At 43.3% G+C, this 144,179-nt stretch overlaps 1 protein-coding gene and 1 long non-coding RNA gene across 2 annotated transcripts; one reads left to right on the forward strand and one right to left on the reverse strand.

Annotated features, from left to right (window-relative positions):
* Nucleotides 1-7,206: 7,206 nt before the first annotated feature.
* DTWD2 (DTW domain containing 2) lies at nucleotides 7,207-97,933 on the forward strand. Its single transcript, XM_081213869.1, has 6 exons — nucleotides 7,207-7,996; nucleotides 44,937-45,027; nucleotides 45,977-46,071; nucleotides 55,336-55,525; nucleotides 90,836-90,964; nucleotides 94,833-97,933. Exons 1-6 carry the CDS (start codon nucleotides 7,821-7,823, stop codon nucleotides 95,001-95,003), a joined length of 852 nt encoding a protein of 283 aa, XP_081069995.1. The 5' UTR covers nucleotides 7,207-7,820; the 3' UTR covers nucleotides 95,004-97,933.
* Nucleotides 70,022-86,330, reverse strand: LOC308597874. The gene is made up of 2 exons (XR_014013239.1): nucleotides 85,965-86,330; nucleotides 70,022-70,409 (listed from the first exon to the last, which is right to left on the reverse strand). It is a non-coding gene; the product is annotated as an uncharacterized lncRNA (long non-coding RNA).
* Nucleotides 97,934-144,179: the final 46,246 nt, after the last annotated feature.

Raw genomic sequence — 144,179 nt, forward strand, 5'->3', positions numbered from 1 at the left:
GTGTCGGGCTGGGTGTGGTAGAGGAGCCGGTGTGTTCTGTTCCCGCAGGGAGGATCCTGGAGCCAAGGCTTCAGCTGTGAAAGGGTCCAGTGAGGATGTGGGAGGAGGATGTGAGAAAACTGGGAGCAGCCAAGGGATGGACGTGGCAAACTGGTGAAGAAGCGCGGCTCTGCTGTTAGGAAATAAAGCCTTGGAGAAGAAAGTTAGCTAAAAAGTATCCCTACCTTCCCCTCCACCAAAGTCTCGATCTGGATGTTATAGAATAATATGTTTAAAGTTAAAATGACAAGAAAGAAAGATGTTAAGTGATTAAGTTAGTTTTATGAGAAATCTGTTTTGGAAAACTGTTACAATGATATACACTGAAATTCAACCAGGCGGATTTGAGGAAGTCACTTAATGTTACTAAGATTGGATTAAGCAAGGTTAAGATCTATGTTTGTTTGTCTGTTTAAAAATTTTGGGAAATCAATTTAAAAAATTTGAAAAACAACAACAACAAAGTCTCGATCTGGATCTTCTAATTCCATTTTTTTAAAGCCGCTAACAAATGTCTAGGAAGCAAAACGCCGTTAGCAATTGCATGAATTTGGTCCATCTGGTCTGGCCCTAAAACGACCTGTACCCTGGTTGGTTGGCATCTTGTCTGTCCCGGGATGGCTTCGGGGCTGAAGTCTAAACCGTTGGAGAATGACATTCACCTGCTGCAGCTTTCATAACTGCTGCCTCCCACATTGCTTTTGCTGCATAAGCAGCATCGAAGTACCAAGGCAGTGTGTACGGAGAACATGGGCTGCCCAGATGATATAAGACCTTGCCCCCCCCCCCAATACCTCCCTGATGTGGTCCAAAGGAAAGCAGAGCAATACATTTGACACAAGCTTGGCAGCAGGAGTTGCTGGAAGGAGGCAAACAAGGCACATTCCAACTGCCTTACAGACTCCACTTTGGATTTGTATAGGATTTACTCCTTAGACTTCTTCTCTTGAAGATGTCCCACAAGGCAGTGAGCACAGATGGTTCCTCAGAGTTTACTCCTGAAGCCTTTCTCACAAATGGGTATGACCACAAGGCAGTGTAGGCTTAGGATCACAGTTTTTCTTCTCCTATATGGGGCTACCTTCCCATGTTGACTAGCCCCATCTGCCCCCCTCATTTCCCTAAATAGCACATGTAGAAGTCCCCTTCTTAACTATTGGATCCACTATTGGTGTTCACTCAATCTGCTGGAGTCTGTCTTCGCATGCAGGGGATACCTTAATGTGTGGCAAGCCCTAACACTTGCTTTCTGTTTGTTCAAAAACAAATTAACAGTTCTGGATAATCTGTAAATAGTAACTGACCACCTCCCCCACAAATTGTAATCCTGGAGCATGTCTCATTGTTACAGTATCATTACACACTCAGTTTCCTCGGGACTCAAAAAAATAGTTCAAACTGTTCCTATTATTAGTCTGCCACTTTGAAATATGCAGTAGGCATACAGTGCAACCTTTTTCATATTTACTCAAAAGTAAGCCCTGTGTTCAGTGGGGCTTACTGCTGAATAAGTGTAAATAGGATTGTAATTATATTAAGTGTCACTGTAGTTTGAATATATTTTCAGAAAAGGTCAGGTTAACTCATCTGATGCAACTGACATTATGAATTTAGCTTTAAGTCTTATACAAATGTGAAGTGACCTTATTGTGCTATATGTCCTGAGCATTGTTTTAAGGCAAAGCTGGTTTAAAAACATTTAAAATCAATAGAGTATATTTTCCCAGATAATGTGACATGACCTTGTGATGCTGGAAGGAGAAGGTATTGGGGTAGTGAGGGGAAAGTGGTGTGTAGAGAAAATAAAAATGTGGTTTTATTTTTTAAAAAGTCTGAGTTCAGGTCGGTGGAGTAGAAGAAGGGGTGTATACATGGAATATAGTTAATCCTGTGCATTTTCTGGTTATCCCAATTACTAACAAATCCTAAAGAGAATAATGTGGGTTTCCAAAATAATTGTCTTTTAGTATAAGTTAGTGAAATGGTTTTTGCAGCACTCTCTTACACATGTCTACTTACACCCAGTAAGTAAGCTTACTCTCCAGTAAATGTACTATATATAGAATTGCAACCTCATTTTAAACTTTAAAAATCAGCTGGTTTCCAATTCAGCTAAAGGTAGTTCTGACTATATACCACTGAAACCAATCTGATATTGTCACTAAAATCCTAATGCTTTCAGTGGAAGAAAATTCTATGCATGGTTTATTTAGTGCAATCCTATGCATGGTTTATTTAGAAAGATCCCACTGTGTTAACTGCTAAGTATGCATAGGATTTCCAGAATAACCTAAGCACATTTACTCAGAATTTCTGATGAGCTGTACCAGCTCCACAATAATCTACTGTGTGGAAATGTCTTTCGTCTTGACTATTTTCAGATGAATTGAGGTCATGGTATAAAGAAACATGAATCTGTTTCTTACAGTTTAGGACTTCATTGTGAACTTAAGCAACTTGCTATTTTAGTTTTTGTTCAACTGTCTAAAATGAGACAGTAATTCTTTCTGAAGTTCCCCTCTTGGTTATCATAAGCAATTAACTCTATGGCTGTTCATCATCATATGTTACTGACTACTGAAATCCATGGGATGGAAAGCAGAAGGCTTACGTAAATGAGAATGCAGAAGAGAAGAATTTTAAATTCGGGGACTTTCCATGGTATTGGCAAACCCATTTAACAATTATTTCTTTTACTGTAGTTAAGAAATATCTACAGAAAAGGGACATCTTCAGTGGGGGGAAAAAACACTGAGCTCCCCCCCCCAAAGTAATTTCTATGCAGTATTTGAGAACATATTGGCAGAGCTATTCATGGAGAACATTGTTTTAAGAAGTGAAATCATAGTTTTGAAGTTTCAATACCAACAAAATTTATCATAATCCTGAAATATCAAATAGATTTGGGGCAGAATATTTTGCTCTGATTTTTTTCTGTGCAATATTATACCAGAAATTGTTCATGCACATTTGAAAGACTTAAAAAAAAAGTAACTTATCTACAGTATCCCACTACAGAGATATAAGTATTGGTGTATTTCAAAAAGTACTATTCCATATTACAGGAATGTAACCTTACAGTACCTCTCTGTCTCACACATAGTTCTTTGCTAGCATTTCCTTTAGGAGAACCTTTAAGTGGAAACTGAACCTGGAACCTCATGAATGCAACTTATGAGCTGTACTAACGAGCTCTAACACCACCTCTACTAACTTGCATGCATTGGAACAAACACACTAACAGTCTAAAGGTAAAGGTACCCCTGCCGGTATGGGCCAGTCTTGACAGATTCTAGGGTTGTGCGCTCATCTCACTCTAGAGGCCGGGAGCCAGCGCTGTCCGAAGACACTTCCGGGTCACGTGGCCAGCGTGACGAAGCTGCTCTGGTGAGCCAGCGCAGCACACGGAAACGCCGTTTACCTTCCCGCTAGTAAGCGGTCCCTATTTATCTACTTGCACCCGGGGGTGCTTTCAAACTGCTAGGTTGGCAGGCGCTGGGACCGAGCAACGGGAGCGCACCCCGCCGCGGGGATTCGAACCGCCGACCATGCGATCGGCAAGTCCTAGTCGCTGAGGTTTTACCCACAGCGCAACCTGCGTCTCTTTTACTAACGAGCTCTAACACCACCTCTGCAATCACTAACTTGCATGCTTTGGAACAAATGCACTAACAGTCTAGTACTGTACTAAAAGTCATAGATGTAAAGGAATTCCCCTTCTTCGTGCCTGCTCCATGAGATGTCTGGAGGGTGCCAAAACAGGAACAGGCTTTTTCTGCAGTAGCTCCTTGCTTCTGGAATGCCCTCCCCAGGGAGGCTCGCCTAGTACCTGTTACATATCTTTAGGCACTAGGCAAAAGCACTCCGCCCATGCCTTTGGCTAATATAAACAATCTATAGCCTTTTAAGCTGGGGGGGGGGTATTGTTGTTGTTTGTTATTGTGTTGTGTGTTTTGATTCTGTAAACTTCCCAGTGCTCCTTGGGTGATAAAGAAATTTAATAACTCGTAGAATCATAGAACTGTACAGTTGAAAGGGACCCAACCCCCTGCAATGTTGGACTTTCAGCTAAAGCATCGGTGATAGATGGGCATTAATTAAAATAAATAAGAATTACTTAGTAATACGAAGCAGAAATATTTTGGATCTTTTTAAAATATACCTGCGTGCCTAGAGAGGGATAGAAGTCCTGCCTAGGCCAAAGACACTGAGGCAAGATACACCTGTCCCCTCTGGTGACAGCCCTCCCTTGGAATGTTTTCCCAGTGTGCATCTGTAGCAAACTGTTTTTCTGATGTTTGTTTTTAAGGTGTTTTAGTGTTTATTGTTTGCAGGCCTGAGTTCCTTTATTTATTTCATAAATAAACAAAGAAACCTGAAGTTACTGGGAGGAACTGATGGTCGGGGGGGGGGGAGGAATTTACTCCTGAGGAGACTGAAGTGGAAAAGGGAAACTTTGCCACTCTGGAGAAAGAAGCACACTGAAGCAGCCACCCTGGGAGAAGAGGGCCGCTGAACGCTTTGTTGTTAGGGAAATATGCAAACCATGGAGTGGAGCAGCATTTCCGAAATGAGGGCTTGCATACAGCTGACCCGATGTATTCAGCTACCTCCTTTGACCCCTTTGCCAGGTATGGCCCATGTGCCCCTTCCCCAGAATTACAACACACTGTGTATATGCAATTGTATGCAGTTAGAATATCTTGATATTCTGTATCATTGATATTAACTTCTCTTTTTGTTGCAGATCAGTATCGTGCCATTTAGTAATTTTATTCAGTTTCAGTTTTCACATTGTTTGGATGTATTTGTATTGAAAACACTTGAGGGCCTCCCTGGCTATGTTGACACATGATACTTCGGCACACTAAGTCCTTGCATGTGAAAGCACAGCGTGGATTTCTGGGCAAAGCGGCTGTTTACTTCTTAATATTAGCAGCACAGAACCCTGCTGGCATGTGAAATCTTACTTCTTTCCCCCCTAACACTGCAAAGAATTGTGCATGGGACTTAAGGAAATAAGCTCCCATATCTGCTGTATCAGATGAAAGGCCCATCTAGCACTTTATCCTCACAGTGGCTGACCAGATATCTGTTGAAAGCCCACAAAGAGGCCATAAGTGCAATGAACGCTTGTCATTCATAGCAACTGGTATTAACTGGCATACTGACTCTAACATGAAGGCTCTAAACTTAGCCATCATGGATAGTTGCAACTGATAGCCTTATCCTCCACAAATTTACTAAACATCTATTAAAATCATCCAGTGAAATATACTCTGAGTCGAGTGTGGATTTCATGCTCTTTATTCAGCTCATAGTAGTGAGGAATGAATGTTTCCCCAAAATATCTGCTTTATATACATTATTTACACAATGGGTCGCACGTGATTGGCTAATTCTGGGATTCTCCTGTAGGCCAATCAGGTTGTGGATTCACTTCCACCTGGAGCTGGATTGGGTGGCTCCTGCGGACCAATCAGACTGCTGCATTCTGAATCCTATTGTTCTAGGACCAATCAGACTGCTGCTTTTTGGATCCTATTCAATTCAGTACATAACATCCAGGTTGGTGGCCATCGCTACATCTTGTCAGAGAGAATTCCATCATTTAACTATGCATGGTGGGAAGAAGCATTTTTTAAAATTGTCTATCCTGAATCTTCCAACATTCAGCTTTACTGGATGTCTATAAGTTTCAAGTATTGAGGGATATTTTCTCTCTTTAAAACTAGCCCCTCCCCGACTGTAACCTTTCATCACAAGGGAATTGCTTCATCGCCTTGCTCTTTTTGGTTGTCCAGTTGTGAACCCTTTCCACTTCTAGTCTCTTTGATGAGAAGTGACCATAACAATAAACATCATCCCAGTGTGGTTGCACTGTAGTCTTGTAGAACGGTGTGACAATACTGGCAATCTTATCTTCAATCCCTTTCCATTTATCCCTATCGTGGAATTTGCCTTTTTCAAAGCTGTTGTACAGCTATCCACTGCGACCCAGTGGTCTCTCTCATTCCTAGTCAGCCAGCACCAGCATAGCATATACCTGTGAAATTAGGATTTTTTTTGCCCTAATGTTCATCAGTTTTCACTTGCTTACACTGAATTGCATTTGCTATTTTACTGTCCATTCAATTTGGAAAGATCCTTTTGGAACTCCTGGCAATATTATTTTAACTGCTCTGCACAATTTGGTGGTTCTCAGCAAACATGGCTACTTCACTGCTCACTTGTAACTCTATAGGTAAAGGTAAAGGGACCCCTGACCATTAGGTCCAGTTGTGACCAACTCTGGGGTTGCGGCGCTCATCTCGCTTTATTGGCCGAGGGAGCCGGCGTACAGCTTCCAGGTCATGTGGCCAGCATGACTAAGCCACTTCTGCCGAACCAGAGCAGTGCACGGAAACGCCGTTCACCTTCCCGCCGGAGCGGTACCTATTTATCTACTTGCACTTTGATGTGCTTTTGAACTGCTAGGTTGGCAGGAGCAGGGACCGAGCAATGTGAGCTCACCCCGTCGTGGGGATTCGAACCGCCGACCTTCTGATCGGCAAGTCCTAGGCTCTGTGGTTTAACCCACAGTGCCACCTGCGTCCCTGTAACTCTATAGGGGTGTTCTTATGTTACATTCAATAAGTGTGCAGTCTTTGTACCTGAGTACACAAGCAGTAGGGCTGTACATTCATAATTCTTCACATGTAACATTCAGCAGGTGAACAATCTTTAGTCTGCACACATCTGCTGCAAGCAAAAGGAAATAGATTCAATGACTTATTACAATTGAAACAATTCCATTTTACTAGCAACAAGGCAGGGCATGTCAGTCATGTTGTACTTCCTGAAAAAGTTTATACAAAGGTTTACATTCAATAGTAAGAATTGTGGCACTGTGGAATCTAGTGTTGCTCTTCATTTCCCCTCTTTCTCAAACTTGCTCCAGTGAGCTTTATAATTGAAGTTCTTCTCACCCAGTGGGGTGAGAAGAACAGAGGTCATAAGACTATTAAGTATAAGGTCTAAAATTAACTAGCTTCACCACTGGAGTTTAGAAAATAGGGAAAAAAATGAAGAGCGACATTGCATCCCACTCTGCCACTATTCTTACTTGGTAGGAAACTGTTTCAGGAAATACATCAGGACTGGTATGCCCTTGTCTTGCTGCAAGGACGCATGTGATAAGAGTCATTGAAGCCATTTCCTTTTGGGGCATCAAATGCATGTTGGCTAGTGATTACACATTCTGTGAATGATGCATGTGAATATATGAATGCGTGTACACTCCCTGAATGTAATGTATGAATATAACTAATGAGCAAGTTAAAAAAAACTTGTTCATAAAGCTGATCTTTGGAGGAGCTGCACCTCCTACATCCCCCCTCTGGGAAAACTGTCCATTTTCTTATTCTCTTACTTCCAGTTCCTTAATCATTAACTGATCCATAGGAGAATTTGTTGTGCCGCAGAAGATGATTTCCTACAAGCGGAGAACAGATCTGAATTCTTAGAATCCGGGTAAGGCGGTGATTCGCACCCAGCACTTAGCACAGGTATCTCTCGGCTCAAAAGGGGCAAAGGCAGCATTCTGCGTGAAAGCCAAAGCCTTCGAAGAGCACGCTGCTTCCCGATTGGCTGGAGCCGCGTTTCTGATTGGCTGAGCATGTCCGGCGGGGGCGGGAGAAGGAGGAAAGCCCTTTTCCCATCACACGGCCGGCGTTCCAACTTTCGGGGACCGGCGGGGTCCTAGCGCCCTCTCTCTAACGTTCCGGGGCAGGGCAGAAGCGATGGAGGGGAGGGAGACGCCGGCAACGGACGCCGCGGGAGGCAGAGAAGACGAGGAGCCGCTGCTGAGGCCTCCCGCTCCGGCGAGCGGCTCCGAGGAAGGAGCGGAAGACTGCGGGGGCCTCTGGGAACTGCCCGTGGAGCTCAGCGCACGGAGGCCGGAGTGCGGTCGTTGCGGGTGAGTGGGATAGAATGAAGACAGGCCGCCGCGGCGCGCGGAGGTCACGTGACACCGCCTATCCGCCCGCGCCCCCTAGTGGCGGAGAGGCGGCGGTGCACCTTCGCCGCCTCTTTCCACCCCTCGCTTCTCAGTTTTATGGCGCCTCTGAGGAAAAGGAGGATTTCTCTCTCTCTTTCCCTCCTCTCCCCGCTTTGTTGCTACCTTTAAATAGAGAAACAAAATATAAAAAAAATCCTTCCAGTATCACCTTAGAGACCAGCTAAGTTTGTTATTGGTATGAGCTTTCGTGTGCATGCACGATACACTGAAACAGAAGTCACCAGACCCTTATATGGGGAGGGGTATTACTCAAGGGTGGTGGGAATGGCTGATAGGTGTGGTAAACCTGTTAACGACTGCAATTGGTCTTACAGGAAAAAACAAGGGGTGAGATGGCTAAAAATAGCTTCATCGTGTATAATGAGAAAAGAATCCAATGTTTCTATTCAGACCAGGTCTCTTCATGGTTTGGTAATAAGTTGCAATTCAGCAACTTCTCTTTCCAGTCTGTTTCTGAAATTCTTTCGTAATAAGACAGCTACTTTGAGATCTTGTATAGACTGTCCTGGGAGATTGAAGTGTTCTCCTACTGGCTTCTCTGTCTTGTGATTCCTGATGTCCATTTATCCTTTGGCATAGGGTTTGGCCTGTTTGTCCAATATAGAGAGCTGAAGGGCACCGTTGGCATACACAATGTTAGAAGATGACCAATTAAATAGTCCTGAGATGGTATGTTTGATGGTGTTGGGACCAGTAAGGGTGTTATTCCCACCACCCTTCTGAGTAATACCCCTCCCCACCCTCTCACTATATATAAGGGTCTGGTGACTTCTGTTTCAGTGTATCTGAAGAAGTGTGCATGCACACGAAAGCTCATACCAATAACAAACTTAGTTGGTCTCTAAGGTGCTACTGGAAGGAATTTTTTTGTTTGTTTGTTTCGACTACGGCAGACCAACACGGCTACCTTCCTGTAACTTTAAATAGAGAGAGAGATTAGATAGTCGGCTCGTTTGGATAAGATAAGATATGATAAGATACTGCTTTCCCCCCCTGCTGCTGCTGCTGCTATCAAGCAAGCCAGTTGTGGTTCATAGTGGTTAGAGCAAGCTAGCTGTGGTGCATAGTGGTTAGAGCAGGGGTCAGCAAACTTTTTCAGCAGGGGGCCAGGCCACTGACCCTCAGACCTTGTAGGGGGCCGCACTATATTTTCTGGGGGGAAATGAACGAATTCCTATGCTCCACAAATAACCCAGAGATGCATTTTAAATAAAAGGACACATTCTACTCATTTAAAAACACGTTGATTCCCGGACCATCCGCAGGCCGGATTTAGAAGGTGATTGGTCCGGATCCATCCCCCGGGCCTTAGTTTGCCTACCCATGGGTCAGAAGAGTGTCAAACTGCAAAGTCCAGAGTTCAAATCCTTACTCAGCCACAAAGCTCACTGGGATGCAGTGGGACATACCTCTGAGGAAATATGCATAGGACACCCCCCCCCGTTACATTTGGGTTTGACAGAATATTACATCTAATGATCTAACCATATAATGCAGTGTTTCCCAAACGTTTTTGGGCAACGGCACACCTGCTTACCGGAAAAAAATCTCGCGGCACACCACCATTAAAGCCCCGCCCCGTGACGTCAGCGCGCAGCGTCACGCCGGGAGGGACGCACAAAAGTGAACGTTTTTTCCCTTCCCCTTGCCGGGGTGGGAGGAGGCAGCAGAGCGAGGGCAGCTGAGGCGGCGGCGGCGGCTGTTGTGGTGGTGGCGGCGATAGCGGGCGGAGGAGGAGCCGTCGCCGGGAGTTGCTGCTGCTGCTGTTGCTGCTGCTGCCTGGACATGCCGGCCTCCTCCTCCTCCGCTGTCCCGCGCTCCTCCCTTTTGCGCGCGCTGCCCCGCCGCTCGGCACCACCACCGCGGAGCCGCCCCGCGGTGGTGGTGCCGAGCGGCGGGGCAGCGCGCGCAAAAGGGAGGAGCGCGGGACAGCGGAGGAGGAGGAGGCCGGCATGTCCAGGCAGCAGCAGCAACAGCAGCAGCACGCGGATCCTCGCCGCCGCCGCCTCTCGCCGCCCGACTCGCCCGCCTCCCTCCCACGGCACACCAGCCGGTGTCTCACGGCACACTAGTGTGCCGCGGAACACCGGTTGGGAAACACTGATATAATGTGACCTTTTTGAAGGCATATGCGATAGCCACTAAGCAACATGCATTGGTGACACTGTGCTGCCATCTAGTGAGCAATTGTGTTCTTGCAAGTTTTTGTATCAAAAAAACACCCCTGAATCTAAAAACACCCCTATGCATCTTATTTATTTTGGCAATTGAAGTAATCGTGGTTGACTGTGGTCCATGAATTTCATCGCATCTACTCAGAGTACTTATTTAGCAGTATGCAACCCCTTGCATGGTTATAGAGGCACATATGTGCTGTTACTGTTGTCAATTCCAGATAGGATAGGATCTTGTTTGACGAAAGGTACTATTGGAGATAAGGAAAAAATCATTTCCCCATGTTTCTTTCACCTTCCACAAGCCGCCCACTTCAGCAGCATTTCAAATAGAAAACTACAAATGGGACCTGCACAAAAAGTAAACTAAAATGTCTTAACCTGGCACCAAAATAGTTGTAATGTTGGCGGAATATTTCTCTCCTTGGGGGGGCATTTCAAAGTTGGGTGTGCCAACACAGAAAAGGCCTTCTCTTCCTTGTGACTACATAAAAGTAAAACCAGCCTCTTCACCCACTTGCGCAAACTGGGGTGTCCCTTGCCCTTCTTGCGCCCTTCCCCGCTGTCCCAGGAAGATGATGCAGCCCTGCAAGGAGCTATTATAAAACTGCTAGACCAAGGATGCTGGAACTGGCAGCAGGATCTTTGGAGCAGGTCACAGAGGAGAGGCAAGCAGGTGCCAAAGCTCACCTTTCCTCATTTGGCCCAGGGCAGGATTAAGATACTCTGAAGCCTTAAACTATGTCAAATTTAAGTGGCCACATAGCATTACCTTAAAGGTTGATTGTTCAACGGACAATGAAAGTGGAAAGAATGAAGTTTAGTATTTGCTATATAGGTTTGTAGGTGAGGATGCAACTAAAAACTGACTATCTGACTAGCTTTTGGGGGCAGTGGTATTTAGAGGCACCTCATAATCTGAGGCCCTAAAATGTAGACTACATAAAAGGTAAAGGGACCCCTGACCATTAGGTCCAGTCGTGACCGACTCTGGGGTTGCGGCGCTCATCTCGCTTTAGTGGCCGAGGGAGCTGGCGTTTGTCCGCAGACAGCTTCCGGTTCATGTGGCCAGTATGACTAAGCTGCTTCTGGAGAACCAGAGTAGCTCACGGAAACGCCGTTTACCTTCCTGCCAGAGCAGTACCTATTTATCTACTTGCACTTTGATGTGCTTTCGAACTGCTAGGTTGGCAGGAGCAGGGACCGAGCAACGGGAGCTCACCCCGTCGTGGGGATTCGAACCGCCGACCTTCTGATTGGCAAGTCCTAGGCTCTGTGGTTTAACCTACATAGCTTGTGCATAAATCTGGCATTGCTCAGATCAGATAGTCTCATCCCTTTCTCTTATTGGTGGGCTGCCGCAGTTGCTTAATTTGTTCTTCCTTTTGGGGGAGTTTGTGGAGTTTTTTGGTTTCTCTTGAATTGTGAGAATGGTGGACTAGAAGTTAAATTAAATCAATATGTACTTGGCCACAGAAGTTAGCCCTCTTACCTATTTTATATATCCTTGGGCGGACTCTGGCTTCAGTTCACCTAAGAAATTAGACATATGTATAAAATTTGCCTGTCTGCTTTTCCTCATAGACTTTCTTGCTGCCTCCTCAATTTTCTAATTGGATTATGAAATATTAGCTTGTATTCATGAAAGTAGAAAAGAAGAAGAAAGAAACCTGTCTAAAATTATTTATGTATTATATGTATGTATGTGTCAGTCCAAAAACTATGATTCTAATGTTTTAACAGACCAGGTGGAGGATTCAATTAATTTGCAAATAACTGCCTTGTGCTCCATAGCTATGAAGTTGACTGAACTGGTGAAATTTAGTAAATCAGTGTTCTGTTATAAACTATTATTCCACAGTCACTCTGTGAACTTTCTATCATAATCATGCCAGTGCTTCTGGGCCTTAGAGATATCTGCTAGCCTTGACATTTTTGCTCGTGTGAGTCACGGCTGTCATCACCAAGAGAGGTTTATTAAATTTAACTTTTGAGATTTGTCAGTCAGAGAGAGAGAGAGAGAGGAGTATTTGAAATAGCTCATTCGTAATTCAGTGGAAAGGCTGCCTTGATTTAGAGAATTAATGCACTGGCTAATGTGCTAGATGGTGGGAATAAGCTTTGCAGGTGATGAGAGATGTTTTAGTCCCTCCTAATTAAGTCCCTAATGGGTATGTTTACAAGCCATCAGGGCTTTTCAGATGTAAGCTTTTCAGAAAAAGATAGGCCTTTCAGTCCATCTCGTGCCTTGACAGGGTAGAATTACTTACATGTACTTCTTACAGTTCTTCCTCTAACATAAATTTGACCTGGATAATTGTTGCATGGTGGTGTTAGGTGCTCTTTTTGCAACAATTTTCATCATTTAATAGATATATCTGTATAATCCACCAGTTCTTTGAAAGACCCTGCTATTTCAGGAAGCCTTTCTGAAGACATTTTTAGAAACAGTTTTTTAGTTCCAGTCCTCTTTCAGACATCCCCTCCATGTCCGTCTGAGTAATAACCTCAGTTTGTGCATGTTTTGGTCTTGTGATAACAATGTTACTGTATGTATTGACACATGAGCAGCGTTTCCCAAACTTCTCCAATTCCATTTCCCCTTCTTAACCTACTCTACCTTTCCCCTTCTCCCAATGCTTTGCACGCAGAAGGTTCGAAGCTCAGTCTCTAGCATCTGTCCCAAGCTGTGAAAGACCCCAGTCTGAAATCCTGTTGAGCCATTCCCAGTGCTGAGCTAGATAGATCAGTGGTCTCGATTAGTTGTTTGATTCGGTTGGATGGCAGATGTGTGGAGATCCTCATATGTAGCAGAGTGCATATTAGTCTGCTTTGGTGTACAAGGATGTATAGATGAGATAATGGGATATTATTTTGTAATAGAATGTGTCCCAGTCCTCCAACTCTTTTTGCCCATCTTCTGCCATTCATCTGCTTATGCGATGCATACAGCTCTGAATTTAGTATAGGGATGAGGCTTTGCACTCCCCTAGATGAGGGATGAGGCTTTGCACTCCCCTAGAGCATTTAATGCATGGGTAGGCAAACTAAGGCCCGGGGGCCAGATCCGGCCCAATCGCCTTCTAAACCCAGCCCGCGGACGGTTCAGGAATCAGCGTGTTTTTACATACCGTATTTTTCGCCACCTGTGGCCCAATATTGGTATACTTGGGGCTTTTTTCAGCTGGAAGTTGCCAGAACCTCTCAGGTAGGCGCCATTGCCATTATAAGAGTACAAGGGAGGTGTTCATGGTGAGTTCTGGCACCTCTTTTTCTAAAAAGATTACACTGGGTATACTGCATGTTCAGTTCTTAAATGTGGTAGCACAGTGTGTTAGGATCACATTTTAAGACTTGGTTGGGGGTTGATTATTACATGATGAGTTCTGATCTTTTCAGGCCATCCGCCCAGCGCTCATTCCATTTGGCTGCTACCTGTTTTGATCTGTTGACATTAAAACACACACACACACACACACACACACACACACACACAATTAGACATCATTGGATGGCCGTGTCCCTTGACTGATGAGAACAAAGAGCCTCTGCCTGTAGCAGTGACTAATCTTGTTAATTAATGTCATTACCTTTTGATTGGCTTTGTCTTCTGTGATTGTATTAACTGTAGTCTTGCCTTGAGGAGTATGGGATTGAGAAAAGAAGGATATTTCAGTGCAGATTGAAACATCATAAGCTGTATATGAGTCGTAGGGTCCCAAATATAAAATAAGCATTCATAAATTTACAAGGCAAACACATACATAAGTATATAAACCATGTGTCTAAAATAGTACAGGAGAACAATCCTGAAGTCATTTTGACTCTCCCAGTGATCTCAAATATTTCTCTGCAAGGTGGAAGGAAATGGGAAAGTCTCTCCATTGTCTTTTGCTTACCTGTCTTAAGGGTGTACTTGTGTGGGTGAATAGGATGAGTTTGTGACCTGGATTCAGGAATTAAAGTATTTACCACCACAAAAGAATGGCCTGGCTGTTCAGGTAATGCAATCAGTGACCAGTGATCAGGTATCCTGGCAGACAGGCTTTCTTCTGTAGACCGCCTCTTTCTGTGATGTATGTATGGTGTTTTGGGGGTGGTCTCTGGCTACAGGGTGGGCAACTTCAAAAGTCTTTATAAGAGTTTGCACACAATTGTTCTGAGTTCCTCTCCTGCCTCTCTGCAAGGCAGGAGTGGGGGACCCTGTTGCAACAGTTTAATAAATATCATGCTTACTAGCTGCTTTGCTTCTCCATATTCTCTGGTTGGTCTTTGTTATTTTCTCCTACCAATACAGAACCTACATACGGACTCTATAGGGGCACTATACGGGCTCTTGGATACCCCATAAGGGATAAAGGAGCAGTTTCCCCCCCCTTATAACAAGTACCGGTATATTCACTGGAAAGATGACCTATTTTTGAATAACCTATTTTTTGCCTTTCACCACATTTCACATATTTTGGTAGTGGGAAAAGAGAAAATTGTCCCCTCAAACTGTCCACTTACGAAGTGTATTAATATTTCCCCAATAACATTCCATTTAATGAGAAAATTAAAAAAAAAAACCCAAAACCACTGTTCCCAAGATTTGTATTAATGAGCCTTTGGATCATAGACTGGAGGTGTCTTATTAAACATGTTAGAAAATGCTAAGATTTTATCTCTTAAAAATATACACTCTGTTATAATTGGTGAAAGGCTTTTGTAGTATACGGTAGTTTGTAAACTCTTACAAAAAAACAACAATACCCACAGCAAAATAAAGTCAATGCATGATGAATCTATTGATATCATTGGAACAATTATATTTGCTTTTGCATCCTGAAAAATCTTGAAAAAATACATATTTGACTGACATATATGGTTTATTTTATTTTTTTAAAAAATATTTTATTAAGGATTTTCTTGTTTTACAGAAGTGTAATGCCTCGTATTTTTTTTCCCCATGTAACATTTTTACAAATCTGTTTCATTTGTTGAGGCATTAGAGGGAGAAGAAAAAGAAAGAAAAAAGAAAGGGGGGTGGAGAGAGGGAAGATGGATGGGGGTGGGGTCGGGTGGCGGTGTTTCTATTATGTTTAATGTATGTAGAGTTTGTTGTCAGCGTTGCTTGTGTTGTTCACTTGTGTTCCTTTGGTGGTGAGAGAGGTTGGGGTTGGCCTAGGGTGTGATTGTTTGCTTGTGATTGGCTGTGGTGCTCTTTGTTTTCGTGTGTGAGTGAGGTGGGTGGGTGTTTTGGATCAGGTTAGCCATATTGATTTGTATGCTGTTGGTGGATTATTGTCATTGTCCTGTTGGGCTGTGTATGGGATAAAGGGGAGCCATACGTGAAGGCGTCTTCTTCTGTTTGTCCCCGTGTCAGTTTCAGTTTATTAGTTAATTTTTCTAGTAGGGCTGTTTCCCAAACTATTTGGTACCATTGGTCCATGCTTACTCCTGACAGGTCTCTCCAGTGTCTGCTTATGGTGTTTCTGGCTGCTGAAAGTAGGTGGGTTATGAGTTCTTGGTGGTGTAAATGGGCATTGTTGTCTTGGAAGATGTTTAGTAGGGCCAATTCTGGGGTGATGTCTAATACTTGCTTAGTTATTTTACATATTTCTTGACTGACATATATGTTGATCATTATCTGGCTGTAATAACCCTAACAAAGGTAAGTCGCCACTTGCCATTCTTGAGGCAAAAGTGTCCGTCTTCATCAGCATTTACATCCTGCTTCATATCTCTTTAATCTTAATTGCTTCTGCCAAGTCCTCAAAGTTTAAACAAAGATTCTGGCTGCAGGCTGTGCGTATAAGACATCTAGGAATGAATTGTTGCCCGAGACAAATGTGATAAGGCCTTCAAAATACTGAAAGAGAAATGTTCAAGAGGCTTTTGTTTAAAGCAGCAAACAGTGTAAAATACTTGCTATTATTCTTGCCCTGCCACAAAGATATGTCCTAAGTATCGGATGGTTTTTTCCAATGGAATATAGTGAATAGTTTTCAAGAGGAAATAGGCTCTTGGATAATCCCCTTTGTCGTTGCTCTCACAATCAGTTTAGGTACTTTTCTCCATTGGCTGCTTTTTTTCTTTGTTTTGGAAATTCTTGGCAATATTCTCGGATTTGCAGAGTAGGGATTTGCAGTGACAGAAAAGGGAGCAGTGAGCCAAATGTATTTTCTCTGCAGGTACCCCTTGTATAGAAATATTAGAGCAGGTGGGCCTGCGGCAACACAACCTGCTCTAAAATGGAGATCTCTCTCCCGTGAAGGATCCACAGGGAATAACAGTGAGAGCCTCCTGCACCCTACTGACAGTGTTTAATTATTATTATTATTATTATTATTATTATTATTATTATTATTATTATACCCCGCCCATCTGGCTGGGCTTCCAACAAAATATTAAAATACAGTAATGCATCAAACGTAAAAAGCTTCCCTAAACAGGGCTGCCTTCAGATGTCTTCTAAAAGTCTGGTAGTTCTCTTTGACATCTGGTGGAAGGGTGTTCCACAGGGTGGGTGCCACTACCAAGTAGGCCCTCTGCCTGGTTCCCTGTAACTTGGATTCTCGCGGGAAGGGAACCGCCAGAAGGCCCTCAGCACTGGACCTCAGTGTCTGGGTAGAATGATGGGGGTGGAGATGCTCCTTCAAGTATACTGGACCAAGGCCGTTTAGGGCTTTAAAGGTCAGCACCAACACTTTGAATTGTGCTCGGAAACGTACTGGCTTTGACAAAGTTTTTTGGGTGTGGCTGCATCTCTAAAGGTACTCAGAGCAGTATTCAAATAATTGCACTCATGGATAAACAACTGCTTGCACAATGGGACTTTCCCGCTCGCCTCCCACTCTGTGTCCCCTGACCTTCCAGGGCAGGTTTGGGACAGCAAGGGTGGAGGAGAGGGGGCAAAGTCGAAGCCTCGAAGTATATGTTAAAGATAGACAATATGTTAAGGAGTTTAACAATAAAGAGCAGAGTGTTTTGAAAACTGAAGTATGATACCAATATTTTTATTGTAAACACCAAATTACACATGTATTCACAATCTCTGATAAAAACGTGATATTAACAAAGTGTCTCTTACGTGAATTGTTTATTCGTTCATGCTTAAAATAAATAAAAAGTGTTGCTGATCGCCCCCCCATCCCTAATGACTAGGAATTCTGTTTTGGCGCCCACAACCCAGGTCCCAGGAGCCATTTGGCTCCTAGCTTTTCTATCCCAGTTTCTAACACTTATGAGGAGATGAAGTTTTTAAGGCATTGAGGTCCTGCGCTGTGTACAGCTTTATAGGTCAGCACCAGCACTTTGAATTGGGCCCAGAAACTAATTGGCAGCCAGTCACACACACCCACACCCACACACCCACACCCACACACACCATCCAAAACAGTTTCAAAACAAGCCAGATTCCCAATGTGGAATGAGAATGCATGGCAATTAGTCACACTAAAATTAGCCAACCCAGATTAATGTATGTAAAAGAGAGAGAGAAACACAAGTCCACAATGTGAGGCACACAGAGTTGTTGCATGGCTCTTTGGGTTCAGAAATTCAGTTTTCTATTTACTGTAAGGCAGAAAGCAAGCGGGAGAAGAGTTCAAGCAAAGACACTATGCGAATAGGGCTCAGCGATATATCAATAAATCCAACACTGGTTTGAAGTTCACATCATGATAATTATTACATAATATTTGAGCCGGCGATATATGGTGAATCACAATGTGTGTAAGGGTTAGACTAGGCAATATCTGCTTTTCAATATTGCGATAACTCACCAGCTAAACGTTGCAATGTTATTACAGCTAAACACTGCAATCTACCGCAATGTCTGAAAGAAGGATGAAACTATACAGAGGCGAACAGGACAATGTCCTGGCAACTGCTACTACTTAGGGCAAGGGTCGGCAAAGTTTACCAGTTCACTCCAGCGGAGATCCCTTCATGGGCGCGATTTCCAGCAGAAGTGATTTCCGGCACCGCAGAAGCAAGTCCTCGCGCCGCGCCAGTTTAGTGCAGCGTCCGGGGACTCGCCGAGCGGATGGCTTGGTTCGGGGGCGGCTCGTGGGCTGGTTAAACGACCCCCGTGGGCCGCTTGTGGCCCATGGGCTTTAGGTTGCCTACCCTTGATTTAGGGGTCTAAAACGGATAAATGACAATATTATCAATCATCACACAGTTTCATCAGCTGCTGCTGCTTCTGTCACCTAGTAGGCCTGCAGGCAGTCTGGCAGTCCCAGATTATTTGTATTCACTATGACTCATCACTGTACTTTGGATTGTCCTGAATACCAACATTTGGTAGCCAAGCCCAAAACCTAAAGTCTAAATTGGATGCATTTTGCCTTGCCTGCTGATGAAAGTTGACCATGAGGTGATTGATAATAATCATTTATCCGTTTTAGACCGTTAAGTAGTAGCAGTTGCCAGGACATTGTCCTCTGTGTAGTTCCTTCCTTATTTCAGATATTGTGATATAGCAATATATTGTGATGTTTAGCTGGTGATATATCATGATACTGAAAACCAGTTATGGCCCAGCCCTAGATGTGAATAGGAAGAAGTCTCAGTGGTCCTTCCTTGGCACTTTGTAGATTTAGAGGGATAAGCATGCTCTCCATTGCAGGCTAATAAAAATACATAAGCAAGGTAGATATTGGCTCAGATTCTCACTGTGTACTTTTGTGATAGGCTTTTATTCTCTTTAAATAATTACCCTAAGCACTTAGAGTGATATGGACAGCTCTTTGTGGTTCTCAAGAAGAGAAATCAATAGAGTAAATAAATAGAGATGAGTGTCCTTTAAAGCTTCATTGAGCAAGTGATCGTCTCAATCCTTTTCCACATCTTTTCATTTTGACGTGCTTGCAAAGTAAATCTATATAAAGCTTTCTTCATAAGTTATTATAGGCAAGGTGGGTGGGTTTTCCAAAATACACAGATAACAATTAAAGAGGCTTAACAAAACAAAACAATAAACTCCCACAAGCTTCTGTCTTCCTGAAAGCATGAAAGTGCTCTGCAAGAAAGTATTTGACAGAGATGCTGTAAAATAGCAGTGGTCTGTTGTTATCTAGATTGTTGCCAAGGGACCAGAAATCACACTGAGTCTTCTCCAACCAAGCACTCATTGCAAAACATATTCACCTAATTGTTTCTCACTTCAGAGAGATAATAATTTTATTTGGCAATCTGGGATTTTAATATTGCTTTTCAGTGAACTTTTCTGAAGTTTGACTCATAAAGGGCATACCTTTGGAAAGCAAGCTGTCTTGTTAGCTTTCTTAATAGAACAGCAGGTTAATTATACACTTCGGTAGCTCAGGTCTTTATAGGATGATGAAAGTAGCTGTGTGTTTAAAGCCAGATGTGCACTTTCTGCTGAAAGGACGTAATTCTTCGTGCATTTTAAAAGCCCCATTTCAAACACTTAGGTTCTCACGGTTCAGACATCTGAAAGCTCCTTTTTGTTTTGCATACAATATATGACATTCTTCATGGCAAATGCATGTAGCTGCCTGCATCTGGACCCAGCAAGGGACATAATCTTGGCTCTCCTCTGTACTGAATAGTGGATGTGCTAGAGACGGTTGTCTTACCTTGGTAATGGACTGGATGAGATCCAACAAATTGAAGCTCAGTGCAGATAAGAATGAGGCATTGTTAGTGGGCAGTTCCTAGACTGGTTGGCTGGAGGTTGCCTGCTCTTAATGGGCTTGCACTCCCTCTGAAGGAGCGGGTACACAGCTTGGAGGTCCTCCTGGATCTTTTGCTGTCTCTTGAGGCTCAGGTGGCCTTAGTGGCATGGAGTGCCTTTCATGAGCTTCGGCTGGTGGCCAGGCTGTGCTCCTGTCTGGACAGGGAGAGCCTAACTTTTGTGTTCTATTCTCGGGTAACCTCTAGGTTAGATTACTGCAATGCATTATATATGGAGCGGCCTCAGAAGATGGTTTGGAAGCTTTAGCTGGTGCAGAATTCAGCGGCCAGGTTGCTCACTGGGGCAAGATGATTTGAGCATATTACACCGATCCTGGCCCTACTGTACAGTGGTACCTTGGTTCTCAAACTTAATCCATTCCGGAGGTTCGTTCCAAAACCAAAGCGTTCCAAAACCAAGGTGCGTTTTCCCATAGAAAGTAATGCAAAATGAATAAATCAGTTCCAGACTTTTAAAAACAACCCCTAAAACAGCAATTTAACATGAATTTTACTATCTAACGAGACCATTGATCCATAACATGAAAGCAATAAACAATGTCTACAGTCACACAATCAATCAGTAGCTGAACTGGGTTCCACACAGTCACAAAAAACAAAACAAAAAAGCTGCAAAAACGGAAATGCAAAATAAATAGCATAAACAGACAGACCTCAGCTTAAAACTCAGAACGGAAGAGTGGCACTCAGATCGGAAGCGTAAGACTCAAAACAGAGCGCGTTCGTCTTCCGAAAAAAGTTTGCAAACCGGAACACTTACTTCCTGGTTTGCAGTGTTTGGGTTCCAAGTTGTTTGAGTACCAGGGCGTTTGAGAACCAAGGTACCACTGTCCTGGCTGGGCCCAATTCAAATTTCTGGTTTTGATCTATACATCCTTAAATGGCTCTGACCCGCAATACCTCAAGGACTGCTTCTCCCCTGATGAACTGATCCAGACCGTTTGATCATCATCCGAGGCTCTTCTTCATGTGAGAGGCCTGGATGGCAGCAACACAATAACAGGCCTTTTCTTCAGTGGTTTCCCGTTTGTGGAATGCTCACCCCAGGGAAATTCATCTGGCACCTTCATTCTATATCTTTGGGCACCAGGCAAAAGTTTCTTTATATTCAGGCCTTTGGCTGGTTAAACATTATATGGCCTTTTAAATGTGTTTGCGGGAGCCAGTTAGGTTCTCTTTTTTTGTTTATTATGTATTTTGTGCTCTCATTTTGTATTTGTATTTTGTATTTTAAGACCACCCTGTGGTTTTCGGATGAAGGACAGTATACAAATTTAATTACTACTACTACTGCTACTACTACTACTACTACTACTACTACTAATAGTGGCAGCAGAGCAATTTGTTCTCAGCTACTCAGTGTTCATAATACACTTGTTAACATGAAGTGAGGAGTTCCCAAAATATACATGTAATAATAATAATAATTTATTATTTATACCCCACCCATCTGGCTGGGTTTCTCCAGCCACTCTGGGCGGCTTCCAACAAAATATTAAAAATATAATAAAATATGCTAATTGTTAAGGAAAGTGGTAAAATCAAACTATATTTATACCACAGCTTTCTTGTGGTTGATATATATATATATATTTTTAAAAAAAGATTTTGGGTGACAATAGACCAGTTTTCAAACAGCAAATTATAAAAAGTAGTTTTACCCTGGGCTGAGCCACATAAAGTCTAAACCATGGTTTAGTGTTGCACATGCAAGCTTCTGGGAGCCTGTGCAAACCCTTGGATTCAAGCAATCCCCTCTCCTGCTCTTACACAGCCAGGAGGCATAAACCATGATTCGGTTTCTCTCTCCTCGATTTCTGGCTTGTCATTATGTACAAACCAGGAATTGTGGTTTACCATAAACTCTAATCAACTGCAAAAGCATGTCAGCTTAAAACTGGGGGTTATGAGCCTGGTTAATTTAACACACTGGAGTTTATTTTAAACCATGATTCCTGATTCGCATGTAATGAAAAGCCAGGAATCTGAGAAAGTGAAACTGAATCCTTTATTTCTTCTTCCAGCCAGGCAGCAGGAGGTTAGCAGTGAGGAGCAGAGGACTTGAGTCTGAGGTTTCACTTGGACTTGCAGAGGCTTTGTGCACATAAAGTTAAATCATGGTTTAGTGTTGCATGCAAACTGGGCCATTGTCGCCTCCTTCTCTGTCCCTCGTCTAATACATCTGTTAGTTGTCTGGCACAAGGCTGTATTCGGTCATCAGACATTTTGAATGGGTAAAAATAGATGAAGACACCATTTTTTATCTCGATTCCAGACACAAATTTAGTGCATGAGACATGTGGAGCTTCCAAACTTGCTTTGCGAGTTCAGGACATTGTTCTTGCACTGGATCAATCTGGTGTGGCAAATACGTCTCTTTAGCCTTTCTTATCCTATTCCCATCAAGTATCATAAAATACACACCACTTGATTGTAAACAAACAAACAAAACCCTCAAAGCTGTTTACAAAAGATAAAAGAGTAAAATCAAGAAAAAACCACAACCCTAAATTAAAATATACAATGCTAAAACAGATTAAAATCCCCCCAACTTTCAGAGCATCTGGGTAGGTTTGTCTACATAGGGATATTTTTAGCAGGCACTGAAATAGAGAACATTGTAAGCATCTGCTTGATCGCAATAGGCGGGGAGTTCCAAAGTAAATGTCAGTTCTACTTCTTTCAAATTCAGAATGGGTGCTATGTGGCACCTGTAGTAATGCCAATTCCACCCATTGAAGCGGTCGAGTGGGCACTTGTGGGGTAAGGCGATTTCGTAGATAAACTGGTCCCAAGTTGTGGTGCTGTGGTCTAAACCACTGAGCCTCTTGGGCTTGCTGATCAGAAGGTTGGAGGTTCGAACCCTTGCGACGGGGTGAACTCCCATTGCTCTGTCCCAGCTCCTGCCATCCTAGTAGTTCGAAAGCACACCAGTGCAAGTAGATAAATAGGTACCTCTGCGGAGGGAAGGTAAACGGCATTTCAGTGCGTTCTGATTTCTGTCACAGTGTTCCGTTGCACCAGAAGCGGTTTAGTCATGCTGGCCACATGAACCAGAAAGCTGTTTGTGGAAAAACGCCAGCTCCCTCGGCCTGAGAGCGAGATGAGCGCCGCAACCCCATAGTCACCTTTGACTGGGCCTAACCGTCCAGGGGTCCTTCACCTTTACCTTTTTATAATACAGTGGTACCTCGGGTTAAGAACTTAATTCGTTCTGGAAGTCCATTCTTAACCTGAAACTGTTCTTAACCTGAGGTACCACTTTAACAAATGGGGCCTCCTGCTGCCACCACATGATTTCTGTTCTAATCCTGAAGTAGTTCTTAACCCGAGGTACTATTTCTGGGCTAGCGGAGTCTGTAACCTGAAGTGTCTGTAACCCGAGGTACCACTGTAATAGTAACACATTGAACATAGTCCAGTAGCAAATTGTCAACCAGTGCAGATTTATGAGCACAGGTGATATCTGCCAACGAGGCTGGATAGCTCAGTCCATAGAGCATGAGACGCTTAATCTTAGGGTCATGGGTTTGAGACACACACTGGGCAAAACATCCCTGCATTGCAGGGGGGTTGACTAGATGATCCTCGTGGTCCTTAGCATTAGGGATGCGGGTGGCGCTGTGGGTTAAACCACAGAGCCTAGGGCTTGCCGATCACAAGGTCAGTGGTTCGAATCCCCGTGACGGGGTGAGCTCCCGTTGCTTGGTCCCTGCTCCTGCCAACCTAGCAGTTCAAAAGCACCTCAAAGTGCAAGTAGATAAATAGGTACCACTCCGGCGGGAAGGTAAACGGTGTTTCCGTGCGCTGCTCTGGTTTGCCAGAAGCGGCTTAGTCATGCTGGCCACATGACCTGGAAGCTGTATGCCGGCTCCCTCGGCCAATAAAGTGAGATGAGCGCCGCAACCCCAGAGTCGGTCATGACTGGACCTAATGGTCAGGGGTCCCTTTACCTTTTATGATTCTAAGCCCTCACTTCTGTCAGCCACCACACTGCAGCATTCTACATTAACTGCAGCTTCTCAATCAAGCGTGTGAGAAGCCCTACGTAGAGCGCATTGCAATAACCCAGTCTTGAAGTAACCAATACATGAACTACTGTGGCAAGGCTTTCCTGGACTAGGAATGGCCAGAGCTATGGTTTTGTACTGATTGTGGTTTGCATCTTCTTCAAGGCCTATTCTTTTTGAGCTTGGGCAAAAATTGAGCTTTCGGGTTTAAAACTGGACTGTAGAGGGCAGTGGTGTATTTCATCATTGCATATTTTCCCTGCTTTAAAAATTAGATACGGAAAAATTCTCACTGGCACTTTAAAACAATTTCCTTATGCCTGTATATGTCACAAGAATTCTTAAAGCTTCTCTTTTTAATTCATTTTAAAGATATCTCAGCTAATGTAATCCCACTCATTTGACCTACAATATATGCATTCCGTGTTTTATAAACCAGTAGGAAAAATCCATGTAGTAAGTTGTGCAGAGACTGTAAAAGCAAACACAAAACACCTATTTTAAAAAGTATTGAACCCAATTTTACAGATATTTAGTGTTGTTGTTTTTTAACAGATTTTCTATAATGTATGGAAGGAGGCAGTTTTTGCAAATTCCACCTTTCTCTTGCAGCCCTCAATGCCACCTCTGCTCCTCCCACCAAATGCTGTCACAAGGGTTTTCCCACCCCTTGGATCAGATTTGGGGATGGGGATATGGGGCTGCAGGAGGAAGGCGGAATGATAGAAAATAGGCTTCCCAGCACCCCTTCATGGAAGCCTCCACAGGATCAAAGAGCTTCTATGAATGGTTAAAATGGGGGGGGGGGACAATGGCTAAAATGTTTTGATTTGAAAGACAGTTAAAACGATCCTTGAATCTACTCCTTGACACTACCTGATGGGTGCTTATTTTTATATGTTTTATTAAAAATATTGTGTGTTTTAAATTCTATTTTCCCTCTCTGATTTTTTTTTTGGGGGGGGGGTGTTATTGGGTTGTTCTTGCTTTTATTTTGATTATGTATTTTGTGTTTTTATATTGCGGTTTTATCCTGTGAAGTGCCCTGAGACCTGTGGGCATATAAAGTTTATTATTATTATTATTATTATTATTATTATTATTATTATTATTATTAGAATAGAATTCTAAAATAAATGTATTTATAATTCCATGTATTGTCTAGTTTCTTTGTTCTGGAATACCTGAAAATGACGGGTTCTTCTGCAGGTATGAAGTTACAGGCAACACACCCTTTATTAAAATGTTCATATCTATGATGTTTTGTTTTGTTTTTTAAAAACCCTATGCCCAGAAAACTGATTAATCTTTTTCTTCAAGTACAAAACAAAACCCCAGTCCAAACAATGTATAAGATATAATAATAGTAATAATTCTACAGTGGTACCCCGCAAGACGAATGCCTCGCTAAACGAAAAACCCGCAAGACGAAAGGGTTTTCCGATTTTTAGAGGCTTCGCAAGACGAATTTCCCTATGGGCTTGCTTCGCAAGACGAAAGCCCATAGGGAAATCTCCCAGACCTGTCCTGAAGGCTTGTGGTGGGAGGTCCGGGAACAGAGGAGAAGGCGCGCAGCGCTTCTCCTCTGTTCCCGGGGCTTGCGGTGGGAGGAGGGTTTTTCCTCCCCACCGCCAACATTCAGAACAGCATTCTGAATGTTGGCGGTGGGGAGGAAAGCCCTCCTCCCACCGCAAGCCTTCAGGACAGGTCCGGGAACAGAGGGGAAGGCGCGCAGCGCTTCTCCTCTGTTCCCGGACCTGTTTTGAAGATTTGCGGTGGGAGGAAGGTTTTCCTCCCCACCGCCAACATTCAGAAGGCTGTTCTGAAGGCTGGCGGTGGGAAGAAAAGCCCTTCTCCCCCGCCAGCCTTCAGAAGAGTTCCCGGTGGGCTGCCTAGGCTGCGGATAGCAGCATGCTGCCCCGCGCGAGGGGCGCTCTTAAGCAGAGCGCCCCTCGCGCGGGGCAGACATTTGCAGCTTGGGGAGCCCTGCAGGACTTCCCCGCAGGGCTCTCCAAGCTGCGGATAGCAGCCTGCTGCCCCGCACGAGGGGCGCTCTTTAGCAGAGCGCCCTTCGCGCGGGGCAGACACCTGCAGCTTGGGGAGCCCTGCAGGACTTCCCTGCAGGGCTCTCCAAGCTGCGGATAGCAGCCTGCTGCCCCGCGCGAGGGGCGCTCTTTAGCAGAGCGCCCTCGCGCGGGGCAGACATTCACAGCTTGGGGAGCCCTGCAGGACTTCCCCGCAGGGCTCTGCAAGCTGCGGATAGCAGCCTGCTGCCCCTCGCGTGGGGCAGACATTCGCAGCTTGGGGAGCCCTGCAGGAGTTCCCCGCAGGGCTCTCCAAGCTGCGGATAGCAGCCTGCTGCCCCGCACAGAGCGCCCCTCGCGCGGGGCAGACATTCGCAGCTTGGGGAGCCCTGCAGGACTTCCCCGCAGGGCTCTCCAAGCTGCAGATAGCAGCCTGCTGCGCCTATCCGCAGCTTGCAGAGCCCTGCGGGGAAGGTCCTGCAGGGCTCCCCAAGCTGTGAATGTCTGCCCCGCGCGAGGAGCGCTCTGCTTAAGAGCGCCCCTCGTGCGGGGCAGCAGGCTGCTATCCGCCGCTTGGAGAGCCCTGCGGGGAACTCCTGCAGGGCTCCCCAAGCTGCGAATGTCTGCCCCACGCGAGGGGCAGCAGGCTGCTATCCGCAGCTTGCAGAGCCCTGCGGGGAAGTCCTGCAGGGCTCCCCAAGCTGTGAATGTCTGCCCCGCGCGAGGGGCGCTCTGTGCGGGGCAGCAGGCTGCTATCCGCAGCTTGGAGAGCCCTGCGGGGAAGTCCTGCAGGGCTCCCCAAGCTGTGAATGTCTGCCCCGCGCGAGGGGCGCTCTGCTTAAGAGCGCCCCTCGTGCGGGGCAGCAGGCTGCTATCCGCCGCTTGGAGAGCCCTGCGGGGAACTCCTGCAGGGCTCCCCAAGCTGCGAATGTCTGCCCCACGCGAGGGGCAGCAGGCTGCTATCCGCAGCTTGCAGAGCCCTGCGGGGAAGTCCTGAAGGGCTCCCCAAGCTGTGAATGTCTGCCCCGCACGAGGGGCGCTCTGCTAAAGAGCGCCCCTCGTGCGGGGCAGCAGGCTGCTATCCGCAGCTTGGAGAGCCCTGCGGGGAAGTCCTGCAGGGCTCCCCAAGCTGCAGGTGTCTGCCTCGCACCGGGCAGCAGGCTGCTATCCGCAGCCTAGGCAGCCCTCCGGGAACTCTTCTGAAGGCTGGCGGCGGGACAAGGGCTTTTCTTCCCACCGCCAGCCTTCAGAAGGCTGTTCTGAAGGCTGGCGGTGGGGAGAAAAGTCCTTCTTCCCCCGCCAGCCTTCAGAAGAGGTCTGGGGACAGACTGTCCCTGGACCTGGTCTGAAGGCGGTCTCCATAGGAACGCATTAATTGATTTTCAATGCATTCCTATGGGAAACCGTGCTTCGCAAGACGAAAAACTCGCAAGAAGAAAAAACTTGCGGAACGAATTAATTTCGTCTTGCGAGGCACCACTGTATTCTGCAGCAGCTGGTTGCAAATTGTTTCTTAATTAGTCTAAAACCAGGAGGCAGTGTGCTCCAGTTATTCGTAAGTGAAGGTAACTGTCAGTTGCGGACGTCACTACAATTATATATTGTATTATTATTTCTTTATTAGATTAGTATACCACCCTTCATCCGAAGATGCCCAGGGTGGTTCACAACAGAAATACACAGACACCATTAGTTTCTCCAAAGGTAAAAACTCTCAGTTGTACACAGTAAAACCAAACAAAGCTGCTACTTCAAGGTTCCACTTCATTTCCCCAATTATTAAGATTATTATGCTTATGCTTACGCATTATAGTGAGAGTCCTGGAGTCCTTGCCTCTAGCATTGACTGATAAATAGCTTTGAAAATAAGCTGGCCTAATGCGTACCTTAAAAGCATTCAACAGCCCTTCCTCCCTTGACACATGCCCTTTATTTACATTAATCTCAGGCATTCTCCTCCGTTTTGCTTTGCATAGATTGTGAGCCAATTTATAGGATTCAGCTGATAAACAAAAGAGCATCCTTTTAGCGCTGAAGAGAGATCTCCATCAGTGGAGATAGTCCATCTTAATGAGTACCTGTGTATTATATTAATACACAGATGGGCTTCTGTGGAAGAAACTGGCTTCTTTCACTTGACCCCAATCCGTAGATGCCCTTTGTCAGGGAACTGCCATCAGTGCCGGAGGGAGAGAGCAAGATCCAGAAGGATTCCGGAGAGCGTCCCGGGATTGGGAGAGGCAGCCCATCTTCTGGGGAAGAGAATCAGCGTAGCACCAGTGGAGAAGGGGGGCAAATGGGGGAAGCGGCAAGGCGGTCCCATGACTCCTTGCCGGGGACCAGCGGGGAGAGTAGAGGTCCTCCGCTGCCTACGCCCTCCTTGCGCAGAAGGCTTTTGCGCAGAGAGAGTAGGAGGAGACTAGGCGTCAAAGAGCTTCTTTGCTGGAAGAAGTTTAAGAAACGCCCACTGATGGAATCTGCCAGTGATTGAGACAGCCATGGGTGAGTGGCTGTCCGGGCAGAAAAGGTTCACTCAGGCAATCCAGCCAGGTGTTTGCACCGGCTTACGCACGAGCAACCCCTATAACCATTACACCCTTCTACTGGTTTCTGAGTGCTAGGGGTAAGGCAGATAGATGGTATCCAGGGATAAGACCTTCTCTAGGGTGGTACACTGAGGTTAAAAAAAGAAGTCCATAAAAATGTATAACCTTCGTTGTGTAGTTTTCTTGTATGCTAAATACATACCTTTCCCCCCTAGCCTGAGATTGATTTTGCTCTTTGCTTTTGACTGTAATTTGTTTTAATAGACTTTAAAATAGTTGAAACTTGGGACTCTACAGTGAAGGGCGGCTAAGAAATCTAATAAAAATAATAATTTCAAGTAGAGTATAGATACTAAAGATCTATTATTATTCTCCCATAAAGCAAGTAGGTCTATTCTATTGTTAGTTTGCACACATTCAGTATATAATGTAATTTCAGAGCATATAAAGACACTCAGCTTTTAATGTGTTACAAGATTTCCTACTACTTGAAATATATGTAAGTTGTCTGCACACATGTTCCAATACTCATTTTTCAGAACCTACGCCTCATTTTTCTGGCCCTAGTCTTGTCCCTTTTAATACCAACTTAATATGCAGAAATTAAGCAGCTACAGTGCTTCCAATATTTTATATCTGTTCCAGGAAAGAAACTCCATCAGCCTAATTTCTGCAAGTTCTGCTGAAGGTACAGGTCATTAAAAAAACGTTGGGAATTCTAGCTCCAGCTTAATGAAAAGCAGTGTTTTTTAACTCAAAGTTATGTGCTGATGTCCTTTAATTACTTGGGTCCCATTAAACTCAGTTGGAATTCAGTGTATAATTTACCTGATATTTTAAAATTCCATTCTATTTTGCAGAAGAAAATACGTGAGCTACAAGTTGCTTTTGATTGGTGTTGGTATGTCAGTGTTGGGAAACTAAGAACATATTCCAGAGATGGGATGGCTCAGTTGGTAGAGCATGAGACTCTTAATCTTAGGGTTACGGGTTCAATCCCCACACTGGGTGAAAAGGGGGTTGGACTAGATGACCCTTGCGGTCCATTCCAATTCTAAATTCTGAGTTTCTATGGGAAAGTAGTGTACACAACACTACTTTAAACCTGCTTTTGAGAAAATTGGGAAATAAACAAAGTGAACTGATGCTGACCTAATCCTGGAACAGAAGGTGCTTTTGAGAAGTTTCTCACCTAATAAATGACTAAATAGTCATACTGCTGCTTTAAATAAGGTGTATTTATAGAAATATAGCTGGGACGCAGGTGGCGCTGAGGGTTAAACCACAGAGCCTAGGACTTGCCGATCAGAAGGTAGGTGGTTCGAATCTCCCGTTGCTCGGTCCCTGCGCCTGCCAACCTAGCAGTTCAAAAGCACGTCAAAGTGCAAGGAGATAAATAGGTACTGCTCCGGCGGGAAGGTAAACTGTGTTTCTGTGCACTGCTCTGGTTCGCCAGAAGCGGCTTAGTGATGGTGTCCACATGACCCAGAAGCTGTACGCCGGCTCCCTCGGCCAATAAAGCGAGAAGAGTGCTGCAACCCCAGAGTCGTCCGCGACTGGACCTAATGGTCAGGGGTCCCTTTACCTTTATAGAAATAGAATGGCAATTCCCAAATATACTATTACCACTAGAGGGCATAATATACTGAGACCTCTTTATCCAACAGACCTACGTGAATTAAAATGTCCCATGTACAATAGTAGAAAGTAATGTTTGGGTACGTATTCCTCATATTATGCAGATCAGATTTTTTTTAAAAAAAGTCTCTTCTATACTCTATCACTTTCTGTTCCATTTTAGTTGATACCATTTTAGTTGATTCCATTTTAGTTGATATTCTGATTTTTCTCTCCACCTCCCCCCCACCCCTTTTGCTATATCAGAGCTGTGGTTAACCTGCAGCCAGCCAAATGTTGTTAGACTCCAGCTCTCATCGACCCAGCCAGCATGGTCAATGGTCAGGCATGACGGAAGCCGCAGTCCAACAACACCTGGAGGGCCAAAGGTTGACTGCACCTGTTATATCAGTTTCAGTGAAGAGAGTGTGTGTGGCGTCGTTCAAAGAAATTGGTAGTGACTGGAAAGTAGCACAAAGGCATCCATTTCAAAATTCTGAAGAAACACTGCTTAATGGTTCCCCCCCCAAAGTTTTTCTTAATTAAGTTTTCCAAAATTTAACACATACATTTCAATACATAATAAAAAACATTTTTTCTGACTTCCCACCCCCTTTTCTATGGTGTTTGTTTCTCTCCCTCAGCTGTACCCTACCTTCTATCTCTTAAACCTTAACTATTATAATCTTTAATCCCTTCTGTTGCTCATCATTCAAAACCTGCTCATGTGTTCATCATATAATAAAATTTCTTTAAATGATCTGTAAAGGATTTCCATTCTTCCACAAAACCTTCACCATTAGGTTCTCTTATTTTAGCTGTTAACTTTGCCATGCAAAGACTGGAGTTCTAATTATTTCAGGAGGCCCATCACAAAGTTAATTCCATTAGCTTATCATGAGGTTATTTTACATGTACAGTGGTGCCTCTCAAGACGAAAAGAATCCGTTCTGTGATTCTCTTCGTCTAGCGGTTTTTTCGTCTTGCGAAGCAAGCCCATTGAAGGATTAGCGGATTAGCGCTATTAGCGGCTTTTAGCGGCTTTTAGCGGCTTATCTGCTGATCGGATCAGCTGATAAGCGGCTTAGTGGCTTAGAAAAAGGGGGGGGGGAACCAGCACGAACTCGCAAGACATTGTCGTCTTGCAAAGCAAGCCCATAGGAAATTCGTTTTGCGAAGCACCTCCAAAACGGAAAACTCTTTTGTCTAGCGAGTTTTCCGTCTTGCGAGGCATTCGTCTTGCGGGGCACCACTGTAATGTCTGCCAAGTTTATAGCCCTGATTAAAATTTCTCTTTAGCAGGAAGCATCTTGAATTCAAGATGCAGTATCAGCGGATGTTTAGCAGGTTCAAAACATTTCTATAGGGTCTTATTTTAAGGTGTAAAAAAGGAACTTGCGCACCTGGGAGGGCAGGGAGTAAGGAAGTGGTAAAATCCTATACAACAGGTGTTATTGAACTGCAGCTTCCATCATCCTTGACCATTGGCCATTTTGTCTAGGCATGATGGAAGTTGGAGTCCAGCAGCATCTGGAGTGTACCAGGATAGGGAGAGCTGCTCTACTTATCTACTCAGAAATAAGTCCTGTTGAGTTCAAAGGGGCCTACTCCCAAGTAAGTGGGTACAGAATTTCTGCCTAAAACATAGAGGGGAGAGGGCTATGAGATTTGATATCTAAATGGAACATTCCATGTGCATGAGCTGTATACATCTAAGTACCTAATGCTGGAGACAAATGACATGATATAGACACTGCTTTCAGAGACTGGCATTGGTTAGAAATGGAAACTGGACACTTGGCTTAATTTAGCAAAGCTGTTCTTATGCTCTCAGGTACAGTCGTACCTTGGAAGTTGAACTGAATCTATTCTGGAAGCCTGTTCGATTTCCAAAACATTTGGAAACCAAAGTGCAGCTTCTGATTGGCTGCAGGAAGTTCCTGCAACCAATTGGAAGTTGTGGAAGCCCCGTCGGACGTTCAGCTTCCAAAAATAGTTCAGAAACCAGAACAGTCACCTCTGGGTTTGCGGCGTTCAGGAGCCAAAATGTTCGAGAACTAAGTTGTTCGAAAACCAAGGTACGTTTGTGTTCATATGAGCTCTGAGAGGGGAACTGGGAATTTCAGCCAATTCCCTTTCTGGGATTTTTATTTTATTTTATTTTATTGGTGCTCTGAAAAAGGTATCTGACAGCATGAATATTGCTGCCATCAAAATCCACAAACTGCTGACTGATAACTCACACTGCTCTTAGAAATGCAGGTGCTGGTGGTGATGTGTGGAACAGAAACATCCTCTAAGGTCTTCATTAATGAATTGTTCTTAATGGCTACGTTTAAATACCATTAGCACTACACCTTGTTCAGCAAAATGAAGACAATAAGTATCTCGTGTCATGCTCACTACTAAGTCAACTCACACCACTAAGCAAGATGCATTAAAAATGACAACACTAAGGTTCATTAGTTCTTGACTTTCCCCGCTAAGTTAAAAACAAAACACAATAAACTTTAGCAAATGTCCCTGGCATGAGATTGGTTTTTAGTGCTCTTGGTGTCGTCCAATGCCATTCAATTAAAATATAGACATAACTCAAGTAATCATAACACTGTTCCCTTTTTACTTGTGGGCAACTTGCATTACAATTTGTTAATGGAAATTACCCGCATAAATCCTTTCTTTTTAAATGAGCCAATAGAACCCATAACGTAGAGTTCTTTTCTATTCTTTATTTAATTCTCTCCCCATTTTCCCCTCTCTGTTCCCTTTCTATCAAATGGTCATTGGAATGGAAGAGTGAAGAAATGCTTAGTCAGATTTTCTGTCATCCTAATGTTCGAGTAAATAATGTGTTACAATTTGTTCTTTGCAGCGATGGATGGGCAATCTTCCCCCAGGCTAGATTTGAAGTGGGCCTGACTGAGACATACTAATTAGGACTCCATTTTGATTGGGTCTAGATTAGTTTTAAATTTTAATTGGGACCCATCATCTCATGGCTTCAGATTGTGAGGATCAGTCACCTTTTCCTAAAGCTATGTTTGCAAAGGGGGGTGGGGTGCCATGGCATTCCAAGGCCTCAGAATTATGACCTAAATGTTGTTGTGCGAGTATGCACAGCCTTATCTTTTGTTCCCAGGAACAAGAGAATGCTTTTGTTTTTTCAGCATAACCTTGGCCTTAATCAGGAGACCTAAAAATGCTGCGAGCTCTTCTTGCTGCTGCCCAAGATTGCGGGAAATGGCCGGCTGGCAGGCAGCTTAGTTAAAAAAAGATCTTATTTTGAAATGGGCATAAATTTAAAGGGGTTTGTGGTTGTGGGAGTGAATAAAAGAAATTTGGCTTTTGAACTCTATCAGTATCTAAACTGGGTGCTAGTTCTTTGCAAAGCAGATCAGACAAATAGCTGGTTGTCTTGCCATTCTATAGCAAATTCACCATTGGATTTTGCAGGGATTAGAAGCTTGTGGAAATAACATATTTGTTATTTCCAAATAACATTGGAAGCTCCTGCAGCCAGTTGGACGTCCGGCTTCCAAAAATAGTTCACAAACCAGAACAGTCACTTTCGGGTTTGCGATGTTCAGGAGCCAAAATGTTCAAGAACTAAGCTGTTCGACTTCCAAGGTATGACTGTATTTAATAACAAGTCACCCACTTTTATGGGACGAGGGTGGCGCTGTGGGTTAAACCACAGAGCCTAGGACTTGCCAATCAGAAGGTCGGCGGTTCAAATCCTTGCGACAGGGTGAGCTCCCGTTGCTCGGTCCCTGCTCTTGCCAACCTAGCAGTTTGTAAGCACATCAAAGTGCAAGTAGATAAATAGGTACTGCTCCGGCGGGAAGGTAACTTTCCGTGAGCTGCTCTGGTACACAAGAAGCGGCTTAGTCATGCTGGCCACATGTACGCCGGCTCCTTTGGCCAATAAAGTGAGATGAGTGCCACAACCCCAGAGTCGGCCACGACTGGACCTAATGGTCAGGGGTCCCTTTACCTTTACCCGCTTTTATATTTTTCTTACATACTATTCTAACCTTTTACTTGCTACCTATTTTCCTCACTTTCTCCTTCTGTACAGATTTATCTTTCCTTCTTTTTCTCCAAAATATGGTTGTGGTACCATAGGTGCAGCTCACATGGCAATTCACACCTTATCATGGGTGAAGCTCAACTGGAGTATGGAGTTATGGAAGACTTACACAAAGTTTTAATGATGTTTTTCCCCAGTGCTGTTGGGATGCATTTAACCTCCACCTGTGGACAGCAAGTTAAGACATTATCGGCTGCTTCTGCCGCAAATGTAGACAGCTAATTACTTTGCACCTTTCCCCAGGAGGGCCTCAGAGCAAGGAAGAGGTAAATAGAAGAAGATTAAAGCTCCTTCCAGATTATCTCTGGACTGCACTCAGAATCAATCCTCTGATTATCATAATTTTCTGTACGGGTGTATTTCACACCAGCCCTGACTATTGGCTCTGCTGGCTGGTGCTGACAGGTAGTTAGGTCTCCTGGAGTGCCAGAGCTTCCTTATCCCCAATTTACTGAGTCTTGACCAACTCAAAACAGATACAAACAACAGATGTCTTCACAGAACAAATCAGGAGACTTCTGATATGAAAGTATTAAGTTGCTGAGTTCATTGAACACAGAACTGAACGTTTTCTCTTTTTAAAGAGCTAGACATACTGCAGATTATGATGCAAATCAGAGGCACCGAGGCACCACATGGTTGCCTTGGGCCAGCCCCAGTCGCTGATGGCAATCTATTTGTGGAAAGCCTGAATTAATGGACACCTTGGCCTTTGTCGGCTGTGGCCTGCTCCTCAGTGCAGATTCTGCTTTCCTCCAGACATCTGTCTCTCTTCCTCCCTCATAACATTTTAACATGCAGCCCAAAGACATATATATATATTTATGCTCCCTATTGTACAGAGATGATTTATCTAGTGTATCTTATATTTAAACATAAGCTTGAAATGTGGTTCTTCTGTATTCTACTGTCAGGAATGAGGCTTACTTATATCCACAGAGATTTGTGTCTCCAGTAGCCTCAGAGCTACTTACCCATACGTAACCAAGAAGAGCTTGCATTGATTTGAGACTAAGAACTTCCAGGGGCTCGTCTTATTTATTTAGGAAAGTTCTATCCAGCCATCATAAAATATATCACAGGGTGGGATAGAGGAACCTTGCCTTCCCCTTTCAAGGGCCTGTAATTGTGTGCCTTGTAGACCCTTCATTTACCCATTTAGAAACACCAAAGAAGCTTTTTGCCTTGGTATTCTCAATCACCTCAGTTATAATTATTGAAATAAGGGGAATAGCTGTAGCCAGAATCCCAGGGTCCATCCCAAATCTGAATTTTGTGTAAGCCTCAGTACGATAATGTCTGCTTCACCCTGTGGTCCTACAACCAGTACTCCCTGCCTGATGTAGATAGTTAATGCAGCCGCTCAAGTAATTTAATACCGTCCTTCCTTCCCAAGAGTTCATTAGCTGACTTTGATGTCCTAAAAGTTGAGCACGAATATTAAACTCATCAGGAAATATATTGGCTGCTTTAAAGGCCTCTCCAGTGGGGATGTACTTTTATGTGTCTCTTCTGTTATTAACTTCAGTAAGTGACACTCTACTACTGTAACCAGTGTCTTTCAGACATTTTGCCACATTTGTCCCAATTTGGACTTGTTGAGTTGTGACTGAAAATCATTACAATCTGATGGATCTTTAGGAGTAATGAGAAGTGAATTGATGATGTCAGGCTAGGTGTCAACGAGAGAAGAATCAGGATCAGAGCTGGCATTAGTTGTCACCCTTTTCTTTGCTTAAAAGGAAACCAACATTTAAATGGACGTTGAATCCTGACTGACAGCAAGCACTTCCTTTCTTTGAACTTTTAAGATGCGAAACCCTTCTCCTGTATTTGCCCTAGACATCTGAGTGAATCACAATTCACTTTGCAGAAAACCTTAGTGTGTCTAGACTACTCTGCCATTAGTCTTGACCACCACCCTTAAACCATCTTCCTCAAATCACCGCCTTGCTCAAATTTTCTGTGTATACCTTTTTTGGGGGCATGTTTATATGGCTGTCTCTAGCCCTGTTCAATCATTCATATTCACACGGTTCTCATCTCATGAGGGAGCAGTGAGGCTGTGCTTGGTGGCCTACTGCCATGCACTGGTGGGAAAGTCTGAAAGGAAGAACCTGTTTTAAATGTGTTGGTGTGACAAAAAAGTTGGTTTTGCTGGACAGGTTGAATCAACAAGTGTTTCTTTCCCTACCAGCAAATGGTTAATGAACGGCAGCCTCTGATTGGCCGTGGTTCTAGGAGGGAGAGTTTAAAAGGAGAGGATTTGAGGAGAGACAGGTAGTTAGGTTTTGGGGGTTGGTTAAGGAGTTGAGGGAGTTAGGAGGGTTGGTTTTGGAGGGTTGGAATTGAGGTTGGAGAGGTTAGAAGATAGGTAGGGAGACAGCTTGAGGTATAATGAATGGGAGAGAGAGTTGCTTCTGGGTCAAAAAACAACTTCCACTCTGAGCGTATTGTGAAGGACAGAGTGTGGTGTCCTGTAGGAGGAAGAGACCAAAATTTTACTGGGAGGCAGAGGTTGAGCCAGGAGAAGTAGGAGCTGGAAAGGAACAGCCTACTTGGGACTCAAATCTAGTCTGGAGGGGAGAGATTCTTCCAAGGAAAAGAAGAAACTCCCAGACCCAGTGAAGGGAGGTGATATGGAAAGCCCTTTGGTTGGTCTAATACTTAAAGTACCTCAGGAGCAGGCTTGTTAAAGGGGGTGGATAACTGAAAGAAAGTATCACCGTATGACGGAACCAAACCTATACAGTGGTACCTCGGGTTACATACGCTTCAGGTTATATATGCTTCAGGTTACAGACTCCGCTAACCCAGAAATAGTGCTTCAGGTTAAGAACTTTGCTTCAGGATGAGAACAGAAATTGTGCTCCCGCGGCACAGCAGCAGCAGGAGGCCCCATTAGCTAAAGTGGTGCTTCAGGTTAAGAACAGTTTCAGGTTAAGTACGGATCTCCGGAACGAATTAAGCACTTAACCCGAGGTACCATTGTAACTCAAAAACAACTGAGGACGAATTAAAATGAAATCACACTCTTTTCTTGAAGAAACCTAAGTTTAATCCATCTATCTTGCCTTATATAAATCTTTATTGTTTATTTAAAGAAAACCTGTCTGAGACTCCAACTTACTAGTTATCCCCTCACAAAGGTCCCCCCGCAGGATTCTCAGGGCTAGAATTATAAGAGGAAAGGAAAAGAAACCTTTGGGCAAAGGGTTGTTTAGTAAGGTGGGGGCAATTTATCTGAGTGAGAGCAGGCCCACCGGCATGAGAGGAAAAAGTGCCAACGCGCCTGTTGCAGTTGGCTCCCATCATGATTTAGAACCAAATCATGCAGACCAGATGCCGATGTATGTAGAGCAGGATCTCTGCTTCAGACCTTGCCCAAACACATGTGGATGTGGGCAGGGGGAGCAGCAGGGGTTGCAAGAGCAGAACCAACTAGTGGAACCCCTCCTCTGCCCCTTGTGTATGTAATGGTAGTCTTGCAAGTATGATTGCAAGGGCTTCATTTTCAGGCACTATGGCTGCTTCCTTGTAGCTCACACAGGACACACACACACACACACACACACACACCCCGCTCAAAAAATGACAGTAATCTTAAAAGTGATTCCAAATCTACTGGGCACAAAGTGAAGTGATATGTCTCAAATGACGATTTGAGAATGGATATGATAGAGGTGGCAGATTGGCAAGCTTGATGCAACATAAAAGAACTTTTAACAGTTAATTCACTCTCCTGCTTGTCTTTGACTCTGACTCATACTCATCATCTGCATTTGAAACACACAAGCCCCTTGTTTTGGGCAATTGGATTATTAAAAATGGATGGCTTTCTCTAGAGAATTCCCTGCTCATTTTCAAATATCACACTTTATTGAATCATTCATTTAAGAGGAAAAAACCATCTACAATCTCATTCTTATGTAGGAAATTAGATGCATATTATATCTCTATGAATAGATTGAGCTGAAGATTGTGAGCACCTGTTTCAGTGTTTTTCTATGCCTGTTTTTAATTTTTACAAGAAACATCATTCAGTAACTCTGATTTCTCCCCCATTCTTTTCATATAATTTTCTGATGGTTATTACATTGGAAACAAGAAATGTTTTGAATATTTTTCTCCCCAGTTTCTTTTTTTCTGTACACCTGTGATCATATTATTTTACTGCCAGCTTCAAAAGAGCCATATGCAACTGTGTTTGAAAAGTGTCCTAATGATAGAGTTTGCAGTTGGAAAATATTTATATGAAGATGGGAATTAGTAAACATCCTTTTGAGTTCTAACCAGGATTATCCCTTTGGGTTTTTGTGCTTAAAACCATTTTATGATCTAGATGGTTAAGCTGTACTGAGAGATTAGCACACATATACAACTCCTGTTTCCTAAAACTAGACACAAAAGCTCATTTAGAGAAGGCTTTTATCACTTCCCAAACTTTCAAGCACAAATATTTACAGAGTTCCTGAAAGAATTATAACATGGGCTGGGAACCTCAGATCTGGACTCCTCATGTGGCCTTCCAGAACTTTCTAGTTCACTCTCAGAAGTTTCCTCCGGCCATATCACCTCCCAAACTCCACCCCTCATCAGCCTTGAATAGAATTGTAGAATTGGGAAGGACCATAAGCATCATCTAATCCAAACCCCTGTATCGCACCCTTCTCAAATGTTTTTGCTTGGCTGATGTATGATACTTAACAGTTGTCATCATTACAGTGGTACCTCGGGTTAAGTACTTAATTCGTTCCAGAGCTCCGTTCTTAACCTGAAATTGTTCTTAACCTGAAGCCACACTTTAGCTAATGGGGCCTCCTGCCTCTGCTGCGCCGCCGGAGCACAATTTCTGTTCTCATCCTGAAGCAAAGTTCTTAACCCGAGGTACTATTTCTGGGTTAGTGGAGTGTGTAACCTGAAGCCTATGTAACCCGAAGCGTATGTAACCCGAGGTACCACTCTATTAATTTTATGACCAGCCATTCACCAGTAGATGCCAAAACAGATTACAGCAATTTAAAATTCAGAAGTAAAAACCAGTTAAAACAGATTATGATCACAGGAGTAAGATGGGATACTTTTATCAAAATCTGTAAAAGGTTAATGAGACTGTGTTTACCCTTACAGAAGCCGTGCTGATTCTGCTTCAGCCAGCCTTGTTCTTCTATAGGCTTTTTATATTTTATTAAGCTTTTCACCATTTTTCCTGGAATAGATGTTAAGCTAGCCATCCTATTGTTTTCCAGATTCTGGCTGGTTCCCTTTTCAAGCATTAATGTTACATCAACCACAGTCCTTGGGTATGGAAGCTGATCTTAGAGATAAGTTACACATTTTTGTTACAAGATCAGCAATTTTACAGTAGTAGATATCTGAAGAAGTGTGCATGCACACGAAAGCTCATACCAAGAACTAACTTAGTTGGTCTTTAAGGTGCTACTGGAAGGAATTTTTTTATTTTAGCAATTTTACAATTCAGTTCTTTAAATAACTCAGGAGAAAGCCAATGATTTGTCCATTTTTAATTTGTCAGTAATCTTAGAACTTTGTCTTTTGTCGCCACTATTTGCCTTAATTCCTCAGATTCCCTTTCTGAGAAATAGGGATAGGATCTGCCCTATCTCTTTTGCTGTGCAGACAGGTACAAATAATTCATTATGGCTCTTATGTGATGTATTTATTTTTAACGTTCATACCCCCAAACTTTTGTCCATCAAGGATCAAGGTAGCTTACAGAGTTAAAATTTGCAGCAGCACAAATTGAACAGAAAAAAGGGAATGCGATAAAACAGCCAATTAAAACAGTTGGCTCATAAGTATTAGGAATTGGCTGCAGCCTCCAACTGAAGGCAGCCTTGCGTAGAATATGGCCCAAAATTATCTCCTGGATTCATTTTCACTTGCTTTCATCTTGCTGCCAACATCAGCCAGGCGTTCTGTACATATCAAACATGTACGATGAAGATGGAACGAAAAGAAACAATAGTGTTGAAATGACTGTTGCACTTGTGCTGATCTTAGATGGAATCTCCACAACAGGGAGCCTTCTGGCTTCACTTGAAAGGAAGGGAAACAAGATGGAAACTGGCTGGACACAACAGGACACACTTTTTATCATTGTTTGACATATTATATCATATTGAAGAAAAATCTTTCAGGAGTGGGGGAGAATATAAAATTCTTATCTATGAATGTCATCATACCTGACTATTACAAGCTAGAATTGGCTCAACTGAAAGCTGTATAATTTACAAAGGCTTTAATCAATATTTACTGCAGTGTGAAGGAAGCAGCGATCAATATTATTGAACAGGCCTCCACATCATAAGGCCCATGGGCTGACTATGGCCCAAATCTGGATAATTCATGCCACCGTAGAGGAATTCCAAATGCCTGCTGTTTCTGGCCATTTCGTACCACTTCAGGGAAACATTTACAATCCATATAAGACCATGAAAAGTGTTGTCTGTGGTGCATCGTTAGGTCTGATTGCATCTTTCCTACTCTCCCTGGAATTTAGATACACGTAACAGAAATTGTGCCAGTTTTTCCAGGCTATGCCAGCCAGCCATGCTATGTAGCCTACTTGCATCTGAAACTCCCTCACTATGAATTTCTAGGAGAGTGAAATCCTGGTGTGCTGTGCTGTTTAATTCAGCAAGGACCATAAACAGAGCAAAAATGATGGCACAAATGAGAAATACTACTATGCGCACTTGTACTCAAGAACCCAACTAACACATATCGTTTTGAGTCTTTAACTCACTTGCCATAGGGTAAGTTATACTAGAAGAATTAGCACTTGGGCAGTAGACCAAAGCTTGGAACCAAAGAATTTACGAATTTACATCATGCTAACTGGGGCTGAAGGGAGTTCCTCCAACAGCTTTTGAAGGACAACAGGTTTCTCATCCCTGGTTTAGCCAAATACAACTTAGAGCCCATTTGAATTCCTACTCTGTGGAGGTGACAGTGGTGAAGACATTTTTCACCTGTCCTTAACGTCCAGATCCATGAGGACAGCCATCACCATGGATAAGTGATGGCCAAAATGAGGAAGTAGTCCCAGGATTCAAAAGAGACAGGAAGGTGAGACATAGCAGGATCAGGACCTTGGAGAAGAACCATGGAGAGGATTTCAGAATCACAGTTAGTAACGTATTGGCCTGAATATAAGCCGCACCAGCAAATAAGCCACACCTTTAAAATTCAAGGGGGGGGGGAGACAATACCCGAATATAAGCCGCTCCCTTGAAATTCTGCAGGCATTCACACCTGTAAATGGCAAATGTAGAAGAAAATCTAGAGAGTACCCACTAGAGAGGACCCACAAGTGCGTTAAACACCTGTTCGTTGCACCGTAAATGCAAATAAAAAAATCAATACTGCACTGTAAAATATGGGGAAAGCGATGAATGACATTAGAATTAATTGCACAACAGTCTCAAGCTCGCAATTCGGCAATAAAACATTTTTTTGTTCTATTTTACCGTATGTCTGTTTCAACAGTGATATCGTAAAAGCCAGTTTTTGTAAGTTCACAAATTTAAGCCACACTTTAACTTTTCATAATCAGAATTTGGGGTGGAAAGTGCTGCTTATATTCAGGCCAATACGGTAATCCTGCAACTGAGGCAGGAAAGTATCCATGTGGTGTCCTGAAGCAACTGGCAGATCCATAAATCCTGGGTTAGGTATTCATTAACTAGAGACTGTATCCCCAAATGCTATATCTGGCCAGTAAAAGGGCCTGGTGTCTTTCTTCACAGTTGTTGCCTTCTTCTGTGTCCTGGAGTTTCAAGCTATGAGGATTTCTCCTTAGGTCTCTCCTGAACCTCTGAGGAGTCTGTGGACCAAGAATCAGAGTGTCTCCTTGGGGTTCAGGAGAAGAGATACAGGTTCCATTGAGAGTGACTCCACATGGGGCTGACCACTGAGAGTATCCATCTCCTCCTCAGGGCTTCCTTTGTCAGAAGACTCTGCTTCCAAGAATTCCTGCTCTGGGCCCATGGCACCTTCATTATACCATCTAGTGGAGCTCTTCCGAGCAGTTAAGGGGCTTATTCAACATTATCCATATCCATGCATTCAAGGCAAATGTGTGTAGGCTTAAAACCTGGAGGATACAAGTTGTGGCCCCACACTTGCTGGTTCCATTTCGGACCTTCCCATGTTCACCACAGTGCTCTGAAGGAAAGTTCTGAATGCAATTATAATCCTCTCCCAGGATTGGGAACCTCAGCAACTGAGATGTTGAGGACAGGTCTGTGCGATCTGTAGTCCAAGCGTATGCCTATTCTGAAAAGGATTACACACCCATGAAAAAACTAGGTATTCTGTTGCATTGCCACTTCTCCTGGCTGATGTTTTACCTTGCTTAAGTAACATTTCAAATTGATGACCACAGCCATCTCTGTGAAAGCTGCCCTTAGCAAATGTGCAAGCCAGGCATTGACTGGGCTGGGGGCTTATGCCAGGATAAGAACACATTGCAGTGGTGTGAATAAGATTTCTGCTTGCCAGTTAGTTTCTGTGTGGTTCTGATCTACAAAATCCTAGTTACCTAAGGTCAAGCCTGTCTGGGTTCCAGAGCCACCTGGCCACTTAATGGAAACGCATGTTTAGAGAACTCCAGCTCTCTCTTTTTAGGAGACCATGAAATCCTCCCAAGTATCTGAGCAAAGCGGAAGGTTTGATTCATACTGCTATTTCATTAATGGATTATTTCTCAACGCTACTGATTAAATCACGTTATTTAATATTGATTTTGTGTGTATAAGAGACAGAAAAGAGCCATTGTGTGCCGTTTCTTCATATATTCTAAAAGTTAGTAAAACAGTGAATTGACTTCTTGCAAATCTTCATGCTAGATCTTTGGTTTTGAATAATATATGTTGGGGAGGGGGAGATGTATAGATAATTTATGAACATATAATAACTGCCTGTTGCCATAATTGCAAGCTGAGATTACTTGAATTCTTAGAATGGTAAACAAATATAATTTTAATTGTCTAATGTAAGTATAAGCATAAATAGTTAACACCACTGGATGTTTCTTTAATGAGATTGTATTTGAACAGAAAATGTGCAGTTACTATAGAAGTTGCTATAGGAATTCATAAGGTGTGTGTTGATCTTCAGACTTTGTAGCGTTTGGCTTTCTCTCACTTTCTCTCTTTTGGGCTGTTGAACTCCTAAGCATCTTTTACTGTTTAGTGAAATTGATTTCCTTCAATATGTGACATGACTTCTGATTGAATCACAAATGAGCTGCCATCATTCAATCAGAAACATCTGCTTCCTAATATTACAGACGTTGGATTGGATCCAAATAATCTGCTGGGTGAGTGGAAGCCCTTCTGCTAGGGGAAGGAATGTCAATTTCACACCTACCTCTTTCTATGCTCCCTAAAAACCCATGCTGGAAAGTTGTAGATCTGCCATCTGCAGCATTTTGTACCACCCCCTCCCGCTCGGGTAAATGTACTAGAAGACCCTCAGAGGTATAGGTGCTCCTTCCAGATGTACAACAGACTCTTAATCCCTTACTGAAGTACCTCTGTGTCTGTTCTGTGCCTGGGTGGGAGATTTATATTTGATTTTAATATTTGTATTCCATTTTTCCAATGACAAATTCCAAGCTCAGAGTGGCTCACAGCCGCTATACTGTCAAACACAATAAAGCAAACTAACAACAAATTTCATCAAAATGATTAGTGCAATTCCATAAAGTCATCGTAATTCAAAATATCAGAAAATATCAGAAATTATTTATCAAAATGATTAATACAGTTCAACAAAGTCATAGCAACTGTGTACATCACTTGGAGTTCCACCGAAAGAAAATGGGATATAAATTTAAGAACGTCTAAGACACTATGGACTTCCTTTCTGTAGGACTATCAGGGCTGACCCTGCTATTGGGCAGAGTGATTTTGTGTGTTATGGAAAGTGAGCAAATTGTGAGTTACATAATTTATTTTTGATGTAATTATTCACTTCTGGGAGAAAGTGCTTGTGGGATTTTCCGTCTTGGAGGAAAATAACTTGGCCAACCTTGTATACTGTGCTCCAAGACTTGGGAGAGAAGATGCTATTTTCTATTCCACCTCAGGCAGTACAATGTGCTGACATCTATGCCATACTGAGTGATGCTGCCTTGCTGAAAGCCACATGATGACCTTTGTGGCAAGGATTTGAACACGTTGCTGGAACCATTCATCCTCCTTTAGTTTCTCTGGTGTGAAGAATGAATGAATGGTAGATGCAGACTTCTGAGCTCTTGTCTTGTACAATCCCCAATGACAAACGTAAGGGCAGAAGCAGTGCTCTGTAGATTAACCCTAAATGATTGGTATGGTTTCTGAACACATGGTCTTATATCTGTGGAAGTTGGTGTGTTCAGGCACGTTTAAAAATTACTATGCTTGGAGGGTGCGTGTACATGTGGTACAAGTCAAATATTTCCAACTGTTCAGTGTTTCTGAATTTTCACCTAAGAATCTGTTTGCTTGTTTTAGAGCGTCTACAGAACCACACATTTTTTTGGGTTTTTTTAAATGTAGCAGAAAAGCACTCAGGCAAAGATGCACATGTTACATAATAAAACTGCATTATACATTAACTCCTGATATAAATATACATATTTCTACTCCTTTCTATCCTATAGGCGTCCTGAGAAGGTGTGTTTGTGTCCATTCTTGCCAGTCCACCCACTGAAAGTCTCCACCTGTTTGTATATCATTCAGCATCCAGCAGAGGTGAGTAACGTTGTGGGAAATGCAAAGGTTCAACTAGCAAGTTAGCTCAGCAAACAGGAAATAACGCAAGTGAAAACTGGCTTTGGCCCTGTGAAATTCAGTCACTTTAGAAGCTGTTACCAACCTCAGCGACAGTCTCTAACCTTATATGCTAAGGCTTACTTGTTTTGTGTATGCTGTTTTCTCCTGCGATGAGAAAAATAGTGCAGTTCTGTACATACTTTCTTTGTTTCATTGTAGCTCTTTTGATTATTGGTTTGCAGATATTTCTGACTTTAAGTGTGAAATAATTTTCCTTCACTTTATTTTTTCTGTCAGCTAGAAATAGCTATATTACACTGTATATCATATTTCCCAATCAACACACATTATTGTTGCAAGCCTCACATCACATGATTATTAGGCATTGCACAAATACTGTAAATACAAATATAGGTATATGTGGTTCATTTCCTGAATATTTTTGTTTTCCTTCTTTGTACATTTTCAAGTTCAGGTATATGTTTGCTTGGTAATAGGTTGGACCCAATTGTTTGGGGATAGGTATACCATTATTTTGTCAAGGGATATTGGTTTTTAGAGGTTTTCTTCCTTTTCCTGTGAGTCGTAGTGTTTTCAGGTTTATAATACAGGCAAATCGAGTTTTGCGTGTGTTCAAAGAATGACATAAATCTCTTTGTGTTTTTTTTCCTTTGAAAATAATATTTATTACTTTTCCAACAATTTAAACACTACAAAAAACAAACAAACAATACAATACAATACAATACAATACAAAAACACTACATAACACTAACACATTAAACTAACAAAACCAAACAAAAACAGTTTAAAACACATCAGACAATTTCAGTATCTTATCTTTCATTCACTTATTTCAACGACCTCCTCACACCTCCCTTCTTGTATTCCTCTCTTTGTTTTGTTTTTATAACCATATGAACTGAAGGAAAGTAGAGTACTACGAACTGTACCTCTTTTGGCTGCTTGTCTACCCGAAGAAAAATGCAAAGTCTTGATTGGTCGTCGCTTCAGTGAAGACAGGTAAGGAGCACTGATAGTTTAACTTCCATTTCTTCTATGAGCAGTTACTCGTAATTGTAAGTTAACTTTGTGTTAATTGGCTCAGTGTTTTATAGTGCACATACAATGAAGGTGAAACAAGCTAATGTTCCAATGTGCCCAAACAAAATAAAACAAATTTTAGACACTCCCAAGCAAATGGCAATTCTCATTGCTTCTTTTTACATCTCCATCTCCGAATCCATCATTCATGCCCTGTTTATTTACTATGTGAATTCCTTCAGATCTGCTTCTTGGCTTTTTGCTATATATCTGCTATATATATATAATCTTTGTCCAGTTAGTTGACGGTGCCTCACATAAATGTGTGTCTCACTGCCATCTTCTTTGAGTAGGATTCACCTAAGTTGTTGCGTACATGAAACAATGTCTGCTCACACAGTAAGACAGGCATGGCCAAACTTGGCCCTCCAGCTGTTTTGGGACTACAGCTCCCATCATCCCTAGCTAACAGGACCCAGTGGTCAGGGATGATGGGAATTGTAGTCCCAAAACATCTGGAGGGCCAAGTTTGGCCATGCATGCAGTAAGACTTCCCCGTGTCTCCTGCCTGCTTTATGCCACTGCACCTCCTAAATTTGTTTTGGCAGGTTGGGGGAACCCTCAGAACAGGTTTAGGGGATGTAGGGGGTGGGAGCAGTGAGAGGAAAGTCTCACTGCATGAGTAGTTCATGCATGGATACCACCCTATGTTCACATCTAGTATAAGTCTCTGGCTTTGTGTCAGGTTTGCATCCATTCCAAACTTCTAAGTCACATATCTCCTAACTCTGTGGGGGGATTTATCAATTTTTCACCCAGGACCGGTATGAGGAGCAGACTGCAATGTCAACTTCACTCAGCTGTATATCACTGGTGAAACCGCCACCGCTCCTGAGTCCCTCTGCTAACAGCATCCACTGGAGAGAGTCAAGAGTCCCTTCCTCCAACAGGCACTGCTAGCAGAGGGACTCATGAGTGGCGGTGGTGGTTTCACCAGAGATATGTAAAGGTAAAGGACCCCTGGATGGTTAAGTCCAGTCAAAGGCGACTATGGAGTTGCAGCGCTCATCTTGCTTTCAGGCCGAGGGAGCCAGTATTTGTACACAGCCAACTTTCCGGGTCATGTGGCCAGCATGACTAAACCACTTCTGGCGCAATGGAACACCGTGACGGAAACCAGAGCGCACAAAAATGCTGTTTACCTTCCCGCTGCAGCAATACCTATTTATCTACTTGCACTGGTATGCTTTCGAACTGCTAGGTTGGCAGAAGCTGGGACAGAGCAACAGGAGCTCACCCTGTCGTGGGGATTCGAACTGCCGATCTTCTGATCAGCAAGCCCAAGAGGCTCAGTGGTTTAGACACGGCACCACCTGCACTTTACCTTTACCAGAGATATATCACTGAGTGAAACCGCCATCCCACTCTGCCATCATATGACGCAGAGGGAGAAACAAGCAAGGCGCCAATACAGCTTGTTCCTCCCTCTGCATCTTTTAAACTACTTGACTGAGGAGTGTGCAGCTGCCCTTGCCTCAGTCGAGCAGTTAAAGGAGCCCCCAGCCCATGCTGGCTCCCGCAAGCGAGCGGCGGGAAGGGGGACACCGTGAAACTGCTCAGCTGAAGGGAGCGCAGTTGCCATTCCCAGAAGTGAGCAGTTAAAGGAGCCCTGATGCTCCTCCAGCTTGCATGCAAGCGGGGAGAGCACTGGGGCTGTCTCAGCTGGGAAGTGGGGACCTTCACAATCCCCACTGAGCTGCACAAACATGCTGCGTTGTCCCAGCCTGTGAGCCCCTGGGTGAATCCGCCTCGAGGTGAGAGCTGGGGGAGTTTCACTCAGGGACAGAGGCCAATGCATCTTGTTTTTTCAACATCACAGTATATCACCAAACCGCGATGTTTGGCTGGCAATACTCCGCCATGTTGAAAAGCTGATATTGCCCAGCCCTGCTCTGGGAAATGTGTTATCATCTACTGATCAGGATGCAAGTTACCTCTCTTTTCTCAAGGAAATAAAAACCAGGGGTCAGCAACCTTTTTCAGCAGGGCGCCGGTCCACCGTCCCTCAGACCTTGTGGGGGGCCGGACTATATTTTGAAGAAAAAAATGAACGAATTCCTATGCCCCACAAATAACCCAGAGATGTATTTTAAATAAAAGCACACATTCTACTCATGTAAAAACACGCTCATTCCCGGACCGTGTGCGGGCCGGATTTAGAAGGCGATTGGGCCAGATCCGGCCCCCAGGCCTTAGGTTGCCTACCCCTGAAATAAACTTTAAATGCAGAAATTAATATTAGTAACTCCTGAACCTGCTTGTGGAATCTAAGGCATCTCAACCCTTTTTAAGCTACTCTTAAGTGTTCAGCTGTTACCTCATAAGAGACCGGTATTTGTATCTACTGAGTTTTCCACCAGTTTGGGTTATTATTATTATCATTATTTATTGAATTTATATACCGCCCTATACTCGGGGGTCTCACTGTGGTTCACAGAACAAAATCAAGATATAAAACCACAAAATACCTAGTAAAAATAAAAACAATAACCCAATAGCCTCCCCTCCTTTCTGACTCATGGCTAGCATCCTTCGTAGCTCCCTAGTTCTTGGTCCTCTAACCAGAGCCATCTTCAGAACAGAGTGCCCTTTGCACTAACTTCTTGTCTTCTGTCTTTAGTGAAGTTCTAGCCCAGTTTATCTCGCTTCTACCTAAGTAGTTGCACTCCCTAGTCTGTCACTATTTAGAGAATTGCCACCTGAGGAATTCCGACGGTGAGTCACAACCACTGAATGAAAAGGCGCTGGAAATGTCTCTTCAAGGGCTGGAGGTATAATAAATGTGATGGTATGAGCGGGAAAGATAAGATGTTTTGAGAAGTACAGAGAAATGAAGCAAAGCACGCCCCAGCCCAAAGGCACACTGAAGCAGCATAACATGCACCTCAAGATCAAATTTTAGATTTCATAGTGTGCCTACTATTGCTCAGTGTAATCTTCTGGCAGAAATCTTTTCAAAGAAATGTTATTAACTTCATAGCACAGGGGGGGAAAACACCAAGCATTTTATCTATTTACCGTCATGCTTAATTTAACGTATTCCATAAATAAATAAAGCTATATCCTGTAATGTATAATACTTTATTTAATTATCATTGTGTATTTTTGGCCAAGTGCTTGTTCTATTATTCATCATGAAAGTTCTGATGAAGTAGTGAAACTATTATCCTAGGATTTATTTAACTCTTTTAAGAGATATTTTTACAAGCATTTTTAAAGTCATCAATCCTTTTTCAGTTGAATAGTGGTACCTCGGTTCTCTAACGAAATCAGGTTGGCTTCCGAAATCCGTTTGGAAACTGAGGCGCAGCTTCCCGTTGGTTGCAAGAGCTTCTTGCACTCAGTGGAAGCCATGTCTCATGTACGGGTTCTGAAAAACGTTCGACAACGGAAGCATTTACTTCCAGGTTTTTGGTGTTCGAGAACCGAAACGTACAACAACGGAGGCGTTCGGGGACTGAGGTTCTACTGTACTTTAAAGCAAACACTACCAACAGATTAGTAATAAAATAATCAATTTTTCATGTCATTAAGTTATTTTACTGGAGCTTTAAGGGTGATTTTGCACTTGGTTAAACAAACTTTTGTGCTAATTAAATTCTTTGAAAGCCATTTCTCCATATTATCATAGTTCTGCATTTTTATTTTTATTTTTTTAAAGCTAAAATAAGCCCATTTGTTTTTTCTGATATCTTTTATATATATATCCTCCTTTTATTATTTTAGCGTCTTTTTAAAGGTCCCCCCAAGACCTTCAGTTTTAATTTTAATAAATTAAAACTCTATTGATGTTTCAGAGGTACTTAGAAGAACAGAATCTTCATATTTTGTGCAGATGAAAAGCAAAACAAATCTAAATCTTCAAAATTCTTCACAGATTAACCTGAAAATCAATCTGAAAAGTTTTCTATAAACTTGCAGCATTGAACTGCTGAAATACAACAAAAATGTATTGGAAATGAACAAATTTAGTGGGGGGGACACATTGAAAAGTTGCTGAGACTTTGCAGAATGGGCAAGAGTTTACCTCTCCAAATTCAAGGTGGAAGCAGCATTTTTGGAATGCTCATGTCTATAGAGGAAATCCGAATAAAATAAAATAAATGTAGCTCTCAAGAGCAGTTTTGTGGTGATGGTGCCAACTAATTATGTGATGTATTTTACTGAGTGCATTGGCCATAGACAATAAGTATGGTAACTATCCTAGGAAAAATATAACTTTAGAGACAGAGTGCAGAGAGTAATCCCTATCTATGTTATCAATATTTGTTTCCTTTTTGCCAAAAAGAGATGCCTAAAAATAGAAGAGAATGGCAAATATAATATGGGGTTTTCTTTATGAAATATAAGTCTGATAAAAGTAACCTGGAGTCTTGGTCTGTAGTCACAACTAGCATTACAACAGACAACATTTTAGTTTTAGATTCAGGAAAGCAAAATATATCTAGGAATAGCATGAAATCCCTGTCCTTTCTTAGATGAAATTGCATGGCCGTCTCAGCCCTGTCTTAAAAGTGGAGCAGCATTCTAAGCGGCAAAGAAAAAAGTAGTTCTATATAATAAAAAGATGGCTTCCAAAACAAAAAGGACTTAGAATTTTAATCTCTCTTTCAAGATGGGTTTTGAAGATTCCCGTACCGCCCTACACGTATCTGTATGCATTCTTAAATGGAAGTTCTTCTGCTGATATATCAGCAAAGGTGTCTGGTTTCTTATCAATTTGCCCCAACACACCATCCACAAATGTATGAAGGACCATTTATACTCATATCAGCCTGGCTCTGCACCAAGATCTTTGGAAACCATTCTGCATGGTTTCCATACTGTCTGAGATGGGGTAGGTAGCAGTTAGGGAGAGGCCCTCATCAGTTGTTGCTTCCCACTTATGAATTCTGCCCCCTGAGGCTCATCTGGTATAGAGATGTGTTTTTAGCAGCCAGGGGAAACCTTTTAAAAAAATTAAAAATCTTTAACTCAGGCATAGGCAACCTTGGCCCTCCAGATGTTTTGGGAGTACTGTTCCCATCATCCCTGACCACTGGCCCTGTTAGCTAGGGATCATGGGAGTTGTAGTCCCAAAACATCTGGAAGGCCGAGGTTGCCTCTGAAAAGTATGTTCATTTTGGGGTTGAGAGGACCAAAGAATGGAGCACATGCCTGTGTATGTAGACCAGTTCTGTGAAACATGCACCACTTCTGTGGAGACATTTCCTTCTGGCTTCTCATATCAGTTGAGGATTATGATAAAGGCGCAAAACCCACTTTCATTTATTTTTAGTAATGCTCAGTCCTTAGCGGCTGGAAAATGCTTGAAGTGGAGTACCTCTGCCTCAATCAACACTTTCAGTTTGTCCTCAGTTTACATTGACGCAGCTGCCAGGCTTTTCTCAGCCTCTTTGAAGCACATAAGGCTCAAGAGGAAAGTCCTTTCTTTGTAAGAAAATCACATGTGCATATAGAATGCAACTTTTATTTTTCCCTTTACATCCCGAGATGTAAGATCTTTACAAATCTGGCTCTGATCTGGAGGGGCAGGGGAATGTTGAATTTTGGGGATCCCCCTCCCTGTGATTCCTTGAGTCTTGGGAACTTCAAAAAGGATGAAGCCACTCCGATTGAAGTGGGATTTACTATTAAAACACCTGCCACTCTTTGGTACTGCAATATCCTTGTTTCATGCATTGTTTCATAACGGTGTTCCAGTCTTCTATGGATTCACTCCTGCATAGGTTGATACAGTAGGACAGATTTTTGTTTGCTAATTTAAGTAATCTCTATGTTAAACGCAGACCATTGAAGCTTTTATTTTAATAGTTAATACAGTGGTACCTCGGGTTAAAGACACTTCAGGTTACACGTTTTCGGGTTGCACACTGCACCAAACCTGGAAGTACTAGAACGGGTTACTTCCGGGCTTCGGCGCTCGCGCATGCGCAAAAGTGCTAAGTTGCGCTTTGGGCATGTGCAGAAGTGGCAAATCATGACCCACGCATGCACAGACTCGGCGCTGCGGGTTGTGAACACTGTGGGTTGCGAATGTGCCTCCCGCACGGATCAAGTTTGTAACCCGAAGTTCCACTGTATGATTGGGTCAGGGATGAATGGCTTGTGAATAAGGAGGACTTCTAAAATGATCAGACCAGCTTCTTTTGCTAAGTTGATAGCCTTCTCCGGGTCTGTTAAGTATCTCTTCCTAGTTGGTAAAGCTACAGATAGGTAGCCGTGTTGGTCTGCCATAGTCAAAATAAAAAAATTCCTTCCAGTAGCACCTTAAAGACCAACTAAGTTAGTTCTTGGTATACCAAGAACTAACTTAGTTGCTCTTTAAGGTGCTACTGGAAGGAATTTTTTTAGTTGGTAAAGCATGATTCTTTTAATCTCAGGTCGTGGGTTTGAGCCCCATACTGGGCATAAAGATTCCTGCATTGCAGGGGTTTGGACTAGATGACCCTCGTGGTCCCTTCCAACTCTGTAATCCTACGATTTTAATGTAAGCTAAGTAGCAGCTGACATATTGAGGTGGCAGTGCTTACTTTGCTGCCCAGAGTGGCTGGGGAGACTCAGCCAGATGGGCGGGGTATAAATAATAAATTATTATTATTATTATTAGTAGTAGTAGTAGTAGTAGTATCCCGACAGCTGTGTTGCTGCTGATTACTAGGAGGAACAGGCAGCGGTGGAGGAAGTCGCTCGGGCGCCTGGGGCGGTGCGCCCAGGGGCGGTGTGAGCCACCCATAGGGGCAGGGCGCACCGCGGGGCCTCTGGAGTCTGCCTGCCTCCTCCCACTCAGCCGTCCTTCAGCTGGGGGGGGGGGGAGATGCAGCTGGCAGACCGTTTGGGCAGCGTGGAGCCTGTGTGTGCCCAAACCACCGCGTCTCTCCCACTGCAGGCCCCGCAGTGAGTGCTGCCTGGCATTTTGTCACTCTTCTCAGTGGTGACACCCGGGGCGGACCACACCCCCCACCTCCTTCCTCCTCCTCTGGCAACAGGGAGGTTGGCAAAGCGATCCTGCTGATCTCACTGACCTCTCTATTTCCTCACCCCTTTCCCTCTCAGTAATCAACAGTGACACTGTCAGAAGGTCAGGTGAGTGCTGCGGCTGAACCATACCGTCCACTACTAGCTAGGACTATAAGTTGTCACAGAAACTAGCTAGAGCGGGCGGGAGGCATGCCTTTCTCCTCCCCTATCCTGGCTGGAGGTGGTGTCATCAAGCCTTGTTGGCCTGTGGCAGGAAAACCAGCAAAGACCCCTGTAGCACCTTAAAGAGCAACAGAGGTATTATGACACAAGCTTTGCAGGCAAAGTGCGTTTCATCGCATCCCGGCAAATGCGTATATAACTGTAGAGGAAAGAGTGTAAACTGTGAGACCAGAGGGAAACCTAATGTAAAAAGAAAAAGAAAATGTGCCAAGTTTAAAGGCATGTAAAATAGGCACTGTGGCCATTCATAAAGTTGTGTTGATGAGAATGCAGACATCCATAGATATAAATTAACAATTCAACATTAAATGTGTTTAATGCATTGTTCGGTGTTCCTAAATCTAAGAGCTGAATGCAGTCATTGGATCATTTTATAGCAAGCGCCACTCCCTAATGTCCATACATGGTTTTTGCTGCCTCTGAAGGAATGAAACTGTTCCACCATTTTATGTTTTCTTCTTTCTTATAAAATGGTTGGCTGCTTCCTTTTTTTTTTTTTTAGAGGTCTACATTATACGGGAGGGTTCAAAGTTAAGCCTGATAATTTGCCAAAGGGAAATGAAACTTATAGATTTAATGGGGGGAAAGATGTTTGGGGAAATAGAAACTATACCAAGGTTCCACTTCCCCCTCTGATTGACTAAGACATTTAGGGAGGGAGTTGAAATAATTTATATATAGGGAAGAAAAAGAGAGAGGGAGAAAAATGCTATAGGGTAGAGAGAAAGAGTTGGGGCACAGGAAGCTAGCACAATTGGAGCAATGTAAAAGGAAAAGCCGAAAGAGAAGATTGCAAATGGAACCAGTCCCTGAATTCTGAAACAGATGGATATTGATAAACACAGTCTTGTCTGCGCTTAGGATCAGTTTGCCTTGTATTGTTATTATGCTCTAACGGGGAATTGTTCAATTATTATTTAAAATAGGTGTTTCTTTAAGAACATCTTTTTCCAGAACGTTTTACCCTGTAAAAACCATAAGTTGAAAATTGTGGGTTTTGAGTTTAAACAACCCGACCCCATGCCCAGTTGCCTTCCACGTCTAGCCAATAGAGAGGGTTGACTGGGACATTAAAAAATAATACTTCCAAAGATCAAAGAACTGTTTCATGAAGGCAGCCAAGGAAAGAAGATAAAAAGGTAAAGGGACCCCTGACCATTAGGTCCAGTCATGGCTGAATCTGGGGTTGCGGCGCTCATCTCGCTTTATTGGCCGAGGGTGCTGGCGTACAGCTTCCGGGTCATGTGGCCAGCATGACTAAGCCGCTTCTGGCTAACCAGAGCAGCACACAAAAACGCCGTTTATCTTCCCGCTGGAGTGGTACCTATTTATCTACTTGCACTTTGAGGTGCTTTCGAACTGCTAGATTGGCAGGAGCAGGGACCAAGCAACGGGAGCTCACCCTGTCATGGGGATTCGAACCGCCGACCTTCTGATCGGCAAGTCCTAGGCTCTGTGGTTTAACCCACAGCGCCACCCGTCTCTAAGGAAAGAAGATACCTGCTTACTAACAGTGCAGAAGTCAGCAAAAAAGGAGGGGTTGGCAGAGCTGGTTTGCATGTTTCCCGTCCCTCTCCTGGGGAAGTCTGGTCCATCACACTGCTCCTTGCACCCCACTATTGTTCTGCCTCCAAAGGCTAACAGCTTTCTGGAGTCTCATTCACCAAGTTAATAGGAGTGCAATACACAGGTTTCTTTCCCCATGCATTTAGGTAGTCCTTGAGAGAAAATGGTGTTGGGTGGAATTATTTGGGGAAGATTGTAAATAAGTAGTTTCATTCCGATGAATGAAGAATTGGAGTTTCCTAAGCCAGTGGGGCTAAGTATGTTAAACAGATTTCATATGTGTGAATACCTAGAATCCAGGTTTATCATGAGGTGAAATGGGATAGGCAGGATCGAAAAAGACGAGCAAGTTCTATATTTGTACTCATCAGAAAGAAAGAAAACACTAAAGTCACTTTTTCAATATTTCTGTAGGTACCCTGAGCTGGCATCTGTGTGCAGAAATAAAAATACCTTAATATTATATCCCGGAGCTGGAGCAGCAAATTTGGAAGAGGTCGACTTGAGCTCACCTGATCCCTATGTGATCATTATCATTGATGGAACATGGAGCCAGGCCAAAGATATATTCTTTAAGAACACCCTTTTTCGAATACCTAAACAGGTAAGGTTTAACACTCAGACTTAAAAATGAAGTGTGCTTCTGCCTGAGTCAGTTTCCTTTGCAGGCTTTCAGACACCTGCAACACAGCATTTGCATATACCGTATTTTTCGCTCTATAACACGCACCAGACCATAACACGCACGTAGTTTTTAGAGGAGGAAAACAAGAAAAAAATATTCTAAACAAAACAGTGGATGTATGATTTTTGTGGTTCATGCTGTGGCCACAGACATGTGATCTGACGGTGAGTTTGGGGTAGCCCAATGCAAAAATCCTGAGGATCCATGTGGATCCATGCTAAAGTCGCCCTAAAGTCGCAGGGGCACTGGGGGAGTGAACAGGAAGCAGGAGGAGGAGAACAATCCCTCTCACACACACAGACACACAGAGTATCAATCCTAAAGTCGCAGGAGAGGCAGGGGCGCTGGGAGTGGGAAGCAAGAGAAGGAGAACGATCCCCCCCCCTCTCTCTCACACACACACAGAGTATCAATCCTAAAGTCGCAGAAGAGGCAGGGGCGCTGGGAGTGGGAAGCAAGAGAAGGAGAACGATCCCCTCTCTCTCTCTCACACACACACAGTATCAATCCTAAAGTCGCAGGAGAGGCAGGGGCGCTGGGAGTGGGAAGCAAGAGAAGGAGAACGATCCCCCCCCTCTCTCTCACACACACACAGTATCAATCCTAAAGTCGCAGGAGAGCGCAGGGGCGCTGGGAGAGTGAACGGGAAGCAAGAGGAGAACGATGCCTCACACACACACAGACACACACAGTATCACTCCTAAAGTCGCAGGAGAGCGCTGGGGCGCTGTGAGAGTGAACAGGAAGGAGAAGGAGGAGAACGATAGCTCAAGCGCGCACACACACACACAGCCTCTACAGTGGCTGATCCAAAATCGGACAGCAAAAAACTGCAGGCAGGGACATACAGCACGGGGTTGTTTTAAAGCAACCAACCCCGATCTGTCTGCTTCTCTCCTTCCTCCGGGCTAGGCTGGCTGAAAAGCTTTGCTGCTACTTAGCAGCTTACAGGAGAAGAGAGAGGGACATAGAGCACGGGGTTGTTTTAAAGCAACCAACCCCGATCTGTCTGCTTCTCTCCTTCCTCCGGGCTAGGCTGGCTGAAAAGCTTTGCTGCTACTTAGCAGCTTACAGGAGAAGAGAGAGGGACATAGAGCACGGGGTTGTTTTAAAGCAACCAACCCCGATCTGTCTGCTTCTCTCCTTCCTCCGGGCTAGGCTGGCTGAAAAGCTTTGCTGCTACTTAGCAGCTCACTAGAGAAGAGAGAGGGACATAGAGCACGGGGTTGTTTTAAAGCAACCAACCCCGATCTGCTTTTCTCCCTCCTCCCCGGCTCGGCTGGCTGACAGGAGCCGCTTACACCCGCTTTGCAGTTTCAAAGAGAGCCACGGACTGCTCACAACTGCAGCGGATTCCCCTGACATCTGTAGGCATTCGCTCCATAACACGCACAGACATTTCCCCTTACTTTCCAGGAGGAAAAAACTGCGTGTTATAGAGCGAAAAATACGGTACCTTTTATTATTAATTTAATATGGAAAATGCTGCTCCAAGTGGCTCCCCCCCCCCATGCACATTATGCATGGAACTGTTAAAAGTTGTTACTGTTGTTGTTGAAAACAATTTTTAAAAAATAATCATTGGGGTAAAATTCTTGGAAGAGATGCTTGAATAACTCATGACTGGAGTTTTTGCTGACCAACGGCTTTACATATTCACATGTTAATGTAGTAGGAGGGTCCTTGACTCCTTTTAGTAGCTGAAATACTAGTCCTGTTTCATGTTGTTTTTACTCAACTATGCATTTGATCAATACCGTGACCTAAGAGAAATTTTTACAATGATGGCTTCTGCAGCAACACCTGGTATAATCTCTCTTCATCACAAGTTATCTTCAGCAAAGGTAACCTTTGATTACATTGACAATAGCCCTTGTGTGCTTGATAGAAATTCCACATTTAGTATGCTGTAAGCCTTTCTGACAGGCTCAGAACTGCCAGGTCAGCAACTCACAGAAGTGTAGAAAACTGCCTTATACAAGTCAGATCGTGGATCTGTCTAGCTTGATAGTATCTTTATATTGACTGATGGCAATTCCACAGAGTTTTAGGCAGGAGTCTTCCCAGCCTTATCTGAAGATGTCAGGATCTGAACTTGGAACCTTCTTCATGAAAAGCATTTACTGTACCACCAAGCTGCAGTTATTCCCCAAACCACAAGCCGTTTAATATTAAACGTAATATGAATTTATTTAGTTATTTTGTTTATAGAAAAATATTGCATCCTGCTTTTCTCCTGCCTTTGAAAAGTATCCTGCTTTCTGACTCCAAGACGGGTTTGCAAATGAAGTATAAAACCACAAAGGTCAAAACCAAAATACTATTATCATTAAAGCAGTTGCAAAAAAAAAAGCTAAAAGCAGCACACACAAAAACCCCACAGGACACAACGAACACAGAAACTGGAGGTAATGATAAATTAATTAAATTGATCAACAGCAGAATCGAAGGCTTTTTCTCCTTTAAAAAGAGTATTCAAATGCCAGTGGAACACAAATAGAGGAGAAAGAAACAGTGGAGCAGGGAATTCCTCACGAAGGACACTGCCTCAGAAAAAAGAAAGGCAAAATGACATACAGTGGTACCTCGGGTTAAGTACTTAATTTGTTCTGGAGGTCCGTTCTCAACCTGAAACTGATCTTAACCTGAAGCACCACTTTAGCTAATGGGGCCTCCTGCTGCCGCCGCGCTGCCGGAGCACAATTTCTGTGTAACCTGAACCATCTGTAACCTGAAGCGTCTGTAACCCGAGGTACCTCTGTATATCCAGATTTGTACTTCTACAGTGGTACCTCAGGTTACAGACGCTTCAGGTTACAGATGCTTCAGGTTACAGATTCTGCTAACCCAGAAATAGTACCTCGGGTTAAGAACTTTGCTTCAGTATGAGAACAGAAATTGAGCTCTGTACTGAGATTCATGAATAGAGGCTGGAATGGAGGTCTGTGAATAGAATGCCTTATATCTCAACGTACGGCTTGGCCAGCTCAATTGGTTAGAGGGTGGTGGTGATAATGCCAAGGTTGCAGGTTTGATCCCCAAATGGGATAATTGCATATTCCTTCATTGCCGGGGGTTGGACTAGATGATCCTCAGGGTCCCCTTCCACGTCTACAGTTCTATGATTTGATAGAGGTGAAATACTGATCGTCTGTGTAGTGTTCCAAGTGAGTAAGAATATATTTTTTTAAAAAAAGATTCTCTACCACAAGTAAGGTCTGTTACCTTCTCATCCGTTTAATGTTTTGTTTTGCTTTTGTTTATTAGTTTTATTAATTTCAGAGTGGTTTTCATGGCCTAAATAAAGCCTGAAAGAAGAGCAACTTAAGTTAATGCATCTTGAAGCATTATATAGAGACATTTAAAAATAAAAATGAATTAATGCATCGTTCCAGCTCGCAAGCTCCGTTAATTATGCTGATCCCTATCTGCTGTAAAATTCTCATGCAATTTATTAATATGTTCCTTCCGCATATCATTTTTATTCTTCTGTTACAATTTCTTTTTTAAAAAAATTGCTGAAGGTTTGCCCATATGTGGAACTGGAACCATCAGTACAGTTCTGAGTTTGGTCATCTTAAGCATGGTGAACGGGTGGCTGAGAATTTTGTTGAGTAATCCTAATTGATTATAGGTTGTTCCTGCCCACCCCCCATCCCCGATTGGACTAGGATCTGGCCCTTACATCCTTCAGAGATGAGTTGTGCAGGCACTGAAACAGTTTGGAGCCAGGTTTTTCAGTTTGAAGGGAGAGAGAATCCAACAAAGAATGGCAGAGTTTTGAGATTTGTGTTGGCGTGTTTAGTGCGTTGTATGAAATTCAGTGGGGGTACAGGGTTTGTGAATGCAGACTTAGAAGATCTGCTCCCTGTTTAGGAGTGCATGTTTGCTTCTAACACAGGCTGCTTATATATTTGTAAAATAAAACAAATACCACAAAGACACCGTAAGTCCCCAGTTCTCATTCAAAGGGTCTAAACCCTGTAGCATCGCTACTGCAACTTTCCACTACTTGCGGGGTAGGGAGCACATTGTCTTGCTGTTATTGATGTACTATTAAAAATCTTGAATCCACATATAAAAGAAATACAGTCGTACCTTGGTTTTTGAACAGCTTAGTTCTTGAACGTTTTGGCTCCTGAATGCCGCAAACCAGGAAGTGAGTGTTCCAGCTTGTGAACTGTTTTTGGAAGCCAAACGTCTGATGGGGCTTCCACAGCTTCTGATTGGCTGCAGGAGAAACCGCACTTTGCTTTTTGAACATTTTGGAAATTGAACGGACTTCCGGAATGGATTCCATTCGACTTCCAAGGTACGACTGTATAGGGTGGGGAATCAATAAGTCTAGCACTCTCTTAGCCAGTTTAGGAATGTGTTGTGCTTAAAACTATTTACTTGTGACTGTACATCTCCCTTTTGGGTTTGAAGGAACTAGACGACAAGGTTCAGGAGAGTCTACTATTAGTAGGTGCAGGCTGTAGAAGGGAACTACTATTGCTAATGCTATTTAATAATAATTTCCTTTCTATTCAAGACATGCTTTTTTGAGAGATACTTTTAAACAACAGAACAGATACAGGGAGCTCTCAAATCTTACCGTAGCAACTAGCAACATGAGTTTTCTATGAGAAAAAAAAATTCACTCATTTATAAAGGAACGGCTTGAGGAAATGAAGATCCCATACAACTAGGGCAAAGTTTATATGTACTGTGTTACCAAGATATTGGGCCACAATCCCCTCAGGCATGAATAGGCTAAAAATTGTTAAGAAGCAATAGATACAAAGTTTATGCCTGTTTGCTGTTGTTACAGAACCTGAATACTCATTAAGTGGTCAGTTCACACAGTGAAAATTGATATGCTGAGAATATGGTCAGAGAGAGTCAGTCAGAGGTTGGCATGTAAAGAAATGAATATTTCAGTTACTTTGCTGCACTCCCAACACCTAATTCAGCCCTACCCTTTTAATACAGCAAAACTACTTAGAATGGTTGGGTCATGGCATGGTAAACAAATGCTTTTGGCTTGGTGTAAGGGGAAACAATCTTACAATTTTTTTGACATTTATCGCCAGTTGACCATAAGATGTAACCTGTCAAAGGTGTGTGTGTGTGTGTGTGTGTGTGTGTGTGTGTGTGTGTGTGTGTGTAATTTGCTAACCTGTCAATGCTAAACTCAAACTAAGAGCTTTCTAATAACTTTAAATCTCATTTTGCATTCATTAGCTGAAACCTCTTCGGAACTGTGCCAAACAGCTGAAAATGAGACATAATAACTGTCTGCAAAGTTCATAATAATGTTCTTTTTCATAAAATTTACATCTGAGGACTGTAATATCCGGCTGCTGCTATCGGTAAAAGTTATTGTTGCATGAACTGCGGCTTCCTTTTATGGCCCCAAAGATCAGCCAAACACAGGTTTAAAAAGCATCTCCCATATTTTACTGCCATTAATACAAAGGTTATATTATGACACTATTTTCTTATAATCAAGCTGTCTAACCCTTTGAGAGTAACCTGTATAACACAGAAGTAAAGTGCAATCCATGCTTTGCTTCTGCACAAAGTATGCAGTATTTCTTTCTTTCTCTAGAGAATTACTAAGATCTTCTTCTTTCAAAATAAGTTCTTTTTCTGCCAGCATTTATTTGCTTCTGAAGTTATTAAAACAAGGTTTTTATTACTAGAAATAATTTAAATTTTAATATAACAGTTGCCACACAAAAACTTGCACTAGTTGCGGATTGCACTTTTGCCAAAAAGTACATCTGAGCAAATGTTGAGGCCAGAACTTTATGTTACATTAAACACAAGTCCATCTCTAAAATGACAATTGTGTGTTTAATTCCATTCTTCTCTTTCATAATGCCTCATATTGCAATCCTATATTCACTTAACCTAGGAGTAAGTCTCGTTAAATTTAATGGTACTTGCTTCTGAATAGAAATGTGTACGATAGTACTCTAAAACAAACCACATAGTACATTTTTCTCCCATTCCTAGCAGCAGATAACTCATAAAACACTTTCAAGGTAATACTTGGAAGATGATAGACAGATAGATAGATAGATAATTTTAAATGAAAAAGATGTCAAACCTCCCAGATCTAGAAACTTCAATTGTTTGTTAACAATGCAGCAGATGTTTCAACTGTTTGGTATTTTTTGATACTATGTTAGGCACCCAGAATGGCTACTACTACTACTACTACTACTACTAATAATAATAATAATAAAAATAAAACTTTCATATGCATTTGTGCACACACTTTGAATAGGAATCAGTGATACTGAAAATCTCAGAGCTGTGGTTCGTTTTTTGTGTATTCAAAATGGTTGACATAAATATCTGTAGCAGAGGTAATTATCTATATTGTGATGGGGCTGACAAATAATAGCTTGCTACCAAAGGTACTTTGGATGCGGGTGGTGCTGTGGGTTAAACTACAGAGCTTAGGGCTTGCCGATCAGAAGGTTGGCGGTTTGAATCCCTGCAACAGGGTGAGTTCCTGTTGCTTGGTCCCTGCTTCTGCCAACCTAGCAGTTCAAAAGCACATTAAAGTGCAAGTAGATAAATAGGTACTGCTCTGTGGGAAGGTAAACGACATTTCTGTGTGCTGCTCTGGTTCACCAGAAGCGGCTTAGTCATGCTGGCCACATGACCTGGAAGCTGGAAGCTCCCTCTGCCAATAAAGCGAGATGAGCACCGCAACCCCAGAGACATCCGTGACTGGACCTAATGGTCAGGGGTCCCTTTACCTTTACCTTTACCTTTACCTTTACCAAAGGTGCTTAGTGAATTTGAACCTTATCCAAGTCATAATCAGAGTATGACTTCTGAAATGGAGGAGAGAGGCAATTGTGGAGAGTTAAAATTTTCATTAAATTGTTGGAAGCTGCTTACATGCATAGTTCTCATGCTTGTTTCAGATTTATTGCTGTTTATCTTGCAGATGTTGATCAGATTTTCCACAGAAGAGCTTATAATTATGATTTAAGCCTTTTCAGGGAGTCAAAGGGAATATATATCCAATAAATAAAATGCAAGATTCCTCTCATTTTCTTGTCCTAAAGTGTAAGTGTTGTATATTCCAAAAAGCATAAAGAATGTTCTAGGACTATAACAAAACAGTTTCCCTTCCCTTTTACATGTAAATTATGTATATGCGTTTTGTATTTCAGCATAAGAGTATTTCTAGCATACTATTTTTGCAAACAGCATTTCTTGCAGATAATCACATAAAATTACAGGTTTCTAAATGTATCCTATGTATGCGAGATTCTGTTTTATTTTCAGGATGAGGAGTACATTCTATCGAACATGGCCTGCTCCTTTCCTATCTTACATTTTTGCAGAAGTTAGTTCTGCTAAATTCAGTAGGATTTGCCATCTAAAAAGTGCCTCCAGCTTTTGTGTAGCCTCCCCCCCCCCCCCGTTCTCAGATTCTAAATAGTGCCATTTGAATATAGATATAGAAGAGAATAAGATTCTTCATAGTTTTCAAAATACATTTTGAATGGGATGTTTTTAGTGTACAGTGGTGCCTCGCAAAACGAAATTAATCCGTTCCGCGAGTCTCTTCGTCTTGCGGTTTTTTCGTCTTGCGAAGCACGGCTATTAGCGGCTTAGCGGCTATTAACGGCTTAGGGGCTTTAAGAAAAAGGAAACAAACTCGCAAGAACTCGCAAGACGTTTCGTCTTGCGAAGCAAGCACATAGGGAAATTCGTCTTGCGGAACGACTCAAAAAACGGAAAACTCTTTCGTCTAGCGAGTTTTCCATCTTGCGGGGCACCACTGTATTTCTCTTTCCACTTGGTTTTAATGTATCTATGTGGGAGTTGTGGGTTTTTTGGCCTGTTTTTTGGTTGTAAGTTGCTTTGGGTTGCCCTGGGCAAGATAAAGCGACTGACAAATTTAATAATAATAATAATAATAATAATAATAATAATAATAATAATAATAATAATAGAAATAGATCAATGCAGGTGCATAGAGTATTGCATGCACGAAGCTTCAGAAAACCAAGTTGACAGAGCTTGAAGAAACAAGATAATGTCTAGAAAATCCCGGACCATTTGACTACCCAGTTCTAAACTCTTGTAACTATGTCCGAATAATGTTATTATTCTGTGTGACTGATTTTTATATCTGTCTGAAAAATTTGCATTTTTCTGTTAGCATAGGTAGTCTGTGTGCCTTGCTCAGAGGATGGAAGGGACTAGATTGTCATAATAAGTTGATAGAATATGTTTGCAAAACATAGCTTAAAGTTGTCCCCTTTTTACTGAGTATTGTTGTGGAAAGCCATCGTTTGTAATGCTTCACATCCATGTGCTTTACAGAAGCGTACTACCCTGTGATGTTTTGGTGGAGACACAACTGAGAGAGGCTACGAAGGGGCCTCGCATGCACCACAGGTCTCCTTGCAGCAGCTGTCACATTTGGCAAAGGGGACGGTATATGGAAGCGTTGCATTAAGCTGGCCCAGCAGATACAAATTAGTTCAGCGAAGGGAACACGTTTGTGTTCACAGCAGGCGCGGCTGCACAGTTAGGCTACTGGTATTTTGCACGAAGCAATCACTCTGCGCTGCGAGAGAGGCGGCTTTTCACGAAGGGCGATATCCATAGCAGAGTGGGGAACAGATGGCTAAAAAGCACTTGACCTTATCATACTTCGTTATACGAATAAACAAAGTTGCAGAAGCTTTTTCCTCAGTGGCAACAAATCAAGTAGTAAACAGAAAACACACGCTTTTAATCTTTAAGCTGTTTGAAGCCTACTTTGGGGGGGGCACAGCAAGAAAGGTGCATCTAAAACAAGCAAATGTTGTGCCTACTAAAAGACCCGCAGTGAATTGGCCAGGCATATCCCAAAAGAAGCCAAGCCGCACAAATATACAGCATTGCACTGTAAAGTTACTGTTAGGTGACTTCCAGAATGGCTTCTTTTCATCAACTGAAGAAAATAAAAACCACGCCAGGCTTCTTTCACTTCACTGGGGTTATGTTTGTGAGTAATTGTTCAATCACAGATGGCTCACAGCCTAACCCAGGGGTCAGCAAACCTTTTCAGCAGGGGGCCAGATCCGACCTCCAGGCCTTAGTATGCCTACCCATGGCCTAACCCTTTGACGTATTCACACACACCCCCCCTTTTAAATAGCGAGTCCATACTTACGGTCTTCAAATAAAAACATCCTGAAGGTCCCAGGCCACAGAGAGGTTAGGCTGGCCTCAACCAGAGCGAGGGCTTTTTCGGCTGTGGCTCCGATCTGGTGGAACACTCTGTCACAAGAGACTAGGGCCCTGCGGGACTTGACATCTTGCCGCAGGGCCTGCAAGACAGAGCTGTTCCACCAGGCCTTTGGTCAGGGTGCAGCCTAACTCCCTCCTTTGGCAATCTTTACAGAAATTAAGCTTAATGGTTGCCATCAATTGGATTTTAATTAATTTTTATAATGAAATGTTTTTACAATGTTGCACTATTTTATTGTTGTTAGCCGCCCTGAGCCCGGTTTCGGCTGGAGAGGGCGGGATATAAATAAAATTTATTATTATTATTATTATTATTATTATTATTATTATTATTATTATAGAAGATGTTTAGTGACCTTTTCAGAAAGTACACATCCATTCAATTTATAGAGAACACATTTTTCCCCAAACAAACAAAAAACGCAAGAGTTCAGACCCTAAATTCTTTAGTTGTACTTTAAAGCTAAACAGTCGTGAAAGGTGACACATCAGTAAGAATTTTCTCCATTGTTGTTTCTCTTCATTCCAATAACAAGCAGAATCCTGTTCCCAGCTGATGCGAGGCAAATCGTAATAAAATTTCCCTGGAACCAGCATCTTTTTCCAGCACGGGTGATCAATCCAGTTCCCTGTATTCAGCGAGAGGCAGGCTGTGCAAGAAACTGCTGTCTTCAGTGATTGTTGGTTGTTTAGAGCTGAGCTGAAATTTTGTAAAGTGCAATTTGCATATTGAAATATTAATTTTAATCTGAGGAGAGCTTTCCATTGAACTAAGTAGATAAGAAAATGGTGTATTTATCATTCAGCCAAATTCTAGGCCACAGCACTCCTCAAGGAGTCAATGCCTCAAGGAGCCCTGCAGTTCTGAGCTAGTTCCCAAGGGTCTGCTGGAGTAAGCAGCAGTTTTTAATTACCGTATTTTTTGCACCATAACACTCACTTTTTTCCTCCTAAAAAGTAAGGGGAAATGTCTGTGCGTGTTATGGAGGGAATGCCTACGGGTGGCATGCCTACGGATTTTCCTCCTCTAAAAACTATGTGCGTGTTATGGTCTGGTGCGTGTTATAGAGCGAAAAATACGGTAACACCACTGTACTCAGAGAAGACAAAGACACACTTAAGGGGTTAATGTATCTGGAAGTAGAATGGGTGGGTGGGCTCAGCAGCCTTCCTGTGTTGTGAGTTGCAATTTCTCATTCACTTTCCTCCTTGCTTCTCTTGTAACCAGTAACGCCTGATGATCCTAAGTAAAATATTCAGTTTACGCATGCAGCCATGTCACTCTTCCTTGAGGTGAGACAAAGAACCTCCTGTGCAACAGGGCCAACCTCAGGAAAGTTCCCGATCTCGGGAGCAAGGAAGCTATATAGTCTATAGTTTCAAGGCCTAAGTTTGGGGGAGCTCTCTGACCTAACTCTGCACAAACTTGGGCACTTCTGCTGTGGCAGTTTACCCTGTGTGACCTTTCTCCCAACCCATATTACTATGACTGAGGTGCAGCAGTATGTGATGTGGTCAGGACTAAAAGCCCTATGTACACAGCACAGCAATATGTGAAAGGTTATGGACAGAGCTACATATGCTTTCTGAAGCCCTTGACTAAGTTTTACATCACGTCTGTCTATACTTTGTGATCCATAGTTATGCCTTACGCATGTAACTGGAAAACTATGTAGTCTTCTTGGAAGAAATTTTTAGGCAGCCTCAGTTGTTGTAATACAATGGTACCTTGGTACTCGAATGGCTTGGCTCCCGAACAAATTGGCTCCTGAACGATACCTGGAAGTAAGTGTTCCGGTTTGCGAACGTTTTTCAGAAGCCGGACATCCTACGCGGCTTCTTCTTGAGTGCAGGAAGCACCTGCATCCAATCAGAAGCTGTGCCTTGGTTAGGTTTCAGGAGTCGAACAGTTTCAGGAGTCGAACAGACTCCCAGAATGGATTAGGTTTGAGAACCAAAGTACAACTGTATACAGTTATTGACTCTCGTGTGTGTGTGTGTGTGTGTGTGTGTGAGAGAGAGAGAGAGAGAGAGAGAGAGAGAGAGAGAAAGGGTTAACCTGAGCCCTGAGCTCAAGTTACCATTGTGGGCAGGGCTTAGCTTGCTCTCAGCAGCCTCTGCTCCCTCCTCCCACTGGCCTCCCACTCTGTTTCTGGGAGAGCAAGCAAAGAAGGAGCCATGCAGCCATGGCTCCCTGCAAGTGAAATGAATCTCTCTAAAAGAGATTTAAAGTCTGCATTTTTTTCTAACCCAAGATTGCATGTTTGCTGTAACTTCTGGAAACTCTGTGAGTTTCACTTTTTTGCAAAGCTAAGATTCTGTTATTCATTCAAGCCTAAGTATTTTCATGGGGAATGTTTGTTTAAAGGTGGATTAGAGAAGATGTAAAATCTAACCAAGTTTTAATGTGCTTGGAGCTATTGTCATTGTGCTAACTCTGCTACGAGAAAAAAGATCTTTCTCCCAAACCTTTCTCTCAATCATTGAGTGCAAAGCCCTTGGTTTATTTCCTTTTGTTCATATTCATATGGTTACTGCAAACTTATATGTATACCTCTATATAAATTCAGAACTCAGATATGTTTTCCTGAATATGGGCTTTCTCAATCTTTCCTCTTCATTATGAACAAAACCATAAATACTTGTAAAATCTGCAGCACCTTCACTCGCAAGTGCCATCATTTATCAGCTTTATTTATTTTCTGCCAGTTTTCACTATTGGAAGAGGTTTAATCTTCTCATACTGTCACTGATGAATTTTTTCTTCACAGAACTGGACTGCGGGCTTCTGATAAGAACTAAAAAACGTTGTCATCCTGCTGGTCATTAGTTGGAAAAAATATTTTATACTTGAGGTTGTTGGTGGTTGATAAAACATCTTTCTAAAATAACCTAGTTCAATAAGCCTGAGCCATTGCTCTTTCAAAACTGAGCTTCAGGAGAAGCTACATGTATGGCTGATTCTCGTGCAAGGTTTCTTCAGGGAAGGCACAGAATATTATCTTGAAAGCAGACACGTTGTTCCTTAGGCTTTTTTTTTTTACCTTGGGGCCTTAGGCAGATGTCATAGGTGGTGCTGAAACTGGTTATCAGGGAAATGTAAGAACTCTTAGCCTTGGGAGCAGAGCATATACTCAGGCTTTAATAATAATAATAATAATAATAATAATAATAATAATAATACCCCACCCATCTGACTGGGTTGCCCTGGCCACTCTGGGCGGCTTACAGCATATACTGTACAAAAACAAAATAAAACATTAAACATTAAAAACTTCCTTATGCAGGGTTGCCTTCAGGTGTCTTCTAAAAGTCAGATAGTTACACATCTCCTTGACATCTGTTGGGAGGGCGTTCCACAGGGTGGGCACTGCTGTTGAGAAGGCCCTCTGCCTGGTTCCCTGAAGCCTCACTTCTTACAGTGAGGGAACTACCAGAAGGTCCTTGGAGCTATATAGATCTCAGTGTCCAGGCTGAAAGACAGGGACGGAGATACACCTTCAGGTTTACCTAGCTAAAGCTGTTTAGGGCTTTAAAAATCAGCACCAACACTTTGAATTGTTCTTAGAAATGTACTGGGAGCCAATGTAGGTCTTTCAGGATAGGTGTTATATGGTCCTGGTGGCCGCTCCAGTCACCAGTTTGGCAACCACACTCTGGATTAGTTGTAGTTTCCAAGACACCTTCACGTAGAGCACATTGCAGTAGTTCAAGCGGGAGATAACCAGAGCATGAGTTGCCCCAGTTTTTTTGGAGGGGCAGTGGCTAGCAGTTCCTTTCTAACTCTTTCATGGATGATTCTAGCTGGCTACCATTTGGCTACTTGTAGCATGAAATGGTAGCTTCAGTTTCGCAGACTACATGTGTCTACTTCAGTGCAGGCAAATCTGGAATTTGGGTTGACCCTTCTACATCTGGTAGTCTTCTGGCTTAAAGATGGTAGATAGGAAACCATACGATTGATTGATTGATTGATGGATGGATGGATGGATGGATGGATTGATGGATTGATGGATTGATGGATGGATGGATTGAATTTATATCCCACCTTCATCCTGAAGGAACCCAGGGTGGCAAACACAATTTAAATACAAAAACATTCTAAAGCAGTTAGAACATTCTGATTACAATTACAGTTAAAAAATCTAGAAGCAGTCATAGTTTAAAAAAACATACTAAAAGTAGTTACAGTTAAAAATATCATTTCATCTCCTGATTTCAGGGTTGCCAGGAACAGTATTCTTCAGCCACCAAGTGTCTGGGTGATGTTTTTAAATTGTTGCTAAAAGTTAATAATGATGGAGACCGATGCACCTCACTAAAGAGGGCATTCCACAAATGGGGAACCTATATCAATATTGCCTGAATAATGCATCTGTTGAGGGCATGACTCTGAGTAGTTACAGTTTCCCAGCAATTTGGAGCTTGAAGGAACATAGAAAACCCTTAACATGAAATATTAAGCCAAAAACTTTTTTGTTAACTGAATACAAAATTATATTTGTGGTTGTGTGTAATGTGTGTGCTGTAAATTAAGCAGTGCAACTTAGGTTTGTCTTTCCCTTTGACACTGCATGCTGCCACACAGGGCCTGCTCTACCATTAGGTAGAATGAGGTAGCTGCCTCAGGCAACAGATGTTGAGCGACAGGAAGCAGACTGAGCTGTATGTACCATCTGCCCCCTACCCTGTGACACCTAAGCTAGCCGACTGCCCTCGAGTATATGGCCCCATTGTCAGTGTTGAAGAAAGACCCAACGACCCGTCCAGTCAGGAGGGGAGGGGTGCCACCTTGTCATTCACCTCAGCCCAGTTTCCTAAAGTTAGGGGAAAGAGAAACCCTTTCACTCATATTTCCTATTGGTTAAAATTGTAATTTTAGGTTTTCACAGTGCAATCCTGTGCATGTTTGCTCAGAAATATTGCACTGGGTTTACTGAGCCTTACTCCCAAGTAAGTGAGTATAGGATTGCATGGTTCATGCTATACATACCTCATCAGATACATCAGCCATATTTACCTTAAATACATTTTGCTACTGCATGTGTCTTCTCCGTTCATAAAATGTATTTGTTTACTGTAAAGGGTGGTTATATTTTTTGTAGTGTATTTTTATATGCAAATGATATAGAATTTAAAAAATACATGCTCTTTCACTGCAGAAGGAGGGCTATCCTTTGAAACATTTTATTTTTGTTTTGATCTATGGGCTTCAAACAAAAGTGGTAGTCACTGGGACTACATAATGTTCGTCCTTTTGGTATGTTTTTGGAGCAGTGTTGTACAGAATTTCCTCCAGAAGTTTTCTTATTCCTTTCCCCTGTTGCTTTTTATTTTGTTTTTTTAACTTTTCACCTAACAGCACAATGTACAGTAATTGGAAGTGAATGCTATTTTCTTGTAGAGCTGGCTATCTTATGTTTCTGGGAATCCTTTAATCTTCTTGCTCTTTCTGTTTCCTCCTGGATTAGCAGGAAACTGTCAGTCACCATCATCTGCCATGATGCTGGTGGCCTTCTTTCTTCAATCGCTGTGTATTTTGTCTCTGTAAGTAAGGGGAAAAGGTAAAGATAGATGCACCAGCCTTGTCTTGGACTGCTAGAGCTGGCAGATAAAAAGCATTTCATCTTTTATTATTCAGTGGCTGCACACCCATGTTATTCCCTGTTCCTTACCAGATTTAGACTGCCATCCTTACTGGAAGAAGGATTTGTGCCAGGTTCATTGTGCTAATTGTAAATAATGCTGGTATATTGTAAACGATAATGACAGCGATGATAAAATAAGTAGAAGCCAGAAGGAGAGACAAGGGCTCCTTTTACATCTTAGAGGCTGTTTTTTAAAAAGAAAAATCAGGCAAAAGATAGGTAGATTAACACTAGTCTTGAAGCCGGATGTTTTACCAGCTGTCTCTGAAGAGATGGCGATTTTTCACCCTGTCAAGCTAGAGGGGAATGTTCAGTGTACATAAACTACATTTTCCCACTGCAGATATAACAACACTTCTTTTTTCTTATGGTACAACATATTATTTGCTATCTTAATTAAATTTTCCTTAGGCTAATTACCCACTCACTTCTAAATGGCATTGAAATGTGTATGGTATAAACACTTTACAATATCATTTTTAATTTTAAGAAACCCTAGGCATTCCTAGCTCACATTGGTCTACATTTCTGGGTTGCTGCATTAAAAAAAAGAAATGTGTTCAGTTTTACTATCTAGTATATGCAAATAGATGATGCTGATGAAATGTACAGGGTAACGATATCACTCAGCTAATAACTTGACACATGCAGCATACACCCTGCAAACCTGGTTATTTTCAATTAATTCTAATATATGTCTCACAGCACATGTAGAAATGAATCCTTCATAGTAGTAGTTGCCAAAATACACATTCTTTTGCATTAAGTGAGGGTAGGGGCCTTACACTGCAATCCAGACCGCAGCCAGGGAACAGCAGGGTTGCATCTGCAGTATTGCCATTCAAACAGGATTGAAGGCATAGCAAGGCAAATCACTGGAGTTGGTGCAGCAATCAGATCCAAATTGGGCCCAAACAGTAGGGCTGAACTTGGGATCCAGCTGATCCTGGGCCATCTCAGCCCCTCCACTGAAACATCCCATTTGTGGGCTTTCTGTGGGTGCCACTGAGGAGGATCCTGCCAGCGGCACACCAGAACAGTTCCACATCAGATTGATGCTGGCATCACTCCAAGGGCAGAGGCCAACATGGCTGGGCAGAGGGGCATCTATCCCCAGTCCAAACCAACAACTCCAGCTTGCACAAAGGTGGTTTGGATTGCAACCCCATTTGAGTAGTTGAGACTTCCAGGTATAAAGGTAAAGGTACCCCTGACCATTAGGTCCAGTTGCGGACGACTCTGGGGTTGCGGCGCTCATCTCGCTCTATAGGCTGAGGGAGCCAGCGTTTGTCCGCAGACAGCTTCTGGGTCATGTGGCCAGCATGACTAAGCCGCTTCTGGCAAACCAGGGCAGCGCACAGAAACGCCGTTTACCTTCCCGTCGGAGCGGTACCTATTTATCTACTTGCACTTGACATGCTTTCGAACGGCTAGGTTGGCAGGAGCAGGGACCGAGCAATGGGAGCTCACCCCGTCGTGGGGATTCAAACCGCCAACCTTCTGTTTGGCAAGCCCTAGGCTCTGTGGATTAGACCACAGCACCACCCGCGTCCCATCCTCCAGGTATAGGGTGGTGTATAAATTGTATAAATATTAGTAATGTTTGATGTATTATAGTATTTTAATATTCTTTTGGAAGCTGCCCAGAGTGGCTGGGGAAGCCCAGCCAGATGGGCGGGGTATAAATAATAAATTATTATTATTATTATTATTATTATTATTATTATTATTATACCACAGTTGTGTTCTTAGTGATGATTCAGATAAAAGGAAATCTGATCATAAGTCAGAGAGTTCCTTGGAAGATTTGAACAAACCTGAACAACAGACAATGTCTGCACGTTTTATATGTGTATTTATGCATGTGTGTGTGTGTGTATTGATATTTTTAGTTAATTGGGGCTTGTCATGAAGGCAAATGGGGCAGTGTCCCCCCTCCCCAATAGCTCTGCACTGAGTCTTTACATGCATTGACTCTGTAAGAACTCACTCTGCCCTGGTTTGATTAAGAAGTCATAGGGTTGCCATATTTCAGAAAGTAAAGTCGTTGAGCCTTTTTAAGAAAACCACCAAAATTGGGAGAAACCTACAGCAAAAATAGTGATTTTGAGCTGTTCCCACTGCTTTTTCCCATTGCATTGCCATACATCTGGGTTTCCCCTGACATTTTGTCACTTCAGCAAAATTCCCTCCTGATGCCATTTTTACACCTGAAAACCAGGACAGAATTTTCCCGATGTACGGCAAGCCTAGGCTAGTATAGCAGTACGAGACAGCTGCTACTGCGTGGACCTCTTTTGTCTTTTGTCTCACCAGAAGTACATATTTTTGCCCAGTGTAAAAATAGCCTCAGGTTTGGTCCTGGGAGCTACCGCTCAGTCCTTTTGCCCAGTTTCGCTGGGGTTGGTCAAAAAGGCATACCCAGAGCCAACTGGGGCACAGCTTTTTGTGGCTTCCATTGCTTAAGGATGCCTCTAGCCAGTCATGTGGCAAACAGCATTGTTGCTGCATTTAGCAAGCAAAGCTGTGGGGCTTAATCCTTGGTCAGCAGTGATGGGAGAGACTGACACTGCAGAGCCACCAGCCAGCATGATTTGCACAAGCTTCTGGCAGCAGGGATTGCTTAGGGGGCACAGAGACTGCTTTGAGGGATGAGGGGAGGTGCTGGAGAAGCCATGAATCCTCGTTCACCGTGTATTTTTCAGCTAATTTTAAAACAAGCTTCAGAGATTGTTTCCAAGTCTACCCCAGATGAACATAGCCACTTGAATTCTTTTACTCTGATCCTTGTGAATTCCAGGAGCAGCGAAAGGTACATTTCTAGTAACATTACATGCAGATGGGTGCTGTCAAGGGGGCAACTCTTCATGCTGGCTTGCATGGGGTTATGCATTCATTAGCTGCTTGATTAATGCAGTTACTCTAGCATGCCTGTGCCCACCTCATATAAGCCAACTTCTGCACATGGATCCTGCTCTCTGCATTTGATTCTGAAAGTTGTCTTTACTGATAGAATTGGGGGAAAGGGCTTGTATCCTGTTCGGCTGGGGTTTGAGCCTTGCAGAGGAACAGGAAGCAGTAACAAGCACTTACTTCAGTCGAGTCAGACAGCTTAAGAGAGATCAGCACCATGGACACCTCCCTGTAGGCCCTTTTAGCTGAAATATATAGAAGATGTCTCAAGAAAGGGTAGAGTCGCCTTAAGGCAGTGGTTCTCAACCTTGGGTCCCCAGATGTTTTTGGCCTACAACTCCCATGATCCCTAGCTCACAGGACCAGTGCTCAGGGATGATGGGAGTTGTAGGCCAAAAACATCTGGGGACCCAAGCTTGAGAAAGGCTGCCTCAAGGCATGGGTAGGCATACGAAGGCCTGGGGGCTGGATCCGGCCCAATCTCCTTCTAAATCTGGCCTGTGGATGGTCTGGGAATCAGCATGTTTTTACCTGTGTAGAATGTGTCCTTTTATTTAAAATGCATCTCTGTGTTATTTGTGGGGCATAGGAATTTGTTCATTTTTTTATCTCCAAAATATAGTCTAGCCCACCAGAAGGTCTGAGGGACAGTGGACCGGCCCCCTGCTGAAAAAGTTTGCTGACCCCTTAAGGCTTAAGGAGGCTGGCAGGACCTTACTTCACCCCACCCGGAAACTGCCTGCAATTATTTAAGAGCCCTTAAATGATTCTGCAGCCCAATGCTCCTATGCAGCTGTGGAGTAGGAAATGCTACAAGGAGAAAATTCAGACACATTCTCAGGATGGAACTGTAGAATGTGAGGGCAATGTCTTCCTACAAGTGGAATGACCTGTAAGTTGTCCGAAACAAGAGTCCTGTTTTGGGTGACTGTGATGTCCCAGATGCAGGGGACATAATAGTTTGGGGTGCAGTATGATGACATATAAGGAATGGAATATGTTTTGCCGGCAGGGGGGAGAGATCTTGCAGTTGAGAAGAACATCTATTGAAGTTCTAGCAAACTTTAAAAATCATTTTTTAAAAACCCATTAATTATCCATTTTTTACATTCCTATCTTTTCTGTGTGTTCAGATTAATGGTAACCTATAGGTAGGGATTTGTCATTTTGTTTCTTTTGTGTACAGCAACTAACATAATGTTAAGAGCATTAACAGCAACTACAATATACATGGCAGCTCTTCAGTGAGTACTAGGACAAAATTTGACCACAGAATAATTTTAGGCTTTAGGTGTTGACCCTGTGGCAGAATGTCTTAAATGGGATAAAAGGGGGTTTGCTATTTATCTTTATTTTTCCTTTCATACTTGTATAATTTAGTTCCATATGAGGAAATGCCACTGTGGGAGTAACTGTGTGTGGTGAAATGCATTTTGCAGATGGCAGTTTTTACATATTTCTTGGATGTATTTTGATTTTAATATCAAATGAAGTATAAAGAAAAAATAAGCATTGCAACTGTTTAAATTATAATGTAGAATATAACAACATGCAGCTGTGGCGCAGTTAATCTTCCAAAGCAAGACCAAGTGTTGACAAATTTTGGAACATCTCCATTTTGCTTCCTTACAAACCCAGCTAACTTGGCCAGCAGTACATTTGCCTCATCAATCACTCCTCCTAGTAGCAAACTCAGCTGGTGAGTGCTGACAGGATTGTTGCCAAAACAGGGCGACAGAGAAACAAAGCAGAGGTATCAGCACTCTCAGGTGAATCTCAATATATGCACAAATCCATTTTTTAAAGCTCCCCACCTACCGAAAATGTAAAGAGGTGACCTCACAAAAAACAGTGAGGACTGAGCCCAGTAAGCCAAGGAATGTAGTTAGGATCTGAAATAAAGCATGGAGAAGTGGGAAGTGGAATGTCCCACTTGATGGAAATGCCTGGAAGAACAGAAGCTTTTAGCAGTGAGGTTGCACTGCAACATTTGGTTGCAGGCCCTACATCTTTGCTTCTCTTTTGTATGTGTGTCATAGCAGCCCTTAATTCACAGCTGTGTTCACTGAATTTCATTTTATTGCTTTCTGCCTCCTCTTCCTAGTTATTTAGAGCAAAAGGGACACATTCAGTGCTATTTGGTAATCTATTCCTATCAGCTAAATCATTTGCCATCCTTTCTGGTTAGATTTTATCCATAATTCTGAATTTTTTAATCTTCTTAGATATTGTTTTATAAGCATTGCCCTACATAACTTCTTTCACTTCCCTTTCATGGGTCAAGAAATACTCAGTGCCATTAACAAAGAAAGAAATGGAAGTGTAAGTAATTAGTAGCCCTCAAAGCATCCCGTGCACAGGTATTATGTTTGTCTTTCGGCACTTCTGATATTTACAGTTAATTTAAAGTTAAATAGCTCTGGCAATCTGCATAATTACATTTCTTTTCTTTGTTTCATGGCCCTGCCTTGAGATCCGCACTCTGCTCTGTGCCTGCGCTTCCTTGCAGCACTTTTCTTGTCCATTAATTATTAAAAGAATAGCACTGCATAAAATATTGATCTGTTGCCTGACATTCATTTCAGAAATATATGCGGGGGGGGGGGGGAGGTAACATGAGGAGCCTTTTCAAAAGCTCGCCATTCCACTCTTCTGATTCCTGAGCAGAGACTTTTAAAAATGCTAATTCTGCTTTACTCGCTATTAATTATGCATTCCATAACTATTCAGTATGAATATTTTTCAATGGCGTGCTATTTTTTTAAATTAAAAATTGACATTTTGACCAGTCAAAAGCATACAAGTTTCCTGCCCCAGAAACCAAGAGAAGACCACTTGCCCACATAGTAGTGATGCTTGGTGGTAAAAAAAAAAAAAAATTAAGCGTAGACCCAGAATATCTCATAGTCAAACTTACCTACGGTCAGCTCCTCTCAGGGTAACTGATACCTCTGAGATAACACACAGATAGAATTGTACTAATTGATAGCAATACAAAATGTTGATGGCACCAGCCTGCCAAAGGAATAGATTCCAAACATTTGGCAATGGTTTCCAAATGCGTAGGAAGCTGTGATCATGAAGAACAGTGTTAACTAACTCTGTTTCTCTGAATAGAACTAAAGCATCCGACTTTCAGATTATATGGCTCCCTTTTCTGAAACAGCCCCAAACATGGACCCCTCATTTCCAGTCCTGAGGTGGAGCTGCATCACTCTGCTTCACTGTTTATCATACATGCCGGCTCCGCACCCCTATTTTGAAAAATAATAATTAGGGAGCCAGTCCCCTCCAATGTTCAGAGGGCATTCAAGTCTGCTCCCTGGCTCCTTGCAACATCAGGACGTCGAGCAATGTTGTGAACGTGATGTGTTAGGCTATCATGTCGGACCCTCCATCATCCTGTACTCAGACCCCTGAAAAATGTTGGTTCGCATCAAAGTACAGTCCGTTCAACTTCCAAAACATTTGAAAACCAAGGTGTGGCTTCCAGTTGGCTGCAGGAAGCTCCTGCAGCCAATCGGAAGCCGCAGAACCCCTGTTGGATGTTCAGGTTCCAAAGAACATTCGCAAACTGGACCACTCACTCCCGGGTTTGCAGCGTTCGGGAACCAAAATGTTAGACTTGCAAGGCATTCAGGATCCAAGGTATGACTGTACAGAAAAGTCGTACGAAAAAACATGTTACAGAATTTGTATGCACAGAAGCAGAGAGGTGGAAGGACAGTTGTGTTACAGGGAGCCTCCGAAGATCTTGCGAAGCAGTTCCTCCTCTGGCGAGGAGGAAAGCCCCGCCTCCAGTGGGGAGGGGGTGCAGGGACCAGGAGATGGTAGGGAGAGCCTCAACACGGAGCCTGAGCAAAGTGGAGGGGAGGCAAGTCCCCCTTTGCCAGCACCCACTCTGCGCAGTAGGTTTGGGTGCAGAGAGGGGAGGAGAAGGATGGGAGTCACACGACTGTTATGCTGGGGTGGTACAAGGACTGGCCACGCCCAGATTCTGCTAGCGACTGAGCAGACATGGACTTGCGATGCTCTGCACAGTAAATAGTTTGTATTAATACTAAAGCCTGGAAAAGACAGGTTGGAGTCTTGCCTGTTTGCTCTCGAGCAACCACACCACCACCTGACAGCAATCTGGGCGTCTCTGAGGTTGCTCGGGGGTAGCAGCGAAAAGGCAGCACGATGAGCAAGCCAGGGACAGGCACTGAGACGGAGCAGGAGAAAGCCACGAAAGCCCTGATGGAAAGGAACAGGGACCTGGAGGCTCATGTCGCTACTCTCTCAGCCCGGTTGGAGGAGCGCCGAGCCCAAGGTCAGAGTCACTCCAATTGGGAGGAAGGTCCCAGCGCTTGTGAGCAAGTTTGGGGGGAAGCCTCAGGATCACAACGCATTTAGAACTGAGACAACCACACCACCACCTGACACATAGGGAGACTCACTTGGGAAATCTTTGGGTTGTCCATACAGGCTTCCCACCTGCAGTTCCATGTTAGTGTGTTGAAAGAGAGAGGCTCTGTAGTCTCTTTTCCGGCAGCTTGGTCAGGCATTTCCTCTGCCACTGTTCTGATTGATGCTATTTGCGCATGGCCAGTGTGGGAGTGTCATCAAGTAACATTTTGATTAGCAAGTGACAGCAGACTTTCCAGGTACACTGTGAGAGTAACCTGGCTTTTGTAGATCCTGTATAGCTGTTGCTGTGCTTTTGAATCTACTGCTGTGTGGACATAAGAGCATGATTCCATAAGTTAGCCCCAGTGTGGCAGCCACCCAACATATGGGGACCATATGATCACCTGGCCCATGTTCTCTTATTCCTTAGCTTCGAATTACTTTATTTTAATTCAAGTTTCTTCTAGCAAGCAAACTCCTATTTCTCAGATGCTTACTAATAATTCTCCCTCTTCCAAAGTTTTGGAGCAAAATACTTCTCATTGATTCTCTTGTGCTGTGCATCAAGACTAATATAGGGCTTTGTCTAAATGCCAGCATCTAGCTGTAAAGAAATGCATTTAATAAGATGAGCTTCCATACCTTGATAGCAGCAATCATGTAGGAAATTATAGGGGAAAGGATTTATGACCTAAGTGGAGATGGAAATTTAATAAGAGGCTTTCATCATGGCCACGGAAAAGTCATGGAGTTCTTTTAAGTGCAGTTCACATTATGCATAAAATGCACTTATTTTCCTAACATTTCTGTAAATATCTCATAGGTAGCGTGATTACATACTCATATGGAAGCATAAGAACATGAAAAGCAGAAAGGTTTCGTGACATCAATTTACTTTTTCTGCCTATCCATTCCTAACAGTTGCATGGCAGCTATTCCCTGTAGAATATAGCAACATGGAGCTCTTAAAATGCCACTTTAAATTAAAGTCAAGATGTTTGAAATGGCTAACTTATTTATGCTCTTGATGCAAATTTCAGCAATGGGCTGAGGCTTACTTTGTGCATTGCTTTCTCTGTCAAGAAGGCAGCTGGTGGAACTTTAGCAGCAAGCAGAGAGAAGTTAGAGCTATAGCATATAAAAGCAGAAGGAAATATGCACCCCTATTCACCTTAAAGAAGGCATTTTATAAGATTTTGACATGTAATGCTATACTTTTTATCTGGGCCGTATTGACAAATAGATAATACCTGCACGATATTTCACATTGCCTAAGACCTGTGTCTTTTGCATGTGCTGTTTGGATTCCTTTCTTTTCACTGCTTTTGCATTCCACTTAATCACCACTAATACGTTGCTCGTTATATCCCCCTGATTTTAATGTTAATTCTGTTAAAACCTCAGCATCAAATGTTGCTGAAAATGACAGTGGCAAAAGAACCATTTCCCCACTTCAACTTAGAGAAGAATGAAGGGGTCTTTATTTCTAAGAGCTACCTTCTTCTGGGATATCAGGAATCTGCACCCTCACCATTCTACCTCTTTTTGGCTATCTGCTACACCTGTCCTCCATCCTTTTATAGTAGTCTTGTTCTACTGTTATGGACCGGCTGGATGCAGAGGAGTGGCAGGAGGTACCAGCTAGGGAACCCTCAAAGGATCCTCTGGGAAAGAAGTCTCAGAGCTTGGTGGTGGGACAATAATGAGTGGTTAGAGGGAGACGGAGGCAGACTGTGAGAAGGAGGTGTTGGAAGGTGAAGAGGTAGCAGGGTTAGGTGAGCAGGAAGAGGCCGTGGCAGCGAGCAGGCCAGAGTCAGAGGCAGAGGCTGGCGAGGAGAGGGGCCAAAAGGCAGAGGGGAGGAAGGCTGCTGAAGAATCCAGGGAGTCTCCCCCTCCCACTGCAACCATCTCCTCTTCTCCTTGGTCTCCCAGAACATGAAGAGGAATAAAGAGGGCAGAGCAAAGAGAGACAAGACAAAGGAGCCTCAAGTTACTGGGGAAGCACCTGGGAGGAGAAGAGCCTTAGAAAGCGGTGGAAGGATCTGTGTGATATATAATAGAACACACAAACTATATTTGGCATTTCATATGTTCGACACAATAAAAACCTGATCATATATTTACTCAGACCACTCGATTTCAGTCTAATGTCAAAGTAAGTAGGATTGCACTGTTAGATTAAGTCTAAATATTTCATGGTCTCTGTGCAGTCCCACAGAGTAACAATGGAAACTTAACAGGATAAAAGACTTTTGGTGAAAGCGCACCTTCAGCCTTTAGTATACATGCACAAAGCGGGGTTTTTGTGGAGCATTGCGTACTTTGGCCTCAGCATCCCCTGCCAAAATGGACCTTGGATCCACTAAACTTGCAGCTTAGGCAAGCAGTCTCAGTATGCCTGCCTTGTGAAATGTTGGCAATGAAGCCACATTCTTCTACTTGCACGTCCTTCACCAAAGCAGAGGAGGCAGCGGTTGTGCCCATTGCAGGTTTGCTACTAAAAGTGGAACAGCTGCATCAAACTGCCTTTTGCAGCATAGACAAAGATGTCTGCTTGGCACCAAAAAAAACCCCAAACTGAATGCAGATGTACAAATAACAACACTGTAGAGAGAAAAGTGAAAAGAAAGTAAAAATGGAAAGGCCTAACTGACATTCTTGGGGGGAAGTGGAAGTTTTCTGCTGGGATAGCTCAGTCGGTAGAGCATGGAACCCTTAACCTCAAGGCCATGGGTGCAAGCCCCACATTGAGCAAAATATTCCTGCAGTGCAGGGGGTTGGACTAGATGACCCTCACGGTCCCTTCCAAGTACAGTTTTATGATTCTATGATTCTTCTTGATCATTGCCATATCCTTTTGGTCATGTGTACTAATGGTTGAGACTGAGATTCCTGCCAAAACTCTTTCACCTTTCATTACAAAGTTAGGTGAACCCAGGGCTCGCTCTTGTGACAGTACTCGTCAGTACAGGGTATCAGCACATGCTGCCCATGGCAACCATTTTGTGCTAGCACCCATGATACTTTTATTAATACAGTGGTACCTCGTTTCCCAAATACCTCCATTGTCGTACATTTCGGTTCTCGAATGCTGAAAACCTGGAAGTAAATGCTCCATTTTCGAACGTTTTTCGGAACCCGAATGTGTGACGCGGCTTCCACTGAGTGCAACAAGCTCCTGCAACCAGTGGGAAGCCGCGCCTCGGTTTTTGGACATTTCAGAAGCCGAACGGGCTTCCGGAATGAATTACATTCAAGAACTGAGGTACCACTTTATATGAGTGCTGGCATGAAGTGGGGAAGCCCATATGTATGACTATACAGATGACTACTCAAAGAAAGGCTAGCTAACTATTTTCCTTACCTACTAAGCCTGAGCTTAGAGCTGGTTTACCTAAAAGTTATTTATAGGGAAGAAAGTAAGACTACAGAAGTCTATAAAAGAGAAGTATGTGTTTTACAGTTTTCAGGAACATTCAGACGCATTTCTTTATAAGCAGTAGCCAAGAATTGGATTCTGCCAACTTTACTTACTTGCACACAGCTCTCATCTGTGTTTAGTTCCATTGACGTCAATGAAATCTACTCACTGAGCACTCCATTCAGATCAGGAATGTGAACATTTTGACTAGCTGTATTTTAAATTACAATCAGACTTGTGATTAAGGACAGTCTGGATTTCTCCCTAGATCAGCAATTAACTTTAAAAAATGTTCTTTCACTTAAAGTGACACATAGTTGTCATTGTGTAGAAACATATTTCAATATATTACAATGAGCTACTGAGGATAGCATAAAAACAAACATAATCTGTTAATGAATCATTAGGCAATAAGCCCCTTTGTGAAGATAAGATTTAGTACAAAGATTGACACTCTGGGCTTTTGCATTTTGCAAAAAAAAATGAACTATTCTGTTCTCAAAATAATCAGACACTAGTAATATATCTCTTACTTGCTAACTATAAAATTGTAATGTGTGCATTAACTAAAATATCAGTCATATGCTTTGCTGATCCATTTGCAAAAATGTGCTGACTAGCAGCTGTAGATGAAGATGACGTTAAATAAAGAATTATAATGAATCTGCAGCAAGAAACTTTAAGCTTTTTCCTCTACTCATTATAAAATGTATTAAAGTAACCTGCAGACAGGGCATATATTTTCAAGTCCCTCCAAAGTATTCTAATCACTCACCAATAGTTCATATCCATTTTGACCCATTTTTCCTGACAGTCCTAAAAATAAAATAAAAAACCAACGAAAGCTAGTATTGTCGAGTTGGGACTAAAGTAAACATGACTGTCCTTTTGCTCCTCTGTGACTCCCAGTTGTCTACAGAGTTGCCATTTCTGCCACAAATGGAAGAAAATAATTAATGCTTCTCACGATGAATGGCATTCTCTCTGCAAGAAGGATCATTTGATATTCTAGATGGATAGACATGGAAGCACAAAGTGGGCAGTCACTGTCTTTCACTGTACTTTGATCCATCATAAAGGAAGTCCTGGAACTAACTTATTGGGGCTTGTTTTGGTCAGTTCAGTATATGTTGAACGTGTTATAAGGCTGGGGTAGCTCAGTGGGAAAAGCATGAGCTTGTTCATCCCAGGGTTGTGGGTTTGAGCCCCATGTTGGGCACAAGATGCCTGTATTGAAGGGGGTTGGACTTGATGACCCTCATAGTCCCTTCCCACTCTACAACTCTATTGTTCTATGGATGATTTAAATATTCCATGAATAGTTTTTATAGTGAAAGAAACTATTTCCCCACCACTTTTACTAAAAGGTATTCTCTGCAATTGCAAGTAACTGGGTAGCAATCCATCTGCCCTGTGATCATGTGTGGTATAAGGATTTGTTTGGTTTTTTTAAAAAAATGTATATACAGTGGTACCTCGGGTTACGTACACTTCAGGTTACATACACTTCAGGTAACAGACTCCGCTAACCCAGAAATAGTACCTCGGGTTAAGAACTTTGCTTCAGGATGAGAACAGAAATGGTGCTGCGGCAGCAGCAGGAAGCCCCATTAGCTAAAGTGGTGCTTCAGGTTAAGAACAGTTTCAGGTTAAGTACGGATCTCTGGAATGAATTAAGTACTTAACCCGAGGTACCACTGTAAACATCTGAGATCCTGGTCAGCTGTTGAGTCTGGCCATATGGAGAGGACAGTAGTACCATACTCATACTTCTCCATAGTTATTGTTGTTAGAAGGGAAATGAGAATACACACACACACACACACACACACACACACACACACTACAAAATCTAGGCTCCCACATAGATTTAGGAGTGCATCAGTGTTGACAAACCCTGGAATAAATTCTGAACTAGATTAGAAAACATTTTGTTATCCCTAACATCTTGACTCAGGTGAAGGTGTGCCTGTTCTCTGGTTCTAGAGAGACTTACAGATATGATCTTGTTATTTGGTTAATGTGACTGTCAAATAGGGTTTTTAAAAATAATAATAATCCTGTATTTCGTTGACACTACAAGGTGTCTACTAAATTCAAATTCCATAGAAGTAAAACAATCGCAAAAACTTAAAAGCCTAAGGAATGCTGACCTTGTAAACCCCTAAGATATCTTGCCTCTCCTTCAAATGTCAATTCCACTTAAGTGGGAAAAAGGAGTTGTGGATCAGCGAGCACATTAGAAGTTCTATCACTGCATAGCATTCTATAGAGGTTCTTTATTTAAGGATTTGAAAGGTCAAGTAGATAAAAAAAACCCCTGCAACCAACCAACCAACCCGACAACGGAGCAATGTCCTTTTTTGATGGTTTTGTCTGGCAGCCCCAGTACTCACCTTGCTTTGAGCATCCTGTGGATTTATTTCCTGTAAACATCTGTAAAGTGAGGGTAACTGGTAATATCCATCAGACGTTTTGTCAAGGCTTTTTATTTCACTATGCTTTTAATGTTTAATTTTTAGTCTTCTAATTGCTGGTCTTTTTAATCTGACTGCTGGTTTTAAGCTCTCTTTTTATTATGCAAAAGCCGAAGTATGGTAACAGCTTTATTAGAGAACCGACCAAGGTGTCACAATGCCATGAGCGTTCTCCAACATTTTGCAGATATGAAACCTGGTGGTTACTTGCTTCTGTTTACTGTTCTAATTGGAATACTCCAGAGTAACTGTGAGCTTTTATTTCCAGAAATAAAAATGGATGAATGTCCATTGTTGCTTTGTCCCAGTGGTCCTTGGTGAAATATAAAATCTGTTAACGCATCTTTCATAGTGTAATCTAATTAAGTTTGCATAATGCCTTCTGCACTCCATCTTAAGAGGGTTTGTTGCAAGCTGCAGACTTTGGGAGTTTCCCGTCATGTGTGGTTTTCCTTTCTCATTCTCCCCCCCCCCCTTGGATGTTTTGTTTAGCATCCAGCAGTGCTCAGAGGATCTCAAAAGCTTATTATTTGGTGACATTTCAGATGATGGTAATGAAAGTTTTACCCTACAGTGATTTTCTCATTTATTTTAATAACTTAGCATTCTTTTGTGGCAGTGGTCTGAAATACATGCAGGTTGCGGGGTAGGGTGGGGTGGGGGGAGAGACGCTCCATATCCACAATAGGATATCTGTACACACATGCATAAGAGGGACGTGGGTGGTGCTGTGGTCTAAACCACAGAGCCTAGGGCTTGCCGATCAGAAGGTCGGTGGTTCGAATCCCCGCGACGGGGTGAGCTCCTGTTGCTCTGTCCCTGCTCCTGCCAACCTAGCAGTTCGAAAGCATGTCAAAGTGCAAGTAGATAAATAGGTACCACTCCAGCAGGAAGGTAAACGGCGTTTCCGTGCACTGCTCTGGTTCGCCAGAAGCGGCTTAGTCATGCTGGCCACATGACCCGGAAGCTGTACGCCGGCTCCCTCGGCCAGTAAAGCGAGATGAGCGCCGCAACCCCAGAGTCGTCTGCAACTGGACCTAATGGTCAGGGGTCCCTTTACCTTTTACACACATGCATAAAGAGCATCATGTCATAGGTCGTGTTATTAAAGACATAGGTTTATTTTTTGGAAGGAGAATATGGTTGTATTGTAGCTGTTGGGTGCTTTTAATCACAAACAACCAGTTTTTCTGTTTCAGTTGTGCTTTTTTAAATCTCTTTCAGGTGAGCATCTTTTACTGCTTATTTTGAAAATGTTTTATCTGCTTTTAATCTTTGTTCTTTGGACATTTTTTCCCCCCGGGGGGACGGCGGACTATTTCTTTCAGCTACTGTTGATATGTCCTTATAATATGCAGGTCATGTTGGAGGAATTTTTATTCCAAAAAGCAGTATGTATGTGTGTGAATCATCATAACAATAGTAGTAGTAGTAATAATAATAACTTCTAAGATTGCTGAGCTATGTCAATGTTGTGACTGTCAAAATGACTGTTAGAAAGAAGTTGGGTGGGGGAAAGTGTTTGATTAAGGACCTGGAGGAGTTGAGCCCTTTGTTCTGAATTTGGGGCTGGTAACCAAGAGGAAAAGGGGCAAGGCAGCAGGAAGGTTGGTTTGGTATAGCCAATGCAGCGAAGACATGTGCTTCCTTCCTGCCCATCTTACTCTTCTTGGTTACCAACAGTGATCCCCCACATTGGGAAGCCAGGCAAACAATACTGCTCTATGGCTGCTACTTTTAGAGACCCTAGTTAGTCTCCCTCGCCCCTTCAGTGGCAAAGGTTGCCACAAAATCCTCCCCCCCCCCATTCTTTCCCCTCTTCTTTTTGTAACTGTGGTTGTGTTGTGGCGCTCGTGTACACACGCCTCCCAGAGGCACAACACTCTGGGGAAATGAACATGGCAGCCACAACAGTTTGGAACTTTTTCTGCAGCATACCCACTCTATAAAACACTCTATTAAAAAATAAAATAAAAATCTGTGGAGGGAAAAGACATTGCAGCAACTGCAACTGATAGCCATTGTCGTTTGGAGGCCTGTCTACACTATGGATGCCTTTATCTGCACTCCATAATTGTGTCCTAGCAACACCCCCAAACTGTCAAAGCAGCGAACCTGTCACACTTATCAGGCATCATCAGCAAGTTATAAGTATCAAACACTTAATAGTAGCTAAAAACCCAATTTTAAGAGTATAAATTCACCTGTGAGCTTCACTTGTTGGCAGTGGAAATAAACATTGGCTGATTTACCTGAAGCCCACACAGCCAGCATATCTCTTGTGTATTTTCTGTTCCTTCAGTGTTCCTGGATGTTTTTCATCTGTAAGTGTGGACTGTGATGCTTTCTTTGGTTGCTGCTCAACAGTCACTTGACCTTGGATGTTTTTATCACCAACCTCTCTAATCATTTTCATTGAAAACCGTCATTGATTTTGCCTGCCAAGCTTTTCCCCTTGTCAAACATCTGAAGAGTTCTGAGAAGTCTGTCCTTTAAGTATTATTTCCAGATTATTTCTGGATTGTTCTGTTTGAAATTTGAAATTAAAACAATAGAGTTTTATCACCCCAATTCACTTCATAGCATTGATCATACTCAGAAAGTGATCCTTATAAAACAGCCCGAGGAAGGAACTGCGCTCATTTTTTCCATGTTACAAGTACAACCAAGGGGAAATAATAAGGTAATCTCCGAGGAAAAATACGTTATATCTGTGTAGAGCGAGAAATTAAATTAGTAAATCAATCATAAACCTGAGAAGGAGGCTTACTATTAGTGTTCTGTGGGGAAATAAAAACTTTGTTGGTAGAATCGTTATCGTAAGCTGCCCAGGGAACTTCATTATTGGGTGGCATATAAATACCATTAATAAATAAATGCTGCTAAGCCAGGTAACAAAATGCTTCACATGGTCAGACACCCCTTCTGAACACAACACCACAGTGCAACGTGAAACTCGATCTTCGGTTGGCTGCAGCTTTATTCAGTTCCCTAATGGGATTAGAAATCCCCTGCCCTGTTTGGGCATTCAGTTTCCATGTGTGATTGGAATGGCGTGAGGACAAACTGGCTGACTGCCCTCTCCACCACATCTCCATGCCTATCGCCACTAACCTCCATGCAACGGAGGATGAAGTTCTGCAGCAGGGAGCTCCTGATGTAGCTGTCAGGAGCTCATCCTACACTTGAGTAATAATAATAATAATAATAATAATAATAATAATAATAATAATAATAATAATAATTTATTATTTGTACCCCGCCCATCTGGCTGGGTTTCCCCAGCCACTCTGGGCGGCTTCCACAGAGACCAAAATACACTAAAATGTCACACATTAAAAACTTCCCTGAACAGGGCTGCCTTCAGATGTCTTCTGAATGTCAGGTAGTTGTTTATTTCCTTGACATCTTATGGGAGGGCGATCCACAGGACGGGCGCCGCTACCGAGAAGGCCCTCTGCCTGGTTCCCTGTAGCTTTGCTTCTCGCAATGAGGGAACCACCAGAAGGCCCTCGGAGCTGGACCTCAGCGTCCGGGCAGAATGATGGGGGTGGAGACGCTCCTTCAGGTATACTGGGCCGAGGCCGTTTAGGGCTTTAAAGGTCAACACCAACACTTTGAATTGTGCTTGGAAAGGTACTGGGAGCCAATGTAGGTCTTTCAAGACCGGTATTATGTGGTCTCGGCAGCTGCCCCCAGTCACCAGTCTAGCTGCCACATTCTGGATTAGTTGTAGTTTCCGGGTCACCTTCAAAGGTAGCCCCACGTAGGACCCTGGCAGAGACACATGCCCAACTGGCATGTTCTCTCCCTCCTGTTCGATCGTTCGGGAGCTTCAGAAGCTTTCTTCAGCCCGAACATCATAGCAACCAATGCCAAACAGACATCGGCACAGTTAGGGATCCGCAGAGTTTGCGCAGCTTGCGTAACACACCTCAGCAACTCAGCATTTTGGCTAATCTATTTTATTTACGTATAAACACACACGGAGCACTGCATCAGACAGCAAAGAGAAAAAGAACAAAGAACAATAGTCCCACTTCACGGAACACAGTAACACAAACATCCTGTCTCTGTCACTTCCCACTTTGTGGAGTCAAAACATACACCGTCATGTGAAAGACAGCAATCCCCTGACTGCGATCATGGAGCAGGAATTCTAACATCAGCCACCCTGCATGGTTGAGAACCCTGATCATGCATGAAATACTGCAATAATGGAGGGACAGTGGTGCCGAGCATATCCACACTCTCACGTGTGGGGAAGCTGAATGCCTGACTAGGGCTTACCTTGATTATGATTCTGCAGCCTCCTTATATGTTGTACCTTAGATCTGCTATCAGTTACTGCTTTTGGGCAGGAAGTGAATATAGCAGGTGCAGAATTGCAGTGTCCATTGCCCAAATGCTCAAGAGAGCTCCCCCACCTTCGATAACCTTATGAAACAGACTCAGATATCGAAAAGGAATCCATAGCAATTTAATAGTTACGATCTGATCTGCACCACACATTTAAAACAGATCCAGTGCACATTTAAACCACGCGACGTCTCCCATAGAATCATGAGAACTGTAGTTTCAGGGTGCTGGGAATTTTATCTCTGTGGTGAGGAAACAGCACTTTTCTGTAATCTCAGGACTCCTTGGGGAAGTCATGCACTTTTAAATCACCACCTTTCTTCTCCATATCCGGTACAGTGGAACCTCGGTTTTCGAGCGTCTTGGAAGTCAAATGTTTTGGCTTTCGGATGCCGAAAACCCGGAAGTACCGTATTTTTCACTCCATAGGGAGCAGTGGACCATAGGGCGCACCTACCGTATTTTTCGCTCTATAGGACGCACTTTTTCCCCTTCAAAAATGAAGGGGAAATGTGTGTGCGTCCTATGGAGCGAAGACGCCATAGCCCCGCGACCCTCTCCTGGCTGGAGAGGTGACGCGCGGCTATGGCAGGAGCCTCTCCGCTGCGCCTTTCCGCTGCTCCCTGACCTGCTCTTTGGGGCTGGTGGTGGGCTTCCCCCGCCCCAAAGAGCAGGTCGAAAGGAACCTGAAGCCTGGAGAGCAAGAGGGGTCAGTGCACACCGACCCCTCTCGCTCTCCAGGCTTCCAAGGTAGCCGCCTGAACGCACCTTAAACGGCACCTTGTTTTAGAGCAGGAAAACAAGAGGGGGAAAGTTCTCCCCCTCTCTGTGCAGCGCCTCCTGCCACTTCGCTGAAGGGGCGCTGGGCAGAGAGGGGGAGAATTTTTTTTCTTGTTCTCCCCCCTCTAAAACAAAGTGCGTCCTATTGTCCGGTGCGTCCTATGGTGCGAAAAATACAGTAGTTTTTACGGGGGGAAATAAAGGAAAAAAAATTATTCCCCCCCCAGCCCCAAAGAGCAAAGAAGCCAAGACAGTGAGCGGGATCCATCCCGCTGGCTGTCTTGGCTTCCTCTTTAGCCACGCACAACCTCTCCAGCCAGGAGGGGCTGCACGTGGCTTCGTTTTTAGCTGCGGGGCTGTGGCGGGGGAAGCCCGAGCTTCCCCCGACCCCAACCCCCAGAACAGGCAGCTATCTGCAAGCCTTCCAAGTGCAGCGGGAACTCCTGCTGCGCTCCGAAGGCTTGCAGATAGCTGCCTGAAGCCTGGAGAGCGAGAGGGGTTGGTGCGTACCGACCCGTCTCGCTCTCCAGGCTTCAGCGAAAGCCTGCATTTGCTCCATAGGACGCACACACATTTCCCCTTCATTTTTGGAGGGGAAAAGGTGCTTCCTATAGGGCGAAATATACGGTAACTGCTTCGGTTTTCGAACGATTTTTGGAAGCCGAACGTGCCATGCGTCTTCCCTATTGAGTTTTCCAGACGTAAATGCTTCTGGAAATGCAGGCTTTGGTTTCCGAACATTTCAGAAGTTGAACGGTCTTCCAGAACGGATTACGTTCGAAAACCGAGGTTGCACTGTATTGGGAAGGGGTGTTGGAGTTAGGCGCTGTACACGTTAAGGAAGTGTTCGTGGAAAAAGGAGTCTCTGCAGGATGAAGTGTTAAGAAAAATTTCAAAGGCAATGGATTTTGCATGTGTCTTGACACTTCAGACTCTCTCTGTTTTATCATCATTGATATGAATATTAAGAGGATGTGCTACTTTGGCTTTCCATCCAAAGCCATTCCATGCTATTATGTCTGAATCTGAAGGATCATAATGAATAATGTCTGAATACTATCGCAAAGGCTACTGTGTCATTTTTCAGAGGCTGTTTATAAATCCGGTGAAAGCCTTTGCAGCTGATAAAACACACAGCCTAATGGGAGATTGGCATTTGTCTTTCTTGAAAAATGTTTAAACATATGTGATAGTGTGAAGTGCTTATCACTTAAGGCAGAACTAATTAATCAACTTAAAGTATTTTTAAAGTCTGCAAAGATATATTAAAACTCTCCAATAAATCACATGAATTCATTTTTTATTGTACCTTTTTATAACAGTGTACTAATTTTCATTTATAAAATATTTTGCAAGTACATTTTTAAAAATTAACCCTATACGGTATTTTAAAATGGTTTAGGTTTTAAAAAAAGTTTTTACTGTGAAATATAACACGTGAACAAATGGCAGGATTTAAATCAATATAGGAAATGATAATGATATAGCAGATTCAAACCAGGGTTTCAGAATCATGTTTTTCAAAAACATTATTATTGTGACTTTTAAAAAATGTATTTAAAGTATTTTTAGACTGCTGTTCAGCAAAGCTTCATAAACAGCTGTGCTAAATGTAAAGACAAAATTTATTCTAAATACTGTTTGTGTTACTATTTAATATATAACTATTTTTAAAGATTATTAGTGAATTATAACCAAAAAACGTTGCACTATAGCAGGCATAGGCAAACTCGGCCCTCCAGATGTTTTGGGACTACAATTCCTATCATCCCTGACCACTGGTCCTGTTAGCTAGGGATCATGGGAGTTGTAGGCCAAAAACATCTGGAGGGCTGAGTTTGCCTATGCCTGCACTATAGTATATACCTATTATAATTCTCAACTACTACAAAGTATAATGGTGCATATTTTAAGGACTGCTTTTCAAAATAGAGAGCTCCTGTAATTAGTTGTTCCTTTAATCTACAATTGTTGTTGTTTTCAGGTGCAGCTGAGAACTAGCCTTTCAAGTCAGTATGTAATTCGTACCCAGCCTACAAATGCATGCCTGTCTACACTTGAATGTGCAGCTATTTCCCTGGCCATCATGGAGAAGAATGATGGTATTAAAGAAGTAGGTAATTTTACTCTGCTAATGGAATAATAGGGTGAGAACAAGGCTATTTCACAAGGCTGTTTCACAAACAGGGCTGTATTTATTGGCTGTATTTATTGGCCAAGGACCATGTACCATGCATATTTATAGTTGCAAATTGTTAACTTCAGAGATTTAACAGAAGGGAGAAGCAAAGTTCTCCTAAGCATTTTGCACTTCCTTGCATGCCATACATCAACATCTGTCAAAAGCAGCTACATAAGTACTGCTTTTGGGATACTTCATTCCATACATTTAACTATGTTCTAAGTAAAGTTGCAACCCTAATCCCATTTACCTGGGAGTAAGGCCAGTTGAATTCAGTAGAATTTACTCTGAAGTAGACATAGTTAGGATTACGGTGCAAATTACATCTTTTTTAAACAATGTTTTTAAAAGTCAGCAAAAATATTTATAGGTTCTATTCTAAAGTGAATCACAGACATATGTATAGTACCAAATTTAGACCCTTGGTTCTTTGTTCTATTTACAAAAGCAGAATAAAGGTATTAGTGTTGTTAGACTGAAAAGTGTGCCACTCCTCTTTCCCCTCTGAGGTTACATAACTCTCCTTTTCTTATATTTCATAACATCTCAGGCCGAAGCAAAGGTTGTTGAAGTCAGGCTAAGCAATTATCTTCTTTCACAGTAATGAAATACATAAATGTTTATAAATAGGTTAAACAGCTACTCTGTGGTCCAAAGGCATCTGTGGTGAACCCCGAAGAATAATAAGTCACTGCCAATCCAATTTCAACCAAGCAATTAATAACAGTCATTCCTGCATGAGATACTCTGCAAAGATGACCTAAACAACCCTTGAAGTGAGCTTGAAGATTAAAATATATTTGTAAACTCATCCCAATGACTCGAAGCATTCTTCTAGCCTCAACGTATGACCCACTGGGTTATTTCAATCTACTAATCAGCTTAAAACTGTCAGATGTCATTATAAGAATTGGGAACATGACAGCTCCGGAGTTTAAGTTTATTCTACTGGGTCAAAGAACCAACAATAAGACATTAGCCTTTGCTGTGCAAGTGGATCTCATGGGTCTGTGATGGAAGACTCTGTCAAGATTCTAAAACGTCTCCAATACACTTTGGTAACTAACACTGGAAACACTACATGATTGTTAGCACTCCAAATGAGAATCCTAAGAAACAGTACCATAATGACTGTTTCTCATTGTGGGTTTTCAGAATAAATAGGCTCTGGGACAGGGCTCGGGAACCTTGACCTTCCATCTCCCATCAGCATCCATCACCATGGCCAGGGATAGGGAGAGCTGTCATCAGCATCATTTTGGCAGCCACCACGCCTACCTGCCCTACACCTGACAGGTAAAAGTGTGACTCAGTTGAAAGTGGGGTTTGCAGGGTTTACAGGCTTTATCAATCACCTGATTGTCAGGTGTGGGGCAGCTTGGCTGGGACCAGAGTTTGTGATGCCTGCAAAGCCTTGTACTTCTGCCTGTACAAAGTAGTGTTCCTTGGCCTGCATGGCTTGATTTCAAACCATGCTGGCAAGGGGAAATGGGTCACCTGGTGATAATTGTGATGTCACGTGACTACAAACGTGACCCACTAGGTGGTGAGGGAGATAAGGATCTGTGCCCCCCCTCCAGATCCAGTTCCTCACTCCAGGTCTTTAAATGAGTTTATGGCCTTCACAGCGATGGATACCCAATCTTAGGTAACCTGCCAGGTTTCTGTTTCAAGCTACAGTGGAACCTTGTGTTACGCATTGCCCTCCTTACGAATGTTTCGGGTTATGAGCTCCGCTAACCCGGAAGTAGATGCTCCCGGTTGCGAACTTTGCCCTGGGATGTGAGCGGAAGTCATGTGCTGGCGGTGCGGCAGCAGCGGGAGGCACCATTGGTGAAAGCACACCTCATGTTAAGAACGGTTTTGGGTTGCAAACGGACCTCTGGAACAAATTAAGTTCGTAACCGGAAGTAAGGTAAAGGTAAAGGGACCCCTGACCATTAGGTCCAGTTGTGGACGACTCTGGGGTTGCGGCACTCATCTCGCTTTATTGGCCAAGGGAGCTGGCGTACAGCTTCCAGGTCATGTGGCCAGCATGACTAAGCCACTTCTGGCGAACCAGAGCAGTGCACGGAAACGCCATTTACCTTCCCGCTGGAGCTGTACCTATTTATCTACTTGCACTTCGTGCTTTTGAACTGCTAGGTTGGCAGGAGCAGGGATTGAGAAACGAGAGCTCACCCTGTCACGGGGATTCAAACCACCGACCTTCTGATCGGCAAGTCCTAGGCTCTGTAGTTTAACCCACAGCGCCACCCGCATCCCTTGTAATCGGAGGTACCACTGTACTAAGATTTGTAGCCAACGTTTGCTGAACTGTTAATGGGTACAGGTTGTTTCAAACCTATCTGAATTGCGTTTAGCAATGAAAAACATATTGTTAGTGAACCTCCCTGTATTTTGGTGTTTCTTTACTCCCAGTTTTATGGAATAAAATATATAATAATAATAATAATAATAATAATAATAATAATAATAATAATAATAATTTATTATTTATACCCCGCCCATCTGGCTGGGTTTCCCCAGCCACTCTGGGCGGCTTCCAAAAGAATATTAAAATACTATGATACATCAAACATTAAAAGCTTCCCTAAACAGGGCTGCCTTCAGATGTCTTCTAAAAGTCTGGTAGTTGTTGTTCTCTTTGACATCTGGTGGGAGGGCGTTCCACAGGGAGGGCGCCACTACCGAGAAGGCCCTCTGCCTGGTTCCCTGTAACTTGGCTTCTCGCAGTGAGGGAACCGCCAGAAGGCCCTCGGTGCTGGACCTCAGTGTCCGGGTAGAACGATGGAGGTGGAGACGCTCCTTCAGGTATACTTCAGGTATATCCCGTGTTTATTTGGAATATGAAGGTGTACTAAATACTAGCACACTGTTTAACAGCCCTTTGCACATTCAGAGTAAGGGAGTGGATGGCGCCATGATCTAAACCACTTATCCTCTTGGGCTTGCTGATCGGAAGGTCGATGGTTCGAATCTGTGCAACAGGGTGAGCTCCTGTTGCTATTTCCCAGCTTCTGCTAACCTAGCAGTTCAAAAGCACACCAGTGCAAGTAGATAAATAGATACTGCTGCAGCAGAAAGGTAAATGGCATTTCTGTGCGCCCTGGCACTTGTCACGGTGTCCTGTTGCACCAGAAGCTGTTTAGTCATGCTGGCCACATGACCCAGAAAGCTGTCTGTGAATTAATGCCGACTCTCTCGCCATGAAAGAGAGATTAACACTGCACTCCATAGTTGCCTTTGATTGGACTTAACCGTCCAGGGGTCCTTTACCTTTACCTTTACATTCAGGGTTGATAAAGTTCAAAACTCTGCCTACCCTTCCTGTACTTCCCTTTGCAAGAAAAAATGTAGTTTTCTCTTTTGTTCCCGCTGCCTCCACCTTCCCACTTTTGCCTAGCACCAACACAGTAGAGCCAAAATTAGGAACACAAAGAAATATGTCCAGGAAGCTTAGAGCACGACAACAACAAAAAGCATTGTATTAAGATCTGCAACTATTTTAAACAATGTGCTTGCAATTCTTCTGATCATTTTTATATCAAGCACACATTTCAGTATATTAAATATTTCATCTCAACATGTGATAAAATCCAGCCTGCAAGCTTGAGCATAATTCAGTGGAAGCTCCCTTTGAAATCAGTGTGAGTTCCAGTGTGCTCAGGAGTGGGACATCAGTCATTTACTTGGTGCAATGACAAGCCTGTGTTAACTCAAGATGAAATAATATCTGAAACCTATGTATTAAAGCTTTTTTCTCTCTCTCTGTCTCCATCTGTCTCCTTTTTTCCAGACTGTCCTCCGTCCTCTTCAAGCCCTCTGCTCTTTCCAGCTTCAACACGGCGCCCAAGTTCATCACAGCAAGGAGCACCTTCTTAAGAATGGTTTATATGACAAGCCCATGCCAAAAAACAAGCGCAAGCTCAGAAGAATGGAGCTCTTAGTAAATAATGTTAAAATTTAGCAATGTCATGTAGAATTAGGTTTATTTTTTAAAAAAAGAAAGAATCCTTTAAAATGATGAAGTGGAGTTTGATATGGATTTAATCCAGACAATCATCTCTTTTGATAATGGACAAAGTTCAGGTGGCAACTTGCCAAGGAGTTCAAACATTATAATAATAATGAAAAGCAGAATGCCTGGACCATCAGGGAATAAACAAGAGATATCCGTCCCCCATACTCTTACCCCTGTTTATCAGTCTGTGATCTTTAGTATGGCTTCTTTAATTTTTTTTTTATGGGAGGCTTTTGGCATTACTGCACAAGGAACATAATTTTTTACAAGGCAGCGGTTAGAAGAGAAAATTCCAGTATGGGGATTTTGATTTGCAACAACAGTGGGAATGAAATAATAATTTTAACATTTTCCCCCGTTTAATTTCTTGTTCTGATTAAACAATATATCATATAAACCTTCATGTCCAGTTCACATTGCGGGATGTCGGTAAGAACAGACTAGTAAATGGATCATCGGAGAACAAGGTATTTTGTCCTGTCACTCAGGAGAGCAATTACACACTGCAATACACTTGTATGTGATTAGCATGTACATTGTCAGGGGAGAAGGCATCTCCAAAACATGCAATGGATGTGAGCTAGAAAGCTGCAGCCAACCATAGATGATGATGGAGCTTAACCATGATCAAGCAACACACTAAGCCAAATCTTGGTTTAGCTGCTGCACGGAGCTAGAAGGGAACAGAGAGCAGCAAAGCGGGTGCAAATCTCACTCCAGGAGCCTGCATGCTTCTGCAGTCCTGATCAGCCATAGTTTGGCTTCCTGTGAGTTGCAACCTGTGTTTCCTACAGCCTGGCCACAGTAATCCATGCTTGAAGAACCTCACAATGGGATTGCTACAGTGCACTTTACATGAGCTACCATGAAGACAATCTGATAGCCTCACCTCATGCAAAATACAGCTAATGCAAAACAGCCTAGCTGTTGAGCAAGTCAGCTAGATGGGACCAGGAGGCACTGATCCTTAAAGCTCTTCACTGCCCACCTTTGACCTACCAGGACAAATTTAGGACATAGGTACTGATACATAAAAAAGCATCTCCCCAATATCTTCTAGCCTGTGTTCTTAGTTTGGCAGATAAGGCCCTCTTCATGATCCCACTGGTTGATATGGCATGTGGGGCCGTTGTCTGAGACAGGGACTTCACAGTGGTGGCTCCCTGACTGTGGAATTCCTCCCCAGGGAAGTGCAGTTGCGCCTCACAATGTTGATATTCAGATGTCAATTAATAACTAATTCATCCGTGCATTTGGTCAACAAACTCTCTGGGATTCATCAGTTTTGTTATTAATACCGATTTTTAATATTGTTTTTAAGGATTGTAATTTTTAGTTATTAATTATTGACTGTGTTTTTTACGTTGTGCACTGCCCCAAGCTCCTTTAGAAAAAAGGTGGTATATAAGTGTTAATAAATAATAATAATGGGTGGTATCTGACAAAGTAGTTCCATTAATGCAAGGACATTGGGCTCCACGAAGGAACTGTGCCTCACGTCTTTTTTGCACCCCACATGCGCCACCTAGATGTGTTCTGGGGGTTCCCTCAACCCTTCAGAGCACATTTGGGGAGGGTATGCAGAGAGCGAAAGAGGAAGTTCAGTTGCACAAACGTAAATCCTTGCACTGACAGACAGGACCGTCTTACCCACAGGTGCTAGGGGTGCGGGGCACCCGGGGGCCGGGCTCTCAGGGGCGCCAGGCCGAGAGTCCAGGGCCCGAGAGTTGAGTCTGGGGAAGAGCCCGCCCATCAGTTGGAGCTGTTCTGCTGTGGAAGGCTCTGCGCGGTGAGTTCGGGGGAGACCAAGCCACCAAGAAGCTGAGGTGGCTGGCCAGTTCCGCCCTCCTGTGCACCTGGGACTGGGCAACCAGGGTGGGTGAGTGTGCCAGGTGGATCCTTGCACCACATATGCTTAAGACAGCCCTGCTGATGGAACTGCTTGGTTGGAAACCACCCAATACTTTTTAGTCATGTGTCAGGGATTGACATTTTATAGCAATGTTACTATTGTAACACAAAATGAATATGTGGTAGAAGCTGAAGAAGAATGTCCTGAATCAATAATGTATGGTTAACTGTATTTTGTCTAGATGAAAGAAATTAAATCAATATTACTGAAAATATGGGTTGCAAGGAAACACTGTTAATGCTGACATAGAACATTCTTAACTGTAGATGTATCCTGGCTGCAGCAGTTGTTCCTGTGAAAGCAGCAGCAATTAAGCTTTGTAGCCAACATATTCCTCTTAATGGAGGATGCACTCGCTTCCTTTGATTAATTTTTCCTTGCTTCAGAATCATTAACGTAGTAGTATTTTCTTATGTACCAAAAATATTTTTCCCGTTGCAAGTTCTAAAGAAGAGAGGAAAATCTAATACCCCAGATTCACAGTTTAAAATGTCTTGGTATTATTAGTCAAATAACCCCTTCATTTATAATACCACAGTGTGATTTTTTATTAAATGTGGATTAATGTTTCATGTATATGAAAGAGGTCTGTTTTGGCACCCTTTGCAAGTCTTCTTAATACATTAGTATGTTTTTACTCCTTTGGAACTACTCAAAAGAATGCTTTGTATAATGGGATCTTTTGGAATCTCAATCTTTTAATTTTCTTGAGGTTTTTGTACATTTAGAAGTGGTGCTGTTCCTGTTTGCCACATAGAATATAGCTGGATCAGCTTTCTTCATTGTTTCTCCTCTAATAATTAGTTCTGTTAACTCCGTCTTATATCCATGTTTATTAGAAGTATAGCACACTGGTTGCTACTGTTTTCAGGAAATGTTGAACTGTTTTTCAGTTTATAAGTTACTAGCAGCCTTATACACAGCATTGTTGGGAAATTCTAAGAAGCAAAAAATAAAAAAATGAGTGCAGTTGTGAAATAAGTGGTCAAAATCAGTGCACTTTTGAAAGGTTCCATCCGCCATCTTGATTCAAAATGGCATCCAGTTGTAGCCAAATATAGACAGAATTACTGCTCAGTGCACAAAAGGCTCCTTCCATTCACTGATGGGACTCTGATCCAGTGGAGAATCCTGCTAGAGAAGGGATAAGGAGCCTGATTCAAATTAGGTGCTTGCTGTAGCACTTGGTGGGGGACTCTTAAAATGACTGAACACACGCCAAAATGGCCAAAATGGCCAGAAGAATCCGCAACTACTGGAAGGCCAAAGGCCTTATTTAAATATTCAACTCCGTATTTGCTTCGAAGCACATTCTGTTAAGGACGTCATTGAAATCAACGTGCCTTTTAGCAGAGCAATTGGGTCACCAGCATTTTAGGAAAAAAAAAATATTATTTTTTCTTTCATTCAAACTGCCGCTTCGGATATGTGCAGGTATTAGACATGCATAAATACCTCATCCATGGTGGTGGGGTTTAATTGGAAGAAAATAAATGTTCATTTCTTGACTCTATGCTCAGTTCAGGAGACAAAAGAAAATATGTCGACAGAGTATATTGGCAGAGCGGTTCCCGTTACGTTGGTGATTTCTACATGAAAATACCTAATACATAATTTAGAGAAGGCAGAAGCAAGTGCCTGGGTGGCCAATGACTCCAATGAGAAAATCATGTTGGAACCAAAACATGCTATGTAAAATGCATGATAAGACTTAGTGCTCAATTTTAAATTTTAATTGACTTTGGTCGCATGAGGCAGGCCGATGTACAGTTAAGGTGAATTCCCAAACAGCTTTTTGACATGCCAGCTATTAGAAGTGTTGTAAGTAGTTCATGGTAATAAAGAAAAAAAGGGGTAGGTGGGGGGGGGGAAATCCAAGAAAGATGCATTAGTTAACCTAAAGTGATACCAAGTGGTTGCTTGACATGAATAACAAGCCTTCATTTATAACATTAAGGCTATAGTGTGCAAATTTGGAGTCAGTGCTATTGAAACAAGTTTTAAAAATCTCCTTTTCAAGTACAGATATTAAGAATGTAATGCCACATGCATTTTTCTGAAGACCTGGAATTGATGGCACTGCCGTCAATATTGTGGGTAGAAGGCTGTGGCTTTCAAACTTTCTGCTTTCAAAGAACACTTTCCACATCGGCCGGTCTGCCAAGGAACCTTTACGCATCTGCCAACAAACCCATGTATTGCAAAGAATTTTAAAGTATGTTCCAGTTCACACAAGACAATGCCAAGTAACATCACCCTGCAAAAATTGATGCATGGAGCATAAGGAAATGATAGAATGCTGAGGAAAAATAGAAAAATGTGTTAAGCCAGTCCAAAATGGCGTGTCTCACAAATTGCCTGAATTTGGACAGTACTTACAACTCATCTCCAGCTCATACTACAGGTGATTTACATGTTACTGGGATAGATCCGTTGTTCAAAGAACTGTGTCTGCTGTTATTGATCTCAGAAGAACCTCAAAGAGGCTTCTGAATGACTCAAGATTTGGCTGCTATGCTGCTTGCAAACAACAGGCATTTGAGATTGAACTGAAACATCAGACTGGCTTCATGGTTACAAGGAACTGTGCCAAAGAAACCTTAGCCCAGTTTTAAAATTTACAGCAGAATCTTTGTGTCTTTGGCATAAAGAATATGAATAATATAGTATGTACTGCTTGTCTTAAATGCTTGTGGTGCTTCCCATACCTTATCTCAAAAATCCTTAGAACAACTTGGCAACTACTTCAAGATTAAAACTTAAAGATAATGCTTTGTCTGATCCAATGAATTTATGATGGAGTTGAAATACAAAATATACTCGCCGTGTGCTCTTAAGCACAACATCAGACCAGCTATCAAACTGCTTAAAATATTGTTTCTACTTCCAAAGTCCAGAGGTGAACGTGGATATATATTGCATGCAAGGGGGAGGTATCAGCAGCCTGAGGGAAAGGGAAAAGAATGGAGTATTCTGGAAGAGGGGAAGTGACTGACTGGAACACTGAACAGGAACACTTCACACCACAACCTTCCGTTGCAGGTCCTACTTTTTCAAATACAAATGTATATGTGTCAAGAGAATTCTCAGCATGAATATATTGGATGAACAAATATCACTTGTAGTGTGTGCCCCCCCCCCCAATTGTGGCATTACGACATCTTTTACTCCTGATTCAGTGGTACCTCTGGTTATGAACTTAATTTGTTCTGGAGGTCCATTCTTAACCTGAAACTGTTATTAACCTGCGCTACCACTTTAGCTAATGGGGCCTCCCGCTGCCACCACATGATTTCTGTTCTCATCCTGAAGCAAAGTTCTTAACCCGAGGTACTATTTCTGGGTTAGCGGAGTCTGTAACCTGAAGCGTCTGTAACCCGAGGTACCACTGTAATTGTTTCGCCCACAGGTTATAGAGGCAAAATTAGTAGTTACCAGATTCCTTCAAGATGAGGGGGTTTCCTGGTTTTCCAGGCCTGTCTTGCCAGGATCCATGGTGTTGGTCAGTGAGCAATACTGGAAGCTGCCACAAGCCAGGCTTTATCATAAATGTAAGGGAAGCTTGCTAATGAGTCATAGAGTTGGAAGGGACCCTGAGGGTCATCTAGTCCAACCCCCTGCACTGCAGGAATCTTTTGTCTAGTGTGGGTTTCGAACCTATGGCCCTGAGATTAAGTGTCTCATTACCAACCGAGCTAGGTCCTAGCTCTGAAAGTGTTCTGAAATTTTATTTTACTCACCAAAGCAAGCGTGGTAGTTCCTAACTCAAGAAAGAGAATACATTAATGTATTTTCTTGCACCGCAATAACATCTAGCACGCTCTCGCCACTGTCCTGCTGCAAATATCATTATGAAGGTTGCTGTGCTTAGCAACTCTGTAGCTCGAAGGTTTTGGGCTTCTGATGTCTGCCGCCTCTTTTTTCATTAGTTATTTTAGCCACAGCTTACAACTGTGGGTTAGGCCTGGGAGTATTTAAGCAGAAGCACTGTCCATGTAGTGTTGACATGAAACTGCTGCAATAGCAGGGCCTGTCAGAAACTGGCATTAAAGAAATATATGGGAGTTCAACTTGGAGAAACTCCTCTCCCTCTCTTTTTAAAAGTTCATTAAAGCATCTTAAGAAGTGTCAGCACAAAGCAGCAAGTTTAATGGGGCCATACAAAGCCCCTGCGATGCTCAACACAAGATTTAGAGGCAGCTCATCTCCCATTGTTCCTTACCTGCCAGTAAAATGTTTATAACTGTGCCAATTTATGAATGTATCAGCATCTTGCCAGAAACTAAATGTAAGGTGCTCAAGTCTCTCCCTCAACTGTTATTATACTCTGAGATAATTTTACACGATAATGATTCCACGTGGCCCCAACGCATCACATTTCAGTACAGATCGGCTGTCAGATATACAGTGGCACCTCGGGTTAAGAACTTAATTCGTTCCGGAGGTTCGTTCTTAACCTGAAACTGTTCTTAACCTGAGGTACCACTTTAGCTAATGGGGCCTCCCGCTGCTGCCGCTGCACCACCACCACTCAATTTCTGTTCTTATCCTGAAGCAAAGTTCTCAACCCTAGGTACAGTGGTACCTCGGGTTACATACGCTTCAGGTTACATACGCTTCAGGTTACAGACTCCGCTAACCCAGAAATAGTACCTCGGGGTAAGAACTTTGCTTCAGGATGAGAACAGAAATCGTGCTCCGGCGGCGCAGCAGCAGCAGGATGCCCCATTAGCTAAAGTGGTGCTTCAGGTTAAGAACGGTTTCAGGTTAAGAACGGACCTCTGGAACGAATTAAGTACATAACCAGAGGTACCACTGTACTATTTCTGGGTTAGCGGAGTCTGTAACCTGAAGCGTCTGTAACCTGAAGCATCTGTAACCCGAGGTACCACTGCACTCGGAAATGTCAAGTGATTTTGACCAGCAACAACAAAACCACAACTGGCAGGAGAAGAAGGGAAGCAGAAAAGAAGCAAATTTGTTCCATTGGTTGCAATCTAGAGCAAGTTATGTTCAAGCTTCATTAAAGACAGGAATACTTCCGCACTAGACTTGTACTCAAGGGGCTGGGACCGAAAGAGACATGGCTGCTGTGTCCTCACTCCGCCCTCCCTGAGCCACATTGCGAGGCTGGGATCTGATCAGATCCCCAGCCTTGCAAAGCAGCGCAGGGCTGGCTCAGGGAGAGCGGCATGACCATTGCACACATGTGCATGCGCACACGCACACGCACACACACACACATTCCAAGGTGAAAAATGTGCCTGGGGTGATTGCCCCAGCACACTCACACACCCATGATACGCCCCTTATGGGTGGTGTTGCCAGGTTGATGAAGGCTGCAGCACAGCATCAGAAGAAGATGGCTTTATAGAGCTGGTAGGCATTCTCTCTTTTTGCTGTGCCCTGCAGATTGTGCCAGGAGTGGTTAGTGCAGCAGGTCAGTTGCCTGCTCTCGCTCCCCCTCTAAGCCGTTTGGTAGCATCCTGACACATTAATGCAGGCGTCAGCAAACGTTTTCAGCAGGGGGCCGGTCCACTGTCCCTCAGACCTTGTGGGGGGCCGGACTATATTTTGAAGGGGAAAAAATGAACGAATTGCTTTGCCCCACAAATAACCCAGAGATGCATTTTAAATAAAAGCACACGTTCTACTCATGTAAAAGCACCAGGCAGGCGCCACAAATAACCCAGAGATGCATTTTAAATAAAAGCACACGTTCTACTCATGTAAAAGCACCAGGCAGGCGCCACAAATAACCCAGATGCATTTTAAATAAAAGGACACATTCTACTCATGTAAAAGCACGCTGATTCCCGGACCGTCCAGGGGCTGGATTGAGAAGGCGATTGGGCCAGATCCTGTATTCCTGTTCAAGAGATTAGTTAGAATTGAAAGCTGTCTGATCATATTTATACCCTGTTTGGCCTTTGCCTCCTAGGATGGGTCATAAGGAAAAGGTTAAAATAGGTGTGACGTGATTGGCCAGTGAGAATGCAAGGGGGGAATAAAAGTTAGAGTGGGCGGTTTTGAAAGTCAGTTGAGGTTTGGGAGTTGAGAGTTGAGGTTTGGGAGTTGAAGAAGGAAGAGGGAGGTTTAGGTGTGGGTTGTTAGAGTTGTATTGTGAGAGAGTGATAGGAATTGTTAGGTGGAGTCAGACAGATAGTTGGAATAATCAGTTTGGAGTTGTTAGGAACTAAGAATAAGAAACTGCCAAGTAAAATTAACTGTAACCATAAGCTCGTTCCTGCATTTAAAAATAAACTTGATTATTTGTTTATGTTAACAACTGACTGGACTCTGTGTGTCCCCGTGAGATACGGGGTGGTGGCAGCGAAGAAAGCAATCGCAGTGGTGGCACAGGGTCAATAGACCGTCAAACGTCCGGGGGCCCTGTGTGTGATCGCCACACCCTGTTTTAAATAGTTTCATCTTATTCTGTTTGTTTGTTCTTGGTCTGAGAGTAGCTACGTTTTACAAGCTCTCCTGTACCACAAAAAATATGTAAATGTAAACGTGTAATTCTTTGTATTAGTCAGTTCCTGGGTATAGTGCATGATTTGTGATATGATCACAGTCATGCTATTTCTCCATTCCTCTGCTTCTATTATTATGCATTGCACAGCACACTTCCAACAGGACTATAAATTAGGACAGTAATTCCATCTGGGTTTCTGGTGACAAAAATAGAGATTTTAAGCTGTTTCTGAAAGTTCCTGATGATGCTGAGACCCCTCAAGTGATATTAGCAGTCTCCTGGTGTGTGGCTGAGGCAAGTTTATTAATTCCCTTCCCTTCCAAGAAGATGTAATTAGTAATTAACCACAATTGCCTTGTCCAGAGGAAAAGTTACATGATGTAATTAAGATGAATGCATGTGGTATTACCAGGTGTTCAGATGGGTAAAAATGAATTAATAAACAAAGGAGCAAATCCATTGTGAAACTCAACCGCAAATGAATCATTGGTTCACTTCATAGGATATCTGTCCAAGGTCGTCACATTAGGAATCACTATGGCTACCACCCGGGCTAAAGGGGAATTAATTTACGTCTGAGGTATGCTGATCAGTGTTCTCCATGTGGTACAAGAGTCTACTTTGAAGTTGGGCAGCTCTTTGAATGTCCATAATAGTTGTGTTTACTGTATGGCTACTGACACATGGTACAAAACAGTGCCATTGATCACAAGAGCTGATATAGATAAGCAACAGAAAATTATTCACAGAACGGTTAAAGAAGTTCTGAAAGTATTCCTAACAAATAAATTAGGCAGTCGCAATATTGAGAGAATGTTGACTGAGACAAATGACACTGGACTTAAGTTGAAGGGTCAAGTTTTAGTCTTTTTAATTTTTATTATTCATTAAATTTCTACAGTGGTACCTCTGGATACGGATGCTTCTGGTTAAGTAACGCTTCACATTATGAGCTCCACTGACCTGGAAGTAGGCGCTCCTGGTTACAAACTTTGCCCCAGGATGTGGGCGAAAATCGCGTGCCCAAGGCATGCATGGAGTGGGAAGCACCATTAGTGAAAGCGCACCTCAGGGTGAGAATGATTTCTGATTACGAACGGACCTCTGGAAAGGATTCATTTCGTTACCAAAGGTACCACTGTATACCCCCTTCATCTCAGGGCGGTTCACAGCGTAAATAGTCTTACCACTATAGACAAGTATATTTTTCTAGCATCCTAGCTAGAGCCCCATCTTCTGTATAACTAAGATGAAGCAGAGCCAAGATCAAACACAGATATTCTAGAACCAGGAAACTAGACAAGCTCCTTTTTTTTTTTTTTTGCCTGTATGATAAATTGGCTGTTCTTAGTTTAATTGTCTGCTGCATTGATTTTATGAGCCCCCAATTAATATGTGGTTCCTTGTTACAATTCCTGTTCATTTGTGCCATTGATGCATATCTCTTGTACAGTCAAGTCTTCTATAGGTGATGCGCTGCATGCAATGAACATCCAATTTACCTTACTTTCCTTCTCCAACTTTAGAACATAAGAAGAGTCTTCCTGGATAGGACCAATGGTCCATTTACTCCAGAATTCTGTTTTTCATACTGCCCATCCAAACACCTAGCAGGACCTGAGCACTCTCCTCTGCTGCTCTTTCCCGCAACTGGAATTCAGAAGGATACTTCTGTTTGTCCACCTTGCCCTATGACATTTTCAGTTCAGGGTCATGCTTGTTTACCTTCTCATGATAAATCTGCCCTATATTTCCTGCATCCTGATAAGGACCAAGCTCTTCAGGGCCCACTAGCCACCTATCCCGTCCCTTTGTCCAATGGATGAAGGAAGAGGTTTATCAGAAGAAGGGAGCATACTGGCAAAACCTATCTAGTTGATGTTGATCAGAGTGGATCTAAATTTAATGATTGTTGATGTGCCATTTTAAATGTTGAAAGCATATTGCATTCTCTGGGCTCATCCACACTCCCGCTTGTGCCGTGTCTAAAAAGCATGGGTCCAAGTGGGTTCCCACTTGACCCACGCTTTCTAGGCATGAATCCAAGCAGTTTTCACCTTGCCCTGCTTCTTTTCTAGGGAAAACCTACTCTCAGGTGTTATATCAGAACTAATGGCATTCTGGGGGAAACCCAAATTGCTGTTTGTTCCGATTGAGCACTAAAGAGCAGTTTTTCCCAGTGGGAAAGCAGTAGAACAAGAAGAAAGGTGAATAAGCCCTCTGTCTCATCCATGATCCTGTAAGGCAGATAACTCACTTCTGTTGCCCTGGGCTCCTTTTGGAGGAAAGTTGGGATATAAATAGAATAAATAAATTTATGTACTGAGCTGCCCTGACCGTGATTACTCTGAAGTAAGCCCATTAATTCAGCAGAGCTTTCTTCCAAACTTACATGCATAGGATTACAGTCTGAAACTTGAACAAGTGACTTCAGCAAAATGTAAGCTTTGTTTTTATTTGCATTCCAGATATCCAACTTGTATTTCATCCCCTTACCCAGATTTAACAATGTAATATATACTGAAAAATAACGATAAACTGAGGACATGACTAAGAATGTGCACCAGATTCAGGCTTTAAACTCTCCTCATCATAGTAATCTTTAACCAACATTAAAGCATTCGGTATTTTTTCAAGAGCTTAATGTACAATCAGCAGGAGAAACAGGGCACGTTATGCCTGTTTCTCACTGATTATTACCCCCATACATTTATCATTTAATGTACATACATGCTTCCAATCTGCATTCTTCCAGCACTGTAAAATGGTCTTTATAGTCAGAATATGAATGAAAATAATGCCTGCGATCTCTAATGGCTTAACTTTAACAAAACCCACTAAGAACTTTAATGGGCACCATTGCTATTCCACTTTTAAATAATAACTTCTAAAGGGCCCTTTTGTAAGAAAAAAAGCATTCTAGCAACCTGAGCAAGAAGTAAAGTTGTCGTGACTTTACCCTTTGCTGGGGGGAAATGAGCAGGTCACAAATATGTCATCCTAATGAAGTCTTCTTGTGATTATATTGCAATTTGGTCCCTGCTGCTTGCAAATGGAGAGGCACTTCCCTGCCTTGACTTCCTAGCACCCAGCCGAGTTAATGCAAAACGTGTAAATCTCTTCAAAGCAAGGAGGTTTGCCATGGCTGGATGGAATTCCACTATGCTGAGGTATCCATTAGGTTTGGAGACAAGCTAATTAGATGTCTGTCTTTCGGCGGGGAGATATTAAGTCTTAAATTCTAGGGCACCTAAAGTTTGTGCAAATCCAGGCATCAATCAGTTAGACAAAGGGAGAAAAAACAAGTCAATTTTATTAGACTACAAGACCCAGTCAGTTGATTATACCGAGAAAAAACAGGACTAGTTACTTTAACGGAGGGTTTGCTCTTGTAATTGATTAACTGCTGCCATCTGCTCTATTGACCTTCGTTAATTTGTTGTATTGCCTGTCATTCCTTATCTCGGCCTGTGTGGAGAGGATTTTTAGGTAAACATCGACATGGCTAAAGTCAGAAAGGAACTTCAGCTGCCTCTGTGGTTTAAGTTTAATTGTATGCATAGTCAGACTTTCTTGTTGAAATCACTGTTGTGCTGTTACTATTTCAAGCACAGGAGCTTATGCCTGAAGCAGAGGAGAAGGAAAGGAAGACGCTGAGCTGATGTGAAACAGGCCACAACTTTAATTCATGAAATTTCCATGAGAGCAGCATAAGAAGAATAGGGAGATGGCCCCATTACCCTTCCCCCCCCAAACTGAGTTTATGCAGAATCAATTTCTGGTGGCTTTTTGTTTGAGTGGTTACTAAAAGAGCAGATCCAATGTACAGTGGTACCTCGGGTTAAGTACTTAATTCGTTTCGGAGGTCCGTACTTAACCTGAAACTGTTCTTAACCTGAAGCACGACTTTAGCTAATGGGGCCTCCTGCTGCTGCCGCACCACCAGAGCACGATTTCTGTTCTCATCCTGAAGCAAAGTTCCTAACCTGAAGCACTATTTCTGGGTTAGCAGAGTCTGTAACCTGAAGGGTATGTAACCCGAGGTACCACTGTACAAATGCAGAAAAAAGTCAGTCTTCCTTCTCCCACAACCCACCATTTCTAGCCTGGGAAGATCATTAGTTTAGAAAACGTATGGAATGCTAGAACTCGGACAAAATGTGCTGAGGTGTGGGAACGTAGAGAACAAATTAGCTGCCATTGATTTACTGGCTTCCTTGTTCCAGAAGATTGCTTCTTGTAATAATGCTAAGTTTTTGTTTTTAGGCCTTCTATAAATGTGGAGTTCGAATGAAGAAGTTTCTAAAAGCATTGGTTTGTAATCCCCTATAGACCTCTTGAACTTGAACCCACCCCCCTTATACAAGTACATAAATATTAGAAATGTGCTGTGTAAGCTGGGAAAAAGTGCTATGCTGATAGTGAAGCTAGGACTGCATTAAAGATACAGTGGTACCTTGGGTTACATATGCTTCAGGTTACATACGCTTCAGGTTACAGACTCCGCTAACCCAGAAATAGTACCTCATGTTAAGAACTTTGCTTCAGGATGAGAACAGAAATCGTGCTCCAGCGGCACGGCAGGAGCAGGAGGCCCCATTAGCGGTGCTTCAGGTTAAGAACAGTTTCAGGTTAAGTACAGACCTCCGGAATGAATTAAGTACTTAACCCGAGGTACCACTGTAATCGCATATGGATCTTGATATCAGATGTCAAGGAAATAAACAACTATCTGAAGGCAGTCCTGTTTAGGGAAGCTTTTAATGTTTGATGTTTTATTGCTTATTATTATTATTATTATTTATTATTATTTGTTGGGAGCTGCCTAGAGTAGCTGGGGAAACCCAACCAGATGGGTGGGGTATAAATTCCTTATAGGCCAGAACAGCTCACACTATGGATTTGATAGTGGGAAAAATATTTGGTCTTGATCTTCACCTTGTCTTGCTTGTTGGAACTTGCTTCCCACTGGCTTTGCAGAGAAAGGGGCATTTTTACATTCTGGGCCTGTCCCCTTCATTTCCATCCTGTGATTCTTCCTTATGCTGCTTAAGAAAAAAACTGTACTCAAAGGACTCAGCTGTACAGCTGCAAATAAAACGTTTTAAGTGTGTCTTAAGTACAATATATAATGTGACAGTAGATGGCAATGGTGAGCCTTATGGAAAATTCAATGTATTTTTAAAACAAGCATTTTCAGAACGGTTTTTAAATATGTGTAGATTCCACCAAAGTTTATTTAAAATTTAATTCTATCAGTCTGATAATTTTAAAGAGATACCTGAACCTAGGTTCTTTTAAATATTGTTAAATAGTTCCTTCCTATATCTTGTCTAACTTTCTGAAGTCATTGAATATTTTTTTCCTGTCTTCCCTCTAGAATTCTGCACATATAATGTCGCTTCATCAGCATATTTAATTAACACCCCATTTAATTCTTCTTCCAGCTCATTAATGGAGATAGAGAAATGGTGCTATGATTTGCATTCTCTAATTAGGTAAGGGGAGTAAAGAACTTCTTGTTATACTTTAAACACTTGGAATGCAGGGAGGGGAAATCCTCATTTAGTCCTACCATTTAGTGTTATTTGTCCTACCATTGCTAATCTCGGAGGAAGAGATTTTGTTGGAATTAATGAACAAAAAGCCACATTCCCTTTGACAGTTAAGAGTCAATGAAACTCCATTTAATGGCATTATCCAACGTAATCCATTCTCTTTTCAAACTTCGCTCTGAAAAGCCAACGAAATCTTAGGATGGGGTTGCTTTAAAAACCCTGCTGGATGCTAGAAAGCTCCTGGATTCTTTTCTTTGCATCGTGATGACTAATTAATAGAAACAGCTTGATAAATGTTCAAGTTCAAGAGTCTGGTTTCCTCTGAAGCGTTTGCATTTGGGATGGCAGTCAAGCTGAGACAAGAAAGTTGTTGCCTCCAGACTCAGAACTTTGATCCTGCTTTGACTGATGTTGTAGAGAACTGAGAATTCTTCCAGGTGATGCACTGTAAATTCCCAGCAGTTTTACCTTCAGGATGAGGCTGAAGAAACAGTAAAACAGCCAGTATACATATTTAACCCTCAAAGTGCATTGTTACATCTTGTTCCCCCGAACTTATACCATCTGCCACTATCCCCCGCTTTACCAAGATTGCTGCAGGTGAATACCAATATTTATGGATAATGTCAGGAGTTTAAAGCTAATCTCACTTGTCTGATATGACAAAGCACCCCGGGTGCCTACTACAATGGCGAAACCCCAACACGAGAACCTAATAGAATGAAAAATTGGTACTTAGCTTAACAGGCTGGAGAATCCTCAGCTCAAGCTGAGTTCAGAGCGATAACAATATGTCTGTTTGAAAAGCTGCTCTAAGATACTCAACTCGCAGGTACAATTTCCACATTTATAGGTCTGTTAAGAGAAATAGAGGCACTCTCAGCAGGGTGAGGGGACTGGGTGAGGTCAGTAATATAAAGTGTTTTTTCTTCCCTGACTCCAGAAAAAGGAGATGGGGGTGGTGATTTTTGTCATAAAGCCTTCTTGTGTGCAAGTGTATTTTCTCAAAGCTTGGCTAGATGGCACTTCCCGCTTCCTCGGTTGCCCAGTTCAAGGAAGGTTCTGTTGAGCTAGCTAGAGGAATTACAAGCAGGGTGAGAGCCAGTAAATGCATGCTTGGTTTCAATAGGTATTCAAAAACCATTCAGAAGCAAAAAAACTTTCAAAGTGTTTTCCCACTTAGTAGCTGTTTTGCCTGACCTCACTTCTATGTCAACAACTGTGGGGAAGAATAGAGTTAGGACTTGTTCATTGGGCTTTTTGTCTGTGGGAAGTAGAGGTGGGTGTGTTCAGATGCATTAGCGCAACACATCTAACCCTACAAGGCACATGATACCCATATCAAGTCTTGACTTATCACCTCAATAATCTACAGGACAATACAATACTCATGAAACCAACATGGGTAACAGTATCCACAGCAGGCAAACATACCAAACCGTGTTTTGTAGGCAGTCTCTTTCTGCACTTCCATTTGAGATATCATGAATTCTAGGAAGTTCCCGTCTAAGTCCATAATTTAACTCCGGACAATGCAAGCTGTAGGTTTAGTCGATAACATTGCTTACTAGGTTGGAATGTAGGTTCAAGACTGAATGTTATGCTCCCATAAAAAGTTATACTCAACTGCATAGCTTGATCTTCCTTGTATGTGTGTGTTGGGACAGAGGGGAACTGCTTTAGTTGCGGTAATTCAAAGAGTAACTGTCGCTGCAGCGTCAAGTGACATCCTGCACTTGCTTAGTAGCATGGATCTGTGGAGTATGCCTCACTGTTTATTTAAATACATTTGCATGCCAAGGCCCCGTGACCAACGGTCCCCTAGTGGACAGATAAAACACACAAGCAGATTTTGGTTTATGGGTTCAAATAGGCCACAACTTTATTGGTTACAGATGTGAGTGGTTTGGCTTATGCACTGGGTGAAGTCAGATTATATATCGACCCACCTGTCTGCAGGGACTCCATCTGAGGGTAAACCACTGATAGGGGGAGCTCTAAGACTTATGTCAAATAAGGGGTCCCCATTGGGGTAGTGGCATAGTCCTAGCCCACGCCTGGGCATTGGACAGAATCCACACCCTTGGGTCCCTTTCCTTAATGGGGAGGGGCAGGCAGAGACTACAACCTCCCCTCCAACTAAACAAAGGCTTACCCATGATGCCTGACCTCACAGCGTTGTGACGATTGCTACAAGGTAGGCGAAAATCAAATGGCGGAGCCAATTTGCCAAGTAGAAAAAATTTCTGCCTGGTCCCAGCAATATGGCAACTGATGATTAGTCAGAAAAAAGAGGGCAAGGTGGGTGTGAGATCTGGCAAAGGGCACAAGAAGACGGCCTCCCCGCTGCACTGGAGTTTAAATTCCCTGCGGACACACCCTCTGGCGCTGAATGGTTGGTGAGGCCCACTCCTTGAGTGGGGCCCCACCCAGCACTGATGGCGTGGGGAGGTGACAGTAGGACATGCACCTGTCTCCAGCCCTCGGCCGGGTGATGCGGGACCTGGTGCCCGGCTGCAACACCACCCACCAAATGAGCTAAGCGGACATATCGCATAGCACTAAGGTACTGGGCTGGGCTGGAACAAGAGATCCCATGACTGGGATCATAGGGAGCTGCCATTTGCCATGCTGTTGTAGACCCATTCCCAACTGTATAAAGCCTCATAGTTTCCATAGTCATGCAGGTCAGGTGACTGCCATTGCAACAAACTCGGTAAAACATGGACCCTAGAAAGGCTACCCAGGATTTATTTGTGTTATCTCAATGTTATATTCTGGGTTAGGCAGTAGCACAAGAAGTCAATATTTGAGCTGTGCCCTCAAATGCCACTGAAATATAGATAAAGAATAAAATAAGAATAGTGTGTCTATGAGGAATGGGTGGAAGAGCTTTACATTTTATGATACTACAGGGCTGGAGAACTGGATTCAGCCAGAAAGGTGGATCCTTATCTTCCCCCGTCCCCTGCAGGCTAAGTTTGACAGGTAGATGAGGCCAGTCACGCATTAATCAGCTGATGACACAATATGCAGATGACAAGCTATCATTGTACTATCATAATACTGTGCATGGAACTGTAAGGGTCTGACAATCAGCTGATCACTGGAGCTTTCACAGTGCTGTGCATATTAGAATAATTGACTTCCTATAATGTTGTTTGGGCTTGTTTTTCACAACTGCATTTATGTATTTTTGCACAATTGCATCTCTGACTTTAAAACAACAGACCTTGTTATAATTGGGTGGATGAATAAGACTTTGCATTGGGTTTGTATGGTCTTTTCTTATTCTTCTGAACATAAACACACCCCTTATCTAGAAAGCTAACATAGACGACTGCTAAAACATATGGGGGTTTTAGCTCCTGAAAATGTCCACATATCATAGTCTGCAGTTGGGATATATATGCATCAGCCAGGTGTGGACAGGATAGGAAAGAGATGAAAGCAGAACATAAGAAAACCCCTGCTTTATGGTCCAAGGAGTCCATTTAATACAGCTTTCTGATTCCAAGAGCCAAGTGGCCAGGCAGTTCCTTCCAGGAAAACAACTGTTCGTCTCAGTCCCTTAACTGACACACAGAGGTACCTTTCAGTTGCTATAGCTACTGAGGGACATATCCTAGGTGCACAAGTGAAACTTCCTTCCCACCCTCTTCTCTGCAGCTCTCCCCATCACGAAAAAACTATCCAGATCTACTGAACATTGTGGGGTTTGTTTTATGGGGCTGCAGTGGGAAGGGAGTATCATCTGAAATCAGGCAGAGGAATCTTCCATCTTTACTTCTTGTGTGCTTGTTGTAAGCTATATTATTATTATTATTATTATTAATTATTATTCATTAATTTAATTTGTATACCACCCTATACCCACAGGTCTCAGGGTGGTTACAACATAAAACCAATAAAAAAGAAGAAGAGTTTGGATTTGATATCCCGCTTTATCACTACCCTAAGGTGTCTCAAAGTGGCTAACATTCTCCTTTCCCTTCCTCCCCCACAACAAACACTCTGTGAGGTGAGTGAGGCTGAGAGACTTCAGAGAAGCGTGACTAGCCCAAGGTCACCCAGCAGCTGCATGTGGAGGAGCGGGGACGCGAACCCGGTTCACCAGATTACGAGTCTATTGCTCTTAACCACTACACCACACTGGCTCTCTAAAAAGCAAAAACAACCCAATAACCCCCCTCCCTTGCACTAAGCTATAGTGTAAGGTGCACAATAAGTCATGCATTAGCTGATGGAAGTTCTTTTATCTGTCAAGGACCAAGTGAAGTGTGTTGTTTGACATAAATTCTTTGTTTTGAAAACTGTTTCCTTGTAACCAACTTCTATTATTTCCATAACTTTGGTGGAAATGAGGTGAGGGCAATACAACGGGGCCTAATATACATAAGGTGGCAGTTATATAATTGTTATGGCATGACAAAGCCCAGGAGCCATTAGTTAAATATTGCTGCCCTTTCCAGCCTTGGGACTTGTTATAGAGGTGGATAAAATGATACTTTAAGCGGCTGAAAGGAAATGTCTTAATGGAGACATGCTATTACTCAAACCACCTCAAGCATCCATTCCTGTAACGCTGTGGTGTTACCCATAATGAATTCAAAGGTTGGCAGGCTTCATTTGTTTGAGATGTGTTGCTCAGGTTCCAACTACTTTCCCTTCCTTTGAAGAATACTGCTTTAAATATCATGGGGGTAGAACATAGCAGAGGCCGTGTCTGATATTTTCTTGAGTTGTGTTTGATACCCTGGAAAACTTACTTTCTTTTTTTAGCCAGGCATTTAGACTTGTTTCCTGAGAACAGTGCGATGACCGTTTCTCATTACAGTCTTTCTTGGCAGTGATCTTAAGCCATGCCTATCCAGTTCGGCTTAAAGGGTGTCAGCACAGTTACCGCATGACTAACAAAACCACCCACAAATAAGTAAATCTGTATGCACCCCCCTCCCCTTGAAGTTGTCAACCAGGGCATATAGGGATGAGAAATCCAGTCAGAATTCTACTCACATTCTCCATTTGTAACATTTCTGTTGACTGCCAGAAAGGTTGGGCAGAAAGATACTGCCTGCAATTCTTTTAATGGCTGCATGTTAACCTGCCGTTTCACCCACTTTCATTGGGCAACAAATTACTGACAGTCTCTTAGATTCTCATGGACCAGAAAATAGACAAAACCAAGAGAGAGAGAGAGAGAGAGCAAGAGAGCACATTTTGTTCTAAAGTGCTTTATTTTAAAACAATGGGAGCACTGTTACAGTTCTTATGTTCCATTACTCAACATGTTTCTTTTTATAGACTGGTCCTTGTGGTATTCTGTTCTTCTTGGGCTTGGGGCTTGCAGGGGAAATAGTAATGAGTACCAGACTAGGCAGATTAGGACCCTGGACAGTTCCCTGTGGTCCCTGCTGTCTGAATTAAGGAAAACATTGTCTCAGCCACGGACCAAGATCAGCTGAGAATTTAAGAAGGCTGGCAGGGCCTTCCCTTCCAGTGGCTCCATCCCCCTGGAGCCATCTTTAAGGAGCCTGTAGCCTATTCTCGACTTGCATACTCCTGCAAAATAGAAAAATATTTATTTGTATTGGCCACTAACCATAGCAATAAAATAAATAAAATAAAATAAAGTGTACTGAAGATAGAGGTAAAAACGTAACTACAGAAAATACATTTTGGGGGTTTACATCAGTAATCAAATAATAGATCTTATTCTAATTGCCCCCAGTAAAAATCTTGCCGTTTTTGCTGTCACCTTATCTTGATCTGCTAAAAGAAAGGACACAGTAGCAATGGTTGAGCGACCTGGCATGGACAATAATAGAGGGGTAATAATCTCCTGTAATCTCTGGAGTCATTCTCAGGTGATTCTCAGATTCTGAGGATGATGGGAGAGCCATTTCCTCACACCTCAGAAAATGAACAATCAATCAATCAATCAATCAATCAATCAATCACTTTATTTGTATGCTGCTTTTCCAAAGTTAAAACCATCAAAAACTACACAACAAATGCAACAAATTCCACATAAATCATAAGATCCAAAATAAAGATACAAAAATTTGCAGCAGCAACACCTGCCCCTCCCCCCCAATCTAAACGGTATCCCAGCCCAAGATTCTGTTCAGTAGTCTCAGCTTTTGTAGCTGGAGTCAGTCAGGACTCTGCTCTTCCCCCTCCCAGCCAGGTGGGACAAGTTCTGCAAGGCAGGCTGCAGGTCTTTCAGGACTCACAACCATGATGGTCTCTGGCCTCTTCATCAGCTTGAGGTCTCTCCGTTGAATGGGCCAACTAGCATAGCATCTGAATCTGAGTCCTCCACAGACATACTGAGATTTTGGAGGAGAGGGATATGACACTTGATAGGCTATACTAGCAGGCTGTTCTCAAAATATGCCTATAGTCACATATTAAGAAAGGAGAAAGCTGAAGCTACCTCTAGAGTTGCTGCTGATTTTTTTGCCTACCCGGAGTTTTCACGTTCATTTTCTCTGAATCAAGTTGGACTGAGCTGATTTCTCAGCGCTGGGGCATGACATGACTCACTAGCAGAGGAAGTGACATCACAGCCTCAACATAGACAAGTCTTCCAAGAATCATTTGCCTACCCATTGCTGTTGGTGTACCACGCTGGGCTTTGTAACCAACTTGAGAAAACACCAGGCACCTGCGTTCTTCCCCCTCAAGCGCCCCTTGGGATGATCCATCACTTCTCTGTCCTGATGTGCTTCTGTGACACACATCCGAAAATATGTGCACACAATACTGTAGCAGAGTCCAGGCAGAAATCAGACATAGGGGTGTGAAATCTTAGCTAATTTATTATGTACAAGATCAAGTGTTACAAAACAAAGGAAACATGGCTCCTCTCTCCTTCTCTGAGAGAGAACAGCAAAAGCAAAAGTACAACAATAACGGAACAGTGTAACTCAACTTCCATTCTCATGACTCCAATAGTATGGAATGTCAACACAGACATGTGATGAAAACAATCACACATCAGCAGTGGAGAGAATGAAATCCCAACAATTGACACATTTTAGTAAGGAATGGCTCGAAATCTTCACAACACATTTTCATGCATCCTCTGGAGAAGGCAAACATGGATCCAGTGCCATTAAGAACAGAGAGCCTAATGCATATGTTATTGAATAAAAACCTGAGAGGTATTTTTGGGGTGACATCTGTTCAATAGGTCAGCACAATGGAAGTGAACCACATTTATGTCTTAGGCAACTTTACTTACAGAACCTGGAGTTATTTTCTTCCAAAGCTTCCATAGGTGTGTAGTATGAACATTTACAACAAGCATCTGTTAAGCCATCTGTGTTAGTTTACAGCATGCTGTGCTCACTGCAGTGCTTCATATATGTCCTGTTCAACCCCCCAACTGCCTTTTCACCTTCAATATAGCTGTCTCCTGTCTAATGTGACAATTCCACTAGGAGCTTGCATATAATGGGTATTCTTTATTTTGACTTTGTCAGCCACCTTGGGCGTCTCTTGATAGACAAACAAAGTAAAAAACAAACAAACCACTGTAATAAACTTTTTTGTTTTTACATTTCTGCTAAAAATGTCAACTCCGCCTTCCCCTTCCAACAGACTGCCGGAAACCCCCAATAAACAACATCAAAAATAAACATAGCAACAAGCCACATCATTAAAATAATGAAATGCATAACACAATACTAAACTAAAAGCAGCAAAGAACTCAGAGCACCCATGAACAAATAACAACCCAAACAGCAGGAGAATAAAAAGCCTGCCGAAAGAGAAAAGTTTTCAGCCAAACCACCAGTAAAGAAGAGACTAATTTAAGCTCTTAGGGTAGGCAGTTCCATACTTCAGATGTCACTGCAGAAAAGGCTCTCCAGCATGGTGCCACCCCACCAATAGTATCTCAGAAAGTCTTGGCTTGCATAAGAGGGCAGTATCAGTTTCTCAAAGGACAGGTAGATTCACAGGGAAGGAGACAGTACCTCAGTTAGGTTAGTTCCAAGCCATTTTGGACTTTAAAGGTAATAATCAGCACCTTGAGCTGTACCCAACCATGAACTCACCCCAAACAGATGGGAATGCAATTCAGTGGCCTGGTTCTTTTAATCCCATTAGGTAGCCTCCCTGTTGCATGGGATGTGAAAACAAAAACCTGTTGCCTTTTCTTATGACAACAGCATGCTACACATATCTGAAGAAGGCCTTGGAGGCCCCCAGCACAGTTTAAGGTAGGGGTAGCCAGTGTGGTCGTCTTCTTTGGCAATTACCCGTCGCCGAGTAAGATTGTCTTCCATAAACACGGTTTTAACAATGACTCTGTAAGTGACTGTGGAGGCCAATTTTGGATCCACACATCCTTCCCCAGTGGGGACATTGGTTTCTGGGCAGGAGCTGATAATGGTGTGGATTTGCCAAGCAGGCCTTCCTCTTAGCATGTTTCTCCCTTGCGTCCTGAGTTCGAGTGTCTTCAAAGCCCATAACACCTTTGGTAAAGGCTGTTCACCAATTGGAGCATTCACAGGCAATTGTGTTTCCCAATTGTTGGTGTTTATACTACATTTTTAAAGATTTGCCTTGAGACAGTCTTTAAACCTCTTTTGTTGACCACCAGCATTACGCTTTCCATTTTTAAGTTTGGAATAGAGTAGTTGCTTTGGAAGACGATCATCAGGCATCCAAACAACATGAAAGGTACAACAAAGTTGATGTTGAAGAAGTGTGGTACCCTATAACTTCCATCAGCCCCAATGCACAGTCAGTTGTCAGAGGTGAGGGGAGTAGAAGTCCTCACTGCCAGTTAGGAACCACACTGACTACCCCGGTTTATGATCCTTGATCAGCAGTAACACCACGGTTTTGGTATTTTTAAGGGTGTAAGACTGGCATGTATAGCGGGAAACTGACAAACCTTGCTATTTTAACACCTGGTTTTATGTATTTGTGGTACCCTGCCCCAGAGTCTTGTGACAAAGGGTGGGATATATAAATCTTACAATAAATTTTCTACCATGACAGCGGCTGCATACTATAGCCTTGCTCCCTTGCAATCACTACATTGTGTTAGGCCTCATTTCCTCTTTCCAAGCCAGACACAGAACTCACATAGAAACACACACACACACGCTTCTCCTACACTCTATAGGCTCTGCACTTCCTGATCTGCAAAAGCCCCATGGGAGAAGTTACCGTATTTTTCGCTCTATAACACGCACCCGACCATAACACGCACGTAGTTTTTAGAGGAGGAAAATCCGTAGGCATGCCACCCGTAGGCATTCCCTCCATAACACACACAGACATTTCCCCTTACTTTTTAGGAGGAAAAAAGTGAGTGTTATGGTGCAAAAAATATGGTATATTGTAGCTCTTTAACTGAAATGTGAGAAGCTGGAGAGATTGGCTACCAAGTGCCTGAGATCGCTGATTTTGTTTCTGAGGGAAGTCCTTCCTTTTAATTTCCCACACTGATACTGCAGTTTGGCTACAAGTCCTCTGCTTTTTTCCTGAATTGCACATGGCCATTCCTTGGCCACCCTCACAAAGTTCTGGGCAGTCTGGCTCACTTTTCCCAGAAGCCTAGCTGATCACTCATTTCTGTTCTCATTCTGCTAAGCAGCATGAGATGTAGGCTGCATCAGGTTTTCTGGAGGGAGAGTAAAGCCTTTACTTCCCAGCAATCCTGATTTTGCCCTTTCCCTCCCCAGTGATCCTGGTGCAGCCAGAAAGCATCATCCATGCTGTTAAAAGTAGCATGGCGTGGCCTCTTTAAATTCTTACTGGTTCTCAGCTGAGAATGGGCTTTCAGCAGGTCAGCTCTATAACTTAAGAACTCAGTTGGGATCTACCCACTGTTGATTTCAGAGTATTTACTCTTATCCTGCTTTCTGAAACCTGTAAATGCTACCTGTAACCTTGCTTGGGCTGCGTATACATCATACATTTGAAGCACATGATGTTCCACCAAAGAATCATGGGGATTGTAGCTTTAATAATAATAATAATAATAATAATAATAATAATAATAATAATAATAATAATAAAAATTTTATTTATATCCCGCCCTCCCCAGCCGAAGCTGGGCTCAGGGCGGCTAACAACAATAAAACAGTACAAAAGTACAGCACAAACAACACTCTAAAACCATTCATTATAAAATTAATTCAAATCAAGCCACTGGCAGCCATTGGGCCAGAGCTCTGCGAAGATTGCCGAGGGAGGGAGTCAGGCTGTGCCCTGGCCAAATGCTTACCTGCCATCAAGTGACAGTTCCCAGCAATCTTAACAAAATACACTTCCTATGATTATTTGGGGGAAGTCATGTGCTTCAGATGTTTGGTGTATATGTCGCCTTAGTGTTTTAAGTGCTCATAGCCTAGCCAGGGAGAGGGCACAGACCATGGGAAAGGTTCTGAGTTTAAATTCCCCACGACTTTCTGCCTACTTGCTTTTGTAGTACAGTCGTACCTTGGATCCTGAACACTTTGCTAGTCGAACATTTTGGCTCCCAAACACCACAAACCCGGAAGTGAGTGTTCCGGTTTGTGAACGTTCTCGACACGGGTTCCATGGGTTCTGATTGGCTGCAGGAGCTTCCTGCAGTCGGAAGCCACACCTTGGTTGTCAAACGTTTTCAGAAGTCGAATGGACTTCCAGAACGGATTCTGTTCGACAACCAACATACAACTGTACTTTTATGAGAATCATTTCCCCCCACCCACAGCCTATTTGTGAAAATAGTTTTGACACATGAACCAATATAGTCACATTGAAACATTACATATTCATGACTATTGAAAGTCGTTTTCTTTTTCTCTCCCTACATTGTTTGATTACTTAGTAGCAAAAGATGCTCAGGCGGTTCCCATTAGCTGCAGCTTCAAAATTAGGAGGGATCTTGTGGGAGTTGGAACTTAACTGGTTAAGTTGTTCCCATGATGCCTCACCATTCTGACGTCAGCTGTAGAAGCTGGGAGGAGTTTTGGGAGGAGTTTGTCAGTCCCACTTTGTACTTTGTGGGGAAAAGACGCAGTCTTGGTATGGCTGCTAATAGCCCTGGAAATTCCTGAGAAATGCTGGAATAAATGCTGTAAAGAGACAAACGGGACTCTGTGTGTTTGTCTGGAAGCTGAATCCAGCAGGTGACAGTTTACAACGCTGTGTGAAGCTCTGCTGAACCGTGACGGAAGAGCTGGAGTGGAAGCGTGCCGGGCAGCAATAAACCGCTAATCGAGGTTTGTAAATCAATTAGCGGGGGTCACGGCCAATAAAACAGCACAGGTTATGGGTCATCACCGCTTGTAAAACCGTCGGGAGCTTTGATCTGCGGCGTCGAGCAAGGGGCCGGCAGGAGGCGGAAGGATTTTTTGCCTGGTGTTGAAAGGCAAGGAGAGCTGCGAAGCAAACAAGCAGGCTGCAAGACGCAGAGAAGTGCCTGTGTTGCTGAGAACTGCCAAGAGCTGAGAGCAGCTGAGGTGTCGTTTCTCCACGGAACTAAGGAGCCGGAGGAGCTGGTGATCTTGTGAGTACAGCTTGGGGGCCCCTTGGGAGAACGGAAGAGGATGGCAGGCTGCCAGGTCTTGGAGGACTGTGGGAGGCTCACTTTAAGAAGTTGGGCAACCTGGCTGCTGATCTAAAGTCTACTGTTCTGGGTGCCAGGAAGCCAGAGGCCGTTCAGCGCTCCAGGGTGTTTGTGAGGCTGGAGGCGGAAAGCAAGGGCCGGGAGATGGCTGCTACAGAACAGAAAGACAAGATGGCGCTGACCACCTCCGTGGAAGCCGGTGCACAGCTGGGAAAGGCTGTGGGACCCCAGAGGGGGGCAAAGGGACTATTGGCACTTGGAAATGTCCTGCTGTGTTTGCTGTGAAGCTTCAGCAGGAGGCCAGAGCCCTGGAGAAGGAATACAAAAGCCTAAAGATGGCTGGAGCCCCTGTCCCTGATGCTTTAGCCACGAGGAGTGCTGCTGAGCAGGTCGGGGGGGCGGAAGGTTTCCAAAGGCACGTTCAAAGTTTTTCACTGTACGTGCTGGAATGAAGTGGAGGTTCAGAGGGGGCGGATCTGGCAAGGAGTGCTTTTCCGGAAGAAGGAGAAGGAGGGCCAGGCCAGCTGGGAGAAGTCCCAGGCAGTGTTTTTCCACTGGAGTTCGTCGTTGCTACGTGTGCAAATCACCGCGACATCTGCGGCGAGATTGCCCCCACCGGAGCAGAGAGACAAGACAGGATGTTGCCAAGGTCAAACTGCTGAATTCTCATGGGAACCAGTTGGGTTTCCATGGCAACTGGTCTGGAAAAACAACCAGGCGTGAGACTGAGGCTGGTGAACTTGCCAGGTGCCAGCAAGAGACTCGTGGGACAAGGCCAGAGCAGAGTGTTGTTATTGGCTCTGCTGCTAATTGCGATTTGATTCCAGAGACATCTGCTGGGAAGCTGCGGAAATGCAGGGCTGTTTTGACAGGGATGACTGTTAGGTTCACAGACGGAACACAAAAATCAGTCTGTGGTGTGGTGGCTAACGTGTTCTTTTCTTTCCAGGAGGAGCGAGAGATCTACGTTGTGCCGGGACTGAAGTGTTGTCTTTTATATGTATCAGCTCTAAAGAAGCAGGGATACAATGCTCGTTTTGAAAATGACACCTGTTCCATTTTCAGAGGAGGGAGACAACGGATCAACATACAGAGGGAGAACAAACGCTTTGTTCTGGAGACACCTCTGGAGGGTTGTGGGAATGCTGGTAAAGCACAGGTGCAGTGTGCTAAGGTTCCCAGTCATGTGCAAAAGTTGCACAGGTGCACAAAAGGGTGTAAAATCACACAATGTGGGAGGAGGTCCCAAGAGTGCAGGGCATGCAAAGGTGCAAAGGTGCTCGGTTTTCCCGGGTTTGGGAGGGTAACCAAAGAGCCCTTTGGGCTGGTTCTCACAGATCTGTCAGGACCCAAGAGGTCTGAGAGTCTGGGTGAGGCCAGGTATGTGCTGTCGCTGACAGGTGACCACAGCCAGGTTGGCTGGTGTTTCTCTCTCAAATCAGAGGGGGAGGTGACGCAACTGATCCAGGAATGGGTTGCGGGGGTGGAACGAAGGTTCTCCACCAGGGTGCAAGGGTTCAAGAGCGACCGAGGGTCACAGTTTACTGGGTCCGCTCTGGAGAAGTTTTTTAAGGAAAAGGGAATACGTCACCAGGTGACGGGTGCAAGGTCTCCTCAAGGGGAGGAGAGGGAGGCAGAGACTGATCCCGGTGACGGGGACAAGGTCCAGAATCAGGGTTCAGATCCCGGTGATGGGGACCAGGTCCAGGGTCAGGGGTCAGGGCAGGTTTGGGCATCTCCAAGGGTTGTGAAGGGAATGTCCAGGTGTGAGGCTTCATCTCCGGTAAACGTGATGAAGAAAGCTCACGGACGGGTTGTCAAGTCAGAGGGGGAAACGTCTGACGGAGAAGACACAACTGCTGGCCCAAATGGGTCAGTAGGGTATCAGGTCACAGGTGCGTGGAAAAGTGTCGCACAGTGTGATTCTGGGAGTGTTGAAGGGGTTCAACAGGTGCCTGGGAAAGATGCCGGGAAGGGGCACAAGGCAAAGGGGAAGGTGTTGAACTCAGAGGGTCTTGTCAGAATGTGATGCAAGAGGGGGTGTGGGAGTTGGAACTTAACTGGTTAAGTTGTTCCCATGATGCCTCACCATTCTGACGTCAGCTGTAGAAGCTGGGAGGAGTTTTGGGAGGAGTTTGTCAGTCCCACTTTGTACTTTGTGGGGAAAAGACGCAGTCTTGGTATGGCTGCTAATAGCCCTGGAAATTCCTGAGAAATGCTGGAATAAATGCTGTAAAGAGACAAACGGGACTCTGTGTGTTTGTCTGGAAGCTGAATCCAGCAGGTGACAGTTTACAACGCTGTGCGAAGCTCTGCTGAACCGTGACGGAAGAGCTGGAGTGGAAGCGTGCCGGGCAGCAATAAACCGCTAATCGAGGTTTGTAAATCAATTAGCGGGGGTCACGGCCAATAAAACAGCACAGATCTATCCCTTAAGGAGTTTGGCTTTTTTCCTCCCTCATATTTCCCCTTTCCCTTTTTATAGACAAAACTGGTTTTCTTTCTACACAGGAGCTTCAGCTTAAGTAATGGAAACTCTGGTGCTTCGGCGTTTCTGACCAAGTGCTTAAATGTGATTTATTGCATCTTGTGTGCAGTTCTTGGAACTTGCACCTTAAAAAAAAAAAGGGGGGGGGAGATGTGAAACCAGTACAGTAGTACCTCGGGTTACAGATGCTTCAGGTTACAGACTCTGCTAACCCAGAAATAGTACCTCAGGTTAAGAACTTTGCTGCAGGATGAGAACAGAAATCGCACAGCAGCAGCAGGAGGCCCCATTAGCTAAAGTGGTGTCTCAGGTTAAGAACAGTTTCAGGTTAACAACGGACCTCCAGAATGAATTAAGTTCTTAACCCGAGGTACCACTGTAATGGAAATCTTGGGTTGTACACTTCTAAAATTAATGCTGCTGTTGAAATGGAATGTATGGGTGTACACCCTCACATTTTAGCTCACTTTCCTTCTGCCGGAGTGGCAGTGCCAGCAAGCCCTCACAGAGTGATGTCAACAAATTACAAGGCCCCAGAGCCCTGTCAGCTCTGCCTCACTTTAAACACATTTCATGGTGGTCTAATAACCCCCTGGCTGGCGTTCAGGACCTGCCATTCTACAATGTCATGGAGGGGCCCTATATCAGGAGCATTGTGGGAAATTAAAATGGCATCTTTCCAGAATCAGCTACCCAGTGTTCATCCCTGTGTGGTTGCTGCTAATACTGCCACTCCCAACAGGGAAGCCCACTGGGGTGAACTGCTGCAATAGGAGGGTGTCCACCTGTTTGTGGAGGACTGGGGCCATCCCTTTCTCAAACCTGGGGCCACATTATTCCTTGACCCACAAAAGGCCTAGTTCCTACTCTGACCAGAAACCCATCAGACAGTTATCGCCAAATCCTAAATCTGCTCCCTTGGTAGTATTGTATTGCCATTGAGGGGATTTGCTGCATGGAGGGATAGGCATGTATGTCAGTTTTCGTTTCTCATTTTTCCAATCTTAAATTAAGTCAGTTGTTTGGATAGCTCAGTTGGTTAGATTCTGATGCTGATAATGCCAAGGTTGCAGGTTTGGTCCCCGTACGGGACAGCTGCATATTTCTGCATTGCAGGGGGTTGGACTACATGATCCTCAGGGTCTCTTCCAGCTGTACAATTCTACATTTCCACATCAGTTTGCAAATTCTGTTGGTGTTTTTCTTAAAATTCTCACAAAAATTCGCCAGCATTTTAGTGAACATTTCACCTAACTAGGGGTTGATGTTCCTGCTTGCTTTGTCCCCAACCCTAACAACCCACCTTCCCCAAGCCCCAAAGCTCCCTCTTCCTTTACTTATGGTCCATGCCCCCCTTATACTCCCCTAAAAGGTAAAGGTAAAGTACCCCTGACAGTTAAGTCCAGTCATGAATGACTCTGGGGTTGCGACGCTCATCAAGCTTTACTGGCCGAGGGAGCTGACGTTTGTCTGCAGTTTTTCCGGGTCATGTGGCCAGCATGACTAAGCCGCTTCTGGCGAACAAGAGCAGTGCACGGAAACACCGTTTACCTTCCCACTGGAGCGGTACCTATTTATCTACTTGCACTGTGTGCTTTTGAACTGCTAGGTTGGCAGGAGCTGGGACTGAGCAACAGGAGCTCATCCTGTCATGGGGATTCAAATTGCCGACCTTCCGATCTGCAAGTCCAAGGGTCAGTAGTTTACACCACAGCGCCACCCGCGTCCCTTACTCCTCCCCTACTCCTTGCCAAATCTCTGCAGCCTGCCTGCACTACCTTGCTGCCATGTCATCCTTCTCGCTTGACGCAGCCCCACCAGCTCACTCACTCACACCTCCCCCTCCAGCCTTTTCTTGCCCACTACCCTGCAAGATTCCTCACAAGTCATTGCACATTTTACTTGTCCCCCTCATGTACATACAAGCGCACTCCCATCATTTGGGTGCCATATTGTGGCCATTTATGCAGGATTTATTCCATTTGTTTTAGGAGATTTACAGCACCGGAGTCAATTTCTGCCAGAGTTTTCTGCCGGTTCCCGCCCTGCTAAAGCAGTTCATCAAGACTTTTCTGTGCTGCTGGTTGCTGCTTATCAGTTAATGATCTGTGCCATTGAGTGGAAAGCAACAAGAAGCAGCTAATAAAAGCAGCTTAACTTCCTGGGGTTGCTCACAGCTAGCTTCTCTGTGTCTGTAAGCCAATTTCTCTTTTCTCCCCACCCCCTTCCCCAATCTAAATATCCTGCTCAACCGTAACAGTTTTCCTATAAGTTCTGCCAAAGCAAATATTTCCCTCATGTTATCTCTTGAGGCAAGCTGAAGTTCTATAAATTTTACTTTCTAGATGTGCTTTCTGCTCTACAAAGACTCTGTGTCTAAATGGAGTTGGTTGTGCAAACTTTCTTCTATGTTGGGGTTGTGGGGTAGTCTTTTGGGAGGTGCACATCAAAGGGTTCCATGTCTGGTCCCCTCCCCACAAATCTTGCTGCCAAGAAAAATGTGACACGATGGAAGTCAGCCAAAAATACATTTATTATGGTAAGTATCAGTACACAAGCCCACCAGCCCTTTAAGGCATAGGTAGGCAAACTAAGGCCTAGGGGCCAGATCTGGCCCAACCACCTTCTAAATCTGGTCCGCGGACGGTCCAGGAATCAGCATGTTTTGACACAAGTAGAATGTGTGATTTTATTTAAAATGCATCTCTGGGTTATTTGTGGGGCCTGCCTGGTGTTTTGACATGAGTAGAATGTGTCCTTTTATTGAAAATGCATCTCTGGGTTATTTGTGGGGCATAGGAATTCATTCATTCCCCCCCAAATATAGTCCAGCCCCCCACAAGGTCTGAGAGAAAGTGGACCAGCCCCCTGCTGAAAAAGCTTGCTGACTCTTGATTTAAGGGCTGTTTCAGAACCATGTCCACAGTCTGATTCAGAGAATAGGAGGCAATCCAGACGTTTCTTCGTTTAGGGTGGGTAAATCAGAATCTGTGTAGTTATTGCTCTGTAAGTTTCCTTCATGGGATCACCTCTGTTAGATTCAGGACCAATGGACCCGCAATGGTGGAACCCAAGACTGTCAACCTCCGGATTGGGAAGAAGAACCAGATATGTCTACGTTTTCCTTATTGGCTATTGGCATTCCCTGTCAATGAAGTAATGGCCTCTCCTTTCATATTCTAAGGCCTGGGCTAGAAGCCTCCCCCCTGTCCCACAAAATTTTTTAACCTGTGTAGGTCCCTTGGATAAAACCAGTGCTGGTTCCTGGTAAACTAAGGAGCTGGCTCTTAGCCTTAGGTCCCATCTGCACTGTGCATTTCAAGCAGCATCATACAACTTCAAACAGTCATGACTTTCCCCAAAGAATCATGGGAACTGTAGTTTGTTAAGGGTGCTGAGAGTTGTCAGGAGACCCCTGTTCCAGAGTTTCCTTTGAAGGGGGTTTGATTGTTAAACCACTCTAAGAATTGTAGTTGTCTGAGGGAAATAGGGGTCTCTTTAAAAACACTACCGTATTGGCCCGAATATAAGCCACACATTTTTCCAAATTCCAACCGTGAAAAGTTTAAATGTGGCTTATATTCGCGACCTTACAATATTGCTGCTGAAATAGCTGCCCTCGGGGGTGCGGGAGAACAGCGCCCGTCCGGACCACGGCTCCCAAACCTCCCCCGAACCGCCAGAAATAAGGGGGAAGGGGGGAAGGCCGCCGGCAAAGTGGTGAAGCAGCTCAGGAGCGCGGTGCAATGGCACGGCGCCCGCCTGCCATCCGAAGCCTCCCCCAAACTGCAAAAAAGAAGGGGGAAGGACACTGGCAAAATGGTTACTGTATTTGGCAGCGGATGACCACGTGGGCTGTGGGGATGGGTGCTTGTTGACCCCCTTTTGATTCCCTCCCCCAACCCTCCCTGGGCAAACCTTGTGTGTGAGTGTTCCTCATTGTGTGATTGCGCTTCATTGCGTGGGTGCCTTTCGGAATCCCCCCCTCCAATTTTAAGGGAGAGGCTTATACTTGGGTATTGTATTTTTTCCTCCAATTTTAAAGGTGTGGCTTATATTCGAGTGCTTCTTATATTTGGGACAATACATTATTTTATTTTTATTTTTTATTTGTATGCCACCCATCTGACTTGGCTGCCCCAGCCACTCTGGGCAGCTCCCAACAAAATATTAGAAACGCAATAAATCATCAAACTTTAAAAATTTCAGGTGTCTTCTAAAAGTCAAACTTGTTCATTTCCTTGACATCTAATAGGAAGGCATTCCACAGGGTGGGTGCCACTACCAAGAAGACCCTTAGCAAAATACAGCTCCCAGGATTCTTTGGGGAAAGCCACGGGACTTTAAAGTTTTATGAAACTGCTTAAATGCATTGTGCACATAGGGGTTTATTGAGGATTGTGACTCTGACATTCTACTGGACTTCCCTGGCAGAGTGGGGAGAGGGTTGAACTATCCTGGTTAAGGGATTATTCCCTTTGACCTCCTGCAAAGGTGTTTGCCTACTCTGCCTGGGTGATGGTGTCCTTTTCTTCCAAACAATCTGTGTTCCCTGATGAATGGGAATGTATATACTGTGTTGCTTGTAGACACACAGCAGAATTATGTCCCAAATAAGCACTGGAAGTGAAAAAAGGACATGTCAGAATTCATTGTTTGTTTTCACTGCAGGTCAAAACAAAAGCCATTCTTTATGACTGCTGTACATTATAGCAGTCAGTTGTTTGCAAAGTGCTATGTATAATATTGGTGAGCTGTGAAGTGTTCCAGCTTTTTTGCTTTTGTTTTTTAATGCCCTGGACGGCTTTTCCCATCTTGCAGCTGTAACCTCTGTGCTTGAGGGGAGAGGTGCTTGCTGACATATGAACCAAAAGCATATGCTGCCCCTAAGGTGTGAATATTTTTTACACCTGCATCACTGATGGAATCAGTCTTGTGGAAGATCCATGGCCGTGATGAAATATAGCGCAGAGGGCATGCCCTGATATCAGCAGAACAGTGCAATGTCTTCTGATTTAAACCATTTTCTATAGTATCCCTTTTCCACAAGCATTTGCAAACGGGTGCTGAAAGACACTGACCTGTTCTTTGTATGGCATTTTGCTTCTCTTTCAATATTCCAGACCTTGAATGAGTTGGCTGCTAACTCCAGAGTACTAAAATATCTGATATTTCCGAGTTTTGAGTCCTGCCTCATGACAAGCTCTAAGCAATTGCTATTAAATAATATCGGGACAATTGGCTCTTTCTGAAAAGGCCGTTGTTTGCTGCTTCACTGGAGACTTGAAGAATCGAGAACCAAACTCACAAACACTAGAATGTGTTCATGGAGCAATCAATCTTTCAGTTCACATCTTTCCACTAGGCAAGCCTCCCTTTCCCCGCACACCGTCCTTTCCCCCCAAAGGCATGTGTGCGCCGTGTGAGTAAAATGCACACAGTGCTGCAGCAAAGGCTTTGCGAGAAGAGGACTGACCCCTTGTCAACTTTATAGACGATACATCTACTTGTCCAGAACGACCCTCTTAGGGATCAGCCGAACGCCTTGCCAAAAGTAACAGGTTTAAGCAGAGGACATGTGAGATCTGAAATATTTTGCAGCTCATAAACAAAGCTGGCGGAGTAAGAAGCAAAGAGGAAACGCAGTAGTTTGCTGTATCGCTTGTGGCACCTCTGTGGCAATGTGGGGATATTTACTAGCCTGCAATCGCTTCCCATGAAAGCACCGTATGAATAATTCACGGCTATTTGGGGATTTGCAAGGATTCCCACCCACTCCCTGACATCTTATCACATTGCACTGGTAGATACTTTTATTTTTTTATTATTTTTCATTAATGAAGCTAGCCAATACCTTCGTATGAGGTCCCAAATACTGGAGCCTTTATCTAATGCTTTTGATTCTGGCTTGCTCCTCATATATATATTTTTTTCTTATCTTATAATTAGGACTGTCAACTAATTAAAGTCCTAGCGGCCAATTAATTGGGCTGATTTAACTTGGCGCTTAATCAGTTTAAGCAACTAAATGCTACAGAACCTCGATAAATCTCTAGGGGCTTCTTTTCAGAGGAGCCTGGCACTCTGCTGCTCCTGTTCTAGCACAGTGATGCCCTCCTGCAACACTGCGTACATAAATGAATAAAAAATACTGATCTGGAAGGGCTTTTTCTTAGCAGAGTCCTTTCCCCCTGACATGCCTCCAGTCAAAAGACGCCTGCCTTGATCACATGCATGCATGAGCCTGTGGAGGCTGTTGCACATGGATGGAATTAATTGCATTTTCCTAAAAACACAAGAGTCTTGCTGAATCAGGCCAACAGCTCATCTAGTCCCACATCCTGTTCTTCATGCTAGCCAACCAGACGCCTGTGGGAAAGCCAGTGTGGTGTAGTGGTTAAGAGCGGTAGTCATGTAATCTGGGGAACCGGGTTCGCGTCTCCGCTCCTCCACATGCAGCTGCTGGGTGACCTTGGGCTAGTCACACTTCTCTGAAGTCTCTCAGCCCCACTCACCTCACAGAGTGTTTGTTGTGGGGGAGGAAGGGAAAGGAGATTGTTAGCCGCTTTGAGACTCCTGAAGGGGAGTGAAAGGCGGGATATCAAATCCAAACTCTTCTTCTTCTTCAAGCAGGATTCAAACACAAAAGCACTCTTCCCTCCTTTGGTTTCCAGCAACTGGTATTCAGACGCATTGCTGCTTCCAACCACGGAGGCAGAGCTTAGTTGTCATGCCTAACAGCCATCAATAGCCCTTTCCTCCATTAATTCGTCTAATCCTCTTTTACAGCCATCTGGCTTGGTGGCCATCACTGCCTCCAGTGGAAGCAAATTCCATAGTTTAACTATGAAAGCAACATCCCTTTAAAAAAAGCTCAACCAACAACAAAAACAGGAATGACTCTGGCTATACCTGCAGTATATAGAGATTGCCTCAAGGTGATTCCTACCACCCACTTAAATATCGAGGACAATTCTGGGGTGCTCATGTATGCAGGAAGAAATGAGAGAGGCACTGTGTGAACCAGTCTTTAGCACAGTTCTTGTACTAGAGTATTAAACCCCTTCACTGTTTTGATTATTTTTTATGATGCTCTGATTATTTTTATGATGTTTTGACTATTTTTATTATGCATTTTGTGCTTCGTATATTGTAACTTTGTGTTGTGAACTACCCTGAGACCTACGGACATAGGGCAATATATAAATTTTAATAGTAGTAGTAGTAGTAGTAATAATAATAATAATAATAATAATAATAATAATAATAATAGAATACTCCTGACATACACCACTTCCTACTGGAATGAGGTTGTGCAATGACTGATCTTCCCTCTTAATTACAGATAGGTAGCCGTGTTGGTCTGCCATAGTCAAAATAAAAAAAATCCTTCCAGGAGCACCTTAAAGACCAACTATTTAGTTCTTGGTATGAGCTTTCGTGTGCATGTACACTTCTTCAGATACACTCATGCACACGAAAGCTCATACCAAGAACTAAATAGTTGGTCTTTAAGGTGCTACTGGAAGGAATTTTTTTATCTTCCCTCTTAAGATTGCATAAAACTATCAGGGTTCAGCTGCCCCTGTTGGTACACATGGAACAGGGGTGGCTCTGACGAGCAAGCGTGAAGATTCGCCCTCCATGTGTCCCACCCCACAGCACCTGCTACCTGGAGATGTCAGGGACTGAATCTGGGATATTTTTTTACAATGCAAAGCATCTAACTCTGTGTGCGTGCAGCATGGTGTGTATGGGTTATATCCCACCATCCTTGTTTCACTCCTTCCCCCACTTTGCAGCCATTTCACCCCTGCTTTCTTCCCACTGTTTCAGCTTGCAAACAAGTATTCCCTCCCCCCCCCCCAATTTTGCACATGTCTGTGGGTACAGACAGATCCTGGTGCTGATGAGCCAGAAGAGGCAGTTCAACCAACTGGCATCCTGGTCAGAGCCTGGAGAGGTAGAAGAAATGTACTAATTGACAGAGTGATTTACGGATGCTGATAATCGTTCTCTCTGTGGTCAGCTTTGTCATTTACTAGTAGAACCAAGATTACTCTGCGATTTCCAACACTGGACTCCTTTTAAACTGGTAATAACTTAAAACAGCCTTATAACAGGCAGTACCCACAGCTGTCCATGTTGTTGCTCTTCCTAACACCCTCATAAGGGAATTGTTGTGAGCACATCTCATTTTATAGCTTTGCCTTCCTCATTTGCTCCTGCTGGCCTTCACAAGGGGTGCCACAAAGCCTTTCCGTCACGAATGTTCCTGGCTAACTCTTAAGGTACTATTTTATTCACAGACTCCCTTCTTTTTCTTTGCTCCTTAAGCTTCCCCACATTTTTATTTTTTGTTCCCATAAAAAACGAGGGTAGAGAAGCTGTTTCTTAGTCCCCCACAAATCTCCCTCTGATCCTTTCCACTTAAATATGAGGAAGAGGAAGTGCAGGGACGAGGCACTCTGCCCTTGTGAGGAGATCTTGAAAGATTACTGTTATCCTTCAGAAAGAAATGAATGAATATCCTTGCAGCAAGCCAGCCTGGCCATGTCTGCCCTAGATTCTGTTTCTCCCCTTGTAATTTATATCTTTCTAAACTTGCTAAAAAGCGCTGCTGCTAAGCCAAGCTGAAAAGGACATTTAACAATTTGTGGCCCCATCTGCACTCTGCATTTAAAGCGTAATTACAAATTTGAAGATTCACGACTTGCCCCAAAGAATCCTAGGAAATTAAAGGTACTGAAGGTTGTTAGGAGACCCCCTATCAACTCCATCTGGCACAACCAATGGGCAGAGGATAATAGCAGCTCCTATGCCTTTGTTGAAACATTTATTTATTTGGAAGCCAATGTAGACTTCCGCATCTGAAGACTGTTACTGACTATATTCTCCAGAGTTTACATCCTTTGACTTTCTCACACTTCTGGCATCCTGCTATCGATATTCCCTTTGTTAGGAATCCTCACCTTTTCTAACAGCCCACTCTCTGGGGAAATTTCACATATTGTGTGCTTTGGGATGGGCCCTCCATTCATTTGTTGACCCAAGCCCATGCGTATCTTTTCAAAGGTTTGTGTTGTATAACTACTAGAATGGCTAAAGGTCTCTTTTAGCACACAGTGATAGGTGAGGAAGAAGGGCAGACGCTTTCTGCAGCAAGATAGAGCTTAGACTTTAGTATCTGGAGAGGGGAAAAGCCTCCCACTTCCTGTCTAGTTTGTTGGATCTTTGTGTTTTTCAGTTCCTATCAGCAATGTTCCATTGCTCTACACCCAACATAAAAATAAGCTTTGTGGGAAAGAACAAAATTATGTTTTAAGGGTATGTTAATGTGTGCTCTTCTCAGAATGGCCTTTAGTCCAGTGGAGCTATTTATATATTACAGAACATCTTAGTGTTATTGAACCTAACTGGCTGACCCCTACACACACACACACACACACACACGTTTAATTGTTTTCCAAGACGTGGAGGAAAAAGGATAACTGGGGCATTCCAGGCAGTGCCGGATTTATGTATAAACTAAACAAGCTATAGCTTAGGGCCCCACTCTCTTGGCCCCCCCAAAAAAATTTAAAGGAATAAAACCCTGGATGTACATTTCCAAAATATAAGATAAAAAACAAATAAAATCAAATCTACATACAGCAGCAGTGTTGTGTGTTGTGTAGGCTCCTATGATGTAAGTCATGGGCCCCGCCTGCTAGCCTGCTCCCTAAAATATCACTGGCTTGCTCATTTCTATATATAGGGTGCCTACATTCTGCATGTGCAAACGGCTTTAGATACCTATTAGGTCCATAAATTACCATATAGCATATATTCAACACAAAAAAAACAGCGACAATTTGTTGTTGACAAAGGACAGCTGGAGATATAAAGGGCCCCATTAACTTAATGAGCTTAGGGCCTCATCAAACCTAAATCCGGCCCTGATTCCAGGATCAAATCAGAAACCGGAATGGCTTCTGTAATTCTGGGACTGTCCCTGGAAAATCAGGACACTTGGAAGGGTATGTTATACACAATCCCACTGTCAATCCTGTTTCTGGCTGCAAAGGTATTGGGGAAGACTGCTTTGTTTCCAATCTCTGTGTGTCTCATAGTTTTCATCTGAAATACTGGAACGTTTCATAGTACAAAGGTTCCTAGTTTGTCATTGTTTTGTCTTGCTTTTGTGGTGTTTCGTCGAAAAGGGCCCCTCCGGACAGTAATAACATGGTAATGTTGGGGAAGAATCACAGAAGAACTAATAAAGTGGAATGAAGTGTGGATGGTCCAGTAAAAATCTAGCATTTAATGCAGTATTATCGGTCAGTGACAATGACCACTGGTCTGGAGGGACCTTTTATCTTCTATTCGTTAGATTGTACCTATGATGGTGACTGTTCATAACATAACTTGGCAGTCCCCTGAGCCGGGCTGGTTAATCTAGCAATCGGAAGCAAGATGGCTTTAGCTCTTATGTCAATAGTTCTTTTTGCTGAATGGCAGCAGAACGTGAGGATGCCTGGTTTAGCTTACAATGGCTTATGACAAATATTTGCCCTTAATTACCTGCCGCACACAGGCACAATTCCCAAAGAAGGGGTTTGGTCTGCCTAGCACAATGTAAACAACCGCATTTGGCAAGGAATGGCTTAGTCACTTCACACCCAAGGTACTGTGTTAATAAAAGAACTAATCACTCTTTATAAAACTTTATGCAAATATAGTCAAATTAGATTTATTAAAATGATGAAAGAGAGCAGGGGATTTTTTTTAATAAGTAGTTATGTTGTGCAGTATCTGTTCATAAAGCAGATGTAATGATGCATTATAAACTCCGGGAAAATGTAATCAGTCTAGGAGAAAAAAAAATTATAATGAAATGGTTGTTTAAACACTGTAAAGCTAATGTTAGAGTAATTACTTCCCAGCGAGAAAGGCATGGAAGGCATTACGCAGGCTGTGTTTGATTAGTGATCTTGCCAGCAACATCTGGCTATTTGCTCCATTTTATTTTAATACGATTAATTTAATATGATTATCAAACTTAACGTGAGTGGCAAAATAAATAAATAAATAAATAAATAAATAGTTGCAGGTTGGAAATGAATTCTTTGCAGCACCCATAGTTTTACTACACAGTGTGTTTCTTTCTTCTGTACTAAACCAACTTTTGAGTGGAAACTTAATGAGCAAGTGGTTTTTATTTATTTAATTATTTAACCTGAAATAATTAATTGATTATTCCGTATACATATTTTGCCCCCGCCAGTGAGTGGAGAGCAATACACGTTATGGGGCTATCCCATTTTGACCTTTCAGAATCCCTGAAAGCAAGTTAACATTGAGAGACAGTGATTGACCCATGATCACATTGTAAGGTGAGCTATGGGCATTTTGCTACCTGAGAAAAACTGAGGTGACCGAAAGTCCAGAGGTAGCATTATTATCAATTTACAATGGGGTGGAAGGTTCACAGGCTATGAAGGGCTTGCTCACTAATTTATTGACAGCTGCACGAGTTATGATAGCTAGGAAGTGGAAGCAGCAGAGGAGTGGAGGATGAAAATGATGGACTATGCAGAACTGGACAAATTAACGGGAAGAATCCGGCGGGACCAGAGATTCACGAAAGATTGGCGTAAATTTACGGACTATATGAAAAGTAATTGTTATGATTCCATTACATTTGTAGGTTTGCAGGAAGTTTTGTAAAGAGAATAATTTGAGTTATTATCTTATTGAATGAAAGGGATGGTATTGGTTATGAGGTTTAAAGTAATATAAATGTAAGAAATGTAGGAGGAATCTTGAAAATGGAAGATCACCAGAGGAGCTGACGGAAGTCCAAAAGATTGTATAAGAATTTGAAATTTGTAAAATGTATGACAATATAAATGTGCTTAAAATGAATAAAAATTACCGTATTTTTCGCTCTATAACATGCACCCGACCATAACACGCACGTAGTTTTTAGAGGAGGAAAATCCATAGGCATGCCACCCGTAGGCATTCCCTCCATAACATGCACAGATATTTCCCCTTACCTTTTAGGAGGAAAAAAGTGAGTGTTATGGTGCAAAAAATACGGTATATAGAAGAATGGTATGAAGAGGTGTGGGATATACCTATTAATGATAAATTAACATGTGCCATTAAGGTAAGATGGGGAATAGGCAGGAGAAATGATTCTGAGGAGATATGGAAGGTGTTCATAGAATCTGTACTGTTAAAACGGAAAATGGTCAAACCATCGCAAGAGGTGTTGAAATTTTGGGAGGCTGGATGGTTAAAATGGAATGGTCTCCGGGGTGGGGTGCCCATTTTTATTCTTATTTATTTATGATTATTACTTTGTCAAAATATAAAATAAGAATAAAAAATAGAGGAGAAGAAGCAGCAGCAGCAGCAAACTGAACCACAAGTCGATTCTTACTTCAGCAGTGGTGATGGGCAGTGCCCGATTTATGTATAAGCTAAACAAGCTATAGTTTAGGGCCCCACTCTCTTGGGGGCCCCTAAAATTTTTGAAGGAAAATTAACCTGGATGTAGATTTCCAATTGTATTTCAGTTCAACAATTACTTTGATAAAATACATATTTTGTTATGTGCAAATTGATTTAGATACCTATTAGGTCCATAATTTACCATATAGCATATATTCAACACACACAAAAACAGCGATAATTTGTTGTTGACAAAGGACAGCTGGATATATAAAGGGCCCCATTACCTTCAGTTGCTTAGAGCCTCATCAAACCTAAATCCGGTCCTGGTGATAGGGCAACATCCTGCATTATGACCGAGGGTGCAGGGCAAACCAAGTACCACACCCAGCTCTGTCCACCAACAGCTCACCGCTACTCTGTGCCCCAGTATCTCTTTCCTCAGGCTGCCTCCTCACTCTGGATAATCATAGGGATGGCCCTGATGCAAAAGCTGTTATATGAACTCAAGTTGTCCAGTCCAAGCCCAACATTGTATCCATGGCACTTTCTGGATCATGCGTGTTTATATCATGTTGTAAGGTGGTATGGCAATGACAAACCTAGATAGCATCTTAAAAAGTAGAGACATCACCTTGCCAACAAAGGTCCGTATAGTAAAAGCTATGGTTTTCCCAGTAGTGATGTATGGAAGTGAAAGCTGGACCATAAAGAAGGCTGATCGCTGAAGAATTGATGCTTTTGGTGCTGGAGGAGACTCTTGAGAGTCCCATGGACTGCAAGCAGATCAAACCTCTCCATTCTTAAGGAAATCAGCCCTGAGTGCTCACTGGAAGGACAGATCATGAAGCCGAGACTCCAATACTTTGGCCACCTCATGAGAAGAGAAGACTCCCTGGAAAAGACCCTGATGTTGGGAAAGATGGAGGGCACAAGGAGAAGGGGACGACAGAGGACGAGATAGTTGGATAGTGTTCTCGAAGCTACCAGCATGAGTTTTACCAAACTGTGGGAGGCAGTGGAAGACAGAAGACAGTGCCTGGCGTGCTCTGGTCCATGGGGTCACGAAGAGTCGGACACGACTAAATGACTAAACAACAACAACAAATGTGGTATGGATGAATCCAGAAGGATTTCAACGATGATGCTTTATTGTATTTTTGTTTGTAACCTCTTGATTGCGAGCCTTTGGAAGGACATTAGGTTTTGAAGAGCAGCATATAAGTTTAATAACAATAAAGTTGTTGTTGGCATCTATTTTTTGACAGTTCTTTCATGAACTGCACTTGTGAACTCCCAATAAATGGGAAACACTAATGGGAAACGAATCATGTATTTATTTGTTGTGGTCCAATAAGTTGTAGCCTATGACTGGGGGACAAGGATAGTGACTTCATCAAACTCAATTCATAATACAGTATGTGAACTTTTGAGTTGTACAGAAGTCTTCCTCCAGATGGATTTTTTAAAAAAATAATGTGGATATTTAAATGTAGCGACCATATCCTAGTAAGGAATAATTGATCAGCAGAACAAGAAATAATTATTCATCAATGCTATAAGCTGTGACTAATTTGACCAGGAACAACAGGGCATCTATTAAACAATTACCGTATTTTTCGCACCATAGGGCGCACCGGACCATAGGGTGCACCCAGTTTTTAGGGGGGGAATTCAAGAAAAAAAATCTTTTTTCCCCCCGCAGCCCCAAAGAGCAGCGTACAGGCTGCACACAACCTCTCCCTGCCAGAGGGGTTGCGTGCAGTTATGGATCAAGCCAAGGCAGCGAGCGGGATGGATCCCGCTCGCTGTTTTGGCTTCCCCTAGCCCCGTGCAGCCTCTCCCTCCCGGGAGAGGCTGCGTGGGGCTAAAGAATCCATAGCCCCGTGCAGCCTCTCCTTGGCAGAGGGGTTGCGCGTAGCTATGGAGGAAGCCAAGGCAGCGAGCGGGATGGATCCCGCTCGCTGTTTTGGCTTCCCCTTTAGCCCCGTGCAGCCTCTCCTTGGCGGAGGGGCTGCACAGGGCTTTCCTGGCTTTACTGGGAGGTGGGGGGATTCCCTCACCTCTCCCAAAAGCCCGCAGAAGCCGTGCAAACCCTTTAAAGAGATCGCGGCTTCTCCTGGCTTTCCTGGGAGGCGGGGGGATTCCCCCGCCTCCCGCAAAACCGGCAGAAGCCGCGCGCCTTTTAAAAGGGCTGCACGGCTTCTCCTGGATTTCCTGGGAGGCAGGGGGATTCCCCCGCCTCCCGCAAAACCGGCAGAAGCCGCGCACCTTTTAAAAGGGCTGCACGGCTTCTCCTGGCTTTCCTGGGAGGCGGGGGGATTCCCCCGCCTCCCGCAAAACCGGCAGAAGCCGCGCGCCTTTTAAAAGGGCTGCACGGCTTCTCCTGGCTTTCCTGGGAGGCGGGGGGATTCCCCCGCCTCCCGCAAAACCAGGCTCCTCCCCCGCCAGCCTTCTAACCAAGTCGGGGGACAGCGGGAAGGGCGCGCTGCGCCCCTGCCGCTGTCTCCCGAGTTTGCGGGGCTGGCGACGGGGAGGAGCAGGCTTCTCCCCCCGCCAGCCTTCTAGCCAAGTCGGGGGACAGCGGGAATGGCGCGCTGCGCCTCTCCCGCTGTCTCCCGAGTTTGCGGGGCTGGCGACGGGGAGGAGCAGGCTTCTCCCCCCGCCAGCCTTCTAACCAAGTCGGGGGACAGCGGGAAGGGTGCGCTGCGCCTCTCCCGCTGTCCCCCGAGCTTGTGGGGCTGGCGGTGGGGCTCTCCTGAAGCCTGGAGAGCGAGAGGGGTCAGTGCGCACCGACCCCTCTCGCTCTCCAGGCTTCAGCGACAGCCTGCATTCGCACCATAGGACGCACACACATTTCCCCTTCATTTTTGGAGGGGAAAAAGTGCGTCCTATAGTGCGAAAAATACGGTAATGACTCACTGAAGGTCCCCAAGGATCTTGCCTGCTTTTTGGAATAGTTGTTACCAGATGGGAATTACAATGGAATGAAGAGCAATTTCATGCTATTTTGAGATTGGGACAGGTGAAGTTTCAATAACTTTAGGATCAAGAAGGAAAGGAACCAGGGACATCTGCTTCAAGAAGCATGAACTCTGCCAACAAATTTGTGACTTTATCTCTTTGAGAAGGCCTCCCCTTTCAAATAAACAGAGCACATATGGCTCCCACAGTGATAATCTACAAAGCGGGCCTGAGAGATTCACCCTTTCAGTGTGTGTTTGCTAAGCGTGCTTGAATAATAAAACACTATCCTTTTTCTTTATTTTTATTAATTTGCATCAGTGCTTTTATTACAGTAATTTTGTAGAGGATGATATTTAGAGAAGTGTTTTTAATGGATTCCTGTTTATTTTTTCTTTATTGTTGTTTGTAAAATTAGCAATATTACAGTACTTTACATAATTTCAGAGGGGCATGATAGGTAGAATTGTCCAAAAGGGAAGCGAAGTGTAGGAGTTCAGCTTAAAACACCTTCTATAAGTGCGTTTCGGAATCATATCTGTAATTGCAACCATGCTATGACAATGCAGAAAAAAACCCTCCAGCCTGATTTATCTTTGTCGGAGTGGTAATAATAGTCTTGAAATCCAAAGGTATACATGATTCTAAGAAGAGCAATTTATCAAGCATTTCATTTGACACAAATTGAAATTAAGCTACTTCTCAGACTCTAGAGGTCACTTTCCAACAGGAAGAATTCACTGTATAATGTATATCCAGCAGCAAAAATATAAGAATGAAGTAAGCACAGTTGAATGAAATTTGTGAGTATGAAACTAAAATGGCAATGGCGCCCACCTGAGAGGTGCCGGAACTGAGTTTCAGCTGGAGAAAAGCCCTGGTTAGAAGCCTCCCTGTGATTTGGAACCTGGATAAACTTCAGAGTTTCCTGTTCAGTGCAGGAAGGTCAATGATCAAGCAGAGATTCACAGTGAGTTTGGGGCAACGGTTGCATGTGCACATAAGTTGCTATACCCTTTCAGTCAAAACCAATGCCTGAACAGGGCTAGAGTAGACTACTTTGGGTAAGAGTCTCTCTCTCTCTCTCTCTCTCTCTCTCTCTCTCTCTCTCTCTCTCTCTCTCTTTCTGTGTGTGTGTGTGTGTGCGTGTGTGTGTGTGTGTAAATGTACTGATGGAAGATGGAAGGAAGTTCTCACTGGGACAAAAAGGGTGCTGAAGGAAAGCATCCTCCACAACATCTCAGGCTTGCAAGCTAGTTTAGGAGGTGCAAGGACAGAAGCAAGGAAGCTTTGGTTCTGTTGGGGCACTGACTCAGAGGACGGAAACATCTGTGGTTGTCCCCCTCTGTACCTGTCACCTGCCTCATTCTGCCTAACAGTAGCCCCAGTCCTTACACCTGGTGACTATGTGTGTCTGAATAAGCGCTGTGGGTACAGGGCAGCTGAAAGTACTTCAGTATCACCTTTTGTTTTTTTTAAAATCATATTTATTAAAGTTTCCAAAAATATAGAAATACAAAGAAAAAGAAAAAGAAAAGAAGATACTTAAAGCCTTACTTTCATTGCCTACTTTCTGGGACTCCCCCCTCCCCCTCCCAACTGTATTCCCCTTTCATTAATTTGGTTCTACAAGCTCTCACTCCAAATTTGAAACTTAGTTTGTTTAACCCACTATCCAAATTGAATTATACAAATCTTACCACAATCCCACATCATTAACAAAAAGAAAAAAGATTTTCCCCAAGATCCATCCCAGTTCCTTCCACGAGTTCCTTTTTTTTAAAACAGGTCCAATCAAATTAAAATGACATACGTAAGTTATGTAAAGAAATAGAAAATAAAAGATATAAAAAGATTCAAAAGATGGTTATACAGCCTTTGGATTCCAAATCTCCCCCCCCCCTTCCCCGGTTTGAATTCCCCATGTCCATCAGTCTATATGTTATCAGCCTGGAGGTCTCAAGTCATGGCCTAATTTCTCCCCAATTCCATCTTGCCGGTTTTCTTCTAATTTATTAATTTTAATAATAGTTAACTTCAAACGTCCAATCTAACAGAGGCCTTTAATTTCCTTGATCTTTACCACTCCTCCCATTGTTCTTTCCGTGTCGTAGTCAGACCTTTGTTCTTCTTATTCCTCACTTTCTCAGGTTTCTTATCCTGTTCAGCTGCTAAAACGTTCTAATTCAGAAATCTAGTATCTCTACAGAGGTTTGTTATTCAGGAACAAAAACTTACGTCCAGTCCCTTCCTTTCTTCAATAGAAAATTCTATTGTCTCCTTTAATGTAAACACCTCTGTAGACAAAATACAGTTTCAGTTTTGCAGTTTTCCCAGAAGATAACGCGAATCCAAGAGTATTTTTCCACTTACGACCGTTCTTGTAATGTCCCGAAACCCCTCTAGGGGGATTGTAATAACTTTGTATCCTCTAATCCAAAAGTCAAATTGTTGTTCCTTATTTTCCGACAGTTTATATCCATATTGTAGCAAATTGTAACAAAATTAACCACCAAAGTCCTCATAACAAAGTCCTCTTTATATTCTCCAGCTTTGACAGCTACTTTGACAGCTGTCAAAGTCTCCGTCTCTCTTCGCCAGGCTCTACGAATCGCCCCGGTTCCCAGGGGGGGTTGCATTTTCCTTCTCACCCTCCACTCTTCTCCTCCAGCACAGTTCTTATAATTTCCCATCGTGGAATTAATAATTTTTATCAAGAGTATGCTTCTCTTTCGACCTTGGTTTCCCAGTCCTTGTTTTAGAGTGTTTACAATAGGGGGGGGGGATTGACTTCCTTTTTAGATCACCCTCGCTCGTGCCAAATCCGAAAGAAAAAAATTCCTTTTGAAACCCGGTTTCCCAATTACTCACGGGTTGTTGTTAATAGTCCTCCTTTTGAACCCGGTTTCCCAATTACTCACGGGTTGTTGTTAATAGTCCGAATTTCCAATGGAAGAAGTCAGCGCTCTCCGTCGAATGGCATGCGGCTGCGCTCGGCAGGGAAAGCAAAGGACTCAAAGCACCACGCCGCTCCCCGGCACCCGATCCGAAGCCTTTAAAAAGGCTCCTTCACGAGTCGGGAGGGCGCTATTGGTGCCAGCCGAGTCACCCATGTCCACGGGCTCCGTGCCCGTGGTTTTTACGGGTCCCCGCGTCGCCGGCGCAGTAGGACCCAGCCCCTGCCGAGCAGACTCCCTCCGGAGCTCGGAGGGAGTCCGCCATTCGGCGATGGTGCCAACCCGGAAGTCTTCAGTATCACCTTTTGAGAGTGGGGCATCTATGTTTCCAACTCAACTCAATAATAATAAAGCTATGCTTTTAAAATTTATTTTGTGGAGGAAAATAAAGCTACACTAGTGGTAGCATCTCACTTTCTTTTCTTCAGTCCCTAGCATCCGTTGTGCTATCAGTATAAGGCAGCAAGTGGAATAAAATATTTCAAGGTATAAATTTCAAGTAATTTGGCAGCAAGAGGAATACAAATGTATTTTAATTGGGGACATGAACATAGAAAAATTGCTGCCTGTGCAAATAATGAAAGGATTATGGGATTTTCTGCAGACTGAAGGAATAGTAGAAACTGAAATATTAACCCCATGTGAGGGTGATATTGTGTGGGTTGCGGTTTTTTGTTTTTTTTACTAGCATTATCCATGTGTATAAATAAATCCAGTTGCTCTGCTGTTATTCACAGAGGAATATTGTTGTTGGAACACATCTGTCTCAAGAGACAATGGAGTTCGCCTCTGGGAGGTAAAGTCAAACTGCTACATTAGCAGCACTGAAGGGACCTCCCCGGGGCGCAAACCTTGGTGGTGAGTATGGAGGTTCTGGGTTGCCCAGACAAGAACTCCTCCATCCCCCGGCCTTGCGGATGTGGTCCAAAGGATAGCAAAGCAATACGTTTGGCACCAGCTTGGCTGCAGGAGTTGCTGGAAGGAGGTGTACAAGGCATCATTCAACCATCTTAGGGACTCCAATCTGGATTTGTGCATTGCATACTCCATAGCCTTTTCTTCTCCCATAGATATCCTACAAGGCAGCAGAGGTTTAGAATCTGAGTTTTCCTTCTCCCAGATGAGCTACCTTCCCATGTATTGTAGAGTGGATTCCATACCACAAAAACCAGGTGAATGACTGTCACACCAACTGGACATTGATATACCAGGTTTTGAGCATCAGAGCCTAAAACTTATGGGGTGGAGTAGACCAGAGTGCATGGCTGGCCCTTGTGATCTCAGGGGGCTAACTCAACAGACAGCAATCTTACGGCTGTAAAAAAAAGGAAATTTGTGGAAACATTGAAAGAAAGCCTTATACATTTTTTAAAAAATGATATTCCATGGAGATTAGTGAATTTTTAAAAGCAGTGTTTTAACATAAGCCAAAACACCTGGGAATCCTTTGAGTCTAGCTGGTGGCCCTGAGACCAAATTTGCCACCCTTAAAAAGGACCCCAGAGCCCTGGGCACAATCATACCATTGGCTCAATTATTTACATGAGGCTTTCACATGGAACCACCCATGATGGTTGTTAGAAACCTCATAGGTTTCCTCCTTTATATTATGGTCACAAAAATAGGCTTGTGAGTACCACCCAGGCCTTTCCAGTTGGTTTTGTCCTGCCTTTCTTTTCCATAGATAGCCCAGTCTCCCCACTACCTTCATTCTTGCATCTCATGTGCATCCTTAGTTCAGCAGCTTCTTCCTTCCTATTCAAACGTTATCCATCTCTCTGTCCATGTTTGAGGGAATGTGAGCGTGCTGTTGGGCCTGGACTGAGGGCAACTGGTCCCATCAGGCCAGATTAAGGGCCTTGAACCAAGCAGCCATTGTTGAAACTCTGTTTGACTTAAGATAGCTTTTTCGATGAGGACTTTGAGTCTATTTCTATCCCTGTCCCTGCATCATTTCCAATCTTGCTTCTGCAAGGCAGGTCGGGAGGGCAATGGGCTCCCAGCCTAAGGCTTTGTTGCTGCACACCTGCCCAATTTAGGGTGCTTTTCTAAAAAGGAAAATTCCTGCAAAGAGGTATACTATTTGATCCCAATTGCAATTCTGCCATTGTGCATTCACGAAACTCTCTGCCCTTGAAACCCTGAGCTCTCCACAGCGTTAAGGTAACAAAACATGCTAAATTTTGAGTGAAATATCAAGAAAGAAAGTAATTTATTTTTACACAGCTGTCCCTGCTCTATCCGACTCCAGTTGTGTGATATGATCAGTGTTTAATTTCAAGTAGTTGGAGAGTTTGAAGTGGCAGAATATTTCCCAAAAGCCAAGACAGCTTTAGGGGGCATGTGAAATGAAACTCATAGCTCTGAGGAATCTGATTCAACAGAGGCCCCTCAGGAACTCTAAATTAAACTTCCTCTCTGTGAAACAAAGGAATTCTTTTATCTACTCCAAATGCTGTTAAACACTAGGCATTCTCCTTTTGGACGTACTAAAATTTCACTTCATACCAAGCCAAGAGCAGAAAGAGATTACTGGAATAAAAATAAGCTAAAACAATTGTAACATTTAAAAACTGGCCCTGGAATCTGCTGAGGTCTCCTCAGAAGACCTCCTCAGAACCCCGAGAGCTGTGCTGCCAGAGGTAACCCACCACAAGGTTCTGGTGTCTTGGTCTGGTATATGACATGGCAGTGACTTACCAGATTTGCAAGTACAGTGGTACCTTGGGTTAAGAACTTAATT

The sequence above is a fragment of the Podarcis bocagei genome (assembly GCF_964188305.1).
Source record: "Podarcis bocagei genome assembly, chromosome: 11".
NCBI lineage: Eukaryota > Metazoa > Chordata > Lepidosauria > Squamata > Lacertidae > Podarcis > Podarcis bocagei.

Bases quoted from the DNA above. Each gene is read 5' to 3' on its own strand.
- DTWD2 (XM_081213869.1), top strand. From the start codon at position 7,821: ATGGAGGGGAGGGAGACGCCGGCAACGGACGCCGCGGGAGGCAGAGAA. The intron at 45,028-45,976 runs GTGAGTAACGTT...TATGAACTGAAG, and splicing joins TCATTCAGCATCCAGCAGAG to GAAAGTAGAGTACTACGAAC. The intron at 46,072-55,335 runs GTAAGGAGCACT...ATATTTCTGTAG, and splicing joins CGTCGCTTCAGTGAAGACAG to GTACCCTGAGCTGGCATCTG.